Source organism: Acipenser ruthenus, chromosome 17, assembly GCF_902713425.1.
Source record: "Acipenser ruthenus chromosome 17, fAciRut3.2 maternal haplotype, whole genome shotgun sequence".
NCBI classification, from domain to species: Eukaryota; Metazoa; Chordata; class Actinopteri; order Acipenseriformes; family Acipenseridae; genus Acipenser; species Acipenser ruthenus.
This window is the reverse complement of record NC_081205.1, coordinates 7,199,735-7,307,046: the sequence shown is the minus strand read 5'-3', so window position 1 is coordinate 7,307,046 and position 107,312 is coordinate 7,199,735. Positions and strand designations below refer to the sequence as shown.

The following is a 107,312-nucleotide window of genomic DNA, read 5'->3' as shown; positions in this document are numbered from 1 at the left end:
AAGAGAATCCATGGCATCTATTTAATATATGTTGCAAATCTATATCAAAGTCTGACTGACTTTCAGACAGTGCTGATTGTAGGCCTTCACTTGTGCTTCTCTGTCCAAGACAAAAACCTGATGTGTCACAAAGATTTGTCCCTCAAAACCAATGACTGCTCTCAGATTCATCATAAGGAGTCGGTGCCACCCTGGCTATTGACGCTGGTATGGCATGTTCTTGTTTAAAAATAACTTTGACTCGTTTGCTTTTCCTGATTTTACCTTGTGCTCTTAGTTCCAGACCTGTGTGGTTCAACACTGTATGAACGCCTTCGCCTGCTCTTTAACCCATCGTTCTGGTTGGAAAATCGTCTTTTCTGGAGACACGATGCCTTGCGATGCTCTGGTACAGCTGGGTTAGTAAATGCTTTGTATAGTAAAAAAAATGTTTTTTTTTCACATACAAATTAAAAAGGACACTGCCAGACACACATTTCGAATATAAGTATGTTTTTGTATGTTTGTTTTTTTCTTGGCCTATCAAAAATTATAAGAGAATTGTCTTCTGTTCAAAAATAGGCAACTTTAATTAATAACTCCAATTCATTCAGTCATTTGGGTACAGAAAAACTTGTTGGAATATTTGTTGGACCCCCCCTTTTCATAGGGGTTATGTATTCCTGGCAACGAGGATATAGTGATTGCGGCCAGATACGCATGTTGACTCTCGGTAATCTGAATCCTAGTAGTCCTAATTGACCTATCATCCAAATTAATATTTTTCCTGTCAAGAAAATTCACTCTCACAATTCTGTGTTGAACATGTGATGTTAATACAAATGTTTTAACAGATTAAATATGGTCTAAATTGGGTCCAGTCCCAACTGATTTAGATTAGAGTGAGTCTACTGCTTGTGGTTATTCATAGCCATTAAAGGTGAGGAAGTATGTTACCAACATGCGGATTAGATTGCCGTGGTTGGGACCCTATCGCTCCAATGCATTCAAACTCCCTTTCTCCACTCTCAGAAAGGCAGGGCTGACTGTAGGCGTATCCACTCAGAAATTCCTTCTTGTTAATGTATGTGTCTCAAGCTGACCCCAATCCCTTTAATGTTCACTAACAGTGCTTGATCAGGCTTCATTGGTTTTAGTGTTTCATGAAATAGTCAAGTACCATTTTGAGTGTTTTAAGATTTAATGTTTGCTTAATCCTTACTCTAAACAAAGCGTGCAAACAAATGGTCTTTACTGACATAAACCTGGCCTGTGAAGCCCTGAATTTTTTTTTTTTTTTTTTTTAAAAAGGGTATATTGAGGCACAGAGACAGAGCTCCTTATGTATTTGTGTACTTGTGTGCTGCAGGAAAGGACGCCACGTTGCTTATTCATGAAGCTACACTGGAGGATGGTATGGAAGAGGAAGCTACTGAAAAAAGACACAGGTAAACCTTCGATGTAAGCGCTGAGCTATAACCAGTACGTTATACTGGCAATACACGAGAAAGCATCAGAACATCATCATGTTTTTCAAAAAGTGGGAAAAACATGGCTTCAGTTTGGGTATTATTGTGTGTGACATATTTATTTGATCTATTCCTAGTTGTAATTACAAAATGACTACCCACATGAAACCCAATATATTAACATATATATACAACTTAAATTATCTTCTTTCATGATTAGTCAGTAAAGCAGAGAGCTTACAAGTAGTGTCGGGGTATAGCAGTCTTAGTTTTCTTTCTAACTGCCTCAAGAAAAAAATAAAGGAAACAATTACTGAAATCAATGCATGAAACTAATATTGTGTACTTCATGCCACACATATTCAAATGACCTAGTCCAAGTTGACAGTGAAATATCGAAACACAATTTATTAAAAGTGTGTGTTTTTTGTCAGGCTTTGTGTGGTAAAGTAAAAATTATAACAGAAATGTGTGTCTCTTTTTTTTGTAGCACTACCTCTCAGGCCATTGGCATCGGAATGGAAATGAATGCCGAATTCATCATGCTGAACCACTTTAGTCAGAGATATGCTAAAATCCCCCTCTTCAATGCAGATTTCAATGAAAAGGTTGGAATAGCTTTTGACCACATGAGGGTAAGTGTAATCTTCTTGTTTACACACTTCCTTTTGCTTTGTGGGCTATCTGTTACAAAGATTCATGTATTGAGAAACGACACAGCTAAACGAGCAAAAGTTGAACAAAACCGGTCGAGCGCTGCTTCCACTGTAAAGAAGGCCTCGCTCCAGGAACCTTTTACACCAACACATCTCTCATTATACTAGTGGGAAAAATATCTGCTAAAATAAATCTATCTGAAGGTATTAATTATCCCGGTCTACTGGCTTTCCAGCTCCTGTTTTATATGCGACCAGATCTAATTGATCAGTGAATTAATTGGCACCTGGCCACATTCTACACATGTTTTAGCAGGGCGGGGATCCTAACCCCAGCTCTGCCATATTTAGCACGTACTTTTTTCAAAAGTAAAAATCAAATTACAAAAAAAAAAAAAAAAACACTGTTTACCTGTGCAGCCCTGCCACAGGGCTCTTTTAGCTAATAATAGGGAAGACAACATCAAATGGGAGGTATTTCCCTCTGGCCCAACAGTAGTTTACACAGCTTTAAAAAGAGCTTTCTTGTTGGCTGATCACTTCTGTTTCTGACTCTAGGTGGTGCTTTCTTTAATACAAAATATCAGTAACAAATGTAACCCGAGAGCTCCACCACAGCATTAGTGGCTATTACAACACAGAAGATAACTATTTTAGATAGAAATAATTTCGAAACAATGTATTTTATCGGACCAAATTATACGTTTCAGGTGAAAGTATGTTTAATTTATTTATAATGCAATTCAGCTTTAAGATATTTAATGGTTTATAATCAAATATGAGGCATTACCTTTGTAATTTACCTTGTCTGTCTCAAAAACCCAACCCAAACGGTAAAACGGATATAGTGGACTAATACGCTGTTCACACTACCTAAATAATTTTTGCACAATTATGATGATCTTGCATTAAGTGAAAGGCAGTAATGTGGTTCAACAGGTGTTATTTATGTAGTGTAGATGTATGGTATAAGTGAGCCTTCTGTATTAGGTTGATGACTGCCTCTTAAGCTCTCCTCCTGTCTTTCACACTCTCCCTTTTACCCCAATCCCTGCTCATCCTCAGTTGCTGAGAAGCCGGAGTTTGTAAGTTACGGATAGAGAAATGTTGGTTCACGTTGTGCTTTTTCAAAAAATATAATATTATACCTTTTCCGAGACTACACTTTTGAATGCAGGCACCCAGGGGGTAGGTGAGGTCATTTAACTGCCTTAGGTACTGTAGTTCAGAAAGTCACTTAACCAGGAGGCTCTATCTGTAAACTGTTCACCGTCAAGCCTGCCCAGCACAGTCAGTTACAGGACAGCAATGCCCTCTTTTGAGAATCGGCTACTCAACTATCTGTTAACAGAGGGAGCAAGTTAACAGGGTTGGTGTTCAAGACAATTCCTTATACAATAAAGTTTTTCAAAATAATTTTAAGTTTAATAAAAATCAGATTTTGCTGCCAGGCATTTTGCTGAATAAGACCATTTAAATATTTATTACAGATTTATTCTGTGTGCAGAGAATTAATTTATAAAGGTGTTATAGCCCTGATGCTGCAGATCAAATTGGAAATTGGCCAACAAATTATTGTGCTTGGACAAATATATCAGCCAGGCATTTGTCTTATCAGCACAAGTCATTTTTAAAGTGCACTCAGGATGTTTTTTTTTTTTTAAGAATGTCCATTTTGATTACCTTTTTGATAACCCTTTTCCATAATTGTTGTAAGAGGTTGAGTAACCACCCTTTAGTCCCCTTGAGCTGGAGTGACCCATACATTTCTGATGGGCATTACAGGACCTTTTCAAACGTTATACCCGTCACCAATGGAAGAGACTCGACCTTGTGTTTTATTGCTGTTATTTTCTTATGAAAGCTTTTTCTTGATAATTGTGTCAGTTTATTTAAAAATGTTTGCTATGGACATTCCTTGGCATATGCTTTCTGAGTGTATTGGAACCTGGGTAATGATGACCTTATGCATGAGTCCTTGCTTCAGTCTGGTTGATAAAAGCGACTGTGCATCTTAGAAACTTGGAAGCATCTTAAACTTTTCACATATACTTGTTGTTATTCAACGTCCTTATGTATGCCTGATGCATTGTGATTAAACTATTTTACCCCAAATGTTGGCTTACTTACTAAATGAAGGATATTTCTTTCAAACCAGGTTCCTGAATCTGAGGTGCATTTAACAGACATTATGTACCGTAGATGTTCAGAAAGTAATTAGCAGTGGTTTTAATGAACTCTAATATACGTTTCTGCTTGTATTAGATTCGGTTCGGTGACTTTGGAGCCATACCTAAACTGATCCCGCCATTGAAAGCGCTCTTCGCAGAGGAGATTGAGGAAATGGTGGGAAGGCGAGAGAAGCGGGAGCTGAGACAGATGAAAGAGGCCATTTTAGATGTGTTGGGCTCTGGCTGCATGAACGGTACGCAGGCCCAGCCACCTGTGAGCAAAACTGCAGGAACTTAGGACCCAGTCACTGGCAGTAACAAATGAGAGCTGGACCAACCACACCCAGAGGGGGAGAGCAGAAAACTGAAAGCTATCTAGGGAGAAGGAAGGAAGGAAGAAAGACAATGGACTGTGTGATTGAAGGTTTAGTAACTTAAGATCTCTTTACAAGGGAGACCTGGTCAAGAAGATGGCATAACATACGAAATAACAATAATTGGAATGAACACAGCCAATACAAACAAGTTGAACAGTATAGCAGCTTCGGCCAATTCACTTCATGTCCACTGTCATCCTTTTCATTGTTTAGTAGTTTCTATAAGTGGACCGGTTTTCAAGACCATCCTCTCATGGCCTCTAGGATTTCAACAAGTGTCATCTCAGTGATAGTGGCATGTTTATACGGCACATTGGCTGCATTGTTGCTTTATATATTGATTTTTAATAGTTTACAAACATATGAGGGTAGCTTTGACATCTTTTATAAGCCACCTCGACCCATAAAACTCCCTACATCTTGTAATCTATCCTGCATGTGAACCTGCCAGTGCACCAGTAAAATACATGATGAGGTACAGAAAATTATTTTTTTTATATAGAAATGGTAGAGTTTTAAGTTTGCTGTTTTGCTTTGTTAATAAAGCTAATTTAATTTGGCCTCCTATTATTGCTTATTCTTTGAGTTTATTTAGACATGAAAAGTATGTATTTTATTTTTTAAATACTATATGCAAGAGGAAATTGATTTGTATGAAAAAATTACCAAATACATTATTTCCAGAACTTCCAGTCATTGAGGTAAGACTATAAATAACCAAGTACATCAGTGTTATCGCTGATTATAAATAGGGTTATTGTGTTGGAGACACCATACTTATGCATGTAAAGGCCTGTTTTATCTTCAGTAATTTTGTATTGCACTACAAATTTAAACTGCACATACTTGTACCCGATCTTGAATTTCCAAACCTGTCTCTTTAATATTGGTCAAATTGACATAAGTTTCTCTGTGGCTGTAGTGACCTGAAATAGAATGAATAGCCACTCTGTGTTTGAATCCGTTTACTTCCAAAAGGTTATATTAGGAAGGAGGCACTCCGATGTTTGTAAATCGATGTAAACATTTACCGATTGATTAATTTGGGTAAAACCTTTTGGAGCTTCAGTAAGCTAATGGTAAAGGAAAAACTTTTTTCTAACATTTTAGCTTCTGACCTTTTTGTGTTTTTAACATTTTGTTGTTAGAAATGTAGAGTGGGATGTGTCAGCCATGCACAACCGGTTTTCATTTAGTTGCAGGTTAAAGTAGATAGCTGGAAAGGAACACATACAGTGTTGATGATTGTCTTACCTTGTCTATACTTTTCATTGAAGGCATCTGCTGGACTACAAGCATGTTGCCCATGACCTGCGTACATGAACAATTAGGTCTACGTGTTGATTAACATGAGTTCCTGTTCTAGACCTGAAACGAAAGAGAGACCATTTTGTAATGTTTTATCCTTGTGGTGTGTTTTGAATGGATCTCTCCCCAAGTACATCCTGGAATGCAGGGCAGTATTCACAATGCTTTCACACAGGAATTATTTAAAGAATGTTTTTATATGCATAATAACCTTTCTAGACTGTTGAAAGTAGAGATGAGTTCATCTTGGTGGGCAAAAAGCTTGACCCCTGCTATACTTTGACTTAATGAGGAAATGCAGCTTAATTAGACTAAGCCAAGTACATATATGAACCTGAACTGATGTCCCCAAAACCTAAAACCCTAATTTTCATTTGGCGGAAATGAGCAGATATAACTTGTCTATTTTTTTTTTTTCCTTGTGTACTGAATCATATGGAGGCCAACTACAATAGGAATGAATACACACACATACGAATGTGTGCAATAGTTAAGTGCAGTTCTGCAAATATGCCCTAGGTAGTTAACTGTAGTTCCATTAAAGATTAAACAACTTCAGTAATAAATATTTCATTTTTGGCTGTCTCATCCTTATAGACCCTTGTCACTTCGTTTTGAATGAAAACCTCATTCTCTGGTAGAAATTCTGGAAATACATTATTGATAGACAGGCTTTATATATGAAAGTACTTTCTGTACCCAGCTGAAACTTAAATAAACTGCTGGTGACCAGACTGGAGTTGGGAAGACAAAGTTTATTGGCCTGTTCCTGGGCATCCAGCAGGTATATCAAAACCTCATACAACGATAAAAGCAAATCGATTGATTTAGGAGTGCAGACAATAAACTATGACTTTATAGTTAAGGCATTTTTAATAGACTTGTTTTTGGACCTGCTTAATCAGCACCAGGAGAAAGCATTATCATTATGACTGTTATATACTGTACCGGTAAATTGTAAACCCATTGATGGGTGCTGGTGTATGAGTTTTGAAACGCAAGCTCTGGACATAAACTGCCATATACAGTATACGGCTACTTATATTGTAACTGTTAGAAAAACACATGTACTAGAAGTAGTAGTATTTATATATCACAGACAAAAAGAAAGACATAAGCAAAGTTTCTGAAAATCTAAGTGAAGCTTTTGTATGTGCATAGTTTAATATTTAACTTTGATCTGCCTTGGATCATGTTTAGTGATGGAAGAACTTCCAATTAGTTACCAAACAATGTAGCAATAACCACCTGTAAGAGAAAAAAAAAACTGGGTCTGAGTCATAGCGTAGTTGTCCCTGAAGCAACAGCGATTTCATTAATGCAAACTGATTAAGTAGTTGGGCTTAGTTCCTCCGTTTAACAGTGTTAGTAAAATTTCTGCTCCGGACACACCAGCGTCTAAAAATGAGGGATACACCGGCTACAGACAACAGATACGCTTTCATAGAAGATTATGTGTTAAAAACTATGACACTGATGCTCGATCGCTGGCAGAAATGTATAGAGATGGAAGAGTAGAAGCAGCTGATTCAGATAGGACTGATCAATTCGTGCCACTGAGCTCAGCGGGACATTTGACCACCTCCGCTGAATTTCCCGCAAGTACTAAAAATAAAGCTGTTTACTTCGCGAAAAAGCCCAAAGATGCCCTTACTTCACTCGATTCAAAGTAATTTGGTTTACGGGGATCTGTCTTATGCCCCTGCAGCACTTTTCATCTCTCGTGGAGGAGGTAAGTAAGATGCATATTCAACGTGAAAACGTCACATGGCAGATAACAAGTGTAGTGCATATGGGTAGAGTTGCTTTGCACCTGTGTTTTACAACGCTTTATACTTTAATGCATGTGTACCTTTTAGTGTACGTTACAATAATAATGTATAACAAAATAACTGTCACATTTTCAATGTAGCTAATTTTTGAAAACGGTTCATATCGGTACTTTAAAACTAGAGCATAAAGTTTCAATCGCTCAGTTTCCAAAACAAACAAACAAACAATGAATTGCTGTCAGCACATCGCTTTTTGCGGTATCTTTTAATACTATAATCTGTGGAGGTTACAAGTAACAATGTTAAAGTGTAAAAACAAATCGTGCTACATTCTATCTGATTATACCGCTATAGTTTAACAGTTGACATAAGTAAACCCCTAATGTGTGTTACCTCCCATGTAGTGACAGCGTGCATTCAGCAAATAACTTAATATTTTAGTGTAAAATGTGCAACATTTGACAGAAATCATAGATGGAGAAACTTTAATTTTAATGTTTACAACACCATCAGAACCATTAGCAGACCACAGCGTTGCCAGAAATTGCAACACAATTGCTTTATTTAAAATATTATTATTATTTATTATTTGTTTATTTAGCAGACGCCTTTATCCAAGGCGACTTACAGAGACTAGGGTGTGTGAACTATGCATCAGCTGCAGAGTCACTTAACGCTATGTCTCACCCGAAAGACGGAGCACAAGGAGGTTAAGTGACTTGCTCAGGGTCACACAATGAGTCAGTGGCTGAGGTGGGATTTGAACCAGGGACCTCCTGTTTACAAGCCCTTTTCTTTAACCACTGGACCACACAGTGTAGAGCCTGAATATTTAAAATAACCTCAAATGCAGCTGAACAAACAGGGCAAATGAACCCAGATAATTACAGAAACGCAAAATGAATATGTGCATGTTCTCAGGAAATCAATACACCTACACACTTTGAAGAACACTGTGTTTGTTGTGGCCGGCCAAGTCAGAGGAAAGACAACTCTCTCTCTCTCTCTCCCAAGTTCCCAGTTTGAAGATAAGCTCTTGTTCCTTTTGTTTCCGAGCAACATTTGTTCCATAGCACTGATTGATCACATAGACTGTGATGTCTTCAGCAGTGTGATCATCAATGTTGAAGTGATGCGCTACTGGAAATGCAGTGGTGTTAATGCAAATGTTTCTTAAGTGTTCTACAAACCGGTCTGCTAAACAACTTTTAGTTTCCCCAATATACAATTTGTTGAATTTCTTGCAGATAATGCAGTAGACTATTCCGTTAGAGGTACATGTAAAATGTTCATGAATGTTGAATGAAGATTTAATGCCTCTAATCTCTGTTTCAGAATGAATGTATTTACAGGTATTATATCGTGGTCTCTTACATGGATATGTGCCTTTCAAAGGTTCCCCAGAAGGATGAATAGCACTGTGTACCACATATTCTCTAATGTTCTTGTCTCTTCTATATGACATCAACAGGGGAGTCTTGAAAATAGATACTATAGATGGGTCTTGTTGTAAAATGGTAAAGTTTCTTTGCACAGTTGTCTGTATCTTTCTGTTGGTCGGGTGGTAAGTGAGGACCAGAGGGATTCTTCATCTGTGTGTTGTATACACACACATTTCCTCGCTTTTGGCAAACCTTAGGGTGTGAGGAGTCATACTACAGATATGAATGAGAATCAGTTGGTTTGTAGTAGACAAATTCGAAACAGTGATGGAAATGTCTAAGAAAGATATACTATTGCCTGTTTCTGATGTGTTCCATGTGAAATCCTGGGCTGGGTGGAAATGTGTTACTGACTGAATGAACTGTTTTAAATCCTCACTGCAGTTGGTGGACATTCCAAAGATAATATATAATATATAATATTTGGAGATACAGTACAAGACACAGCACAATGAAAGGGGATGTTTTCAAAGTTATTATTATTGTTATTTTTTTATCAAACTAGAACAAAACAATGGAGTGGTTCAGGGTATATTAAGAAAACTCAAGAATCTATTAGCATTTTACCACAGTACTGTTATGAGTTTGAAAACTGAGATGAAACTTGGAACATGCATGCATTTGCATTTTTTGCTAGATTCTTTTGTAAGTCTATAATATGTTTATTATGCATACCCATAAAACAGTAATATGTCTTGCATATTAATAATGTCAAGCTTGTTATGGGTAGGCTAATAAAGGCTTGCTGATTTGGGCAGATTTATTAAAACCAAAATTTAAATTGTGCCATTTATTTTTTGTGAAAGTAAAATAACTGTAAAACAACTGGTAACACAGTGCTACTTAAGCACCCTTTTGAACTGTTAATCTAATGATCTTAGATTAACTGCAGTATCTAATTCAGTTGCATTGGAAAATGATTTGTCTAACTTGTTTTTGTTCGAGAATTATTTGACAAAAGTATCATACTCTCTATTGAGTCCATTGTGACTGAATGGAGCCACCAGATCAGAGAGGTTTTGAAGAGGGATTCTTCTGAGCAACTCTTTGAAACAGGTCAGTAAATGGGATCTAAAGGCCCTATTCACAATGCTTTTAGGACTGCTTTAAGGAATGTTTTTAAGGACTTTTCTTTGAATATAACAGTTCTTTGAAAACTGAGAACAGATTATGTGACAGTAAACTTGATTTTAATTCATCAAAATGGGTTTTTGAAAATACAGGGCCGTTTCTCTTAGGTTTGTTTGCAGTAGAATGTGAACTATCACAAAAAAAGGGGTTTTCTTTAAAATTGGACTGAGAACACTTTCTTGTGGCTGTGTGATGCATATCCATGCTAGCAGAGATATATCAATCAATCAATCTATCTATTTATTATTGCACCCTTGACAATAGAATTGTCACAGAACACTTCACAGGGTGAAAAAATATAAAGCAGTACATCGTCAATTTAGAACAGAATCCAGGTATTGTACAATAAGTATGTCACACTTATATTTTTAGCAACTGGCCTGGAATTGTCTTTCTGTCTTATTAAGGTGTGTTCAAAATGTCTATTTAGGTTACATACCCCAATTCCAGCTTGTGAATAGTTTTGCTAATAAAGAATATGTCTTGGGAATCACTTCCTCAAATTTGGATGGAATACTGTGTACGATACTATCTATAATCTAGACCAGTGACACCTGCTTTTCTGAGCTATTGAAGGTCATATCTTGAGAAGCATTTTTAAATATAACTATGCAAAAGAATATGATAGGCTGTTAATATTGTAGGTCATGGTGATCTGCATTATCATGATGTAGCCATGAGAGGGATATGGATTTTACTATCATACTGTACTTGTTGCAAACAATTTCAAGAAACCCTTTCATCTCTAATGTTCATTTCCATAACCTCCTTCACCCTGGTATTTTCTGTTTTTATTTATTAGTTTTTTGTGATTCTATTTTTTTGCCGCAACTACCATGAGTATTCGATGTGCAGATCTGGACTGTATTTATGACCAGCTGTGCTCCACAAAGGTAGCAAAGATGGGTCAGCTGTTAGAAAGAATATATAGCAGCTATTACTCAGCATTCAAAGCCATGTTTCGGGATGTAGTTGCTGGTGAGTTCTTCTTCAAGCACAATGCTACTAATCGGGTCAAGAGTTTTCCAACTATCTAGAGACTTGTTTATCCAAATTTGGTGAAGCATGGCTAGGACAATCTTTAGCATGAGTTTGCTGTCATTTTACTGAGATTGTGCATGTGCTTATTAATATAAAGACACATATGTAACACGGGCTAGATCAGCTAACTTATCTTTATATTCGTAAGTGCTAGGACCAACTTGAGCTCATAGTACCTTAACGAGAGACTTGTACACTATTAGAAAAACACAGTATTTTAGAAAACGCAATAAGAACCACTCAAAACGATTGCAAAAATCATGAAAAAGAAAGGGCACAGTTTAAAAAAAAAAAAAAAAAAAAAAAGGAAAATGCAATTTGACTCTACTTACTCTTTAAATAACAGATTATCCTTTAGTTTTGAGCTTACTGACTCGCCCCTATTAATGTATAACATGGGAATTTACCCACAGTGAAAAATCAGGCCCTTTGAGGCATTGGAAAGGGGCTAGCTTGAGTTTGTTTGTTGTTGTTGTTGTTGTTGTTGTTGTTGCAGGACTAACAGAAGCCAGCAACATAAACCTGCACTTAAACCATCTGCAGCGGCATTTTGAGGATATTGAGAATGTGGAGTTCAATGAAGCCAAGCCTATGATTTGCCCACTGATGCACGTGGTGTGTCTAGTGTGGGCAAACTCTAAATACTACAACACTCCATCCAGAATCATAGTGCTGCTCCAGGAGACCTGCAACCTTCTAGTACAACAGGTAGTTCAGAACCGTTTCAGGCTTTCAGATTTAAACTGGACCTGGAAATGCACCGAGGACAGGTGCCACTAAGAAATATTGTCATGCCTTTGTGTTGCATGGTAAAAATACATGTTTAATTAATTTAATTAATAAGGGAGAATGGCATCTACTTTATTTCCTACAAAACTCTGACAATAAGCAGACCCAAGAGACTCTTAAGTTTAAAAAAATAAAAATAAAAACCCACAAAAGTACTCCTTACAAAAACTGTAAAGCGGTACAAATTGGTGTAAAGACCTGAAAGGCCTTAAAATACAGTAGCTATCATTAAACTACTTATTATTATTTTTTACAGTAATTTAGGGCACACCTGGCCATTGCAATGTATCTCTCACTTGTCCGAAAAGGCTGTTGATCTTAGTGGAATATAATGAATTTCGAAGCCAAATTATGTTTGGTCTAGGGGAATCCTTTTGCCACCCCACAGTTGAGTCAAAGCTGTTTGTACAGTACCGCACTGTATTCTGCTGGGAGAAAAACAGGTGCAAGCTAATTCCAATAAGTGATGAGAAATTCCTCTTTGAGATTAACCCCCTCTTTGCTTTCCTGGCTTTTAGGAATTTGAAAAAAGACGTTTCTGACTTTAAGCTGAAAGTAGAAAACATCAACAGGCGCCTGGGAACAGTTTTCAACCAGGCGTTTGAGGATGCATCCAGCTTGGCGCATGCCTTCAAGGTTAGTATTTGTTACCATTGATGAGAGTGTCAGTGTGATAGCTGCTCTCCTAAAACGAGCTATCAAAATCCCTGCACATTAAGTTCTGCTTTGGATGATGCAAAACTGTTGAATAAATACAACCTTATAGTCACAGCTGCTATTGTTTGTCATACAGTAGGACATCAATTCACAATCATTTTGGCTTTATTTCTACTTCCCTGATAGGTAAAGCAGTTTTCTATAGTTTTGTGACATTGATAAGATACTGAACACTGTGAAATGTTTGGAAAAATCTCATGACTGATATGCTTATTTAATTAGAAATATCATTATTTATTCTACTTAAAATAGCATATATAATTCATGTATGCAATGCATGTGTATATACATTTTACTAGACATACAGTAGCATATTATTTTTCACTAACTTCAGAAATATTTTATTTGAGTTCAGGGATGACAGAAATATGAAATCCGAAATGAATAAAATAATAATTTTAGGACGTTCTACAAGGGTTAACTACACATCGATAAGAACACTATTCTCACCTGGGACCCTTTTGTTGTTTGTTTGTTTGTTTTGTTTGTTTGTTGCTGGACATGTTTGGCAGCCTGCTTGAATGACCATTGATTGCAGCAGATGCTTACGACAAATATCCTCGACTAGTGAGCATGTTTGACAAAGAGCTTGATGGCTCTAAAATCCTCTACAATGGGCATGTGCAGAAGGAGGCGGAAACTGTGTGCTGTAATTTCTGCACCCTCTGTGGTTTTTGTATAGAGATTTTACATTTACCAACTTACAGCTGACACTATTGCAGATGGAGCAGAAAGCACAGATGCACATCTTTAGTGGTGGTTGAAAGAGGACATAAACAATATTTCATATTTTAAGTAATGCACAGAAACAGCTGTATAAAATGATCGAGAAAACATGATTGTATATTAAAGAGTTCAGAAAATAAATGCAATAGGCACCTTTGCTACTCTGCTAAAGTGTGGGATTAGATGGGCTTTAGTTGCATGTTAGATAAAATGTTTAGTTTTCGGTTGATTTGTGTCTCTAAGTCTTTGTTGCAATCACATTGTATTTCCTGCCCTTTTGTTTAGGATACACACCAGTCAATAAGAACATGTCACCTGTAGGCGGTGGGCTCCGATGGGCTCAAGGAATGCAAGAACGCACCCATGTGCCATTCGGGCACTTCAGGCACATCACACAGCCGTGAGTATCTGTGTCAGTTGATGCATTTGGTTGCAGTATTAACTGCATTGGCTCAGAGATGCAAACAAAGGGCATGTCAGGTTACTTTATTGCTGGACCCCGATATAAAAAATACACAGAAGCTTTTAGGACCACTTTGGTCTCTTCATCAAGTTTATTTAAGAAATGATTGTGTTTTCCATATTGAATTGTATCATTATAAATGTAGCAGTCTTCCCATTCCTTATGTTACAGTTTTTGTGTGTGTGAGTTTTTAAAGTAATCTTTACAATACTTTTGTTGCACGCCCCTGTACATGTTTTTGGGCTCAATTAGATTAGATTTATAAACAGTAAGTGAAAAGAATTGAATTTCTATACCCTTACATTTGAATAGAAAGACTGTATTACTGAAGCAGCATATGGAAAGCCTGCAGTAACTGTATAAATGGACAAAACAATGTAAAATTGTACAGCAGCCAGACACTTTTCTCATCTATCTAGGATTAAAGTTTAAATGCTGCTTTGGCAATTAAAAAAATGACAGCTGCTTGTCTTCCATACAGTCATGGTAGTGGCATCCCACAACCACACAACTCCTTGTCATTTTGGGAAAGTGACTTGTACAGTGTACGGTAGTTAGTTAAAAGCACTTCAATTACAAAGGGAAGTTGTCTGACAGCTGTTTGTTTTCAGCAGCTCCGAGGCTATGTGCATTCGCACCAGCTTACCCAGAGGTCCACGCAAACCCATTTGAAGATTAATAAAATGTCATCGAACATACAGCAAAAAAAAAGTCTTTTGTTTCAAAGACAAAGAAAGTTCCACCAAAATCTCTAAGCAGCAACAATACAAACAAAGCGAATGAGTCCGAAATTACAGAAGAACACAGTACAAATTGAGTCTTCGTATTCTGAACGTGTTCAACGAAAAGTTCACATGAGATTTCAGCCATCATGGTGCCAACAGTTCAGCTGATTAGTTAACGAATCTGGGGTAATGTACTGCAGGTATTGTAAGCAAGCATAGTAACGAAATTACTATTCACTATTATCTATTCTAAAGTTTGTTTTGGACTGCCTTTTATTTATATTTAAAAAAAAAAAAAAAAAAACTTTGCAGAAAAACAAATCGGCAAAAGTATTGCATATATAGGGCTATGGAAATAATACATACTTAGAGCATTATTGTTTGCGTAAAAAATGTATACATTAATATTGTATTATTTTGAACAATAGTTTTTATTTATATTTAATAAACTTCAATGCAGTTCTGGGCAACCATTTTCTTTTTCTGGTGACCATAAAGAAAAAAATAGGAGCCTGCTGACGCCTAAAATAAAATCTTACTTCAAGCACTGTATTAGCTTCAAAGCTACACAAATGGCTACTTAACATTCAAGGAAAGTATACAGTATTTGATTTAATGTTTGGAGTACATTCTGTACCATTTAAAAGCAAATGCTGCAGAACCAGTTTGCTGAGTTGAAAGAAATTTTCTTCACAGTGGAGTTTGCTTTATAATTCTACTTTACTGATGGCAGCAGGCTTGCTATTGGAGGTTGCTATGCACAACAGTACTGATTTATATCACTGAGCTAACGGAGCGAAAAAATACTCAAGACAAAACAAAAAAGAGCATTGAGACAGTGTCTTCTCCTTTATTGACTTTGGTAACAAAAGAAGTTTTTGCAAGAAAAGGACTGTGTGTGTTTTTTTTTGTTTTTTTTAACTAGTACTTGCATTACTCGGCAATGTTTTAATGCAGCACAATGTCAGTTTTCTGTGTTTGATTTCGAGTCTTGACACAGATTGTCAAATGAGATTATTATTGAATACAATAATAAACCATACCCTTAACTGGACAGGTGATGGGTTGTGGGAGTTTAAAAGGCAAATTTTAAAGCGAAGTAACAAGTGTTTTGCTTCCGTTGAAAGTTTGCAGATATGTTTGTGGAACAGAAAACTACTTTTAATGTTTATTATGAGAAATTAATATTTGGAACATAAAAAAAAAATCGCAGCCTGCTTTGTCATTAGAACCACTTTCTTTAAAGGAAAAACATCCTTTACAATTCTAAAATGTATAAAAAAACAACTGAAGACTACTTACAAGCTCCAACTTTAAATGTCGGATTTATTTATTGTTAACTTGTGTCCTTTAAGTTCTAATAATGATTCAGAGTAAATAGCTTAGAAAAGCTAACCCTATGAAATGTGATCAAAACTACAGAGACAGAACACAACTCTGAGTTAATGTACTGTACATCATTAGGTATTAAGAGGTGCCTTCTGTGTAGTTCGCTTCAGCAATCCGTGCAATGCTGCAAACTGTAGGCTTATTTCCCCAGGATAACAAATAATAGGCAGGTTCAAAACTAAAAGATCTTCAATCTATTTCTTATTAGAATTAGGCTCCCTGTTCGCACACAAGCTTTGCCAGTCTATTAAAAGGACCAAAGTGGAAGCAATAAGGTGTATCGGTGGCCGTTACTTCTTAGCAAACCAAAGAGGCGTATGATTTATTGTCATTACCTTGCTGATGGATTGCTATAACCCTTGTTCCAGAGCTTAAGATGAATACTCCTGAAACCCTAACTGATCAAGAAGCAATGCAACACAGACACATGGGCTCTGTAATCTGTTTCTTTGACATGAGAGTCCAGATAAATGTCTCTGATTAGGAAGGAGTGCAGAATGGATAGTACTGCTTTTAGGACAATATTTTGGAATACCATTTTGTGTATCATTCAGTCTTCCCACCTGTCTGTTAAGAAATACAATAGCAAGCAGCAACGGATGATAATGCTGTACAGTGTTCCTTAGTCAGGGTGCCCCTGGGGGACCTTAAGATGGCTTTAGGGGCCACAGTACATAGAGAAACATTTTCTCCCAAACAACTAAGATACCCAAGCATAGTTTTCCTTTCCAGTGCACTAACAGTATGTGCCAATACATCTTGAAAGGGAGTGATTGTAGGGAACAATCTTATATTTCTATTGATTCAGGTTCAGAGTAGAGTGGTTATTATCCCACAGGTAGATATCCTGTTGTAAAATTCTGTCAGCTTTGCTTCCGGGATGCTGCAGCAGATATTAACCGTCCTTTGTTGTAGTTTCTGGTTTTATGTGTCTGGAAGCACTTTTATATTGGTGAAGACAACAAAGAAGCAATGTGTTTAATTCACACTCTCAATTGCAGGTACTCTCAGAAGCTATATGATATCTGGACGCAGAATGCAGAGAAATCTCAGTACAATCTCACATAGCCATCACATGGGATCCTGATTCCAAACTCCTTACTCTCAATTTTGATCCTCAGGTAGGCTGCAAATATGTTATTTATTTTTTATTTTTTTAAATTTGTATTTCTTTTTTCCAGGCAGGTTTGGGTGAACACAATTGTTGTTGGTTTTATGATGTCAATCGAATTATCCCAAAAACTTATAGACATAAACCCTTAGACTGTTTGTTTCAGTACAAAGGCTTATTTGTCATATGTTTACTCCAGGGTACAATTGGGCCTTTTTTTGTGAATGAAAAAAACACTGGTCTGAATTAAACAATTGTAATGATATAAAGCAAGTAAATTAAATTCTTGCTTAAAAATTGGCACACTTGGTCATCATACAACTGTAGTTTGAAACAACTTTTGTGAAATAATGCATCCACCACTTCTGTACTCAGTTAAAATTCTGAGGTAAAACTGATATCAATCTACCTCAAGCAGACACACATTTCAGCTAGTGCCACCTTCAGCTGTACTGTGGCAACAGTAGCAATGAACAGATCTTGTTTTATTATTTTTTTCCTTTGGTAAAAAGTTACTAATTGAATACTGACTGTAGTAATACATGTAAGTATTTTAAGTTCCCTTTGCATGTATTGTAGTTGGTGTACGTATTAGGAGTGAAATACCTGAAATCAAGACAGAAGTGATCACCGATACAGCTGAAGATCTGCTCCACCAAGGAATCCTACAGGCAGTATGGCAAATTTAGACCTTGCCATCAACTGGTACAACAAGGTTGTGAAGTCTGTGCTGGAGGTGGAATTCCCTGTTATAGAGTGTCAACTACAAGACATAGATACAGGCACAGGAGACGCTTAACTGGAAGGAAGAAGGGGATTTCATTTTCCTTGAGTGTTGTTTTTTGTAGTCTATCACCAGGAACCTTTTTTGGATGCCAAGTCTACATTATAGATACATTAAAAGTAAAGGGAAGACTGGGAGATATCTTCAGGCTGATTAAACAAAACCCTAGAAAGCATAGCCATGGCAACTCTCTTTTTGAAATAAGTACCTTTGCGTTACTGCTATGAAACCAGATCCAAGTAAGCATTAAACATATTTTTAAAACAGTCGTCCATCATTTTTATAAGAAGAGCCTTTAAGAAACAGAGGCTTGATATGATCAACCAACACTATAGCCATAAGGCTAGGTGGTTGATGCAATCCACTGCTGGATCATAGTCAAGTAGACACACATAATTGACTGAAGAGGGCACTAGCCACAATGTTTGTCTACTGATAAATAAACAAACCTCACTAGAAAGCCATCGTATTTTAATAAGTTGCTTCTAAAATGTTGATGGTGTTCCGTTGCACTTTGAAGGTTTTAGACACCAAGAACATTGATTTTTTTTTAACACCCCAGGCTTCCTCTGACAGGCTTCAAAACCAATTATGACCTGCATCTAAGCAACAGTCACATTCATTTTAACAGGGTGAAGATCCACCATGTCACTTTTTGTTTTTGCTTTGCTTGAGTGAAATGGACCTTGTTATTTTCCCTGATTTACACTAAACTCAATATTGCTCCCAATGTCATATACAGTGTCAAGCACAAGTTGATGGCTTGCACATCAAATCATTCCCCAAGCAGTACATTGCTATACAACCTAACATATTTTTTTTTAAGGAATGTCAGGACACTAGGTGCCTTACACATTGTTAACATTACAGGTCCCTCTTTTGTTGTGCTATGCGTGTGTTTTTTTTTCTTGGGTACTTCACTAAGAAATGAACAACACTGTAAACTGCTGCATCCTGGTACCTATGAAAACATCTTGGAACAAAATCCACACTCTATTGAAGGTACAGTGAGAAATACAATGTGTGTGTTTTCCAATCAACCAATCAGGTTCCAAGTTGAGCTGTTGTTATGCAATGGTAGGTGCCCTCTTACAGTGGTCAGTCATCATGCAGATACTTATGTTTAAATAAAACTGCATACACTTGGAAACAGTATTCTACAAAACCACCACACCATTCCATACAGTTGGCATTCTCAAAAAGAGAAGAATGATCAAATAAGCACAGAGTCTACTGTTCCCACCCCCCCCCCCCCTCCCCACCCAAATAAGGTGATCTTCCAAGACAGGCTTGAGGCAGGTAATCTTTATCCAAATTCTCAGGTCCTGGTTTCTTCTGTACTATAGACCCACTATTACAGCACTTCAAATCATTTGAACACTGGGCACATCCAAGCTTTCCCTTAATGGAGCATCACAGCCAACAGATGTATAAAGGTACCTGGGGGAGAGATTATCCGTTGCAGTCGTTTCTGTTCCTTGCTTTAATATAATCAAAATACACAACTGAGTCACAGTTTAAATGTATTCAACATGGCGTGTTGCAGTTCATTGTGTTCGATAGGAACTGATGCTGATTCTTTTGCCTTTTGTTTCAGGTAAATCTAGATCTTTTAAAAGCAGATCCAAACTCAGACATGTGGAAAGCTTATGTAGATTACGTTGATAAAATGATCATTGATGGGTTCTTCAGCAGAATTGAGTGTTCCCTTAAATTCCTCCTGGATAACACAGGTAAGATGAGCACGCGAAAAATCATACAACTTCATAGCTCATTCAACCATTCATAGCTCACAACATTAAACGCAGCTCTATTGGCATATTCTGATATATATATATATATATATATATATATATATATATATATATATATATATATATATATTATTACATATATATATTATTACAGTACACATGCATTTAACCACTGAACATGGTTACAAACATTTCAATCACGTAAACATCTTCTATTCCCCATGTGTTCGGAAGTGTTCGTATTACCATTGTGGTGCCGCTGCATTGTCATTAAAGATGGCTACAGTTATATACACTTGTTTTTTGCTTTGACTTTTCTGTTTGTCTTCAGATCCAAAGAGTGGCTCTGCTCCTTTGTTTGAAGCACAGTTGGATCTCCATGTCCCACATATGGTGTTCAAGCCTTCCCTCGAGTTGGGGGCCAGTGATGGCTTTTACGACCTTGTGGAAGGCATCATTAACGATATCTACAAAATGTCTTCTCTAGTACTGAGACTTGCAGAGCGCAGCAGCTTCCCACATTATCAGGTAGGTTTACACGGGTTCATTACCCTGATCTACCACACTGCTTAACCACTCCTCTGCATTACAGATTGATGTACTTTTGTATGTCTTTTGAAACACAATTGTGGGCAGTGAAATTGCTGCCTAAGTACTGTAGTTAGAATATTATGTTATACAAAGTAAATGTTTGAATGAAGAAATATGAGCTTTTTTGTTGTATGTTATACTTGGAGGATTTGTTCAGAGGAATACTGACTTCAACGAGCTTGCAAATGATGCCAATAAAACTCCTAATGTTGTGCAAGCTACCAACAAACCTGGTCTGTATGAAAAGCTAGAAGCCATGCTTCATACTATGCTACTATAGTAAACTTGTATAAGGAGTAACTATCTCTCTTACCCCTATGCAGACTGGCTCTCTGTGAGAAGGCCCTAGCTGAATACCTTGACACCAAGAGCCTGGTTTTTCCCCAGTTTAACTTCATCTCTTCCACAGATTTGCTGGACATTTCATCTAACGGGGTCAGACCCTGAACAGGTTAGTGATCCTTTGCCACCAGGAATATTAACACGTTAGGAATTATTACACCTGAGTCAAAGTAAAGATAATAAGTGAATGCTGTACTTATAATTGGGTTACATTTATATACTTCCCAGTTAATATTCCCAGATAATATTCCTGTTTTTAGTTAATCAGGATGCTGAACAGACAAGCATATCTACTAATTCTTATTTTTGCAGTACTGAAGTATTATTACACTGTTTTTATCCTCTAGAGGGCAGTAGTTCTTTTTTTTCAGCCATCTGTCCTGCAGATTCGTACTGATCAGAACACCATATCAGACACTGACATGACTGCAGTGATTAATTTGTTTTTAAAACAAGATTAGACATTTTCTGGCCCCTATAGTTGCAGACCATTATAAATAGATTAGTGGTGGATATCCCTCCGGTGGCGTTTTGTCAACGCAATATAGGCACACTGCAAAATAACAGAATCTACGAAAAAACGAAATCTAAAATTAAAAACACTGCAGGTTGTTATAGTAGCTCCAAGTGTGTGTGTATATATATATATATATATAAAGACTCAATGGTTTTAAAAAGTTCTTATTTTTATCCAGATAGATCACTGAGATCCAGAATCATGTTTCTAGTAACAGTGGCAGGCAGTCACATTTTAAACAGTTATTAATGAGCATATTGTATTTGAGAAACGGAATCCCTTTTTACTGCACAGGTTCAGCAACATCTTTCCAAGCTGTTTGACAATACAGCAAAGATTAAGTTTGACACAGACTCTGAAGGTAACCCTACTAAAACTGGTCTGGGGATATACAGTAAGGAGGATGAATATGTCAACTTCAGTGAGCCATGTGACTGCAGTGGACAGGTACTGTATATTCTCCTAAAATGTGTCCCTGTTTTTTTTAAAATTTTAAATAGTTATATACAATATAAGACTGAGATTTGAGGTGTCAGAGTTATATAATCAATATTTAATCTAGTTATTATTATCTCAAATACATCTCCTGATTTCAATGAGCAAATAAGGAATGTTTCATCATATGGAACAGGGTTTTCTATCTTCCTATGAGTATTTTAGTACAGTTACAGGAAGTAGCTCAGTACATATCCTGGAAGTATATAGCTCATCCATAAAACTCTTTTTTAAAACAACAACAAGGCTGAAAAGGTACTTTTTAATAGACTGTGTGTTGTATTCCTGTAGAATACGTACTTTGAAGTCCTTTCCATTGACCAGTGCTTGTATTTTATCTGAAAAGACAATATTCCATGTTAATGTTACAAATCTTTTTTTAGAGTGCTTTAAATTATATTACAGAGCTGTTTGGTTCTAGTTTTGTAAAACTAACAACTTATTTTTTTCTGTAAGCTCTGTCAGGTTTTTAAATGCTCTTTTTGTTTTATTTTATTGTCGGGTTGAGACGTGGCTGAACAGAGTGTTGGACACTATGAGGTTAACTGTCCATCACGAGATGACTGAAGCTGTTGTGGCTTATGAGGAGAAACCCAGGTAGCAGTGGCTGTTTGATTACCCAGCTCAAGTAAATCACAGCTACATTGTAATGGCTGTAAAGGAGGCTGTGACTGAGAATCTATGCCTTGCTGTGCTATAGCCAGTCACTGCTCAACACCGCTGCAAAAGAAGAGTAAATTATTCAACCATGGCAACCAAATTGATCACACAATTACAAGGTTTATTAATGTTTTAATTAAGATTCTCTGTCAACTTAGAACTAAACAATAACAACTGCAAAGTAATCGGCACAGTGCAAGCTTTGTTTTGTAATTAGCCGTATTTTTAATTTCAGTGGTACAGGTAATCAAACATATGCTGTGTTGGTCCTTGTGGCTCACCTAGTAAAAGTGTCTGGAGTGCAGAGTGAGTCATGTGAATGTGGTTCAAATCCTGGTCTTTGTGCTCTAGTATTCTTCCATTTGGGAGAGTAGTTCCTAAAAATGAAGCTCCTTATTGCATTTGGCAGGGCAGTCTCAGGTAGACAAGGAATTATTTGCAAATCTTCTGCCTAAATTGACATTTATGATATAATTTTACATTTCAGTCAGTCAATTATCCTTAAGTGGCCCTAACATGCACTCAGATCTGGTGGACAACAGAGGATGGCATTTCCTTTGCCAGGCTCGAAGAAGGCTACGAGAAGCAAGTGAACCAGCTGAACACACTCATCACCATGTTGATTGGGCAGCTGTCTTTGGGAGACGGACAGAAGATCATGATCATCTGCACCATTGATGTCCACGCCAGAGATGTGGTGGCCAAGATGGTTTCCCAGAAGGTATGCTAATTTGTTATGGGGGAGATGGAACCCTTGCAATGGGATGCCTTTTGCATGTCATGTCCCCATTAGAACCTAGGAGTGGCAACTGTATGAAACTATATGAACTTGGTGTTGAGTCGCATAAATAAAATATAAAGATTTTCTTCCCAGTTCTTTTCTAATAAAGCTGGATTGCCATACAAGGGGCTACAGGGCTACTGTTTACAAAAATCTTGCTGTTAATTGTTAATATGTGCATTAAACACTTTTGTAAGTGTGACCAAGAAATTATGCAGCAAGACATCAGCTTTGTAATGCTGGTGTTCTTTTTTAACAGGTGGAAAATTCACAGGCGTTTGTGTGGCTGCCTCAGCTTAGACACCGCTGGGATGATGAGAAAAAGCACTGTTTGGCAAACATTTGTGATGCCCAGTTCTTCTACTCCTACGAGTATCTGGGGAACATACCTTGCCTGGTAATCACACCACTGACAGACAGGTGGGTTGCTGACAAGGTGTAAAATGTCTCAATACTCAAAACTGAGAACTAATCAAGAGCCGGAGCTTGTATTTCTGTATATTATTAAGAGATTGTCAGTGATGTGTTCATCAAATCCAAATAACCATTACTCCGCATCAGGCCAATTTAATATATAATAATATATATTCAGATCTGTCAATTGTCAAATATTTTGGTCATGTATGATTATTTTAAAACTCAATGAATTTTTAACATTGAATGCATTAATAAAAGGTGTCATGTTACCTGTATGCCTCTGATAAGTTTTATAAGTCATTTTATTCACATTTTCCAGTTATGAGAGCAGATATTGTGTGTTAAATTTAAATGATTGTAACCACCAGTGGTATAAAGCATATTAGCATAATGGTCTAACTTTTAAAAATGTAAAAGAACATGCAGGTGGGTTTTATTCACCTTCCCTCCTGGGTCCCACAGTAAAATAACATTGAGGTAAATTAAGTTATTTTTATATGAATATTTGGTTGTTTTCTTAAATTCCATCTACACCCCAAGGCTACTGATGATTCAACTGCTAGTATCCAGTTTTGGATAATATTTCTGTATATTAGATCTATTATGTATTTTTTAAATTAAAATTACCATTTTAGTTCATGTTCCTTGCCGAGTATGACACACTGAAATTGTATTAAAACAGTAGGGTACACAATTCCATTTGTAAATTCTGTTCTGAAACACATTTAGACTTTTACAACAGATTCACATTTACTTGCCAAAAATGTACCTGCGTTATTTAATTTTTAGCAATTGTGTGAATCCAGTCATTTTTAAAAACTCCCTAGTATTCAACAGTGAAAGTATATGAATTGAGTTTCTCTTGGCACTTATGATGACTGTCCTCCAGTTTGGTCACTGAAGTTTGTGTCCTGCAGAACTATTCTGCATACTCTATCAACCAGCTATGCCTATTACCATAATAATTCAACTTCTGCCATGACCCTGGTGGACTGCAGGGTACAGGACAACAATCTTTAGCCCACATACATTGTTAGTAATGTGGAACCTTCTTTTGAATGTGATGTAGTCTTCAACTGCTCTGAGCAGATGGACTATAAGGTACTGTACTGAGTTTCTGGTTTAAAAACACTCGATCACAGCCTATATAGAAAAACTAAAAGTCTTTTACAATGTCTGTAATGTTGAAAGAGATACTTTTAGAGCACAGTTGTATTATTTATTTTAATCTTTTACTTCACTTTCAGTTTGTTTAAATAATATTTATTACTTTCATTAAGTAAATAAACAGTGTAGTCATGTGCAATTGTTATTACGAGTGCTTTATTCCTGGCCTTTAATATTTTTTTTTTCTCTTAGCAATAAAATATAATCAGCTTTGTAAACCATCCATAGCAAACTGCAATGTCCTAAAACAAAGAGTTCAAAGGTTCTAATGAGTTATTATGATTGGTAAGGAGAAAATATTTTGCAATTTTAGGAACATTCTTTTTTCCAGAGACAATATGTATAGGTAGTAAGTCAAATTTCAGAGAGGGTTCCAGTCACACCTGCTGCATTTTATTAACAGTGCAACACTCCATCTGCTTACAGAAAAAAAAAAATAGCCAAACTCTGATGAATTCATTTATCACCCTCCCAAATGTATGACCTTTTATTTATTTTTTAGATGTATTCTTTGTAGAAGTAAATGTGCTTCTGAACGGTGTTGGCGCCTTTATAGCAGAGGTTGTCAAACTCTTTCTTACTGGGACCCCCTGTGTAGGCACTTGGCTCTGCCGTGACCCCCCTAATATACCAAACTATTCATATATTGTAGAAATACATCTGTACCTGTACACAGAATTTTCTGATGGACTTTCATACAGCAACACAACCATCTACAAAATAATTCCCTGCAGGTATGCATAACATAACAAAATAATAAGGAACAGAGGTGCTATGGTTGTGTGTCTCTCCCCCCCCCTGAAACCCAGGGACATGATAACTCCAACTCCAGACTCCTGATCATTTACAATATATATTTGAGTTCTGAAACCCAGGCCTGGATGCGGGTCTAGTGTTAGTTTCTAACCCTGCAATTAAACACTTGCTTGTGCTATAATAACCTCACAACATTACAAAGGGCAACAGAAATATCACACACATTGTAAAGGATATGAAAGTGAGACCACAAGTATTATTATGGCCTGTGGCAAGTGAAGCAGTCTGGATATTTTTAACAATGTGCAATGATGTGAAATATATTAAAGCATGATCTTTGATTTTTGAAAATTCTGCCAGTTCAGATTGCATCCCTGAAAAAAGAACACATTCGATTTAAAAACTAGCTGTACAGCAGTCTAATAGTTTTGGTGCCATAGTATATGTTAAATTATCATCACAAAATACAGCAGACATACAAAGACCAGAGGTCATTACAGGCTTACAAACAGCTGTTCACTTGATAATTATAATACACCAGACCTGTCTGTGTAAAACAGTCCTACAGGTAGTTAATGATTGTAAAACCATGTTGTGTTTTAGGGCTGCACCTAGCTCTTTGCCAACTGACTTTACAATCCTCTCCTGTAGTCTGGTAATAACTGACCAGAACAGTTTGAATTATCAAGGTCACAACACAGTTAATATTCATTTTGCTTCTATCTTCTTCACTGCAGTCTTGTGGGAATTTCTACAAAGGGTTAGCGCAAACTGGAGCCTGGGGCTGCCTTGATGAGTTCAACCGGATTTCAGTGGAGTCTGTGGCAGCCGTGCAGGTACATGTATTATTATTATTATTCTTATTATTTAAGAGTCAATATTGGTACTCTCTGACGTGTGTGTATATAACAGATATTGGTGGTGGGGTTGCTCTGACAGGTAAGATGAGAAAATTAAGTGACAGCTTGCCTCCATGGGCAGCAAAACAGACTGTGAAAGGCACAGCACAACTGGTAATGGCTTGCTAGCCTGCATACTCCCGGCTTGTGACACAAGGAGAACCTCTGTTTGCTGTAGTACATACCATAGTCAGTATGTTGTTGACTCACCAGTTGGTTTGGCTTATTCCCTTTTATGAAGTGCCATTTCAGGAATATTGAATTAACCTGTTAAGTAACCTAGTATGTGTGTGTTGTATAATTCTCTATTTCTAGCTATACCCTTTAAACACCAACAAATAAAAATAATAGCCAAATGCCCATTGTTGTTGTAGCTAATGTTTTGGATGGTTTGCATTAAGACGGCTTACTTTATTGAAATTGCTAATTGTCATTTTTTTCAACACTGTTGCTCTACACTGTAGCAAATACGCAACTTCTGTTATCCCAAAATCAGGAAAGTAGAAATCTGGGGGGTGCTCTGGTCTTTTATCTTATTCTTGGGCTCTGTTGGTTTACGCTTCTTTTACAGTGAAGACCTGCACCCCAAGATGGCCTGCTTTCCTGTAATTACTTCAGATTTGTGTTTTTGTAACTTTTATGAAGCAAAGAAATAGAGAAAATAGACGGGAGATAATACTATATCGATATGCGAAGCCTTCTCTGCTTTAGGGGTACCAAAAGAGTAACTAAATATCTGTCCAAATTAACATGTAAACAGATGTTTATTAAAAAAAAAAAAAACCTTTTTGGATTAACATATTAACAGTAAGAAAACAAATGCATGCATTGTACATCAGATTTGTTCAGAATATTTGTCTTTGAAAATTGCTTCTATCTATGCATGTGTCGCAGCAAGACAAACCACTGAAAGTAGCCAAGTTTTGTATGTTAACTTGTCCAGATTTTCTGTACCCCTAGAGTAGAGAATGACCCAAATGTTGAAAAAATCAAAGATACGTGTATATAACATGATGAAATACATAACCTGTGAAATGATTAAAAAAAATTAAACGAGATGTGTAGTTAATTGAAAAATGAGCTATAGTTACCTACATTTCAAGTTTTACATTACGATGTGTTTTGTGTGCAAACTAGTACATAATGCAATGTTCTTTAAATACTGGTATAGCAGCACTACTGCTTCAGATATTTAATAAATCCCAACAGTTTATATTCATACTAAATAGTTACATCCATGACTCCATGCTCTGAAGTCAAATATCTTTTCAAAACTAAAGTAACTTTATTGTTAACGAGTTCACACAGGTAGCCATTTACAACACCACGCACACTCTTAGCATCTGACCAATCACACATCACTTATTTGCATATTAGAGGCCCGAGGTGTGCACGCACACGCATGTGTGTGCAGTTTGTTGAAAAACAGACGTTGTACTGTATTTGATTTGATAGCAGAAAGATCTTTCAGTGACAAAATTCTGATATACTTACAAACACCTGGATATTGTATTCATCCATTATTATATTATGTTAAAGAATATTTATTTACTGCTACATTTTTGCTATACGTATTTACTGCTATATTTTGATCCACCGGTTACCGGTTACCGTGGACCTGTGCGTTAATCCGCCCCTGGTTGAAACACAACACTGTAGCTTCTTCCTACCTATTCAGTGTGACTCACTGAGACCTACAGTAGATTATTATAAACTAAAATAGATACATAAACAATCAAGCAGACCAAAAATATAGTTTTTAAATGGTTTCCTGTAACGTCAAATTATTACTGAAGCATTGATCTATTAATAGCAGTGATACATTTGACTTCTTATTATTAAGCATATCTACTCTACTGTTGCTTATTACTTCTCCAAACCTGCAATAAACAAAACAATTTCTCGACCACTGGTATCCAAACTGACAACAGAAGCCACCGTGTAACAATCCCTTAACATAAAACCTTTAAATACTTAATTTATGATTTATAGAAATTGAGCTGTGTAACTCTTAAAAGCACAGTCCACAGCAGAGCACAGCATAGCTGTGGAACAGATGTCAATGCATCTTGCTGGTTTCCTAGGCCCTGTGCTATGGTGGTCCTGGACTTTGAGCTGATCTATGAAATCATGTTGATGGCAGAAGGGTTTATTGAGGCCAGACTGTTGGCCAGAAAGTTTATCACCTTGTACCAGCTGTGTAAAGAACTGCTTTCCAAGCAAGTAGGAAACAAGTCTGTTCTTTTACTCCTGTGCATGTATACTTATATACCCGCTTCATTAACATTCTGGATAAACTGTAGACAAAAAATGGCATTCACTAAAATGCTTGACTATTACTCTGCAGTAAATGTTATTTTTTCCAAAAACAGCAGTAGCCAAGTTACTTGCTAATCACCCTGTTAGTGTTGCACTAATGATCAAATGAATCTATTAACCAGTCAGGTTTTTAAAAAAAAATTTTTTAACAAGACAATTACCCATACCAATATTTTACATTTTAATTAAAAATAACCATAAATAATCAGTAAATCTGATCTGCTAGACCATGCGGCTGTTCTCAAGCTTCCTAATTAACTTTTAAAGCAAGGTTTTATTTGCAGGGTTGTTGTAGCAGTCATGTGGTTAACAATTTGATGATTTTCTCTTTGTAATGTTCTTCTGGAATACAGTGCTCCCTCGCTATAAGGCTCTCGGTTATAACGCAACTCGGATATAACGCTCCTACAGCATGTCCCCCAGTTCTGTATACTAGTGATTCATGCAATATTTCTACAGTATTATTATTATTATTATTTGTTTATTTAGCAGACGCCTTTATCCAAGGCGACTTACAGAGACTAGGGTGTGTGAACTATGCATCAGCTGCAGAGTCTCTTACAATTACGTCTCACCCGAAAGACGGAGGACAAGGAGGTTAAGTGACTTGCTCAGGGTCACACAATGAGTCAGTGGCTGAGGTGGGATTTGAACCGGGAACCTCCTGGTTACAAGCCCTTTTCTTTAACCACTGGATCACACAGCCTCCTAAATACAGTAAATACAGTACCGGTGTTGTTCAAGCTATAAACAACTTCTTAGTCTCGCTTTCGTTTCTGTCTCTCCCTTTTAATACAATACCTGAACTGAAGAAAAGCTGCGCTGGCACTTTATACACAGACATCTTATTCAGCATTCAGTTTATAACTAAATAAATATTAGGCCTATTATGTGGTTATCTTTCCTATTGTATTTACTTTTTTGCTGTGAGATGAGCTGCGGCTTTCTCCAGGAGACGAGACGCTTCAGCCCCGCTCCGGCAGCCGAACCTGGGGTGAGCCAATTCCCTCTTCTCCTCTCCCAATCTGCTTTCCTTCTCATACTTGAACTCCCAACCACCATTTAGCCAGGCTACTTATGGTTTTAAAACTGCTAATTAAAATGATCCACAAGTGTGAATGTTACCTTTTTTTTTTTTTTTTTTGTAAAAAATATAGCCTTGATTTATGCGTTATGAATGGTTAATTCACGGAACTTTATAGTTTTGCTTCAGTATATGTGTATTATAGAGAGGGAGTTATTTTATTTTGTATTTTGTATATTGTGTCCAGCGATGCCCCCCACCCCCTCCCCCATTTATAACGCTCTTCGGTTACAACACTCATATTGTGTGTTCCCCCGAGACTTGCGTTATAGCGAGAGAGCACTGTATGGCAACTTGATTGTCAGGACCATTATGAGTGGTGTTTGTGAGCGATCAAATCTGTGCTTGTGGTAGCTGGCTCCTTGAAAAGAGGGGATCCAGGGAGACCTGAAGACCAGGTGCTGATGAGAGCCCTCCGAGACTTCAGCTTCTCCAAAATCGTGACGAACGACATGCCTGTGTTCATGGGGCTGATCGTAGACCTGTTCCCTGCGTTGGACGTCGCCAGAAAGAAAGACCTTGATTTTGAGAAGTTTGTGAAACCGTCTGTTCTGGATCTCAAACGTACTTAATGTAATAATTGTAATATTGCATTTGTAGTTGCAGGTGATCTGGTTCTAGATGATCATACTTTGTTCTGTCTGAAAGTGGTCTTCTGAGACAGGTTAATATGAATGCAGTTGACTGAATCTGTTCTGAAGGCATCTGGTTATCACCAACAATTGTGTCTTACACAGATTTGATCTTTACCTAACTAATATCTAGAAGAGTCAGATCTATATTTATGTTTTCCAACTATTTTATGTCTTACCTTTTTAATATCATAGTATGTGAGTTCTCTGTCATCCTCTAGTACCTTAATAAAGTCTCACTGTAGATTTTCTGGTGAGGTGGGGAAGAGTGTACAAGCCGTTGGCTTCAGTGCACAGTGCAATGCTGATATGCTTCCCTACCTCACTGCAGAAAACTTGCCTCGAGGAGCCTTTTCAGAAGCAGTAGTTGCTGGTGTTTGAGTATTGAAGCATTCATAAGCCTGATGGTAAAATATTTTTAGATGTTCGTTTTAGTTATAAATGTCTTATCTATAGCCCCTTTGAGAGTAACCTTGGAGAAGCAATTTAATGTGTGCTGAAATAGGACTTTTGGCCAGGCTTTAATAGACTAATTTGGAGGATATGGTGGGTTCGAGACTTCATAGTTATCTGCTTCTTGAGCCATGGGAAATATATGTAATCTTCAGCAAGACCACAGAGAAATGATGATGTTTTGTAATACTGAAAAAAAGCCTCTGTGGTTTTAGTTGTGAAAAAAATATATATTTATATATATCTTAAATGGTAAGGAGTTGACAATAGAACAGAAGGTCATCCACTTTATTACTGGTGTTCTCTTGCAAACATGAAAAGTCCTAGAATTAAGAATGCCTAGGTACTTTAAGCAGCAGGTTGTTCGTGATTGTTTTGGAGTCTGGTGTAACAGTGCAAGGCGCTTATCTGTTATTAACTGTAACCCCACAGTGACATTACATACAGCAGCAATTTCAACCTTTTCCAAAATGATGGGCCTACTTTGAGTAGCAGGGGGTAGGTGCATGATGGATGACTGATTGAACCCATCATACGTGACAAAGGAAAGGTTTCCTCGCTTCATGAGGAGCTTAGCTGTTGTTGGATTAAAAATGCTTTGTGGTCTCGGTAGATGTAAGAAACCCATTTTATTTAAGGATTCTCAGGGTCCTAATATGCTTTATCTCAAAAGAGCTTGGAAGGCCTCGGGCAGCTGGCTTTAAAAACCTAGCGTGAAAAACAAACAAACAAAAAAAAAACACTTCAGTAAGAAGTAAATTCAGCAAACAATATCAATCCACCTAAAAAAATACTTTTTTAAAAAATGTAATTAATAGCTACATAGTCAAAGCAAAATTGCAAGTATTTATGTTAGGTTTTTCGTTTTACGTTCTTATTGTGCTGAGGATCTTTGGGTTTATCATTTGTGTTTTTATATGAATTCAGGACATAGAAATATTTCAGATATTAAGCTATAGATAAACTGCTGTATCCATGTACCTCTGCAGTAGATTGATGAGTTTGAGCTACAACACATGAAGTGAAGAAGCAGCAACGTTTCATCTACAACGTCTAAAATGAAAGAATATAGAACCAAAAGAGCTTTGTGGATTGAGTCTCTCAACACTGTCATGGACGACAACAAGGTAAAGCTATCGTCAAACTGGGCAATCTTGTTCTTGACCAAACCCTTTATGTATTCTGTTTGTCGCCATACATTCATGTGTACTTCTGGAATGAATGCTTGTGGTTTCATATCTTACTGCAGGCGCTTACCTTGGCCAGCAATGAGAGGATTCCCCTAAACCCGACCATAAGGCTGGTGTTTGAAATCAGCCTCCTTCATACGGCTACCCCGGCTACATCTTCCAGAGCAGGTATGTGACATCAGTTCATAGTTAGAATCTCGTTTTACTGTTTGATGTGTTAAGGTTTTGGTAGTAGTAAAAAATGACATCATTGTTTTGTCCAATCGTGGTATCTTGTTATATGACATTGACAAAGAGTTTAAATAGTGTGTCCAGTTGTATAACTCATAATTGTATGTGGTTTCTACCACTGAAGCCCAAGGATCAACAATGACCATGTGTTGTATTTCTCTGTAGGAATCTCGTACAGGAATCCTCCAGTTACAAGCTGGATTGACCAGAGGGAGGTCCAATCGGAGAAGGCAAACCTGACCATTTTGTTTGACAAGTACCTCCTATTGTGCCTCAACACACTCAGAACAAGGTATGTCAAGATTCCTTTGCTCTGTTGAACTGTTTTAAACTTGAGGTATAGTTAACAAAAGAATTCCAGTAAGTTGTACCTACTATAAATTACTATAATTTCACAAGTCTTACATTTTGCTTTTTAAAAAGCAGATTATGGTAAACGTCTATTTTATTTATCTTCGGTATTATTTGTATCTACTCGCTAACTAAATTCACCCAAAATCTACTAGTCGCTCCTTCCACATGTTTCAGTGCTTTAGCATTCTAGTGAGACATTGAAAACCTGTGAGTTATTGGATAAGCAACAATTGGCTACCAATAATCAGTGTTTGCAAGAACTGGATGTCCCAAAAGCTTTAGGCTTTGGATTTTCAATGACTTGTGTGTTTCTCTGACCTCCTTGTAGTAGAATGCAGGGACGTGGCGGAAGTGCACTGTAGTTGTTATTCAAAAACTTCTTGCACTGTGGGTAGCAGAGGGAGCGTGTCAAGAGCAAGATGATGTCAAGGGAGAGGAAGCTTGACACTGCCAGCTTAAACTGCCTTTGAAACTATGAACAAGCTGAACAGTCAGAACTTGATGTATGATCAACCCACAGAAGTCTAAACTAGGCCTATAGAACAATGCTGTATACAGACATCAATTAGTCATACTTAATACATCCTTTGTGTAAAAGTCACCAGAAACTCCTTTACTTCTCTTAAAGGACTGCTAACCCAAGTTTTAAATCCCCTTTGTTGTATATTAATAACAAGTCTCATTTTTTACTTATGTTGAAGATATTTTGGTTCTTATACCTCAATTTTTGCAATATGCAGATAGTTGAAATCCAACGCAATAGATGGACATTTGTGCTGCTTCCTGGTACCTAATCACTTCATGTGTTCTAGTTCACTCTCCAATAGCTGTATAAGATCACCAAAGGTACCAGGATGCATCAGTTTATAGCACTGTATTTGAAATGTCTGTGAACCCTAATGTAAAAAAGACAAGTGAAGAACCAACATAATGAGAGGGACCTGTTAATAAAACTATTGAGGTAAGAAAATGGATTTCAAAGAACTGATTAGCACTCCTTTCCTGTAAGTCCTTAGCATCCATTGTGTAACAAAATGCCTTTTTTCTTTTCTGCTGGATATGGATCTGAAGGACCACAGCATTTGCCAAGAATTGAACATCTTCCATTTTATTTGAAAATTAAATTTTATTTATTTTCTTTGTCTGAATTATTATTATTATTATTATTATTATTATTATTATTATTATTATTATTATTATTATTATTATTCAGATTTAAGTATCGTTCAGATGCCTTGTATGTACATATATGTCGTTTACACCTGTAAACGGGTATATGTACATACCCGTTTCTTTTGAAATGTATGTTTTATTATATTTTTTCACTGTTTGTAGACATGTTGTATATGCGCTCATTTTGAAAATAAAGCCTTTATGTTTAATTTTCCATTTAAATACAGTGTTTCTGCGATGCCAGTGTTAGATATGATGTTCATGAATAAAACTTTTCAGTTGTATCGGATAGTATGTCTTTAATTTTAATAATGAAGCAGTTTAAAAATGTTTGGGTCAAAGTGACCCACCGGGCAGTTTTAGGTAGTTCGAAAATCTGGCGGTTCTAGTGTTAATGCGGTAGGCGATGTGTCAGTCACGGATTGGAAGAGACGTGATTGGCCGTGCCATTTTCGGATTGCAACCCCTGGTTTATACGCTGGCAATACCCATAGTTGGGTAGAGCCAGCATTATTATTTCAACGGTCAAGTCAACCACTAAAGAAAATGAAAGAACTTGAACCATGAACTTTGTGTTTGTCGTTGTCTGGAGCACCTACATCACCTCTACACCTACGCACTGCAACCCACACGTTCAAAGACCCTCAGTATATTCCCTCATTGTGAATACCTGTGGATATCAGCAAGCTGACAGTTCTAACCCTCACCTCACCCTAGCTGATGACTTCATAAAAAAAATCCTGGGCCTGTTTTTCTGAGCATGTATTCCCTTGCTGTGCTAATGGTTCAATTAAGCTATATAAGCTTCTCTGTAAATGTCAGTTACCCAGACTAACTGCAATTCTCAACAGTGTGATGTTATATTACCTGCGTTAGTTCCTTTGGAATGTCATTTGGAGCCGAAGGTACAATATTGTGAAAAAACAGAAGCCCAGAGCTTTCTAAAAAGTAAACCTTATTGCACTTCAAAGAAGGTGGCCTTGGATGTGATCTTTCCTTACTAATAAAGCAATTCCATTGCTTTAGTTCACTGTGTGCCTCTATAACTGTAGTTTCTCAAAATTGCTGTCAGTGTCAGAAATTATGTGGTATAGCTAAAGTCTTTTATATTTAACTAGTGGCTTTTCAATATAACAACATTGTCAAAATAATTAAGTAAGTTATTTGGTCATTTCTAAAAGTTTAATATTGTAAGCCATGGTAAAAGTGTAGCAGAGTAGACTAAAGCATACTGAAGGCTTTGTAAAGCACAGGGAAACATGACCCATAACAGTGCATTGTATGAACCATGATGAGTCAGGAAATGCACAGGAGCTGAAGATATCACACTGTGGAGATCTCTCATCTTTCTATCCTTCTCTTCTGTTGTCAAGCTGTCCTTGAAAAGCCTTTGGAGAGGAAAGCTGGTAAAAACTATGGGCCGCCTGGTACTAAGAAACTAATCAACTTCGTCGATGACATGAACATGCCAGAGGTGGATACCTACGGCACCGTCCAGCCTCATATTCTCAACGGACAGCACATGGATTACCACCACTGGTAGGGCTGCCTTTGGATATCCTGAAATTGAAACCAATATGGATGAGTTGCACTGCTACCCAGAATGTTGCCTTCTGCTTTTATAAATGTAATCTTGAAGATTGAGCCTTTATTAAAGACAAATGCCAATATTAAAGTCTTTATAGCTTACAGAATAATTTAATACTCTCACCTGTCATGCACTTCTATGTAGGCCTTAGATGTGCAGTTTTGAAAGAAACACACCTTATAGCAAACCTCTTCATTTTGGAAAATCTGGGTATCTGGGTTCAAGAAAGCTCTGTTGTGTGCTTTATTTTCAGGTAGTTTTGCACCTTCTAGGTCATTGCACAGCCTTTTTGTTGTATTACAAGTCTACAATAATGTTAAAAAGATTGTAAATTGTTAAAAAATATAAGCCAACTACAGCTGTTAATCATTTCACTATAAACAGATTTTAAATATTTCAATTAAAGCTTATAAATGAAAGTATTTTTTGGCATGAAATGGAAATCAAATCATTATATAGACACTTGAAAATTGAGCTAATTACATCTACTAATAGTGTCTGAGAAAATAAAATTAGGCCTATACGAAGGTCAAGAAAGTTGTTTTATTGCATTTTTTATATCTTTTAAACATTACTTATTTTGCAGTTAAACTAAATTTGTCTAGTTTTGTGTACTGTAAGCAGTTGGTTGGCCAACATTTTAGCTGAAGGAAGTTCATGTAATAAATAAAATATGTGGAGTAATACTTTTATTTTCTATTTTGAACACTTCCTCTTTGATGTGTTGTTTAAACCTATCTTTCTATGTAGACCATATTTATGAATGGGTCCTTAGACCATTCTAAAATGTTGTAAACTTGCATTGTAAACATCTGTGTCTCTGTATTCTATCATTAAAGGTATGACAGAAGCAAGCTGTCACTGAAGGAGATTCACAATGTGCTGTATGTCTCCTGTATGAATCCTATGGCTGGCAGTTTCACCATTAATCCAAGACTCCAGGTATCTTTTTTTGCTTTCTCCATATTTATTCTGAAGATTTATAACTGAGCTTGTGGGGACAGTTCCGGAAAGCTTGGGAAACACGGTAATGAAAAACACGTTCTGTAAAACCCTTCAAAACGTAATTTCATTTCTAAATCAGACACCTGGTATGTGGCATAAAGAAAGTAAAACAATAGTCAAAAAAATAGTTCCGTACAGGTGGAAAAGTGTAGAATGGAAAAAAAACCAATGTATTTTACAAAGGACTTTTATTCAATTTCCCTTTAATTTCCATTCAAACTATGTAAATAGCAAGCCCTCTGCAAAAATAGTGACTTGAATCTACAGCAGTAAAAAAATACTTACTCATTCCAGCAGTGATTACTTTGACTTTGTTCTTTTACGAAGCAAGAAAAAAATAAAATAAATAAATTTTGACTGCAGGGAGGCTAAATGTGGTAATTCACCCCAAAATATCTTTCGATGCAAGCAGCATTGCATTTAGACCCTTTCCTCTTATCTGTTTGAAGCGCCAGGTGACAACCCTCATTAACCTTTTTTGACATATAAATCTCTACACTGAATTTATCATCGTCATAATGTACCCCAGTTGTGCTTGGTGCACATTGGTCCATTAGTACTCTGTTTTTAGGTGATGTTCTAAAAGTTTACTGTGTGAAAAGTGTTCTAAATCCTGCTATGATAAAGCACAGGCAAGCATGGAAGAGCACAGTAAAATAACAACTTCACTTTCATACCAAATTTTTTTGTGTTTTTTGAAAAAGTTTGGGCCTATAATCGTCAAGTTGGTTTATGAAACTGGATTCTTAGGGACCAGTTTATCTGGTTCTAGAACCACTATTTAGATCTACTGTAGAGTGATCTTGTAAGGTTTTAAGGAGACTTTTTTAAAGCATCAGTAACCAAATAAATAAATGAAATGTTAAACAGCCCACTGGTCCAATGAAGGAACAACTGCTCTCCTCGTTATATGTTTTGAACAAAGTATCCAGTAGCAATTGGAAACTTATTTGTCACTTTTAACTGAAGCTGACTTTGGAACATGCCTTTTGACAGCTGTTTTATTAAAACATTATTGACAGAGGATATACATGCTACATACATAACATGTTAGGCTTTATTTGAATACCTTTTCAAAATTAAACTGCTAGATTGGAGCAAAATAATATACACTGAAGCCTTATCACTGTATTAACTTTCCTCTCTTGTGCGTAATTTTTAAAATATGCAGTGCTCCTCTGTTCCCCCCCCCCCCAAAACAGTGTAATTTCTGTGTGTTTGCACTTTCCTTTCCTGGAGTGGATGCTTTGGCCACTATCTACAACTCCATCCTCACGCAGCATCTCAACTTCAGTCTTCCTGCCCACCATCATCAAATTCCACTACATCTTCAACCTGAGAGACTTCTCCAATATCTTCCAGGTATCATATTGTTTCCCCCCTGTTGGCTCATATTGTCATAGACTATTGCAAGCAAGACTGTCACTTACTTACAACTCCCATAATCCTATTAAAAGTCATACCTGAGGCACCTCTCGGAATTCCATTCAACTGCAATGTCCATTCAAAATGGTGACATCACAATTGACTGTGTACCTCAGCCACTTAACAGTATTCTCTTCATTAACCTTTTCCCCCTTTTCAATGAAATTGACAATGGACTAAATAAAAGTTGGTAATGATTAGAAAACAAATAAAGCTGGATTTGTAACTTGTGTATTAATAATGCAACAGTGTATAATAGATTTATCGGACTGCGAGCGTCTGTGTATGGGTTAAATCGGCAGCCTGTAAATATACTTCAACTCGTGCCAATATTGCCATGTTCTCCGTCCAATAGCCCTACAATATAATGATGGGTGTCTGTTTACTACGTTCACCCATAGTGTTTAAGAAAAAACAAGCCTTGTTAGCTTCTATTTTTTTTTGGTTCCCCATAGGTATTTTAGCTACCATCCTTTGTCAGTGTGTCAGTTATCAGTCCCTTAACTGCAGCTTTCTCTCTGCTCCCAGCTTCTCACTCTCTAACCCTCTTTACACTGTCCCACTGGCTTAACGCGTCAATTGAGAGTTGTTTTTTTTTTACCCTTGTGCATACTGGGTGCTCCCAACACACGAATGGGACCATTTCAATTATTCACAGTGCTGCACAACTCATGCAGTAATGCAGGAACTATACATTTGTCAATTTTACATTTTAGAGGAGAAAGGCAGCTCGCTCAAGGCTTCACTCATGCCCACCTGTCGTAAGACATGTACGCATATTTGTATATTTTACATAACATGAACCACAGTAACTAGAGATTGGATAAACAGGTTACTTAAAACTAAAAAATGTATCTAGAGAATATTCATTTAAGATCATTATGTTGTATGCTTCATTCTCCTCACAAGGTGTAAAAACAACCTGTACTGACTGAGTCTGTTAATGTTTCAGTATTACATACCGACTCTGTCCAACAACCAAAAGTATCTCTGTCGAAACAACTGTTAAAGAGAACAATTTCATCATTTTGTGACTGAATAGAAATGGAAATGCAGTATTGCAAAACAAATATAGAGAGAGGTGTCACAGAAAAACTGAAACCCGTTCATCAGAGTAGACTGTAGATAATAACAGTGTTTTGCCAAACTGGCTAATTTTTTTTTAGTTCAAACTCTCTTATTCAGCTAAGTAAACATTTAACCTTCTTGATTAGCTTTTTTTGCTAGGGTTTGCTTGCACTCTGAGGCATATTGTAAGATATGCTTGTTAGTCACTGAAGAGATATGGGAATTGTAATAGGCAGTCTCTTCTGAGGGTTTGCATTTTTTGCAGACTGACAGGTAAGATCAAACTGCAGAACAGGGAAACAGCAGCCCATTATACTGCTTGTTATTTTATACTTTTCATGTTTCACAATTCTCCAGAATACGAAGAGACTTGGAGTCAGGCATTGTATCTTTTGAAGTGTTCGCCCTAGTTATGCTTTCTTCTTTCTGTAGTAGGTTTAACTGCCTTAAGTACAGATTGCATAAACAAATTGTCCTTGAAGAAAAGAAAAAAACACTTTTTTAGTTTTTTGTTATTTCTTAGCGTTCACGGCATTATTTAGTGTCCACCTTCCAGACGTCAAAGCAAGTGACCCTTATTAAATTAGTATTTATTAGAATGTTAGATTTCCTTGACACGGTTTGCACCTTTTTATTCATTTTCTTCAACCTCTAAACATCCTCAAGCCTTTAATATTGCTGAAAAAATCCCTGTTCGATATGGGTAAAAAAACTGTCAAAATCATATGCGGAATATTAAGGTAGCTAGTGCTTGAAAGGATTTTTATATCTGTCTCTATGTTGGACTGTGTTTAGTCTTAAAAATACAGCTAGCAGTGTCCTCCAAAAAGTTGACTTCAAACTAAAGTGTTACTTGCTGTAGGGTTGCTCCCTGAAAGGAATGGTTTCCCTTGCGTCACATCCAGCCCTCAGCAAACCCCAAACCCCTTTAACCTATTAGCACCTACACCATTTGGTTAATATTTGCCTTTACAGTATATTCATGTTTTTTTAGTGTAAATGTACTTTATATACCATGTTTCATTGTGCTTTACATATCACTATTCATTTACTGTATTGTATTGTCAGTTCAACCTACATTTAACCAGGTATTTAATAATAAATTAACATTTGGCTATGCCTGACTGTTCAAACATCTACCTCCTGATAGATAAAATGATAAGCTTAATTGAGAGTAGTTCAAAAACCAAGGAATGGATACAACACATGTACATGTCTAACCATTTTTAATTGTTGCCCTTTTGAAGGCTGAATGTTTGTTTTTATTGGTGATTTTAATTTGCCCTTGTGTTTGGTTACAATTGCTGAAACTATGACACTAAGATCAAAATGATTTAGAACGTCAAGGTTCTTTTATGACTGCGGCTATTAGCTAGGACTCGTATAAAAGTGTAGGTCTCAAGGTTATGATGGTGTTAAAAAGTAGGACATCTCCTCCTTTGGGATGTTACTGACATGCTGTGTAAAGCCAAAAACGAGCTGTGCTAGAATTAGAAAATTAGCAGGGTTCTTTAAGTTTACAGTATGTGTGAAACGTAATGAATTTAGTGATACAATAAACAAAATGGTCTGTGTTTGGGAGTTTAGAAAAAACGACAATATGTAGCACATGCTTTTGTGTAATTGCCACCAGAGTCATTTACTATGCAAATGACTGGTGTGTATTCTGTAATATCATTTTCTTTTGAAGCAGTGTTGTCCTGGCTGTTAACAGTGTCATAGCAAGTTTCTTATTTCCAGTCTAAAGTATAGGGGTCGAACAGCTACTAAAGTGACAGAGTTCAATAGGTCACCAAGTGTTGCTGTTTGTGCACTACATTTAAAAACAGCTTGGAATTTTTATAAAACTATTTATTAATGGATTGCATGTGCAACTCCCCTTCCATCTATCTGAAATCATTCGCTTCACAATTATTTCACAACCATGTGACATGCAATTAGTCTACTACCAATAGTTATAATACATGCGATTGAAAGGGTCTGAACTGTTAAGAGAACATTGGATTGCAGGTCATTCAAGACTCGCCTTGCTCCTTTTGGTTCAGGACATGGTTTTACATTTCACTCTTGTTCTAAAACTACAGTATAGTGCTGAGCTTTATGGTATTCATGCCAATGCAATACCTCAGGTATCCTTTTGAGAGCAGCAGTACATGTTATACAAATGAGTGTGTTCATGTTTTATCAACTTGTGAGACATTTAAACGTTTCCTCATTTTTTAATCATTTAAAATAAATGTGTGTATATATATATAGTTTTCCAGTCCTGGGTTTGTCAGTTTACAGATGATGTTTATCTGTACTTGTTGATTATGCTTCAGATACCACACCTTGAAAATCGAGTGATGCTAGCTATTTCACTCAATGTTTTTCCTTCTTTATGCAAGTCAAGGTTGTTATAATAATAGAAAATACTCATAATGCATCAGAGTAGAATAATGCAACATGTCTAAGACTTTTGCACAGCAGTGTGAGTGTATGTATGTATGTATGATATATATATATATATATATATATATATATATATATATATATATATATATATATATATATATATAATATTGTAAACGAAACGCTGCTACACAGGTTCGTTGCCCCTTTAAAAATACAACCCAATACACTGAATGGAGTTTTTAAGCGCTGACGCGCTATTTTTAATTAAACACAAAAACAAACAGAACAGAAACAAAAAACCTAACTCCGCTTTAACTACACGGGGTATTTCCCTAACTCACTTGCAGGACGGCTAAGCCGTTTACCTGGCACCTCAAAACAAAACACACTTTTAACACAGGACTTAATTTTTCCTCAACTGCTCGGACGCAGAGCACCTCATTACTGCCTCCTTCTACTCAACAGCCTTGTGCAGACTGGCTGCACGTCTTAAATACCCTCCCGTAAATAACTAACAAAACAATTCACGAATTAAATTAAACAATAAAACAATTAACAAAAGGCGCAATTTTTTCTTCCGGGAGGTTTTAACCCTCTCCCTGCTGTCTCGCACATCCCGCTCTCTCTCTCTCTCTCTCTCTCTCTCTCTCTCTCTCTCTCTCTCTCTCTCTCTCTCTCTCTCTCTCTATATATATATATATATATATATATATATATATATATATATAAAACCCTTTGAATGCAAAATGCATTAAGGAAATTTGAGTTGGAAAATTATTTAGACTGGACTTTGTCTTTCCCTGTTGCTTGGCTAAACCCTAGGGCACAATGCAAGCATCTTCAAGTTGGAGGTTTACAGATTATTAAACTTGTGTAGCCCAAGTCTTGGGTTTATAGTGACGTGAGCTCTGTTATGTTATATTTTTCATGTTCTTTTTCAGCCACGGGGGAGTGCAACTGCAATTTTTGATCCCTCTGCAACCATGGAAACTGTGCGTTTAGTAAATCTCCATACAAAGTCACAGTTGCAGTATGGCTGAATTACACCTGCACACCCCTGGTGGTCATTCCTAACACCTCACTTTAGAAAGTCAGCTTTTTGAAGTCTTTTATTTGAAGTACATATTCCAGTCACTTTCCAAATAGCATTCTGCAGAATACATAGACATTACCAGTATATATTTATTCAGAACTGATCCATAAACCATTAGCACATCTATATACAAATTCCATCAGCATTCTGAATATGGTATATGGTAAATGTATTTTTCTATCACATAATTCTGTATTCAGATTTGGTATGTGTAAGCATTGAGCTTCCTGATCTCTACTTGTTAAGAATATGGCTTGCCCTAAGTTTATGTAAACAAACCCACCTCCCATCATGCATTGACAGTTGTCTCTGTAATGGAAAGCTGTAGCCAAGCAACATTTCGAGAGAAAACATTGTTTGATACAAAGAAAATAACCTTTTAAAAAACACTTTTCCATAATCTGAACGCATTCTGTTTTTTTTCTCATCTTATTTTTAATCATTTTTGTTCCTTCCTGTAGCTCACATCGCATTGGCATCTGGCCCAGAGGGTTGATAAATTGGAGAGAACTGTTGCAATACATTTGGTCAATTCATATTTGGTGTATTCATCTTTGCTCATATTGGCATCAATATTAATCCTCTCACCATACACCCTGTAATCAAGGTAATTACTTGCACCATTTAACAATGGATTCAGATGGCAACGCATTTAATATGGGACACCATTTGAAGGCTTTCAATAATAGTTACTGTTACTTTTCAGCAGAGGCCAATAACTTAGTGTCGTTTTCATCACACATTGACATTCTCTTATAAAAGACCTTAAAAAATAGTAAAAATAAACCGATGGCTGTATTTCACAGGTTGAAGACGCATGTGTTTTAGATGGACTGGCACTGCCCTCTGCTATCTTAATTTCATGCTTGGTTACCATGTAATCATCCCAATGGGGAAATGATAGGTTTAAATCTCCCAGTGGAAACGTAACCAGAGATGAATGATGTCAGTGACCCCATTAGTTCCCAGAGTCTGATTTCTAAGCATGAAAGATTGACAGTCCATTCTTTAATGATAGGTTGTTGTAGGTTACAATATAGTTTGTTACTAATGATTTATAATGTGTGGAAGTCAAACACTCAGGATTTCATTGAAAGAGGCACAAATCTTTGTATGTTTTTCAAAAGCTGTTGGGTTGGGGGGGGGGGGGGGGTAACTACATGGACTACAAGGCCAAGTCTTTCAAGTTTTTTTTTTATTGTCAATTTTCTTCCAATTTCTAAGTTATGAGCTGGCACTAATACATGTGGGGAAAGAGTAGCTTGCCTCCCAACAGCTATTTCGAATTGCTTGTTTTGTACTATTTCTAACACAAGCTTTGAGACACATAGCAACAGTATATTTGATGCTGAAAAGTTGTCCACTCAACATTCAAGAAAGATCTCTTGTAGGTAACAAAGATTCCACATGTATCACATTTCATTTTGAAACCATGTTTTTTGAAGAAGTTGTGTACCTCTGCTGACATCGCACAGTGTCCCAGGGCTACTACATGTTATTCACACACTCTTTCTTCTGTGACGGCTTGGAGCATTGCAGATTTCTTTCTGTAGATGTTTGGCATACTGGCTGCCACCTTGTCAAAATGGTTGTGATCTGAGTCAGCACAGTACATTCTGTGCTTGTAGCTCACAAAACTGTTTAAAGCTTGTATTGCATATGTTGTTTTTTATTTAATTTGTTTGTTTATATATCTATATATAGTGTTAGGACACTATGACATATGACATCATAAAAAGTTTAGCATTTGTTAAAAAAAAGCTGACTGAAAGGTTTAAGTCCAGACTTTCACATTTGTAGTTAGTGAGACAACAATGATTACCCTGGTTGATGATTGTAATATATTGGCATAAGGTTACCTATGTCATAACTTTGATGAATGCATTAGGGGGACTGTTTGTTATCTTCTTGGTGGCATAGCGGTCCAGTGGTTAAAGAAAAGGGCTTATAACCAGGAGTGTGACCCTGAGCAAGTCACTTAACCTCCCTGTGCTCCGTCTTTCGGGTGAGACGTAGTTGTAAGTGACTCTGCAGCTGATGCATAGTTCACACACCCTAGTCTCTGTAAGTCGCCTTGGATAAAGGCGTCTGCTAAATAAACAAATAATAATAATAATAATAATAATAGCATTTACTCCAGTCCTGTTTTTTTAAAGGAGAAAAAACCCTGCTAATTTGAACTGTTAACTAATACCACATGTTTGTCATCTTCAGTATTTACCACTTATGCTAAATTAGACGCATTTGTGAGGTGCAAGCTGGACTATTTTTTTAAAAAAGTATTTAGCCTTTTTTCTATTAATACATTTGGTGAGAATGAAAAGAAACGCACACAACTAATGTCTTTTTTTTCTTCTTGTTTAGAATTACTTTGAATATCATTTTCTGTGTCAGTCATGACATCCCTGGGGACTTTTTAAAAATCTCCCCTGCCCCTCTTTTGAGTTCTCAAACATGTCTTCTCTCCAAGTACAGCTGGTATACCAGAGTGTAAACCTTAATCTGTCCCCCTGCAACAGTCTGCCCCCAATGGATGTAAGAAATGTGGTATTTCTTACATCCACTTTGGGCAGAGTGTTGCTGGGGGACACGTTAATGGTTACACTCTAGTATACCAGCTGTGCTTAGATAAAATTGATAACTTTTCAAAATAGATAAGGTCAAAGCCTCCAGTGTCCACAACGAAAGCAAAATATTATGCTAAGCTCCTGAGAATGACATGCTATTGGAATATTCCAATTGTGTTTCTGCCTTCCAATTCCGTATTCCTTACTAATACATTCTTCCTGTTCATATATACATACAGATATGTCACAGAATGAGATTGGGCTGGTAAATTTATTCGATAGAGAAAGAAATCAATATGATAAGACGTGATAAGAAATGTAGATGTCTGTTGGTCAAGTGCAGTGGTCCTCATAGTATGGCACAGTGTCACATGAGAAAGTGAAGTTCACTGTTAAGAGAATATCTAATTATTGTAACTAAATTATATATTATTGCTATTGTTTTTCAGGGCATTCTTTTCTCTACGCCTGACTGTCTGAAAACTCCCCAGGACCCAGGAAAACTCCCCAGGATGAAGTTATATCTGCACGAGTCCAACAGGGTCTACAGAGACAAGGTGGTGGATGAAAAGGATTTTGGAGTCTTTGATAAGATACAGACTGATTTGGTGAAAAAGTTTTATCAGGTGAAGACTTTAATTTCATTATATTGAAAGCAACCACTGGGACGGATTGTGAACATTTTGAAGCTATTTGCTCATTAAATTGTCATTCTGAAAATAAATAATCTAAAACATTTGATTGCAGAACAGCAAGAGTTGACAGGTAGATTTGTTTTGCAAGTGAATGGTTTCCACATATTGGTGAGAGATAAGAACATTCTTCTCTTTTGTTAAAGGATATCGAGGGAACTCTTGAAGAAAATGAATATAGTAAATGTTTTTCTCTTTTGTGCCTCTAAGTCAAGGTCAATGTTGCAGTTGGACAGCTTTCATCAAATTCATACAATTAGAAATGGTTTCCTGGAAAAGGACATGTAAATTAGGGGTGTGCCGATTCAGCGATGCACATGGTGAGCGTTGTATATTTTTCTTGACTATACGATTATCGATTATCATGCACTCTAGCAGCCTCACGTACCAATCAAAATCCAGTGTGAGCTCCCCTCAAGCAATCAGTTGCACAACTTGGTTACATGCCACTGAATCGCTTATATGTGTATGTTCCTGCAACTAGTTGCAAGTAGTTGCGCAATAGGTTGCTTGTACTGTTACAGTAGAGACAAGCTGTACTTTCAAGCGATCTGCTGAGCGATTTGTAGTGACGTTTTTTATCACCTGCGCGGTTGCGAAATATAATTGGCTGTTACACTATCATGACTGTTTACTTTCCTGTGGGAAATTTAAAGTTAACTGGGGAGAGGACACCATCAAGCCTTTGTCAGAATTGGTTCAGGAGAGGGAGGTGTTATGGAAAGCAAACGACAAATCATACCGATTTTAATTTTTTTTACGAGATGCAGCAATGCAAGAAATTGTTGAAGAACACCGTCTGTGACAGCGGAACATATCCTCTCAAAGCTCCACTATCTCCGCACTGTTTACTTCAGAGAAGCCATCTGTAAAAACTACACACATTTCTTTGTGCAACTAGTTGTTCAGGTGTGGACAAAGCAGTTGCAGGCGTTGCGTAATTTCAAGAGCGATTTGGTTGCGCAACTGATCGCTCAGATTTAAGAGTCGCGCTGCGTGTAAAATGTGTAAGGCTCGAATTTGCAGGGCTCCAGACTGGGAATAAAATGGTTGCAAATGTGCCCAAAAAAAATTTTTAAACAGATTTTTCGGGTTTAGGCATTTAAAAGCATGTGTCAGTATTTATGAATGCACCATGACGTAGGTCCGAAAGGGGGTGAAAAAAACGCATATCACACGTTTTAATAAACAGAAGTAGGAGAAAGACGGTAACACATACACTAATACTAATAATAACAATTTGTATTAACACTAGCAGAATATGCTAACCCCAGTTTCATGCAGCAGTTGTGATGGTGACCAAACGTGTTTGAGTGTTGTGTAAACATTTAGTAAAATAGCAGAACCAATTCATTGCAGTTTAAACTTGTTTTTAATGAAAAATAAATGGTAACATGTAATAATAAGAGCTGTCTGTGTTACATGCTGTCAGATCAGGACTACACTGACACTGAGCACTGGCACTGCAGCATGCTATTTCCAGTGTCACACTGTACACAGTTAGAGGTGCCGTCACCAATTCCAGACACAACACTTGCAAAATATTTAAAATATAAACATGCTGAGTTCATTGCAGTCATCTGCATTGATTAACCACTCAGCAGAATGTGGCAACACACAAGTGAGTACAGTATACAACACAATTTGGACAGGACACAATTTGGACAGGACATTTGCAAGTGCTCCCGAATATAGTAATGTATGGACACTGGGAGTGAACTACTTCCTTCACCATGTTCCCTCACAAGGCGTTCTAGGGCTTGCCTGTCGGCTCCCAGATTCATCTATTTATGACCTTTCTGAAACCGCTGCCATCTTTTAACCTTTACGTTATTAGTAATATTATTTCTACCTCTCTGTCTGTCTTATTTCACCTCCACCGTATCTGTCTGAAACTACTTGTCAAAGCAGTGTTTTAGATAAGCAGAATCAAACAGAGGGTAAGCCAGCTCTTAATTAAATCCATAAATACATACTAACTTGGTATTTAAAGTCTCCCCATCCTTTTTTTTTAAATCTTCTCCTGCTGCCGGTGTAGCTGTCGTATCAACTGCATCCGGAGTCCCCCCGGGGAAACGCTCTCCTGGTTGGAGTAGGCGGCAGCGGCAAGCAGAGGCTGACAAGTCTGGCAGCTTCTATAAGCTCCTTGGCTGTCTTTCAAATTACTTTAAAGAAAGGCTACAGCATTCCTGACCTTAAGGTAAGCCCATGTATAACCAACGCCAGGAATTGATTTAAGATTTTCTCCGTATCACTTTTCATAGCGGAAGATCTCCCTGCATATTAAGGAAAAGCAAGCAAGTGTACTTTTTTTTTTTATAAACCCAGCAGTGCCCACTTTTCTCCTCCTAAAGAATACATTTGAATATGTAATGACAAGATATTATCCTTAAAGAAAATCGCCTTAAGAATATCATAATATAACCCTACAAACTATTACCACAACGTTAAAATTCTCAGCAATGGCAAACTATTTTTTTCAGAACTCTGGTCCTGGAAATGCCAGTGTAGATTTAATGAGTAACAAAAAATTAAAAATAGAGACAGACATCATGCTAAACAGCAGCACATAATTTAACTTGAAATATTAAAACAAATATTGTTACTGTGTTAAAGATGGCAAATCATACTTCAAATGTGATCTCAGCTTGGTGAATATTATGTTTTCTCCTCTCTAGACTGATTTGGTGAGCCAGTATATAAAAGCCGGAGTAAAGAACATTGGTACTGTATTCCTAATGACTGACGCCCAAATATCAGATGAAAAGTTCTTAGTCCTGGTCAACGATCTCCTGGCATCAGGTAAGGTCATGATAGATATGATAGTTATAAACAGCTAAAACAAGTAAAGCCACTTGCAGAGGGTATTACTAGTATTATGAATTGAAAAATGTAGCTACCCAGTAGTCCAAACTGACCTGCAATCTGAACCATACTTTCATAATAAAATGCATGCTGACAGCAGCTGTAGAAACTGACCAACTTCAATAATTCTATAATGAGTGTGTCTCTGTATCTTTAGTTCAAAATGTTATTACTGATTGATCACATATACCTTTACAAACCATCAATCAAATAATCCATAATCTGAACAGGGTCCTTTCCCAACATGTTTGGATTAGCGAGTCTGCTGTACTGTACTGTACTGTTTCCTCAGTGCATCATGGAAGATTCTCATCTACAGATCATCTTTATTCAAACATACAGGCACCATGCAGGTTATCGATAGTTGCAGTTCAAATGTAGACCTTTGAAAATGTTATCCGCAGAATGAGCAACTCCAATAGATGTGTACTGTAAATGGACTGAAATGGAGATAATTCAACGTTCTCTATCCAAAATTGCCTCCTGCTATCAAGCTTACTCAAGGCTCTTGACGCATCCAAAGTTATTCTAAATTGTTGCCAAGGAAACGACACATGTAGTATACTGTTTATGCAGTTATCTTGGAAACTGTGAGATAATATCGAAGCTGGTGCCTAGGAGAAAAAAGAGAAAATACTGCTCCAGGCAGCTTCAGAATTTGTTTGAATATATATGGAGTTCAGTGACACATCTGTATGCTCATGATATGACAACTTAAATGGACGATACTTGTATTGAGATTACACTTTTAACAGCACAATAAAGTGCTGAAATGATCACTTTTGTGTTCCAAGTTTCCATTAAATATTTTTTACTTTTTTTTTTTTTTCTTTACTGCACTGACTTGCCAAGTGAAAATAGATTTCAGCTGCACTTTCTGGGCCTGGAATGGAAAAGTGGCATTTTTACATCATAAGCTTTTAAGTAAGAATTTAAGCCACTGTGTTTTGGGATTGTAGTACTGTGGTTGTATTTATTTTTTTCTATATTTTTATAATGAGCTAAGCTTCTCTGGTAATGTCAGTGCGTACTGCCCTTGAACTCTACAGCATTTTGAAGAGGAGCTCAGCAGGGTGTGAAAGGGAATTGTTGAAAAAGCTTGTTTCAGACTTTCTGTATGCAAAGTCCTCCGAGATTTACATTACCAAAGAGAAATAGTCAGATTCGCAATTTTTTATCAATCGTAAGCAAGATAGGATTACATGTGTGTCACTGTGCTATAAAATCATTCTATTTCTGGCTCGCATGCACAATTTCTGTTGCAGGGAGTGAAATGCATGTGAACCATATTTCTCTTTACTAGATATGGAAATTCTATTGAAACTGCCCACATGACAAAGGTGGTTCATACATGAAATCAGTGGCCATTGTCAAAAATATTTAACTCCCGAGTTATTTAAAGTCGATTTAGGTGAAGGATAAGTTCGATTTTCAACTGTTTTTAGACTGTTGAGATTGTTAAAAACTCAACAACATCAATACCAAACATAATGTTATGTAACTCTGGAGGTAAAGCTTTGTGAAATAGGATCTTCTTTCAGTGCTCATGTGACTGTCGCTGCACTTTTACTAAGAACAATGAAATACATGACATTTACAGTTGTGTGTTTGACTAATGTGGTTTAGGGGTTGGGAACTGTGTTATTTGAAAACGTGAATATACTGACTAAAACCATGTATTTTTATGTTTCAGTACCCACATAGATGAAATGGTTAGCCCATAGGCAGATTTACTGCAAACCATTATATGAGATGTTGTATTGATTGGCATACATGTTTTCATACTTTGGTCTAATCAGCTGTTTTCTTCTATTACCTTTCTTTGCTATTCCACTGTTTTGTCCTAATAATCTCTTGCACTTTGTAAACAAAGTGTTTCTGCGGAGTAGAAGAGTCCCTAAGACATGATTAATGTCAAGTGCTCCAGCCTTGCCTCACAAGCATATTGTGTTTTTGCACCTGTATGAAAAATCCCTGATTTGTTTCTAGAAGTTGAGAATATCATTGGCAGCTTGAGGAATGAAGTGAAGGGCCTTGGTTTGATGGACACCCGAGAAAACTGCTGGAAATTCTTCATAGACTGTGTTCGAAGGTAGCTCAAGGTGAGGTAGCCAGAGCAAAAAAAAGGAATTTAGAGGCTTTGATTAATGATCTGCTTGCAATTTCATTCTTAACAGTAATATTTGGAGCATGCAGGAGAATAATACATTTTTTTAATTTGCATGTTGCAGCCCCCACGACCAATTTTGATCTAAACTTATTTCATAATATATTTATCATGTACCATAATATTCCTCATTCTCGTCATACCCCTCGCTCTGTTTATGAGCAATGTATGATCCCAGGGGCACTGACAAGCACTGATCTAGTATTATCAACTAGGGTGAAATTGGGAACAGCCAAGCTGGCTGGTATTGCTTTATTTGTTATAGCTTATAACCCAGTTTAATTTAATGCATGACCTTTTTTTTGCTTTTCAGTCGAAATTTATTTAAATATGTTGTGGACCAAAAATTCCCCATGTTTGCCCTTTTTGAAAAAGAACACTTTAAACATCTGTATTGCTGTGCCTAGATATATATATATATATATATATATATATATATATATATATATATATATATATATATATATAGACACACACACACACAAGTATACTTGTACTGCTTCAAGAATATGTGGTTTGTTAACTTCGTTCCTTAGATGTAAACTGGGATGGATTATAATAGAGGAACATTTCTTGTAAAGTATGAGGAGTACATTACTGAAAAGCTTTTTTTTTCTCTCTCTCTATTTGTTTGTTTTTGAGAAAATGTTAGTGTGCAGTATTTGGAGTCGACCTTTATTACAGGGTCAATTCCAGCTCCCCCCCCCCCCCCCCAACGTTTAACAAAAAGGATGTATGTTTGAAAATGTCATTTATATATTTTTATTTTTGTGTTCCTTCGGATATTTTAGCAAATATTCTGGGATTTCTGTTGCTTCAATATTGAGTTACTAAGTCTGCCTTTACCTGACTTTGGAGCAATAACACCCAGAACCACTCAAAATGATTTCAAGCGACATACAACAGTACCAGAAATTAAAACAAAAACAAAAAAAGAAAACCACTTAATGACCTTTGAACTACTTGCTTTTTAATGTTACAAAACTAGAAAAATAAAATGAACTTGCATTCTGGTTTGTTTATTTCTAATTGTGCAACATTTTTAAAGCTACTAAATTGGGCTCTTTATCATTCAAATAGAAAAACTGTGTCGATAAAGGCACTTGCTGAGAAGTTACATACTTATAATGTATGTGTTTAAAGTTATGGGTGAAGTGTTGGTTAAGACCCTGTGAGGTACGTAAGCCCCATTCAATTCCCATTACACTTAGTTCATTTTGTCTGATTTTGTTTCTCCTCATTGCTCACCCGTTGGTAACAAGCTAAGAGTGCGCAGCAGGAAGTTCCCAGCTGTCATCAATTGCACAGCGATAGACTGGTTCCACGAGTGGCCTCAGGAAGCTTTAGAGTCTGTCAGCTTGCGTTTCCTCTAGGAGACAGAAAACATTGAGGTGAGGAGCTAGCGAGTTACTGATGTGATTGGAAATGAGCTGACACTTTGCAACTGTGTTAAGCCCTGCTGGTTTAAAAGACTTGCTGTGTGGGATTCACAGGTCCAATGAAATGTATACAGTACTGACAGATCAGAGAAATTTGACAATTTGTGATTTGTAATGAAAACCGTTACTTGTGTCTTGCCCCAAGGCACAAGAAGATGTTTTACTGTAACAATAATTAAAACAAAGTTAAATTCCTGAGTAGTCTTCGTTTTTGTGAATTTTATAGTAAGTTTGCTGATACACATTTTGATCAGCCATAAATGGTTCATTTCACAGTCCTCCCATCCAAACTGTATGATCTGATATCTCTTTCACAGTAAGAGACGCACACCATATTGACTTACACAATCATTTTGGCCCAGGTAAATGTACAGATAAATGACATAAGAGCAACAGAACCCACAACTAGAAACTGATTGCAAGCATCTTTTTTTTTTTTTTTTTTTTTACATCAAAACATCATTTAGATAGTGGCTTGGTCTGGTGGGAACAATAGACAGTGTGGTCCTGTGGTTTGTTCTTTACTGTGCTCAATATGTAACTGCAAGCATCTATATATTTTTTTCTTTTTTCTATTTAGCCCTCAGTAAAGGAGTCGGTCAGCAAATTCCTGGCGTACATTTACACAAGCATGAATGAGAGCTCCAAAGGTTAACTGACCGATGATCATCGCTACAACTGTGCCACCCCCAAGTCCTTCCTGGAGCAGATCAAACTGTACCAGAACCTGCTAAGAAAGAAGAGCAAAGAGACATTGGAGCAACAGATCCCACAACTAGAAACGGATTGCAAGCATCATAAAGTGAAAAGGGTTTGTAAATTACCCATGGGGGAATGCCAGCTGTAATAATACAGGATTTAGATCAGAAGTGGCTCATATGGGCATTGCAAACATATATTTTCATTAAAAAAGTGATATCTAGTAAGCTGTTACTACATGTACAGTATTTCACTTCCTAGGTCATTTCACCTCAGCATTGTCTTCTGGCTATGAAGTACTCGCAGGGATATTACTAAGGAAGTGCAATGCCGCCTGAAAGCAGGACTTGCAAAAAGAGAGTTCTTTTAACCTAGTATAGTACCAGTTATGTTTTAAGTTGGAAATATACATTTGTAATAAAACTGTGCCTTTTTAAAGTAATTGTAGCTAGCTAAATAAGCACCTTACCTGATTTGCACTTCCATTAGTGAGTTGGTCTCAATGTGCAGTTTTGAAATAAACATGTTATGACACACGTGTATTTTCATTTTAAAACATGATATCTGGTTCTTAACTTCCATGGCTATTTGACCTCAGCAGTGTCTTGTCAGTCAAAGCATGTTACTGGCATGCCAGTCAATAGGGCAAAAGAATAGCTGGTTAGTTAATGACTGGAAAGAAGCCAATTCCACCCTCCAGGTTTAATGACCAATGAAGTGCAACTCTAGTTGAAAGCATGGTTTGCAAACCGAGATTTATTTAACCAAGTGTAGTACCATATATCATGTTTTTAAAATAAAAATACAAGTTTCCTTCAAAACTGGACATTTGAGACGTTTGAGTATATAGTGAATGGAAGATGGCAGTGTCTCCTGAAGAAATCAGCAATAGCGTGAGTAACCTGGGGAACAAATGATTGATGAAGTAGCTTTTCAAGTTATCATTTCCTGCCCATTAGGAAAACCACATGCTGTGCATTTAGCCTGTGGTAGTAATATGCTTCAGTTTGATTGCTGCCTCCCAACGATTGCCTAGTGTGCTCCGCTGACGTCAGCACCTTTCATGTTCATTGTGGGGTTGTTGTATTATTCCCACGTCCTTTTCAGTAATAAGTTAAAACAATCCCAGTTGTATCCATTTATTAGTGAGTACGGTCTCTAAGCCATGCATGAGGGTCTGAATAAACATCTGGAAGAGCAGATTAAGCTCCTATTGAAATCCAGTCAACACCCAGGAGACTGACGTGACATAAATAGAAATACAATTGCTGACTTTAATGATTTTGTAGCTCATTGTTAAACTGAAAAAAAGGGCGGAAATTGATACAAGCTCAGCAGATTTTATTTTTTATTAAATGTTTTTTTCCTGTATGTATTTTACACTGGTTCATACTACTGTAGAAAATAAATAGGCAACAAGTTCACCTATTTACAAAATACATTCATGATCTGAATACAAAATCTTTTAAAAAATAATTGCTGCTAGTTTGATCCGATTCTGGGGGGGGGGGGGGGGGGAATGTGTGTAAGAGGGGGAAAACATATAAGGTGGTTTTGAGCATATTTATTTTCTGCAGTAATACCCCAAGTTTAGTTTGTGATGCTATTCCATTTAGTTTTTCTTCTGCCTTCCTGTTACTCACTATGCTAATATTTTTGGTGTAGGATGGAATGTACAGTTCAGTAAGCACGACTGTTTTTTTTGTTACTGATAAACAGTTCTGATGTTTTATTTCTGGTGCTGTTTCCTACAGTTTTTTAAACATATGATGCTTGAGCTATCAATTTCAGGCAAATGCGTTGGTGTTTCCCCCAAGAATGTTATTTTTGAATAAATTAAGAACTTTTACATAGTTTTTGTAACTTTTTTTTTTTTTAAGAAATCAGAATATTTAGAAGATTATTTTTTTTTCTTTTTTTTTAAAATCACAAGAATCCATTTGGCAGCTCACCAGAATACCTAAGCAGTACATCTCAAGTACAGTAAGGCTTTTATTACTACTAGTTTTAAATGGCCAGTCTGACTTTCTCATGCTTGAAAAGGCCACTGATCCCCACCCCCCTCTCTTCCTTCCCTGACAGGTGGACGACCTGAAAGCCAAACTGGCTGCCCAGGAAGTGGCGCTGAAACAGAAGAATGAAGACGCTGACAAGCTGATCCAGGTGGTTGGGGTGGAGACTGAGAAAGTGAGCAAGGAGAAGGCTGTCGCCGATGAGGACGAGCAGAAGGTAGCTCTAATCGCTAAGGAAGTCACCAAGAAACGGAAGGATTGTAAAGAAGATTTAGCCAAGGCAGAGCCAGCACTACTTGCAGCCCAGGATGCTCTGAATACTCTTAACAAGGTACGGCGTTTGTGTGGCAGGACTTAAAAGATTTTTTTTTTTTATATCATCTACATTTTCAGAATAAGCCATATATTTTCTTTACTTTCTGACCATTATTTACACTTTTCCACCACTTCATTTTGGAAATTAGGTTCTTCACAAAGTTATATTTTTTTGTTTGTGTGAGCTTTGTGCTGTGTGCTCACTCAACTTGTCCAGAGAATGCTTTACTAACATTTCTCACTGAGAATGAACGTGCTTGCAGAGGGAGGGAAGAACAGTAATTGGGACAGCACAGTGCTCATCAAGAATGTTGTTTAGAATGGGGTTAATGGCAGAGGAAATACAACTCATGTCAGGCCTCTTGCTAACCCATGTTGTTCCTGACTGCTAGTGTAGTAACATGTACATTATAGTTTTTCTACTTTTAAGAAAAAACAAACAATTTTTGTACTGAAGCAAAAGCTAGCTGCCTGTGTTTTATTTAGTTCACACATAGCCTGCGCTGTAGCAGTAACCCAGTTAAAAGACGAAAAGAGGTAAAGAGGGTTTGGAAAGAAAAAATAGAATCAAGGAAGATAAAGCAATACTGGGCTCAACACCTTGGTACCAGCATGCTTTCCAGTCCCCTCATACCTCTTCACGATAGTTTAAAGCTAATGTAAGTAGGAACAGAAACTAAAAATACAGCTCATGAAAAAGTAGTTCATATCTCCCCACTCCAGACTGCCTTTGGTAAAAACTCTGTGGTATTTCTGAAAATCCTATATTAAGGCATACTGAAATTAATTTTGCCGACATTTAAGGGAACTGAATACTATACTGTACATCAGTATTACATTATGTTTATTATTATTATTTATTTCTTAGCAGACGCCCTTATCCAGGGCGACTTACAATCGTAAGCAAATACATTTCATTTACATTTACTGGGCTTCGTTGTTTTAAAAAATGGTGGTAATATTGCTTCAGTTTTAATGGTCTCCTAATTAAAAAAAAAAACTAAAAGTAGGTTCAGTTCCATTTTAGTTTAATTAAAATATAAAGTTAAATCAAGACCATTCAGATTTCTGGTTAAGAGCTCAGCATCTATTGTTGTGTTGAACATTTTTAGGGAATTGCATTAGAAAACAAATGAGTTACCCTTTGCCTGCGCTGGATAGTATGCCAAAATAAGTACAGTATTTTTAGTACCTTTGGTAACCTTTTCTAGACTACTATTAAAAAAAAAAACCTACAAGACTCTTAACAAGAGAACAGACTAAATTCTTTAAAGAACTTCCAGCTGAGTGAATAGGACCTTGTCACTTGCATGTTCTAGAAAAATGTGAACATAATTATTGTAATGCAATATAGAAGAAGAAGAATATCTTGCCATGTAATATTGTTTGCATGCAATTTAACCTTCCGTCGGCAGCAATAATTGAGCTCACTCGGAAGGAGGGAAGGGGTGCAAATGCACCCCACATACATAAACGCAGGTAACCTATTATTTAAGGCAAAATAACACAAAACTGGTAAATATATATTTTCAATATTGTACTGTATCAGGTAATAAGCAGGATACTGTAAAGAATGCAGTTATCAAATAACAGTGCTGGAAACTAATGTATTTTACAACGCCCATAGATACAATTATAATCATTGAGGAGTGAGGCCACAGAGGTGATTTAAATGTTGTATAACCTTTAAAAAGTCATGATGACTGAAACAGAAAATGATACAAAGTGAATCTGAACAACAAGAAGATTGCATTAGATGAGAAGATAGCTCTAATATTCCACATGCATACCAAGTACTGTAACTCTTCTTCTATAAAGATTGTGTTTAATCCTCTGCCTTTCTGTAGCAGTTCTTAAGCATACTAGGGCCTGTGGAGACTTAGCATGTTTTTTATTCTCTCTGTGATGTAAATGAAAGCCACAAAATCAGCAAAAATCACTGGCTAGTTGTCTTGAACTTGTCAGGATTAAAAGCAGCTGACATTTTTATTGTCATACTGCTGTTCTGAGGCAGTTTAGTGCCCTGCATGAGGGGAAACTAATCTTCCTATCTACTTTGTGGAAGTTAATTGCCATTGATTGGTACTGAATTGGAAGCGTGAGGTAGACAGCTTTTTTTTTGTTTTAAAATCAACACGTTATGAATGGATGTATTGGATGCCTGCCGATTTCTTTTTAAAGTCGAGTTTTCTGCATACCCCTACTTATGACCTGTGAAAGTAACCACAGCATTCTTTTGATGTAATTGGATAGCATAACACTACACATTTAGCATGTTTATTTAAAACTGGTTAAAGGTCTATATAATATTGTTACACTTTTACTGTAAAATAAACAGGTACCATTGTTCAAATAGGCTGGAAAAGTGCATAAGAGGGTTCAACTATTCACAGTTAAGAAGCCTTCTGAGGACTCTCATGCTACGACAGAGTTTCATTGCATGTGATGAGACACCTTATTTAAAATTCAGAATGTAGCTCCAGGCTTCAAAGATACCTCTACAGACTTACTGCATTAGTGTCTATGCGTACAAAGAAAACCCATTCATTTCATTGTAACAACATTTATCCCCTCCTTTTTTTCAGAACAACTTGACAGAGCTAAAGTCTTTTGGCTTGCCAGTCTTGGCTGTCACTAATGTCACAGCCGCCGTCATGGTGCTCCTGGCAACTGGGGGAAAAGTTTCCAAAGACTGAAGCTGGAAAGCGGCAAAGGTCATGATGACCAAAGTAGACAGCTTCTTGGATGCCCTGGTCAAGTTCAACAAGGAGAATGTCCATGATAACTGTCTGAAAGCTCTCCAGCCTTATCTCAAGGACCCTGAATTTAATCCTGAATTGATGTCATCAAAGTCCCTTGCAGCCGCTGGTCTGTGTTCCTGGGTTATTAATGTTGTGAGGTTCTATGAAGTGCATTGTGAAGTGGAGCCCAAACGCCAGGCCCTGAATAAAGCCAACGCAGCTAGCTGCTGCCCAGGACAAACTGTCCACTATCAAATCCAATTTTTTTTTTTTTTTAAAGGAACATAATTTCTGGTACTTCATCAGGTTTAAAATAGATTTTTATCTTTTACAGGTAGTGTTACACTGCCTGACACTGTCATACAGTCTTGCGCTAAGTTAACTATGGCTTGGTTTACATAGAAAAAAAAAAAAAAAAGTCTCACCTTTTTGTCACTGTATTCAGGGAGAGAAATGATCCTTCAAAATTCAAATGGCCTAATTAATATTAAACTCTGTGAGGGTGTATTTAAATGTTTCTGTCTGTGTTCCAGTTTGGCGTTGCGCAACTACTGATATTGTGCAGCTTTCTTAAACTGGGTTTACACAACGTTTTTAGGTTGTGTTAAAAAAAAAATGCAACCAAAAAAATCAAATAAATGGTTAATGATATAAAACAATATCCAATCATAATATTTAGTAGACTACTTTTAGACTACATTTTCAAAATACTGGTAGTAAATCTACACTAGGCTATTAATGTTCTTAATAATAATAATAATAATAATAATAATAATACATACATACCTGAATCCAAATTCCGCTAGGACAGTGCAAGGCTATTGCTAGTGGAATGTTATATTTTTGTTATTGTGGAGCCAGTATACCGGTAGCCCACACAAGTTTAACACATTTCTCAAATCTTGAATAAATGGTGTCACCATATAACAAAAAAAAAAAAAAAAAACATACTAAACAAAGAGGTCTCTAAACCCTTTGTATGCTTATTGTTTTTCTATTTGGTCAAAAAAACTTGTCAGGGCTACTTTCAGTAGATCTTTGTTGTTAATAAAGAATTGCTTAGTACTGCTTGCAGTTATAGTAGAAAGTTGGGTGATAGTGTGAGGGTTTTGGAGTTTCTGAAGTGCATGTAAACCAAGTGTTGGAGTTTGTGTTAGAATTGAGGTTGCTCCATTGCAATGTTTTCATGTTTGTCATTGCATGCTGTGCAAGTTAAACTAGTCATGTGATTATACAGCTTTAAAGTGCAGTCCTCCATTTTATCACTAGGTGTTGTAATACTGTTCTCAACTGAAAGGTCACTAGGAAAAATGTCAGCTGGTGTATACGACTGGGGTGTACCACCACTGTACAAAGACGTGGGAATGAATTTCAAACTGGGGGTGCTGAAAATGAAAGGGAGGGGGAAGGCACCTTCCTTTTTAAATGCCTCTATAGGAATACCGACACCAATTAAAATGTAATCCTAGGATTAGTGTTAAAAGACAAATGTATTAGAATAATTAAAATAAATGATTTCTATTCTTTGTTCACTTCAACCATATTTTCATGGTAAATCTTGTTAAGAACAGCTCTTAGTGTAAGGTACTGCAAGCCGTTGAAATGTAGTTGGAGATGGATATGATTACTTTGCCTTGATAATGTTTTAAAAAACATCAACTTGAGGAGGTTATTCTTCTTATTTTTTTCTTTTATGTATTTCGGGGCTCAGGGAAGGAGCTCGATCTTCCTGTTGGTCCATAAACAAGCATAACTCAAGCAGTGTTGATGAGAGTTTTGAGAAAGCTTCATGTCTGCCTTAATGGGACCACTGTCTCAGTGGTTGAGGGACCAGTTAAGCCTCCATGCCCATTCAATTCGTAGCTCTCTCTCATTATTTTTATTACTTTTATTACTATGATTTGAAGATCCTTAAAATTCTAATGAGTTTGGATCAAGTTTTTAAAGCCTATGCCTTGATTTATCTTGCAATGAAGCCAATTAAAATGTTGGAGGAGATGCAGCAAAAATGAACATTTTAATTACTAGAAATTGGAACGAGGTGCTGTTTGAACTGTGGATTACTGTAGTACATTTATCCACTGAGCCCTGTTTTCAGGTTTTTCTTCAGTGACCACTTTTGAATAATTCGCATTTATCTCAAACCATGTAATCTTCTTTCTTCTTAGAACTTACTTTTTTTCCCAATGAAGTCACAATTCTTTCACTTATTACAGATCACGTATAAAAAATAAAATATATATTATCTTAATGTACTGTAATTCCATGTAGAAAAAACGTGACAACAGTTGTAGTACAATCTTAAATATAATTGTAATAAACCAGTTTTTGTGATTTCTAATAAGTTAAAACGTTGTGTGTAGCTTGTCTCTTACCATAAGTGACTCTGCACAATTTAAGGAGCCAGAACTACAGTATACAGGATGCGATGACATTTCTTATACAGTAAGAGATACCCTACACACAACTTATTAACTTAGGCCTTGTCACATATGTTCTAAATTTGTAGCAGGATAGTTATTGATTCATTACAGTTTGTAAAACAATTCTTGCTTTCTAGGTTGGAGGACTAGCATCAGAACATTTGGAAATTAAAAAAAAAACAGGAGAGTACATTATGTGGAGATGTTTTGCTGATCACAGCGTGTGTGTCCTAGTTAAGATATTTCACCAAGAAGTACATTAATGGATGGCTCTTGGATGCCATATCTCAATCAGCTGAAGTTAAGTCTTGTATGTTCTGAATGTTCAGTCAACCATACTAACTAGATATAATGGGGGCTAGTATTGAGTTACACAGTGGCAGATCTAAATGCCACCACTATTAAAATATTTACCAAACCTGGCAAAGGCAAAATACATTTAATTATTCAAACAGTGGTGTTTTTTAGAAACCCTTTGTATGTAATCCTTTTTTTTCAAAATGCAACCACAATTTTCAAACATAACTGCAAAACAGTTAGCGTAACTTGCAGAAATCATTGTAGAAATCTTTCAAAAAGTAGTTTATGTTAATGCCAAATTCAATACATAATGCAACGCTTCATTTGTTTAGCAGTTAAAGTTTTACAGTTGGCTAAGTTTTTAAATTTGCATTTAATTTCCAGTGTTTTGGAACTGAAAGGACATTGCTAATTTCCCTGCGTTTTCAGAAAGCTAAAACAGACGACTCGGCACTACTTTCAAATCAGAATGCTGGAATGTTAACCTTTTAGTTTTGTTGAACTTTTGAAAACCACCAACTAATGATATAAATGCTGAAACGATTTGTAAAAAAAAAAAAAAATAATAAGTAAGCCGCAAAAGGTAAACCAATTTCAATTGTAATCATACCATGGCTATTTATTATTATTTATTTCTTAGCAGACACCCTTATCCAGGACGACTTACAATTGTTACAAGATATCTCTTATTCAGTGTTTTAAAACAGATATTTTTCAGATTAGTTTTTGGGGGTTTGTTTTATTACCTCAATGTGAAAATATGCATCAAATCTGTTGAAAAACAAGTTATTTTGAGGAAAAAATAAATTAAAAAAATCATCATAACATTGACTAATGCTGTACTGTAGTGGGAAAATCCATAATGATATAGAGAGTGGATGTTTTCCTAATTTACTTTCAGTTTTACAAATGGCCCACATCATACGGGAGCAACAAAAATAATATTTAAGCAAAAAGTAGTTTCATCAAAACCGGGAGCAGAGCGATTGCTGAGCCAATGTAACTAGTTGTACGTAACTTTCTGTTTCAATTGTGTGTTAAAACTTAAATAAGCAGGACATCACTGGGAAAGCAGGAAAGGCTGGGTATACACCAGTACTGTACAGCAGCAGCATTTTAGTGCTGAGCTGTTTTTGTGGTGGCAGCCGGTAGTCCACAAGAGATTCATCTACCCCTGGCATGTCGCTAATTAAACACACAGATGCATACGCCTGTAGTTATTTACTAAATGTCCTTCAATTATGTAAAAGTAGCATTACCATACCATTTGTAGGTTATAGGAGGCTGTGTGGTCCAGTGGTTAAAGAAAAGGGCTTGTAACCAGGAGGTCCCCGGTTCAAATCCCATCTCAGCCACTGACTCATTGTGTGACCCTGAGCAAGTCACTTAACCTCCTTGTGCTCCGTCTTTCGGGTGAGACGCTGTTGTAAGTGACTCTGCAGCTGATGCATAGTTCACACACCCTGGTCTCTGTAAGTCGCCTTGGATAAAGGCGTCTGCTAAATAAACAAATAATAATAATAATAATTTGTCTTTAGGTACCGATTCCAGTCACTCCTGAATTAGACCCCTTGACGATGCTTACTGATGATGCAGATGTTGCAGCCTGGCAAAATGAGGGTCTCCCTGTAGATAGAATGTCTACAGAGCATACCACCATCCTCGCCAACTGTGAACGCTGGCCTTTAATGATGGACCCACTGCTGCAGGGTATCAAATGGATCAAAACCAAGTATGGGGAAAATCTCAGTCATCCGGATTGGCCAGCAAGGGTAAATACAGTACCTAGTTCATTTGTGTCATAGACTAAGGACTACAAATAGTGTAGTATTCATTTTTTTTTATGTCCATGGCAGAAATCTCAGTTGCATATGTCTAGTGGTCATTTCTAAAACCACAACACTTCAATAATTCAGGTTTCAGGAGGTTTATCAGATGCAGCTCCTGTAAAAAAAACCAAAAAACATTAGTTAGTAACCCTGGTAAATAAGCAGAAACAACAATCCAGATTTATACAAAACATACATACAGTAATCAGAATTAAACAAGAAAATACATTATATATCGATAAAATGTAGGTGGTATTTCTGTAAAAGTAAATATCCTTGTATTGGCTAATACCCAATCTTTTCTTCTCCAAACCTCCCATCAAGTCACACATATAGTTATCACATTATTAATAAACCATATTCTTTTCATAGCCTCCTGCCCAATCCAATTAATGGCACTGTGGGAACTAACAAGAATATTCTACTTTGTTATGTAAAAAATACATAACACCTGAAATATTTCGTTAGGAAATTTAGGATTGTGAGAACTGCATGTTTTGTTTTGGCCTGAAAATTGCCTATGCTCCTGGGGTTTTTTTTGTTTTTTTTTTAAACACACATTAAATCCATGCATGGTTTACATCCTACATATATTCGTGAATTGCTGGCTCTCGGAAGGAAAAAGCAGAGTTTTTTTTAATTTGTTTATTCTTTTAAATCAATTTTAGTCATGCATTAAGATTCAGCATGACTTGCACATCTTCAGAGATTTATGCAGTTACTTTTAATAATGGATGCATACCTTGGGGACTGCATCCAAGACAAACAGGAAAATGCATTAGAAATGAATGCAATGATCTCTTGGCATTCTGATTTTTCAAGAGCTATCAATGGAGAGAGCGCTGTCAGACGGGAAAGTGGTTTTGATTGAAAACTTGGAAGAGTCGGTCGATCCAGTTTTGGGGCCGCTGTTGGGTCATGAAACAATCAAGAAGGGCAGGTAAGTAATTTCCAAAACCTTTTCTGTTTGAGCGATATTAACCCTCCTAAATCTGTTGCGTTTTATCGTCAGACGCCGCACCATCAAGCTATTGCTGACTTGCTTTTCTTGTAAAAGGTGGGTTTTCTAGGTTAATAAAAAACACACATAAAGTAAAAGGGAAATCAAGACAAATATTATTCTACCCAATGCTACTCTGGCAAAGCCTCCCAAACTAATGGAAATATTAAATACTACAGTATTTTTTAATATAGCTTGCACTTTGTGTATAACACACATGTCACATGGATTACATCTCTTATATAACATGCACCCCCAGTTCCTTATAAAAACACTATGTAGAATACTCTTAGTATACTGTACACCTTTGTATAGAGTGTAACATGCAACTTGGTATGTACCACGCAGAAATTCAAGAACATGCAGTTGTTATATCATTTAATTACATTATTAGTTATTTCATTTCTAATAGTTGACGAGACTCGGAAGGATACTGTTCCTGACCCTCTTTATTTTCTCTCACATTCAGGTATATGAAGATTGGTGATAAGGAATGAGAGTACAACCCCGGTTTCTGCCTCATTTTACACACCAAACTGGCAAACCCCCACTACCAGCCCGAGCTGCAGGCCCAGTGCAGCCTTATCAACTTCACCGTCACCAGAGTCCTGGAGGACCAGCTGCTGGCCACTGTGGTCAGCATGGAAAGACCCGATATGGAGGAGCTCAAGGCAAGTTTCAAATATGCACACATCCCTATATGGATTTCCTTTAAGAACTAGAGATAAATAACTTGCCAGTGAAGTGTTGACAGTAGGGAGCAAAAGTTAGCTCCTTGTTCCTGACTCCGTCATTTTATAAATGGAATTACTCTACCAAAAAGTCAGACACAAAACCTTGTGAGTAATTTGAAAATATAAGGAAAGGTAAGGGGTGCTTTTTAAATGAAACATGTAAAGTTAATTGTTTTCTGTAAGGGATTTTGACAAAACCAATGCTCTCTTTTCACAAAACTTTTAACTGCTTTAGAAAAGCTGTATTAGTTCATTCTCATTTTTAAAGTATTAATTTAATTCTGTTTAGAGCAACTCTTTTAGTTCAAACAGCTGTTTTTTCTGATTTCCCCCCCCCACCCCCCCCCCCCACACTGAAGAATATTGTTTGATACTGGACCTTACTTTCACATCTAAAAGTCTTTTCAGAACTACAACATATAGTTCCTAGATAAAAAAAATAAATAAAAAAAAAGTATTTCCTGTAACTTTGAGATGATGGCTTGAAATAAGTGGCAAGATATGTAATTACATAGATAACTGCACCATAGAGGTGGCTGCAATGGTTAATGACGTATCTGCAATATGTACACCCTCACGCACCCAATGAGCACACACATTTACAATTACTCTTCTGTTCTGAAAGCTCTAGATATGACAGAGATTAAATCTTGCAGAGGGGCTTTGTAAAAGACCATTTACCACAAATAATTCAAAATAAATAGCCTGTTTTTTTTTTTTTTTACGTTTGGAAAAATAACAATGCCTTTTTCAAGTTGTCTATCATATCACATCATTTCCATTGAGCTTGTTAGGCATTCGTTTTATTTATTGCGACAGATTTAGCAAAGCTGCATTTCATTATCTTAACAACCAAGGGATTATTAATTCAGGTTATCTATCTCTGCTGTGTATCCTTCTCTCCTGGGGGCTCAGAAATAATTTAGTACAGAACAACTTTGCTACTCGTATTTGCCAGTGGCTCTTTGGTTCAGAGATTTGTTTGCTGATAGTTTGAAATTTCAATCTATGCAGGTCAGAGAGATTTAACAATGAAAATCCATTTTTCTATTCTTATCTAGCCAGCCTTTAAATAAATCATGTTGGCTGATTTCATCTGAGGATAAATCTGCATTCATAATGCCCTGCGATTGTGTGAATTCCTGTTTGGTGTCAGTGTCCCCTGTATTTTTAAATTCAATATTCTGTATTGTAATAACGGAATGTGGTCTAATTAGAGTCTCGGTAGGAGGAAAGAATCATTCTGTGCAATTGTTTTATCTTTCTAACCTAATGTTATCTTTTAGGCTGGAGAGATGTTAGGATGACAACAAGCATAAGGAGTACCTTCTATAAAACAGTGCCTTTGTAATTTTATAATTGATATGTGCATGACGCCTTTTATGGTCAACGCAAAAACCGAAATTGTGAAATCCCAAAGTCTTTTCAGAAAAGTTTCTGTAGGGCATTCTTTCATTTTAGAAATGGTATAGCATCTTCATTTTCAGATATTTCACTTGTTCACAGTGAAATATGTTAAATAGATATTTATATTTGAAAAATAAGACATCTAGATTGGTCATATTTAACAAAACCTCCACAATTGTCAATTGAAATCATATTAGTAAAATCCTATTTTGTTATTCATGTAGCGCCAGCATAACTATTGAATATCATGTGACTCTTATGAGTAATCTTTCTGCCAGCAGCCGTCCAATTGCTGTGTCTCCTATATGTGCTTCCCATAATTCCTTACAACAGGTTTCATATGAAAAATATACTTTACCCATGCAGTGAATCTCTCTCGGAATTTAAGACTGAAATAATTCATATCACTCAAATCAACATAAGGTTTAATTTAACTTAATGAACACTTGTTGATTGTTATTTATTTGTTTACAATACAATCAGGTGATCGTTTACTTTACAGTAATGCAAAGCCTACACAGACGGTGTGCTGTTGTTTCCAAGCTGAATATTGATTTTACTGCGATGATAGACATATCCTCTTTTAATTCCAATCACCATTTGCAGCAGGTGATTCATTGATTCATTTCTGGCCTAGTTTTTTAAATGCACAGTAAGCTATTACTAACGCACTATCCCAGTATAATGTTAGATTTGGATTATTTGTTTATTTAGCAGACGCCTTTATCCAAGGAGACTTACAGAGACTAGGGTGTGTGAACTATGCATCAGCTGCAGAGTCACTTACAACTACGTCTCACCCGAAAGACGGAGCACAAGGAGGTTAAGTGACTTGCTGAAGGTAACGCAGTGAGTGAGCCGGGATTTGAACCGGGGACCTCCTGGTTACAAGCCCTTTTCTTTAACCACCGGACCACACAGCCTCCTATGTATGGCTAGACAGTGCATCCTGACAATGAACCTACCTGGGTTCTCTATGCGTTTCCTTTGCCAAATGATTTTCATTGGAAGTGGCCTTACAATGACAATGCAATGTTTTTTTGTTTTTGTTTTTTCATTAAGGGGTAATGGTAGTACAATCCAATGGCAGCTGCACTGGTGTTGAATGATATCCGAGCCAGTATGCGACTGTATGTGTTCCAAATCGATTGTGTTGCCATTGCTATTTAAAGCTATGGTCTGCTAATGGGACTGCTAGGAATTCTTCAAGATCATCATTTGCCAGTATAAGAACTCTACAGATATCAGACAGTAAAAACAAACTTTCATAGTTGCGGCATCTTTTTCTTAATTTATTTTTTATAATATGTTACTTTATTACAGCATCAGTGCTGCACGTCATGAATATTTAATTGAGATTTGTTTACTCAAATATTGCACCAATTGTTGAATAGATGACTGATCAGATGGGAAGTCAATCATTTCACATGTTGGTAATTTTTTTTTTTGGCATTAGAAACATTATGGTATCACATCTGTATTTCTGCTTTACAGTCCAACCTCACAAAGCAAAAGAATGGCTTCAAGATCACTTTGAAAACTTTGGAAGACAACCTGCTTTCCTGTCTTTCTTCTGCCTCTGGGAACTTCCTGGGAGACACAGCGCTTGGGGGGGGGGGGGGGGGGGGTGTTCTGCTTTGTAGCTCTGATACAGCACTAATGAGGTAAGGAAGTGATAACTAAGGTTTTAAAATCCATTCCTTACCTCTTATTAGCGCTAGCAATAATATTTCTGCTCCCCATGAGCTTAACCCACACTCAAAGTAAGGCATTTGGGTTCTGAGAAAGGGAGCAAGCCTTTTATTCTTTCTAAATAAAAAAATATATATATCTGGGATTGTGTTTACCAAGAGCTGCTGCTAAAACACTGGGGTTGTTTAAGAAACAATTAGATACTGCCCTGCAGTTATGAGTGTGCTAGCAAGGGACAGGTCTCAATAGACAGAACAGCCTCTTCTCGCTCCCAATATGTCTTATTTTCTTATGTCGCCCATGTAGTTGATTTATGTGTTGGAAAGGTGAACCTATTCATTTTTGTTGGATCTGTAACACCTGTTGCTGGCTGCAGCCTCTGTAGGAATTTCAAGGAACTCAAATGAGAACACATTTACTTTCTTTGTCTCCTGGCAAGCGGACTGACTATCTCAATTCCTCAGAGAGATGTCCTGCCTAGTAGCCTAGTTTAAGTCTCGCTACTGAAGGTGAAGGTGTTGTGCAGGAGGAAGTTACCAGGAAACCGAACTGAAGAAGAAAGCTGTTCTGTTGGCTTTCAGAATATTATAGTCTCATGTTGTATTTTAAAAAAAGTAAGTAGCTTCAAGTTTCAATGTATTATTTTATTATTTTACTGTCTCCTTACAATCATTCGGTATAGCTCTCAGATTTCAAATACTGTTTTTTTTTATTGTTCAGGTGTTTAAACCTGAGTTCATATGAAGAGCTGTGCTTCAGTTCTTGTTCCCTGCCATAGATATATGTAACATAGGCTAGACCAGCCATGTCTTTTTTTATGGCAATGCACTGCTGGGCACTAAGGTGCTGGTGCTTACCTTTTGGCTGAACTAGCCTACATTTCATGTATCTCTGGCATGTAACTAAAACTAAACAGCAGCCCTGTACTCGTAACCAAAGCACCAGAAAGAAAATAAAAATACAGTATTTGAGTAATAGCAATAAGAATCACGCAGAATAGTTTAAAACACCATAACAAGTAAGGGAACAGTACAATAAATATAGAAAATGTTATTTGAAACTAAATTTCAGATTCAGTTTTGTTTATTAAACTGAAGATTGGGGGAATTGGAGGTAGGGAACAGATCAAGCAGGTCAATGTTGCTGAAGTATGAAAGACGATGTACACTAAAGCCTGTAAAGGTGGTGGTCGGAGATAGAAGACAGGGTTTAAAGGGAGTGCAGGAGTGCAGTTACCACTTGGGTTCCTCCTGCAATTACTTTTGAATTTAAAGTAATTGGGTTCTGATTTTTTGGTATACATTGTTGATGATGAACCAAGGCAGATCCTGAAATGCCAAGATTGAATTAGATTTATGTTTTGATTTAATCTAAGGACTTGCTGAAAAGATCCTTCGACGTCAATCACTGTATTTTGTAATGAAGACTGTTCGGTCAGCCGTGCTACTGAAAGGGACACCCCCCCCCCCCCCCCCCCACCAACCTTTGCTTTCTATTGACCAGTTTGTTCCTTTGCAAAATCCACAAGTTACATTTTTATTAAAAGTATCTGTGTCGGGCAAAGCTTTTATCTCAGAATGCATTGCATCAATGGCTCTTGGAAGACTTAATTTGTGTTGAGAAGAGAGAGGATGGCTGGAACATGTAATCGATAACCTTTCAGAGTGATAGACTGGACAGGGGGAGGGGGGTAAACATTTACTGGAGTGTATTACTTATTACTTGCAAGCAGTACAGTGATGAAACTGAATCAGGTTGGCATGTTGGCACAAATCCAAAGTATTATAGAAAAAGGTCAATACCGGGAAATATATCTGAAAAGATGGATACCACAAATTGCATCCATTAATCATTGATCTTTTTTTATGCATGTAGGAGTGTGTTTGAAAAATAGCAACACATGTGATATGCAGCTCACACATTTGTTTAAATGTGTGTCCCGTAAATCATGGCTGCATCTCCTAGCTGCTGGTCAGTTCCAACTACGATGATCAAGAATACACAAAGTAATATTTTACATGGAACAGCCTCAAAAGTGCAGAGACTACAGGCCATTCTGGATCTGTAGATTTCCAATCCAACTTTTCTGAAGGCCTTAATTATTGAGGCATGGTCACGTATCTCTCCTGAGCATCTTGCAGCCTTGCGGCCTGTACCTCATCGACAGTGTTATGGCAGGTGTTTTGGTTTAATCCCTAAATGTGTGTCTATAGACGTGTGTGTGTGTGTGTGTGTGTGTGATTCTCACATTTTAATTGCTTAGTGAGATGTATGCAAAACATGTAGTACAAGACACAATTTTGGATCTCCTAAATTAACTAACTAACTTACTTGTTCTCCACAGTAAGATATTGATGACAAAAAAAAAAAAAACATGTCTGGTACTTGTTAAAGAACACTTTCTTGTGCTGTTTCCTTCCAAGTGAAGGAGGTCAACGTGACAGAAGTGAAAATCGATGAGGCGAGAGAACACTACAGGCCTGCAGCCGCCAGAGCGTCTTTATTGTACTTCATAATGACTGATCTCAATAAAATCCATTCCATGTACCAGTTCTCTTTGAAGGTACCCTTATTAAAGGCCTACCGCTTTACTAAAAAAAAAAAGCCCCCGGTGGATTTCTCTTTGGCAGATATACTACTTTAATAAGTCATTCGATTCTGTTTTGATGGTGCGTCTAACCATTTTCATGTACTGTGGGTTTGTTTTATTAGTTTAATTGTTTCTAATTTATTTATTTGTATTACATGAGAAGGTCTTGTATATTGATAGCAAGGATCCCCTGAGGTTTTACTGAGAGGATCCTTGCACTAAAAGGAGTTATGTGAACCAGCAATGTACAGTTTAGATCATTACAAAACTGTCGACATGTTCAATAAGAATATTCCATTGTGTGACCTTTGTTACACAAAAGCAATTACAAACCCATGGTGAAAGTACAATTCACAAGACAATTTAAAGTTACATTTAAAATGTTTACCTTTCTTTATCAGTTGTGCACAATTGCCTGGTGGTTTTATGAAACTCATTACAGTTGACATAAGATTTTAAACTAGGCCTGTAAAGGGCTAGCAAACAAGCCCACTGGTTTTTATTTGGAAATAAAGCCATTGAACAAGGCTCAAAAGCCTGTGTTTGTCCTTTTTACATCCTCTTCATAGTCTGAATTTTGTCTTGTTTTTGTTTTTAACTTCGCTGCTGGTTCTCAATTGCTTTTACTTCAATTTATAAAAGTGGCTGAGTGTATTCCTGTTCACATGTGTGCAGCTGTTAGATATGGACTTTCAAGCGCTGTCTGTGTGGCTTCCTAAGATCAAAGCATCATCTGTTGATATTTTGTAAACATATGTTGACCTAGTTCGCCATAACCCCGAACTGCGTCTCAACCCAATTCAGTTGGCGTCTCTCCTGCCTGCGTAGCAATACAGTCAGTTTCACAGAGTTATTTTGATTTAGGAGAATTAAAAATGATGATACTACCTCCCCTTTTTTTATAAGAAAAGAAAACAGGATAAACTGTACAATATTATCATTATAAAAAACTAAATCTGAGAACCATACAGACAGCAACACATTATTGAGACACCTTTCCTAAAGTTTGCTGTATGGTTCTGTTGTGCAAATTACCCAATGTTATAATCACTCTCTTTGTATGTACTTATGTTTACATAATATATAAAGCCATTTTTCACAATTTTTCTGTGTCTCTGACTACACCAGTGTTTCTCAAAGTGGAGGTGAGGACCCCATTATAGATAACAGAAAGGTTTCAAGGGGGTTGAGTGACGACCACAAGCAGACCCACTATCTATAATTACTACCAAGCAATACAGCTGGAATTTTATAGAAAATAGTTTGTTTTATTATTCATGTTAATACAATAAAATATGAATTTGTACCCAATGAAAAGGGAGCCCCAGCTAAAAAAAGTTCTAGAACCACTGACCTTCAGAAGGGACAGAAGGGAAGAGAAGTTCTTTAAAGCAGGCTCTGTTGTTTCTCTCGTTCTCCAGGTGTTTGGCGTGGCTGTGCTGAAAGCCCCTTCAGATGACACTCTCAAGCAGCGTGTATCAAACCTCATCGATAGCATCACCTTTTCTGTCTTCCAATATACAACACGAGGGCTGTTTGAATATGATAAACTGACTTACACAGCACAGCTTACCTTCCAGGTAAATTCTGAAATCATACCAATTACTTGCCAACCACAAAGTTTAATTTCCAGTAGAGGTGATGATGTGATCTATAGTATAACTACAGTTTAGTGGGGTTTCACTTTTACTGTGGAGTTGAGGGACCCCACAACCTACTAAAACCACCCATGATAAAGAACTGGCATTTGAGATAAGTGGGCATACAGCGCTATCTTCTGGTAATTGAACTTCATGAATATACAGAATATGTTCCAGACGTGACTGGTGCAATGCTACTGTATTTCAGTGTTTTTTTTGGTTTTTTTAATTCAACACTGCTATTTAGTATTCAGCGAATTATATTATAAGTGTGTATATACTAAAATGGTAATATGAGCAGCATTTTGTTGTTTTAAAACGAGTTTGTGGTTTTGATAAACTCGGTTGTTATTAAAGCAGTAATTACTGTTTTCAATACCATCGTGATTGTTTGAGTTGAGTAATATCTTCCAGGATAATTACATGAACTGAATCTGAAGTGAATCATCAAGATATTGCTTCAAGAACTATTTGATAAGATATCCTTTTTGTCAAGTAAATTAATGTCTTCCATATAATGGTACGACCCTGCACTAAGTAAACCTTATTTAGAGAGAACATGCCCCACACCAGGGTGATGCCAAATCCAGTCGGGTAGACTGGTCCTTTATAAATTGGCCAGGCACAGGCAGTGTATATTTCTGTGTAATCCACAACCTGTTATCCTGATCAACATACTGCATTTTCTGCTTGGTTTGTTTGAATTAACATTGTAAATAAGCAGCATACAGGAGACCGGGGTTATTGTATATAACCCCTGTAATAATACTCTTTTTGATGTACTTTGTAATACAGATATTGCTTATGAACAAAGAAATAAACGCAGTTGAACTGGACTTCCTTCTGAGATATCCAGCCCAATCTGGTCTCTCCAGTCCAGTTGATTTCCTCTCGGTCCAGTCCTGGGGTGGAATCAAGGTAAAGCTTATTACATTGCATAGTGTTGTTGTTTGAGGTAGAGCAAAATATGAGAGAGACATCCAGTAAAAGGATCTATTGACCTAAATGGTATCTGATCTAGAATGCCAACACTGTTTAAATCATTAGACAAAAAGACACAAAAAACACCTGCAGGCACTGCTACAGTTTAAAACACAAATATTTAGTTTAATTAAATAGAAACCAAAGGGTCCCAACAGGGTGTCAGAGACTTCTGTAGGACTAAAGGTTCACGCCCAATGAACCCAGACACCAGATAATGCAATGTTCTCATGTTCACTGCTGTAATTTGCTTGGGGTTATTTCAGTAATACTACTACTTTCACATCATTTCCAATGCTTGAACACTATGTATGACTATACAGCAAAAGGGGGGATTCTGAGGGAACACATTTACAAGTGTGTTTAACATGGCTGCTATTGCTGTATGCTCCGTAGCTATAAATACTGGTTTTTCGCAATCAAAAATATGTCTACCTCTTAAATTGCGATTCCTGTTTTCTTTCCCTATAGTCCCCATGGTCATGAAACTGATCTTGCATGTTGTGAGAGTTAATAGAGCTTGGGGTCACTGCTTGATGCAGAAAGACAGCATCTGCAATAACAGTAAGGACTTGCGTAACTGTACAACCCCTCTTATCTGTCCCTGAGGGCTGTCAACCCCCAAATCAATTAAAGTCAAGAGCACTGAATGATTTGTGAAAGTGCATTACATCCCATCAACTCATTCATGAGTTACTGTGTTCCTTGAAGGGGTGGACATTTACAACAATAGCACTGTAACACTAATTTGACCTACACACTGTAACATATAGAGAAGGGAGGGAAAGAAAGCTCCTAGACCCTCTGTGAGCAGCACATCTCTCTATTTAAAAGTATTTGAAAACCCATTTTATCATGCTATTCAATGCACATTATAATTCTGAAGCATAATATTGCAGAGCTACTTAGCTGCTGCACTTGTCAAAACAAAGTGTTCTGCCTTGTCTCCATGCAAAGTCTGCTCACATCTGGGAACTTTTTTTTTTTTTTTTTTTTTTACCTCCCTCGCCATTTGTAGTCATACATAAACAAGGATAATTAAACACATCTTAGAGCTATATAGTTTAAGTGTCATTCCTTTCTGTTTATTATTTATCGAGATGCCACCTTGGGAATAAAGTTGATTGGATGGTGAAGCATCCTCTGGTTCTTCTTATTTAATTAAACAAGCTTCTTTGGAATGGATTTAAGTTCACAAGGGTTTTAATGCTCCACGCTGTTATTCAGCGTTACATTATGAAACACAGTTACTCGCTTTTCTGATTTAAATTCTTTGCTTCCACAAAAATGTGTTGAAATACATTATTCAGAAAACCATGATTTCCGTTACATGAGAGTAGGTGTTAAAACTTCATGCTGATATTGGACTCAGCTCTCGCCAAGATAAGTACCAACTAAGACATAGCTTATTTTACTGTAAACTAATGAGATCCATCTGCGTTTCCTTCTATCTGATGATGTAGATATCCTTCTTCCTGGTGTTGATGGCTGAAGTGTAATGCTGGCTCCAGGGATCAGCCTATTTTGCATCCCTGGGATCAACCACAGTGTGGCCTCCCTAGCGCATCAGCATGACAACTGTCTATACTGAGCTGAGTAGGGTACTTCTCTGGGGTCTTCAAGTGGGCACCTTTCATCCTTGGTGTTTCGTACGCCTCATCTACAGCATCCTCCCATGGCACTGTTAACTCTACCGTCTAGACTTTACAGGAATAGTTTGTACTTTCTCCTTCCTTTTTTTAACTCCAAACCTCTCGCTTCCATATGCGTAGATGGTATCATCAAATTTATCCAGCTTCTTTTCGACTGTTCCACCTAACCTTTCCAATGCAAAACAGAAATCTGTGTTTACTGTGTCCCACGCTGTTTTCTCAGAAGCCATTTAACTCCAGGCTTGTGCCCGTTGAGGTTCTTTTCTCTCTTACACTAGTTCATCTGACCGGGTTCACAAGGATCATTAGGTTCATCACTAGTTGTGTTTATGCAAGTCCTTCTCTCATCTATGACAGGGGTGCTATCCTGCTAACTGTGGTTTGCTTCCTGTCGCTGGATTTCATTAGACTGCCTTGACTGACTTCGTAAGAAGTACTGATCAATGTGAGGCCCTTGTCCCTTCTCCCTCAAGTATTTCATTCTCCCTTGATGAATCTTCAAACCCCTAACCGTTGTCACTTTGCTCCAGCCACAGACATAAACCTGGAGCTCCATGTCTTTGCTAACTACAGATCTTGAGCTAGTCCTTTGCAAAGTACTCATATCCGTTTCCTTTCCTAAGTCGTTAACAAGACAATAAACCTCAAGTCTGAGTTGTGGAACACATATTTTGATCAATGTGTGGAATAGTTTACATTACCTCAAAAATAATGAGAACGCGAACGCAGATTCTGCCACCCACAGCTAAAAACACAATCATATTTAACATTTCTCTGTTTCATAAAAAAGCAAGTATATTAAACTTTCTATAAAGCATTTCCTTTGACCATTAACTGTAAAATACCTTTTTATCTGGCATTCAATTACACCATTCTCAAATTTTTTTTGTACCTGGGAATTTATTCCTGTCAAATCATCTGCTTAAAACATAGATTGTGTTCTTTAATATTTCCTAAATGCCTTTGATAACCCTGGGGAAATACATAGCAAATTGTATTTTGAAATGAGTTAATACGCGGTGGTTATAAAACCATTTTACTTAAAATAAAAAAATTAAGGAGTCTAGACTGTTTGATAAGTACTGTGAAAAAAGCCTCTTCAGTCAATGGCCAAGACAAAAGGTTGAACTGGGTAATCGGAAGCCCTGTGCAGACCGTGTTAAATGCAGGATAACTTTAACATCTGACATAACAGCATATGGTCCTGGTTCTTGCAGTACAAATTTCATTCTTTCGCAATGGGTTGGTCAGGCCTATAAGAAGATATTAAAGCATATGAACATGTTTGATGCAATATATCAGATTGTAGCTACATTTCTGTGTATTTACATACACACAGCATATGTTTGGAATTTACATTTGTTTGTCTTTTGTGTTTCATTGTCACAAAAAATAGAGGTATCACGCTATAATTGTCGCTGTTATTCCTGAAAAAAGAAAAATCCTTGACCCTGTCCTTTTTTTATTTTGGCAAGGGTTACGGTAAACGTCTAAAGGGCCATGCTAATATTTCATATAGCACACATCATAAGACTGTACCAGTAATTACACGTGCATTACATTAAAAAGGGTGCTTACATTTAATTTGTAAGATTTTAGAATAGTATTACAGAAACATTTCAATTTTACTTGCCCAATCGTGGCTAACCGGATTTACAGCAGATGTAACTGGAGTCTGTGTCGTCTCTTTTCATTGTTAACATCCTGACAACGTTTTACACTTATAACTTTAAAGTCTGCTTCAAAGCTCTTTTCAAAATGGCCGCTCTAGTGCACTGATAGTGTTAGGATTATTCCCCACATTGTCAAACAGGTAACACAGCAATAACAACCCATGATGTGGTACGGAACAGAAAAACCAGAGCACTTGTTTTGTTTTTTTAATCGCTCTTCCTGCAGTGATTTAGAGAACCGATCTCAAACCCCAGTGCACTCGAGCGGCCTTTTTGAAAAGAGATTTGAAACAGACTTTAAAGTTATACGTGTAAAAAGTTGTCAGGATGTTAACAATGACAATTACGGGTCCATTATTTAAACAGTTGTAGCACCACGTGGGGATGTATAACGCTATATTTTTTCAGAACCCTGCTTACTCTTTAAGCTTTCATGATCTCTTAGGTGGATTGTCGAGGGTTTATAGTTGATAGATGAGTTGAGGTAAATCACTGAAACGATTTAGGCAGCGTTGATTTGAGGCTGTGGGAGATCTGGAATATTAATAATATTATTCTTGTGGCAAGCAGTACTTATATCAAGGGCAAATAAGGTTAAAAGCAATAAACACTGTTTGTTTGGCTGCAGCTGCATGTTGAAATGATCCACTTTCAGGCTGGAAAAAAAACATGCAGTCCTTAATTAAAACCTTTTAATTCATTTAGTGCACATGGCTATGTGAAGAAAAAAATATTGCATTTGCATAATCCTATTCAGATAGGGTTCTCTCTATGAACTGTGATTATGCAATGGATTTACCAGGCACCATTTTCTACTTACTTAATATTCAAGGATTTCTAAGGCATTAAATGGATACATATTGCTTTGTTGTCTGACGTTTAATAACGGTGGTAAACCTGTTTGTATATTTACCTTCAGTTTCATCCTGAACTTTAGCACTAGTTTATAAATAGCTTTCTCTCATAAACAAGTAGCAGATGACTTAATTCGGTCGAAAAAAACTAAACATAAACAGCTCGCAGCACAAACATTATAATGTGAATGCAATTAGTCATGCTAATTAAGTATAAACAAACATAATAGGACATGTAGCAATTACATTTCTTCTGCTTAATTAATATTAACAAAAATGAGATGGAGAAGTGACAGGACAAATTTATCTTCAACAGGCACTGTATAGTTGATGCAGTTAATTTGTTCAAACCTCACACTAATACAACTATGACTGATACATTTTTTAAAGAAAACTTACTTGGATAATTATCTTGGCTCTGGCAGATTTTAGTTTTCCATTTTATCTTGACTTTCAACATTTGGTGTGGTGCAAAATCTAGAATTATGCCCATATGCCTACTTTTTATAATTCAAAACGGGACATTTTTGGTTTCAGTAAAAGACAATTTGTCATGCTTTAGAAATTACCTAATCACTATGGGGAATTTACCACATACCACTCCACATACCACTCTTTCTGTTACAAAAATAACACAAATCCCAACAAATGCCTTTTGTTTTTCTAATGGCACATAATAACAGATGTATAAGTTTAAGCAGGTAAAAGGTATTTAAATATAATTGATTAATGTTTTTATTAAAAAGATATATTAAAATGCATGGATTTGTTCATAAAACACTAGTGTGGGTTTTACCGACCTTCTAATATACAGTATGATTTCAGGCCTTTGCATCTAATTAATTGCATTACGGGTAAAGGGCAATTTTATTATTCATAAGTAGCTTCAAATTACATTTTCATGTTTTTTTTTTCCATTCCGTGTGACTATTGCAGTTACTCAAACATTGCAGTTATTTCCATTTCTGATATGTTTTAACCTTTGCTAACCAGCATAGCAATTACAGTATGTGGGCTCTGTAGTGGTTAGTTGATAATAATAATGAACATTTAAATATTGTGGTTAGCACACAGTAATCAGGTTCAGAAATCCTGCCGTAAAACAAAGGATAAAGTGCTTTGACCAAATCTTGGGAGCGGCTCTTGAGTTACAGTCCAGTAGCTAGCTTTTACCATCTAATGAATTAAGCATCCTATTGTACTGCTGTCAATACACAGTAGCAGTATATAATACAATGTCATTGAATGGCACTAGCTAATACAACTATACAGAAACTGTGTTGATCTTACCTATGTTACTTATGGTTTTGGTGGCAACTAGAGCTGGAGAGATCCTCTTGAATTCAGTACCTTATCACAGATTACGTACTGTCACCAGGCCCACAGACAGCAATTCTGGACCCCAGGGCAGAACAGTCAATGGCCCCCTAGAAAGGGACTCAAATGGATTTAAATATAAACAATAACAAGTAGTTGTCATGCCGTCAAAAACCTATAAGATTCAAACACATGCTCCCTTGAGAAAGATATGTACAACATATCGAAACGTTGGGCAGTATATATAGCAATAGAGGTAGAGAGATTCTTTGTCTCAGCTACTTTTATACATTTCTTTATTCATATTTGTCATTCTTGTGCTAAACTATGTGAATCCTGGTTTCAATTATACAGAGGATACTACATGCATCTGTCTTTCTCTTTTACTTAATACAATAGGTCAACTTCAGATTAATGCAAAAATGATTCTGTTCAATCAAAGCTTACCTATATTGTACACAGAGCAATGAGTATGTATAAATATAATCAAACCTAAAAGAACCACAGCAGCCAAGTGGGGGATTTTAATATGTGTTCAGAATCAGCATACACACATTTCTCCTAATCATCACCAATTAATATGCGGATATGAAACAACGCTGAATACATTGAAAAATAATTCTAGTTGAATTGTTTGTCATTGATTTGGTTTGGTCACACGCTGAGGAGCTGGAGTTGTGTTTTTTTCTGTCACCAAGTTGCTGAAGTGTGTAAAACCAGTAGATGCAACTCAAAAAAACCCAGTTATTTATTCTACTCTTTCCTAAGGCTGTCAGCATTTTTTTTAGATGTGTTGTTACAATATTTAATTTGTGACTGACAGAGCTCATCTTCCAACAGAATCTTTTTAGGTTGGTTGTCAGACATTTATACTGCAGTTTTATAGTTTGGCAGAAGTTTTTGTTTTGAATCCTTCTACATCTTCCATCTTAATCAGATTGTGATACAGGCCACCTCACACCAGGACATTTCTGATTGGCATCAGTGGCCATATAAAAGGATATTGAAAACAGATCAGAACTTCACAGAAAGGGACAACTAGTTTAGTATATTTTTAGGATAGTTTCCAGAACATTATTTATGTTTTTATGTATTGTTTAAAGCACTACCACATTCAATATTATTTATGTTGGTTGATGGAGTAGGGCTAGGATATAACTAGGCAGCATTTGAAATTGAAACTTTCTCTGTCAGAAAGGTTGCTACGGTAACCCATCTTGACACATTATTAAAATACTCTTCATGGTTTCCCTTCACAGGGATTCTGTGGAAGAGAAACTGGGAAGCACGTACGTGGTGGGCAGATCTATGGACTTTTCAACCTTGTTTGAAGAATCTGGGGCAGCTACGCAGATGTTTGTCATTCTTTCTCCTGGTGTTGACCGACTTAAGGATGTTGAGAAACAAGGTAATGTCACCAGTCCTTTGGAGAACAGGCACAAAGCACTCAATTCTCAGCCGTTACTTGCTGGTATATAATTCATAGAACTATTTACTATTTGCCTATTGCCGCACTGTTTTGAAAACCGCAACAAATATTTGCTGGCCCTTAGAACGCAGTATTTTTTAGCATACATTCATATCAAAACATGGACTGGGGTGAAGTATTCTGACAAGTGGACTGCTAGCCATTAACATTTTTATATTGTTTTTGAGTGTTGTCTGTGATGAAATCGATTTATACTAGCTTGATTAACAAATTTCACTTCCAATTAACTGCTGAAGGGCATCTCATTAAGATATCAGTTTGTTTAAGATACCAAGAGTAAGTCTGACTTGACCACTAGGCTTTCTTGTAATTCCAGTTGTTTACTTTATGTGTCTGTTTTGAAATAATACTATCACCTGAGAGTTAGCAAATTGGTTATCTATGCCACTGGGACAAATGCAGCAAGGTCAGCTCATACATTTAAGCGTTTATTTGTTTATTTATTTATTTATTTATTTATTTATTTGCTTCTGTTTGAGTCATCCTGTTTTCAGATAAATAGTCTGAACACTAGAACAAGCATTATTTGATACAGATTTGCAACAGGCAACTTATATTGTCAAGCATTTCACATACATTACTTTTTTATGATTAAAGAGTAGGTAGTTTTGAAACTGTATTTTCTTACTCCTTTTTACTGTCTCAAGTTTGTGTGAAGGTGCTTTCACACGAGTTTAAGTGTGACTCTTCAGTTCTAGTTGTCTGCCATAGATAGGCTGCTGTAGGTTATGGGTGTGTAAATAAATGAAGAAACAGGCCTGCATTTTGCAATAATGATTACCAGTACCTGGACGGATACACGCAGCGCTGAATATTCTCAACAATAGTATCATAGTGCAGGATTGTTTCTTTAAAATACTATTCACAATGACTCCTCAGTGGTGTGTAATGCACGAATGGTTGTTAGCGACCCAGCTGGTGACGTGAGGTTAAAAGCTCTGTAACTGCTTGTACAAGGCACCTGGCTTGTGCCCAGCCTCTGCCCTGTTACACATGTATTAATAGCTGCTGCTTCTTTCAGGCAGGAAACTGGGTTATACCTTTGATACAGAAACCAAAGCAGGGAGAATGGATGAGATGGGAGAGTGTGGAACAACGCAAGATTGGCTGGCAAGACCTATGGTCAATGGAACAGAGCAGGATCAGTTTTCTCATCAGGTCAACATATGATGTTCTCCCATCACCACAGAACCTAAACCTCTGGGTAGGAGAGGATCCCTCATGTCCTTTGTGTTCAACACCTGCAACATTAAGGCACATTTTGACAGGATGTAAGGTGGCTCTTAGCCAAGGACGGTTTACTTGGCGCCATGACCAGGTGCTGCGATGTTTGGCCTTAGCATTGGAAGACAAGCATAACATGACCAATAAGTTGCCACCAGTTCAATCAAAATATTACAAACAAAAGACAGCATTCCTCCGCCCAGGAGAGCAACCACCAAGAAAAGGTGTTAAAACCAATCCTCGCCCAGGACAACTGGAAGCTGCTAGAGACTGGAAAATGCTGGCAGATGTTGGTCAATGGCTTATTTTTCCACCACTAACCTTCGACCAGATATTGTCTTGTGGTCTGGATCAGCACACCTTGTTTACCTGGTAGAGTTAACAGTGCCATGGGAGGATGCTGTAGATGAGGCGTATGAGAGGAAGAAACTGTGGTATGCTCAACTAGCCACTGAAGCGGAACAGCAAGGATGGAGAGTCCAGGTTTATCCAGTGGAAGTGGGTTGTCGAGGATTTGTGGTACACTCTACAACCCGGTTTCTCAGAGACGTCGGATTCAGTGGCCAAGAGTTGTGTCGCACAGTAAAGAACTTATCTGAAGCAGCAGAGAGGAGCAGCAACTGGCTGTGGTTGAGATGGAAAGATTCTGGCTGGAGATCTCAAGCACAATAGAAAGAAAGAAACGCTGATGTACAGGTAAGTAAGCTGGGCTGAGTTGAGTGGGGGACGGAGGGGGGTGATGCTGGGACGCCAGAATCACCGTCGAGCCCTCTTGAGGTGTCGTGGGCTAGTCGACGAAACACTGAGGATGGAAGGTGCCCACTTGAAGACCCCAGAGATGTACCCTACTTAGCTCAGTCCAGACGGTTGTCATGCTGATGCGCTGGGGAGGCAGCACTGTGGTTGATCCCCGGAGCCAGCATCGCAGCCGTTGTGTGAGCTGATGCACCAGGGAGGCAAAATAAGCTGATCCCTGGAGCCAGCATTACACTTCAGCCATTAACACCAGACAGAAGGATATCTACATCATCATATGGAAGAACACTTAAATGGATGCAGACACATATGGATCACATTAGTTTACTGTAAAGCTACGTCTTAGTTGGTGCTTATCTTGGCGAGAGCCGAGTTCAAATCAGCATGAAGTTTTAACATCTACTCTCGTGTAATGGAAATCATGTCTCTGGGACCAGGGCAGAACAGCCCTTATACCTGCCAGCCAAAGATGGATACTGGGTGATTCTGCAAATGAGAAGGACAATATTTCAGATATGTATTCTGAGAGAACTGTGAGCAAGGGAATTGTGTGGTTATAGTTCTAGGTTCTCTGCTTATTTTGTGTTTCTTTTATCTTGTTATAGATATAGATGGATCTATTTTTAAATGTTTTTTCAGGCTGTTTTTTTGTTTGAATACAACTTTTTTTTTTTAATAACCAAGAGCTCTAATTATAAGCCATCAATAGCTCTTACATTATTCATAACATGGTAGATTACAGGAACTAGGATTTACTGCAAATACAGTACATTAGAAAAGAAAAGCTGATACACCACACTGTGGTTATTATAGACTAATGTATTTCAGGTTGGAACTCAGGTTAAAGTGGTGTACTGAATCTCAATGATTAATCTTGATGGCTATGGATGGATGCACCAACAGGAGATACTGATATTGTGTATCATGCAATTAGTGAAAGTGTAATCTGTGCTGAAGGCCTTGGACTGCTAATACAAACAATCAATGGATTTAAAAAAAAAAGAGAAATTCTGCCTGCTCAGACCAGTCTAGATCAGACCAGCATATGTATGCCTACTGTTGGATTTGGAAATGATTGCAGCGTTGTTTTTATTATTTTTTTTAGTGGTTTTCAGTTAATCACACAGGTTATCCACGCATCAGTCAGTGAATCTTTACAATAGGTGTATACTGTTGAGCACACTCTTTTCAAAGTAACGTTTTTCTACCAATTTCCCTGAATTAATTTTCCGAGGCATTAATTCTTGAACAATACAATGCATTGCGCAACAACAATTTCAATACCTTGTGGACAAGTCACGTCAAATCATTTTGCTTTCAAGAGAAGGCAGCTTGTGTTTTTAACATGTGTTTGAACAGTAGACTGCCTTAGCCTTCAACAGAACACCTTGTGGAAGATAATAATTACAAAAAATAACATGCCAGGTGTTTTTTTTTGAAGGTTAACACAAGTCCAGTCCCATGTTACTTAAAAAAAAAAAAATGCATACAAGCGTTAAAACAAATGTGTAGGGACACTCTTGGCAACCAAGATGGCACCGATTTTGGATATGAAAAGCATTGTCCTAGATAATTACTGTATGTGACCATTTCTTAATAATTACTAACCTTGTTCTAGGAATTTGGGAATATATGTGCAGTTTTCAAACAGCAGTGCACTGTGCAGAGTTGATATAGAATCACCTGCCTCTGTCAGACATGTGCTACAGTACATATTAAATGTGTTTCTATATATTTCTTTCTGTAAATCACCATATAGTATTCAGTAGGATTTGATACATTTTTCAAAGCCAGAAATGATTAATGCAATGCTGTGCACTCCCAGGCCTTGTCCTCCCATGAGTAGCATGTACTGAACATAAAGTATATATTGGTTCCCCACAGCACAGTATCAAAACCATTTGCCAGCTACAAATGCATCAAAGCAATAACATGATTAGCTTAAGGGAATACGAACATAATGTCCTCAAACAAACTCTAACCCTAGGGAATATGCAAATATTAATCTTCAGCTTTCTAACAGTTTTAATGTCATTCGTGCTCTTTCCACAGTAGGTGTTACAACTTTGAGTTACATTTTAAGTAAGGCATATCACATGTGTGTTGGTTCTGTGCTTTGTCTCAGTCTTCATGCACTACTTGACACAGAAAGGCAGTGCCTGGTACACTGGGAATATAGTGGTTTGGCGTTTTGGGAAATTAAATACCAGTACCCATCATGAAACATACAGTTATTTTTATTCAAAAACCTTAAGATGTTGTGTCTGTTCCCTCAAGTATCCCATTGTCCATCAAGCTATATCAAGTGCTGTGTTAATTAAACTCTGGCAACCTAATTCTCCTTACACATTCAGCCCTGCCGAACCTTTTCACTAGGAATTATTCTGCATTGGCAAAATGAGCTAAATGTCAAAGATTGCTAGCTGAAAATGTTTCCATGTTGTTTTTTTTTTTTTTTTAATTTAAGACATACAACTTCTTCAACAGTAATACTTGATTTTAATCCCCTTTCAGAAGCCAGGTTATTTGTGTGTGTGTGTGTGTGTGTGTGTGTGTGTGTGTGTGTGTGTGTGTGTGTGTGTGTGTGTTTTTCATTATTTATATTTCGACAAAGAATATGTTAATTAAAAAGGCAGTGCATTTGTCAGCCTTTCCATTCCACTTTATGTTGTTATCCTTAAAGTATACCTTTTACAAAAGATTAGATCTGAATTATACCAGCATTACAATTTTATCCCTTGACAAAAGGGTAGAATATAGATTTGTATGTAGCTTCATTTTAAAAAAAATGCCACCATATACCAGGTGTGGCAGGGCAAAAGCTGTAATAGTGTGTGTGGGAATGTAGTTGGCAAGGATGGGGTTAAATCTGTCCCTGCCAGCAATCACAGGTGTGGCCATAAACCAGTAATTTAATGCTAATTGGGGAGTGGCCACATGTATAAAAGGAAGCCCAATCCTTTGTCTGTGATTTTTGTACTGTTTCAAATTGGTCATTTTAATTTGGCCCTTGTGCCATGTTTTGTTATTTCCTGTGTTTTGTGTTGTTTTAATTAATAAAGTGCGCAACTGCAGCTTCTTGACTCTGGGTCTGTTTCCTGCTGGTAGCGAGCCTGGGCCGTGACGCTACCCTGCCACACCAGGTATTAAATGCCATTCATTAAGCACACTCATTTGTTCCATGCTAGAATATCCACCTGGTAGCCAAGTGGCTGGGTACCATGGAGAAAAAACTGGAGCAGCATAGTGAAGGCAGCCACGAGGAGTTCCGTGTCTTCGTTAGCGCCGAGCCTGCATCCTGGAAAACTCCATCAAAATCACCAACGAGCCGCCAACAGGAATGCATGCCAACTTACACAAGGCTCTAGACAATTTCAATCAGGTACACCCACACCTTCACTGCTACACAGAGATATCGGTACAGATTAGAGTCAGTCTGAATGACTGCAAATGTCATAAATAGGTAAGAGCTTTTGAAGCTACTTGCTCTTTAAAACTGTATGATGTTTTGGTGTCTCGTTCCCTCTATAGTTACATGTGTACTCAGCTTCGCCAAAAGGCAAGCCTCGTTTAAAATTCAATGTGTAATGAAGTTCTATCTGCAGGGACACGTGCTTTCTTTGTCATCCTAAAACTGGTTTACAAATGACATTTTCAAGCAAGGTTTACAAGTGGTATATTTAAGCTCTGTTACAACTCAGAATGCAATACCGATATTGTGATATTTATAGGAAATGCCTACAGATCTCAATTACTTAAAAGGTAGCAACCTTCTGAAATCCCATTTTTTCTCATAAATTGTGCCCTCAGAAAACGATTTCATATCCACTTGATGCCAAAAGGCTGCCTTCTCTACAATCTTGGGAACAAGCTTTTTTTTTCTTAAGAGTTTGTTAAATCTAAAATCGTACATGGAAAAGCAACTTAATCATTGTAAAAAGGGTACTTTAATTTCCTTGATGGAACAGATAAAAAGCACTTTAATGTATGTTGTTCTTCAAACACCCAAGGAAAATTGAAATCCTATGGGAAATTTGCAATGGGAATGTCTCTCTGACATTTATGCTCTCACGAAAAGACAAGAAAAAAAAAAAATTAATTAATTAAAAAATCCTTGATTTATGTTTTGTAGTTTTTAGACTTGTGAGAGTCTGTTACAAAACTTTTGCTGCAGTACAACATTTACATGTATTCACTTGGTTTCACGGTTATGTAATTTGACTTTAGCACCTCGCTTGGTGTCATACAGCAGTCAGACACCATGTTCCTCTTCATTTGTGTTGTAAAAATATGTCGCTATAGCCCTGACACATATCTCATTCAACACATCTTATCGGGCAAGTCTGTGAAAACCCATTACCTCTACAGTTGCTTACAACCCATTAAGACCAGATGAACTGCTAAGATTGTTATCTCTGTTGATAGTGTTACATGTTGTGCTGTTGCAGCATTCAAAGGGGGCCACCTTCATTTATTCAATATTAAAGCTGTTGTGCCCTGCATGCTGTTTTTTGTTATACTGATAATGTTTTGCAGAAAAAACCAACAACTACATAAAGTACTATACCCTGGGGATATAGTGGAGTCCTGTATGTATCTCAGACTTCATACATGCAAAGACTGTTTTATTGTATAAAAATGTCAGCTTCTGGATTTCGGTATTAGAAAAAAATATGTATAAAAAAAGCCAAACTAATTTTTTGCTTCCTGAATATGTGAAACTCTGAATATATGAAAAAGTTATTTACAATGTACAGCATTGTATTATTCAAATAACTTTTAGAAATCAATCCAAATCTCTTACCTTTTCCATTATGTGGAATTGTTAGATAATTAAAGAGAAGGAGAGGTGATACCTTTTCTTGAACTAACTAAACAATAATTTAATCACAAGCTTTCAAGACCTCAGAGGTAAATTATTAAAAGTTGTGGTGTTTTTCCAATGTTCCCAGTGGAAATGATTTTTGTTTTATTTTGTTGCTGAGAAACTAAAATTCTAGAACATCATCAAAGGGTCTAGATCACAGTGACAGTGGTCCAGGGCTTTACAAAAGGAGCTTGTTACCAGGAGGTTCCAGGTTCAATCCCACCTCCGTTGACCACTTAACCTCATTGTGCTCCCTCCTTGAGATGAGACATCAAACCGAGATCCTATTATGACTCTGCAGCGACAGTAGTTGTTATGATGATCATATTGTACAGGTAAATACCAGTTGTTGGTTTTTGGGGTGTCATCACCTGGCAAGCCTGTCCTTGGCTGTTCTCAATAAGCTCTGTTGCTATTAAAGGGATACAACTAAACTCCCTGACACTGAGGATTAATCAGAATTTATCCTCACAATTTAGGAAAAAAACCCATTTTACAGGGGGTTATTGAAATGGCTATTTAAGCTTCTCTCCTTGGAAACTATATTGTCATTTGTTTTTATTTAACTCATTTGAAATAACGAGCCTCTGGGACTGCCAAAGTTGAGGATCTTAAATGGGCCATCAATTAAAATTAAATCCAATTCATTAATTTAGTGTCTGGCAGTCATGTGCCTGTCTAAAGAAACTTGGGATGCTTTGAAAATGAAAACTAATGGCTGCAAAAATGTAATGGGAGCAGGTTTAAATTATAATGCATGAGCTTGTTTGAATTTCTAATTGTTGTAAATGCAGCCTTCTCTATGCACTGTATATTAATGTGTTTTAGTGTTTTTGTTTTTTTTTTGCTTGAGAATGTAACCCTGTTTTGTCTTTCAGGACACTTTGGAGATGTGTGCGGTGGGAGCGAGTTTACGAGTATTCTCTTTGCTCTGTGCTACTTTCAGAGGCGAAAATTCTGACCACAAGACTGGAACCGGTCGTACCCCATCAACACTGGAGACCTCACTATATCAGTGAATGTTCTTTACAGTTATCTGGAGGCTAATTCCAAGGTAAGATATGTGTGACAGCATTCTGCAGAAAGTGCAGACTGAGCAAACCAAGCTCCCCTCTGTAGGAATCAACTGAGCGAGAAGTCATTACAAATGAAATAAGATAGCAATCATCGCTAAGGGCCAACTCCTGCTTTTCCAGGGAATATAGAGATTTGTAATTAAATCATGTTCCATTGTTGTAAGGAAATAAATCATTGAGCAATCCATTTTAGCTGATAAGTTTTCAATTTCAACTAAAGCTCAGAAAAGTACAATACACAGAAGGTTCAGTGTTGTTTTTTAATGTTATCAGGCAGAACAATTCTTGATTTCTATAATTATTCAAATTATGCCATACTACAGTCACAGCTTGATGGAATCAGATTTTGTATTTTATGGTCAATACAAAGTTACAGGCTAAGATGAGGTCAGAACTTCCTTGGAAAAAAAAAAGTAATATCATACATATATATATATATAGTAATATCATACATATATATATATATATATATAAGAACATAAGAAAGTTTACAAACGAGAGGAGGCCATTCAGCCCATCTTGCTCGTTTGGTTGTTAGTAGCTTATTGATCCCAGAATCTCATCAAGCAGCTTCTTGAAGGATCCCAGGGTGTCAGCTTCAACAACATTACTGGGGAGTTGGTTCCAGACCCTCACAATTCTCTGTGTAAAAAAGTGCCTCCTATTTTCTGTTCTGAATGCCCCTTTATCTAATCTCCATTTGTGACCCCTGGTCCTTGTTTCTTTTTTCAGGTCAAAGAAGTCCCCTGGGTTGATATTGTCTATACCTTTTAGGATTTTGAATGTTTGAATCAGATCGCCGCGTAGTCTTCTTTGTTCAAGACTGAATAGATTCAATTCTTTTAGCCTGTCTACACACGACATGCCTTTTAAACCCGGGATAATTCTGGTTGCTCTTCTTTGCACTCTTTCTAGAGCAGCAATATCCTTTTTGTAATGAGGTGACCAGAACTGAACACAATAATTATATATATATATATATATATATATATATATATATATATATATATATATATATATAATTAGTTGGCAAAGATCTTAGACACAGACACACATGAGAAACATGAAATACCCAAACATAGAACTGTTTACTTCATGCATGTGTAAAACAAAAAAAAAAGGCAGTAGGCTTAAATAGCACTACACAACGATGTACTACAATTGTCCTTACAATGAGTAAAGCAAACATAAAATAATATGTGTTGTACTTACAATCAATTCTAAAGAACACAATTTTAAAATAAGAAATTGTCCAATGTTGTCTGCTTTTTACAATTTTCTGTGCAGCTTCAGAAAGAGTTTCAAAGCCACGATTCTGCCTCAGTCCATCAGAAATATGCAGTTGCGAAGTCAGTGTGTTATACAAGCTGCATGAAGTACATGCATAAATCATGCAAGTGCGCTCTGTAGCACTGGCAACTAGTAATAAAGTTGTCAATAAGCGGCGTGCAGTTGCTACTATCAGAATTACATTAAGTCTATGGGATGGGATTGGTTCCTAGGAAAATGTAATTACACAACTAATAGGAGACAAAGCATTTGCTTGTGGTTGCAAAGGCTGATTGGAGATACATTTTCCAAGAATTCCAACAGCTTTCTAACTCCCTTCCAATCACTGTGTCTCCTGGGGTGATTTTTCTTTAATCCAACATTGTTTCAAAAATATAATTTTGAAATTGATGTACCAGTATAAAATAAAGTATTGAAGCTGCTAGACAAGAAACTTTACAGAGCCACCTCATCTCTTATAAAGCTTATAAAAGCATGTAAATACCAGAATGAAGAGACTTTAACACTACTGTATTTTGAATTTAGATGACTGGAAAGTATATTCTTTATTTGAGCTTACATGTATATGATGAAAAAAAGAAGCATACTGTATATGTCCTCACAATTTAAGGGAGGGCATATTACAAACTATTGGTTACAACTCGTTTTAATATGTTATACATTTCAAACGTGAACAATAAGAACAACATACAGTGCGACCTCTTTTATAAGGCGACCCTTAATACTGCTGAACCCATTTTAAAGCAGTTTGGTCACTGCTCCAGTGTGTCCCATGATACCATTTCAAGGTGGAACACAATGGCTCATGGCTATAGCATTCTAAAGGGGTAGCTGTGTATTACTTACTGTATTATTGAACTTATGTACATTTAAAATTGTCTTTGCTTTTCCCAGTGGGTGTTGTAAATAGGCAGTTGTGCTTCCTCCAGAGCTTAACGATTTTCATGTTTAACTGCTTAGTAAGCTAACCATGTCTAAAAGAGAGAGAAAGGAAAGAACTCTGTTAAAGCACGTAGGTTTTATCCTTGGAGGGGCACCATTATTCAGCAGCACATAAGGTCTACCTATTGCAGCAGTTTAATGTTTCTGTGTTTATCTGATTCAGACAGAGCCCTCTGGCAACAGGGTGTTTTTCCTCTTCTACGTACACAATATAATCTCTCAATTAATCATCACCTGTATCATACCTATGGACTGTGTGTAACGTACATCTTTTTTTCCCATAACTCACAGTAGCATGAAGGTCAACCGGATAGATGCAATATCTTTAATAAAAAATATAATTGCTAACATGTGTTGCCTCTTGAAAGTGTTATCCCACAATATGAAACCTATAAGAAAAAGAGCAGGTTAGCTGATGTGTTTGAACCCGGCAGCCCAAAGTTTATATATATATATATATATATATATAAAAAAAAAACAAAATAATAATTACAAAAAACAATGGTCATGTGTGAGTAAGTAACACAGAATAAATCAATTTTTTTAAAAAGACAACTTTTTTTCCTTACCCACTCAGAGCTCACTTTTCGCCAAAGTAATCCAATTTATGACATCAACTGTACCTTACCATATCATACATTATGTACTGGTACAGCATTCATATCATTCATAACATAAATAGAGTACTGCAGGTATTCCATGACTGAGGAGAGACAAATAACTCACAAGCCCCCAAAGAGGTCTAGTGATGTTCTCTCAGAACGCATATGAACAAGTTATTCAATGTTAGATCACAGAATTGACTTCTTTAGGAGTTCAACACTAACTGGCAAGATGAGCATTAAAACACACAATACATTTTGATACAACAAATGTGTCTGTTTTGCTGTGTTATATATATATTTGTCAGTTATGAAACTTGTACATTAGACTATTAGCCACATCCCCATTGTTTTAATGTTTGTGCTTATTCAAAGCTGAAAGGTAATAGGACAGTTTCTCTAGAATAAAAGGATTTGTCACTGAATGTTCAGAGTGTATTTTATCATATTTATATTGTATGAAGGCTTTTGAGAATACAAAACCATGTTGCCGTAGACCAGATATAATGAAATATTAAAGCAGTGTAAAGAGAACTCAAAGGCACAAGAGCAGGATAAATAAATAAAGTATTTGAACACTAGGGACTTTCTGAAGTGTTTTGGAGCAGTAAAACTAACATGGCATGCAGTGACTTCTTGCCAGAAATTGCACAGATTTTAATAACAGTTAAGTTAGTGTCTTCGTTTTTCAAGAGTGCACAAAATCACCTTTTGGAGTGAAATATTTATTTTGAGCCAAGGGTTCTTCATTGAATTGTGAATTCTGTTTCGCTACGTAAACGATAATGACCAGGTATATCTGGTAAACAACAGGAAAGCAAGTGAGTTGGATGGAAAATCAATCAACTTTCAAATGTTGTGTATACTTCAAATGTTATTCTTTTTTTTTAAAATGTATCTGTCATGTAGAAAAGTCAGTATTGCAAAAACAATATTGCTTTATTTTCTTATGTGCCCTTCCTAAGTCAGGCTATGTTTCAGCTGGTCAGAAGCAAGAAATACATAGAATTTTATAATCTGAAGCAGCAAAGCCTCTGTCTTTACCACCGACCTGACTAACAGGTTGTTTCAATGAAGGAGTCATCTCAAAATAAATTCATTACTCTAAATACGAGTGCTGTATTGTAGTATTTTGTGCACTCCTCTAAAATATACAGTGAAAACAAAGAACCCTGCAGTTAATTGACAATGAACTTTGTTCAGGACCATGCATGTGAACTGTGGGCTCCATCGAGTGCCCACTTGTCCTTATCTGACTGATAGCTGTGCTACTGTCATTCTGGCATCTCCTTACTGGTTTTCATTTTAGTTTTTCTGCCACTAAATGGTTCTTTTACCTCATCACTTTCTAAAATCTTCAGGGCCATCACTGTTATAAGCGATGCAGTCTATCTTGATCAGTAGTAGCCTAAAATATGCGAGCAGTGTGGCAGCTCCTTATTATACTGCCTTGTGGCTCAGAATCAAACCACTTATTACATAGATCCTTTATTAGCTGTTTCAATGGCCTATTCACATATTTCAAATAATTACAGGAGAAGCGTGCGCTTTATTCCATTTGAGTTCAAATTGCCAAGATTATAAACTTTTGTTTTTCTCTCTCTAGCTTGACTATACTCATTTCAAACTATCGGTTTCTATTAACCTGCTACCGAAACCATGAATTATTAGCCCTTCTTAAGCTGCCCTCAGCAAGTGCCACTTAACATTCATTGTAGTAGACGCCTGCTCTTAAAACCGCACCTTTGGTTCCAATAATCCTTAATAGTGTTGTCATAAGCAATTGTGACATGGGGAAGGGGGACATGAATCACCTTCAAGAAAGGCAATCTCAGTAGTCACGACGAGGCAGAGTTCTGTTTTAATATGCAGAGAGCTGTCAGAGACTGGGATTGCTGGGTTCCTCACAGAATGCTGTTCTAACCTTCCACTGCAGGTGAAGGCTGTTTTGGATGATATAATGGAGAAGCTGCTAGATGATGTTAACATCCCTGAGCTGATGGGCAAGGTGGAAGAGAGGACACCTTACATTGTGGTGGCCATCCAGGAGTGCGAGCACATGAACATGCTTACCCGGGAGATCAAGCGCTCCTTCAGAGAGGTCAACCTGGGGCTGAAAGTGAAGTAAAGGGGAGTTGGGTACATCTAAAACTGAACATGAAGCCACTTTGTGGCTTGGAACTTGGTTTCAGAAGTCTAGGTTTCAGACCATTGCATGGCACACCAGGGGAGACTTGGGGGTTTGATGCAGCAAAGTTACCTCAAACTAGGTCTCCCGGTCTCCTGGAACCAGGTTTCAAGCAACTGTTCCTGAAAAAGTGGCTTTGTGTTCTCTCAGCTTAACACATATAATATACAAGGAACTCAAATTTGTTTTCATAGCTTCTATAAGCTGTATCAAAGGTTAGATATTTTTACACATTAAATGAAACCCCAAACCATCTTCATCAACTGTGAAAAAAGGTTATTTTACAACAAATATTCAGAGAGCTGTATTTCCATCTGCCACCCAAAATAAATCTCATTAACCCCACTGATTGTTCTGATGCTGAATGAGAAAATACAATACATTCTCCATTATATACTGGTGAACAAAAAAGTACATTATTAAAAAAACCCAGGGGTCTGCAGACAACTTTTAATATCTGTAAATGGTTAAAACAGCTATTTTATAATCATTATTGAAGTGTATTATTAGATTTATGCATCTGGTGTCATTTACATTAAAATGTCAACCTTTAGTGTGAATATTCATGCTGTTATAAAGTCATCGCTCCAGTTCACAATAAGCCTTCAAACATGATTCCACCTCATTCTTCTTATTGTACTGTGGTGCTTTTGTTTCCTGAACTGTAGTTCACAGCGATTGCCACATGTGTTTTGTTTTCTGCAGACGCTGTTTATAAAGCAGCACAAAGCTACTGGTCGATCTCATCAATGCTCTCACGTGAATAAATATGTTATTTCACTGGGAACATTCCTAGAGCAGACAGAGCGGATATGAGGCCAATTGCACGTGCTCTTAAGGGAAAGAATTTAAGCCTTTCACGTTATTTTGTGTTAGACCCGCCAAAAAACTGAATTTTAAATCTGCCGCATTATGATGGGAAGAAAATAGAATACAAAATGTAATAAACATTATCATATGAACAAGTTATGAATAATATATATATATATATATATATATATATATATATATATATATATATATATACATTATTTTGAGAGAGAAGGAACATGTGAATTGCTGTTCAAAATTGTGCTGGAATGCTAGGCAGCTTGGTCTAAGAAAAGTAATTCTTTGAATTTAGCTTTTTACTTTAGGTTTAAACCTTCCTTTCTTTCTTTCTTTCTTTCTTTCTTTCTTTCTTATTCATACATTGAACTTGTTCCATAAACTGTATACATGGAGGATACACCATGAACGTTCGTGGAGTGCTGTGGTTACTTCACCCATGCTTGCATTCTAAAAACATTTGACACTGAGGGAGTATTTCCTGCATGATGAGGACTGAATTAAACGTTACTGTACTCTGTGGAATAATAAGTAAAAACTTATTAGCACCTTAACAAATAACTCATTAGATTTGTTTGTGAAGCACTGCAGATCTGGGGATTTTTTTCACTTGTTAAATAAGTGTCACCAAATTAAATGTATTACTGAGAAAGATGCATGTACCTGTCTATAAAGCATTATTACAGTATAAATAATGTAGCTGTTCAAGCAAAGATGTGTCACCGTTGACAAGGTAGTTGGTAGCCTACTAAAGGCACGTAATAAAGCACAGGTTTTTAAAACCAGAAAGCACCAATATTTCTGATAGGTATAAATTATAAACCTCATTGAATAATGGACATTGGCTCAGCCAATCAGGATGAAGGATTGTCAGTCTGTTGCCCAATGGTATTAGATTCTACCACTGTAATTTGAAGCACAAAACAAGGATATCTACAGTTAAGTGATAGGATTGCTTGCCACTAAATTGGATTTCAGTACTCTTCTTATCTCTCTGATTACTTTAACTGACATCTGTGCTGCTTTTATAAAGTTAAAAGGGTACCTGCAGTACAGTTAGAACCACGAGCGGGCTGGTTTGTAATCAAAAAGCAATTACACTGATGTGGAAGTCCTTGCAAGTCATTAACTGCCAGTAAAGGACTTCCACATCAGTGTAATTGCGTCGTCTAGTTTTCAAGATGTTTTGCATTGTTTTAGTTTGGTTTTGGTCTTGTTTTCACCCTCTCCCTCCTTTTAAATTATACAGCTGCTGTCCTCAATGACTAAAGTTACTTTAATATAATTGTCTTGTGCTAATGTCTTTTTGTGGCATACTTCTAAACTAGAATTTGAATCTTGCATGAACTATACACTTCTGCAGAAGTAAAATGCACAAAATAACACAGTCTCCAGTTGCCACATATTGAAGCCAAGAACAGTGTGTGTGTGCAGTTTATATTGCCAGCATGGGTATGTTTGTCTTAGCACCTATAAACAGTTAATGAGGTTGGTGTAATAAATGAGCATCTATCAGTCAGGGGAATACACTGAAAAGGGGACAACTTTCAGTCATTGTAAACTACACTAATAACTATTTTTTTTTTTTTTTTGCAAAAAAGTTTGGAAAAGGTCATTTCAAAGAGCAGGCTTTTTACCAAAGTGACGTGTCAGTTTTTTTCTGACCACTTCTCTTCTGATGATGCAGTTTAATGAGGTCCTGAGATAGTGGTATTTGCTTATTCACAGGAGCTGCCAGTAGCTTTTGACAGATTTTTTTTTTTTTTTTTTTAAATCTAATTCTGACTTTTTATGTGACTGAATATTACCAGATTGCTTTTTGAATAAATTAAAAAAAAAAAAAAAAACTTTGGAAATATGTATCTTGGAAGTCTTGGCTGCAGTCAGGAAACAAAAACTTGTTAACACTATTTAAACTCATCCTCTCTCCATAAACCTATACTTTACTATTTGTAATTAAATACTTGCCTGTAGTTAAGATAAATGTTACTATTGATACACTGACCATTTTTTGTTCCATTTTCTTTTAGGGTGAACTAACAATGACCAGTGATATGGAAAACTTACAGAATGCCATTTTCCTGGACCAAGTGCCAGAGACTTGGACCAAACGGGCATACCCTTCGATGGCTGGATTGGCAGGCTGGTTTGTCGACCTCTTCAGCCGGATCAAGGAGCTGGAACCTGGACCTCAGACTTTGCTCTCCCATCCGCAGTGTGGCTCGCAGGCTTCCTTAATCCCCAGTCCTTCCTTACAGCCATCATACAGTCCATGTCGAGAAAGAACAAATGGCACCTGGGTAAAATGTGCCTGCAGTGTGACGTCACGAAAAAGAGCCAAGAGGATTTCAGTAGCCCCTCGCGAGAGGGGGTCTATGTGCATGGCCTGTTCAAGGAGGGAACTCGTTGGGACACTCAGGTAGGTCCATTTTAATGGTTATTCATCTAGAGTGCAATAATAGCAAGATGCAAATGGATTGGCTCACATGCTGCGACCTGGGCTGGCTTAGGGTCGATTCGATTAAAAGATTCATAGGAGCCACCCGTTTACACTTGAGGAGCGCTGTGATCCAGCTCTGAGCCTGTATGCGTGCACGCAGCCCCTGAACTAAACTGTGTGACCTCAGACATTGTATCTCCATGACGACTTCACTATACACAGGACTAAAAGTTTATACCGATTTCCAGAGTTAACAAATGATTTAAATCTTTTTTTCATGTTATAGATAATATGGCCCTTATTTGATCATTAACAAACATTACAAGCATTTTCTTTCTATTACGCTACAACCTAAGGACCTAGAAAAAGCAGGGACCATGCTGGAGTATGAATTTATATCTATATAAATCTGTATAAAGTTACCAGTATATGTTACTGAAGTGCAGATATTTCTCCACTTATGTAGTCCCATTTATATTACACACACACACACACACACACACACATATATATATAACCACTTTTTAGTTAGTAGCATTTGTGATATTCAACTTAAACATAAAATAAACAACATGCCCATCATATGGTTGTTTATTTCTTGCAGGTTGTTAAAATGCACTTTATTAAAATGCACACTTTCTTTTTCATACCATTGCAAATAACATCTGAATTATAGAATACATCTTTTGCAAAGTCACAGAAATACAACACAGTATCCCTTTCAGGACCTCAACTACCATTTTGTTTTCTATCAATATGTTTACATTTAGCTGTTTTAGTCAGTTTAGTTTTTTATTAGGTATACACAGTAATTTTACAATATTTTTTTTTAAAGTCCAGCGTCAGCTTTTCACTTAGGATGCATTTAAAAAAAATAAAAAAAGGTTTTGTTTAGGGTATGCAGGCTCATTATTTGCATGTACCTGCTAGTAGTGACACCAGCTCCTTTCATCACAAACCTAAAAAAGAAAACAGACATCTGAACACTCTGACTAAGTACCATTTCACTTCAGTTTTATCTTTTGTCAGTTTGGAATTTTATAGTTTTGGGGAAATCATTGCAACAGTGCCCTGATAGAAGTTTACCATAGTAAAAGCATTGTGAAAACATGGTAAAGCATAGGAAAGCAATGTAAAGAACAGTGAGGTATAGTAAAGCATATTAATAAACATGGTAAACCAGGGTGAACTATGGTTAATACAAGGTATTACCATGGAAAAGGCATGATCAAAGTGCCATGGTAAACAAGTATAAGGGGGTGTCCTACTTAAGCATGTTTGACACTCAGGGATTTCAGACCTGGATAAATGTTAGAGAAGCGATTGAAAAACACATTTTCTTTAATACACATTCCATTCCGAGGACACAAAACAAAGAAAACGCTTGCAACTGGCTGTTTGTTGTTAATGTATGTCTCTTCATGTTTGCATCACACATACAATGCTTCAGTAGACAGACACAGGGCTACATTTCTATTGTGTCATTGCATAATAGAATCTGCAGGCTCCATAGGACAGTTCAGTCTGCTTGAGGTCTACATCACCTAGTGAAACTGTTAGAGCTTAGCAGCTGGAGGAAGTGTGTGTTTAATTAAAAAAAATAACCCAATTGAACCGACATTTGAAAAAGCTGAATTCCAGCTGTGTCTTACTCAAACACAACCTCTGATTGCTCCCATTGATTGCAAATACAAGGCAGGTGTCTGTGGACAATTACTAAACCCTTCTCAAAAACACCCAGCTGTTTAATGGTAGCTGCAACGTTATACATGTTGAATTGGGGCAGATGCGGTCAGCAGGCCAGTGAGTAAGAATGTGTTTAGAGAGGTTGCCATCTCCTTGTCATGAGGAATGTACTGTTTTAAAAAAAAAAAAAAAACACAAAGCATAGACCGCTTATGATCTATCAGAATTGCCTGGATTTTTTGCATAGGCATCTGTTGCAAGAAGTTAATCCACATGCTTTAACTGTAGGTTATGAGGATATACTTTTCACTGTATTTGCACCTGGTTAATTGAGCTATGTCTTGAAGAGATTGAGATACATTTGTCAGTTCATTTTGAAGATTATTTTAGTTTTACTACACATTCTACCATTCTAGTTTTTTTATATTTATGAATGAGATATCTTGGGAATCACTTATTTTGTTACCTGAGACCATATATGGTAATTTGTTATGTCAGTAACCCTAACCTGTGTTAATCCTAGAAGAAAAACATACTTAGTATTTTTTGTTCATTAACATGAAGTTAAAATTTGCCAGGAAAGAAAGTTAATTAAACAAAAGGTTGCGCTTACTACGCCTGTTTTTGGTTCATTTGCTTTTTAAATCGAAAAAAGTTCAAGATTTAAGGAACTTGAAAGATAGTGAGAGGCTAAAGTAGGGCACCACCTTGCTACATGCAAGGTGAGAATGTGTAGCTGCCTTGTGAGACTGGTGGCCAATCAGAAGCCTAGGGGCAAAATTGAACATTGTTCACGGCTAAAAGGCTTTCCATGCTACTTCTGTTTAATTTACAATAGACAGTGTTTGCTATTAATAAAGAACATGGATGTAGAGTGCAAAAACAGAAAGAAGCCAACATATTAGTTCCAGTTCCCCTGGATACAGTTGATCCTCATTCCAGTATATGACCACTTACTTTCAGAAGTCTGACGTTACCCCTAACAGGAGATGAAAGGCTGACATGTACATGGTTGTTCATCGATCCCATATATTTCTAAAGCCATGGACACTGAAAACAGTTGAGAGTTATAGTGGAAGAAATACATCAGTAAGGAATCGCATTTAAAAAAAAGACACAATGTACAGTACATTCTTTAAGCCCAGGACTAATGCAGGTTATCTATTTGTCCCATTCCTCCCCTCACTATACGTTTTCTGAGTGGCCTCTACGTAGTATGTCCAGGATATTAACCTAGTGTACATTAACGGGTATTACCTAGATTACCGAATTACAGAAAGTAAACTTGTCAATCAATTACTCCTTATCAATGAATTCCTGTTCATGATTGTATAATATAAAGTGTGACACTTCACTTATGTTTACCAGTCTGGACTATGTAATCTTAGGACTTTGAACTTGGAATTGAACACCTCTTTACAGTAAAGAAATTAGATGTTGTCTAAAATATTAAAGTAAGCAGCCATCAAGGACTGTCTCCATTTAAGAGACTCCATACAAAGCCCTCCTTAAGACACACGTTCTGTCGACTGACATTATAAAGACCCTTCTTATTGAAATTCAAGAGGTGATGGGTCAAAGGAAAATATATGTTGCTCAAGGGTAAAGAAAACCTTGTCTGGAGAAAGGGATGTAGATATTTAGGATATAGATAGATCAGCATATGGGTTGGTCAATTTTTCAAATAAAAAACTGTGGAATGCACTGCCAAAATGCTGAATTAGAAGAGGAAATGGCATGGCCGAATGTAACATTTGACTTATAAAACGGAAACTGTTATTTATATGCTTTAAATGTAGCAGTATTTACTACATATTCTACCATTTAAGAGCTAGAGTCCCAAAGCTATTTATGTTATTAGCATTATTTTTGAATGAAGGGGAAAAAAAAAACATTTACAATTTTAAAATTAATTTGAAAAAAAAAACAAAAAAACATCAGACTACTCATAAGCCCCTAAATGAAATGGTTGTTGTTAATGACTGGTTTCGTAACTCTGTTAAATTTTTACTGTCTGAAAAAAACTGATGAGAATTTTGTTTTCAGAACCTAGTGTTTAGCCATTGACCAGGGGCATGTACTGTACATCTCTGCAAAATTCAAACACATAACTTTAATCCAACTTTGGGGGTCAGAAGGATACAGTGGCAATACAATTTGTAAACAATTTGCTCAGGGCACTTTGCTGTCACCGCGGTCAATTATCTATCAGGTAATGCCTGCTGCGCAAGGTATTAATGCTTCATTGTGACCTGGAACAGAAGAGATTATGTGGCGCTCTGCTTATGTAAGTAAGCATATAGTGCAAAGAAAGCAACAAAACTTGGCCGAGACCTCCACCTGCCAGAATTACCTCAGATTGATGACTGGTAACTTTATCCCAGTCACCTTCATTATATGAGCCTTGTATTGTCGCCTATTTTATACTGTGTGGCAATTAGTCACAGGAAGAAAGTCAAGGTTGAATCTAAGAAAGTTCTTAAAGCTTTTCACTGAAATAACTGGTTCCCGATGGGTTCTGATGAACTAAATTCACTAATGAAGATGCCATATGACCCACTTTATAAATTGCTCCAGGTAAATAGTCACTACAGTTAACTTCTTTACAAAGGCAGCTAAAAATTATAGATATTGAGCTGTAGAAAAAAATATATATTAAGGAACCATTTGTTTCAGTAACCTGTTCCCTTTGGAATCTGGAAGAATGGTGAATGGCGATTTGCATCATTTTAAAATACATCAGGATATGGTTAACACTCCAGTCAAATGCAATCACTGTACATGAACAATATTATTAAATCATCAATTCAAGTACATTTCCCCACTTAACTCTTGTTCGTTTGAGCTGGCACATATCGTAAAGTGAGGCGACAGGAATTTGATTACTCTTTGACTTTTATTTACAGCCAAGAACATTTATTTAGGGCTGGCTTTATTGTAATGTGTGCACTATTCTAACTGCAGTTCTAACTACTATGTACATGTACTTGTTATGCAGCTTTATGTGTAGCCTTTAGTATGCTGGACTTGATATCAGTTTCAGAAGTGATAGTACACCGATTTTAACTTTCAATTTCTCCACCCATTCCTTCTCTCACATTTCAAGTGCATATTTCTCAAAGTACTTGATGTGTCCCTTTAGTAATCTCAAAAATACAGACTTCTTTTAGGGTGTTATCTCCCAGGTAATTGCCAGTTGAGTTAAAAGTTCTTTAAATACGGATTTAATATAGTTAGACATAATCTAATCAGTAGCCATAAATGATTTTTGTAGGGCTAATGAGATAATATTGATCTTGCTAGGATACATTAAATTGTATAGATTTTTATCAGATTCCAATTTCAGATACCCATTGCCATCTGCTACTAGAAGAACTATCAGGACATAGTATTACTTCATGTGATTTTTAGTTGTGTTGATGGTAATGGAGTGGGATTTACAACATATGTCAGATTTTGATTAGATCTACGAAAACATACATTGGTATTTAAGAAAAGGAGGAAACGGGATAAGGTACAAGATGCAGAATTGAAAGTGAATAAAAAAATGTACAAATCCTTCAAATGTTTCATTAACTGCCATATGATAATAAACAAGACATGCCTAAAGCACAAAGTTACTGAACTTGTTACAACAAACCTTAAAGTACAGCAGCACTACAGTATTCTCGATATTGCAGTATTTTGGACCCAGTAACTGCAGTTGTATGCATTGTGTTATGAATGATGCTTAACTGTTCATGGTATTTTGACCATTGACGGTTATAATTCAGAGAGTTTCAAAATCAGTCCCACACCCTAACATGAATTGGAATGTGATGATGATGATGATGATGATGATGATGATGCCATGTTCTTTCATTAGATACTGGTGTACAGGGTTTATTTTAATGTTGGAATTTTAACAGCATTTTATAGCAGTGATGCTCTGATAAGCTCTACATGCTTTATTAACATCATGGTTACCCATGGGCTATTCATTTATATTGAGGTTTTATTTTTTATTAGCTCTGAGATTTAAAGAAATACAGTAATATGGTCCATGATCATTTTAGAAGCTGGCCATTGTTCAGTTATGTAAAAGTGCATCTGTGCAATAATATTGCAGGGTTTAACTGGCCTGTTCACCAACTATACAACTTTCCTCCAGCCATCCCAGCTACATGACAAACATCTTTTAATATTTTTTTTTATAAAATGATGTACATTGCTTACTCCCCACCTAAAATTAAGAGCTTTTTAATGACAGGAAACATTTGGTGAGAAATGAAATTTTTTGCTTGAAATCCATCTGCTGAAAATAATAAATCATCTTTAGACAGGAAAAGAGCATTTATTGGATGTAACATCTGCTGCAGTTCTAGCATAGACAAATGTACTGATTCTACAGTGAAATGAACTGAACCATATATCCAACACTGGCTGACAAAGCATTCACCAGAAGTAGTTTTTATTCCACACAGTTATAACAATACATTTCCTAAGAATTCTGAAGTAGGAGTTAATCGTGCTCCCTTTATCGATAAATCAAAATCAAAGTTTTACTGAAATGTCCCAGAATACATGCTGAGCAGAAGGTTATCTTCTATGGTTTTATAAAACCAACTAATAATGTGTTTGTATGGAACTTCAACACCTGTTAGCACGTTTGCAGCTTTTGTATTGTACTGTATATCTGGCGCTAGACATTCTCTATAAACCTTTATCTAAAGTTAACACTAGTGGGCAGAAAAATGCCCAGTAAAGATATACATGGGGCTTGAAGTTTTCAGGTTTTATTTTTGATCACATGACGTCCCTTTAAACTTATGAAAAAGCGGACATGGTCCGGTAGCTCACAGAGTATCAAGTATTATACAGTTGTTTCTCCATTCAAGCCAAACAATATCCTGTCATATTTCATAATTGATTGCAAATAGACATCACAGGTTTTTAAGTATTCATAACATGTTGTCATAAAATCTTTCTGTTCTGGAATCATAAACCATGCCAGGTTTGTGCACATATTGATGTATTTTTCTGACACTTTAATTCTGCTTTTACAAATGAGTTAGGACAGTTATGTATGCAGGGACCCGTTTTAGAGAGATGAATAAAACAACTAGAACGTTATAAAAGTAGCAAAAATAACTGATCCAAACCTCAAGTATGTTGTTGACCCATAGTGTAACTTGCTGTTTTACTGCTATGTTATATCATAATCTTTTTGCCCAACATTAATTCATGTTCCTCTTTCTTTTAGACTGGAATAATGACAGATGCTCGACCTGAAGGAATTGACAACTTGAATACCAAAGAAAACCCTTCAAAATGGGCCTTAGCTGGGGTGGCACCACTTCTGCACATTTAAAGGAACACATTTATTCTTCCCTTTAGAAAAGAACATATCCAGTAAAGCCTTTGTATATATGTTATTTTTTTTTTTCTTTCACGTTTAGTTTGAGCAAAATTGGAAGCACAGTAAATGCACTTTATTTTCTATACAGACAGAGTTTATCATAATGTATTTATAGATATATATTATTGCGGGATGAATTTGCATTTTTGTGTACAGTGATAAAATGTCATTTATAAACTCTGCTGTCTAGTAACATCTAGTAGCATTTGGTGCAGAGTATTGTGATGACGAATACAGCAGCTGTCAAGTTCATCCCAAACATGCTCAATTGGATTGATATCTAGGGACTGTGGTCACCAAAGAATATGCCTGAAATCTGTCTTGCTCATCAAATCATGTGTGCAAAATTGTGACATGGTGGGAAGATGCATTATCATCTTAAAGTAGTCATTGCCAGCAGGTGCACAAGTGCAGCATTGTTGGACCTGAGCCACAACGATGTTTAAGTAAACTAGAAACCCTGAGTAAACCTGAACATAATGCCCCACACATCTTCACATAAGCTAGTAACAGGATTTGCTGACAGTACAAATGCGCAAACCACATAGAAACCATCTTGATTACAATGGAATGTTTTATGTATTTATTTATTTTTATGACAGACAATGCAGACACTTTTAAAATGCTTAAACTAAATAAATATATAAAATAAAATGACAGAAGCATACCACTGTAACAGCAAAAGGTTTAAACATCAATAATTTAGCTGGTCTTTTATCCCCTAAACTTGAATTATGTTCTGCAGCCTATATTCATATTCATATATGTTTGGAGAGTTTTAAACTGAGTCTCATGTTCCAGGGCTTTAAAGATGCAGTTTGTTTTTCCCCATCATTATATTTATGTACCTTGCAGCATTTTCAAGAAGAGGAAAAATGTACCTAAATCATTTATTAGCCTGTGGGCAATATATTTTAACTATACTTTACAATTTCGCTAAAAAATTGCTTGCTTTGCATGTTCTACTAGAATCATATGTTTTAAAATAATGTTTTGTTTGCATCGTTTTGATTTGTGCTTTGTAATTTCCCCTAAGACCAATGATGCTATCTAAACTGATGCCTGTACAGATAATGTTGTCTTATTAATTTGCTAGAGGGGGTCATTTCAGCACCTGAAGTACTTTCATATGGGGTATACTGTGCATAGCATTTCTAATGTTTCCTCAACAGTGATCTAAGTGAACATACACAGTACATCCCTTAGGCATGGTCTATATCTTTCTTGCTGGTTAATAATGCACACAGAGACTTCTTAGAGAAAAGACAGTAAACCCCAGGAAGGTAATAGAAATATTCTTCTTGAGTCACCTAAGGCCAAGGATTTGTTATTGCCAATTTGTATATAACAAATAAACAACTGAAATAGCTTCAAAAAGTATATTTTTTGTAGTAGGCAAGTTTTAGAAACTGTCACTATAATGTAAAAAGTAGATAGAAGTACTGCTAGACATTATTATTATTATTATTTATTTCAGGTATATCACAAACCATGTGCAAACAGCAAACATTATTTTAAACACAGGGTCAATACAAATATAATAAAACAACCACACAAAGAGAAGAATGACCCCTTAATCAAAATGGTTTTTTTTTTTGGCATATATGTTACAAAAGACAAATAATAACTCTATAATCCTTTATTCAAAAGAGATTAAAGAGAAACAAACCTATTCATTGTTCACATGACAGGGCCAAATTCAACTCAAGGATACACTACACTTGGCCACCCGGCCCCATGCCTTTGCTAACACAAAGCCATCTTGCAACGGGTAAGTTGAACTTTAAACAAGATACAGTGCCTTGCGAAAGTATTCGGCCCCCTTGAACTTTGCGACCTTTTGCCACATTTCAGGCTTCAAACATAAAGATATGAAACTGTAATTTTTGTAAAGAATCAACAACAAGTGGGACACAATCATGAAGTGGGCGTGCAAAATTATTCAGCCCCTTTACTTTCAGTGCAGCAAACTCTCTCCAGAAGTTCAGTGAGGATCTCTGAATGATCCAATGTTGACCTAAATGACTAATGATGATAAATAGAATCCACCTGTGTGTAATCATGTCTCCGTATAAATGCACCTGCACTGTGATAGTCTCAGAGGTCCGTTTAAAGCGCAGAGAGCATCATGAAGAACAAGGAACACACCAGGCAGGTCCGAGATACTGTTGTGGAGAAGTTTAAAGCCGGATTTGGATACAAAAAGATTTCCCAAGCTTTAAACATCTCAAGGAGCACTGTGCAAGCGATAATATTGAAATGGAAGGAGTATCAGACCACTGCAAATCTACCAAGACCTGGCCGTCCCTCTAAACTTTCAGCTCATACAAGGAGAAGACTGATCAGAGATGCAGCCAAGAGGCCCATGATCACTCTGGATGAACTGCAGAGATCTACAGCTGAGCTGGGAGACTCTGTCCATAGGACAACAATCAGTCGTATACTGCACAAATCTGGCCTTTATGGAAGAGTGGCAAGAAGAAAGCCATTTCTTAAAGATATCCATAAAAAGTGTCGTTTACAGTTTGCCACAAGCCACCTGGGAGACACACCAAACATGTGGAAGAAGGTGCTCTGGTCAGATGAAACCAAAATCGAACTTTTTGGCAACAATGCAAAACGTTATGTTTGGCGTAAAAGCAACACAGCTCATCACCCTGAACACACCATCCCCACTGTCAAACATGGTGGTGGCAGCATCATGGTTTGGGCCTGCTTTTCTTCAGCAGGGACAGGGAAGATGGTTAAAATTGATGGGAAGATGGATGGAGCCAAATACAGGACCATTCTGGAAGAAAACCTGATGGAGTCTGCAAAAGACCTGAGACTGGGACGGAGATTTGTCTTCCAACAAGACAATGATCCAAAACATCAAGCAAAATCTACAATGGAATGGTTCACAAATAAACATATCCAGGTGTTAGAATGGCCAAGTCAATGTCCAGACCTGAATCCAATCGAGAATCTGTGGAAAGAACTGAAAACTGCTGTTCACAAATGCTCTCCATCCAACCTCACTGAGCTCGAGCTGTTTTGCAAGGAGGAATGGGCAAAAATTTCAGTCTCTCGATGTGCAAAACTGATAGAGACATACCCCAAGCGACTTACAGCTGTAATCGCAGCAAAAGGTGGCGCTACAAAGTATTAACTTAAGGGGGCTGAATAATTTTGCACGCCCAATTTTTCAGTTTTTTATTTGTTAAAAAAGTTTGAAATATCCAATAAATTTCGTTCCACTTCATGATTGTGTCCCACTTGTTGTTGATTCTTCACAAAAAATTACAGTTTCATATCTTTATGTTTGAAGCCTGAAATGTGGCAAAAGGTCGCAAAGTTCAAGGGGGCCGAATACTTTCGCAAGGCACTGTATATCTGTACATAACATTTATAACACGAGACGTCTGTATAAAAGCACTTCGTGAATTACCAATGAACAGATACATGACAAGGATGGCAACACAGATATAGTTCTTGCATAATTAACCTGCGTGCATTCTACATTACCAGAACCATATTGATAATCGCAAGATTTTATTTTTTTTATGAACAACTATACATATCCACTAATAAATAAATAAATAAAGAAAGAAATATATAAAATAAAATCTAAATATGAGTTGTTTTTAACAGTTATCTGTAGCATGGAAATAACATTTAACACACAAAATAAAATTAAAAAAATGTACCCCCCCAAAATGGCTATTTTCCATATAGTTTATAGGAATGTGGGGTATTGCGCAGTAGGAAAATTCATCCATGCCTTTCAGCTCACGTTTTTCTCAGGTCTCAGTTTGTCTCAGCATCTGCTTGAGAACCCAGGACTAAAGAGAAGGGCGTGTTCAGGTCAGGGATGAGGTGTAGTCTAGAAGCTGCTATATGAGGTCCTCTGTCAACACTGTACCTCATGAACAAACAATTTACTGAAAACTGATTGTCATTGGATGATGATGAGTTGGTTTGGTTTTGGTGTGGATACCTAAAGCTGGTAGATCAATGAAAGTTGGATTGCAAAGCAAGGTCAGTGTTCATGTACCTTCACATCCTGTGTGACCTGACCTTTTTATCACACTCAGTATTGATTAATGTTCATCTTTCAAAGATGTTCCATAGATTTATTTTTGTTATAAAGAAGCTTAGAGGAGATTCTTGCCTTTTTTTTTTTTTTTTTTTTTTTAAAAGACCTCACTTTTGCAATCAAAAATACCAAGGTCAACAGGATTATATCCCATTCACTCAAGCTTTTTTCTTTTCTTTACAGCTACACAATTGATAGATAGTGGACTGGAGAGGGCTTCTACAGCTATATAGATTTAAGAAAATAGTTCAAAGTTAAAATAATATTTTTAAATGAAGTTGGACAATTTGAAAAAACAAAAAGGTTGGTACATCTTACATGTGTGCTGAATATCAGGTCAAAGCACAGTTGTTTTGTTAGTTGTTGTTTTTTTTTGTTTGTTTTTTCTTACACACCTAGTATTTTTTACTGTACAGATGTAGAA

General features: G+C 36.8%; 1 protein-coding gene and 1 pseudogene across 2 annotated transcripts in view; both read left to right on the top strand.

Annotated features, from left to right (window-relative positions):
• The window catches only part of LOC117422923 (zinc phosphodiesterase ELAC protein 2-like), a 17,166-nt gene extending 11,947 nt beyond the window's left edge, over positions 1–5,219 (top strand). For both annotated transcript variants that reach the window (XM_034038167.3, XM_034038166.3), the window contains 4 exons: positions 278–398; positions 1,349–1,427; positions 1,939–2,083; positions 4,370–5,219. In XM_034038167.3, coding sequence (XP_033894058.3) covers positions 278–398; positions 1,349–1,427; positions 1,939–2,083; positions 4,370–4,573 — 549 coding nt within the window. In that variant the 3' untranslated portion in view covers positions 4,574–5,219. The remainder of the gene's footprint in view (positions 1–277; positions 399–1,348; positions 1,428–1,938; positions 2,084–4,369) is intronic.
• A 5,922-nt stretch (positions 5,220–11,141) lies between these two features.
• Positions 11,142–104,601, top strand: LOC117423616 (dynein axonemal heavy chain 9-like; annotated as a pseudogene).
• Positions 104,602–107,312: the final 2,711 nt, after the last annotated feature.